Below are 139,080 nucleotides of genomic sequence, written 5' to 3' on the forward strand. Positions count from 1 at the left end.
CCGCCCTGATGGAGCCGCGGCTCCCAATCGGAGCTCAGCCCCTGGCAGTATCCGTCTAAGAGAAGGGGGGAAGGGGAAGGGAGGCCGGACGGGCGTGGGGCGCGGGTTAGGGTGCAGCATGTCCTGGGGCTAGCGGAGTAGGGAAAGCGGACCTGCTCCGGAGGGGACGCTGGGGGAGCCGAGGAGGGCAGACGGTGTGAACCTGGCCCCGCGTCACCCTTCTTTGGCTGCGTTTGCAGAAAAAAAAAAAAAAAAAAATAGAGACCCTTGACCAGTTCCTGCATATGGTGGCGGGTTTGGAGATGAAGGGTCCTCTCCGAGAGCCCTGTGCCCTGACCCTAGCCCGGAGGAACGGGCAATATGAGTAAGTAACCTCCTGACTCCCAAGGAGGAGAGAGCCTTCTTCTGTAAACCTCCTTGAGCCCAAAACCGCAGGGAGCCACTCTCCTTGGGCAACAGGTTCACAGCTAGGTGTGCAGAGTGAGATCTGCCTGAGCTGGGGCCTCCCACCCCCAACTTCTAAGCTACTAGGTAACTCTGGCTCCGTGGCTCAGTGGATGGACTCAATGGACAGAGAAGGAGGAAGCCTGGGTTCTTAGTTCCTTCACCCTGTAACTGACATGTGTTGTGTAACCAAGTTAATCAGGCTTTCTAAGTCTTGGTTTCCTCTTGAGTTGAGTAAAGCCATAAACTATCTTACGGCTTTTGGAGATAAAACTGAGGGACCACACAGGCATAAGTGGCTTACAAGTAAAAGTGCAATGGAAATGCTATGTCGCCAATGTTACAGACTTGTCTAATTTCCCATTTGACTGGCTCTTCCAGTCCCCAGATCCTCTTTTTCCCATTTGTTTGAAGGCATATGCATTAATTCACTAATGGGTTGGCGCAGGGCAGTCACTGTCGCACTGGACTGGACTGTTGGAAAGCAAAGCTAATGAAATGTGTAGAAACAAAATGGCATTTTGACATTTTATCAGTGCATGTCACCTCCAACTCTTCCTTGGATGATGGCAGCTCAGTAAATACTGATGGAGCAGAAGATTATTTTGATAAGCTATCGCCACAGCTGCTAGCCTTGCCCCCTTGCGGCTAATGCTTCTTCTTAAAAGTTTCCACGGTGGTCATTTCATGTCACAGTGCCCTATCGCTGTATATATACAAGGTACTTCCCTTGGTTCACTGGTTTCTGGGAATAGATTTCCCCCAGTTTAACAGTTATTGATCACTTAAATTGTACCATCTCTTAACATTGGATTCTGCGTGAAAAACGGTTTGTCTCAGGTTCTACTTTTAAATCCTCTGCCTCAAACTGTCTAATTCACAAGGAAGAAAAGTCCCACTAAATGTAGCTGAAGCTATGGGTGCTATTATAACTGATTGTCCATTAGGTCCGTGAAGTGGCTCTTTCCTAGATCCTGCTTGGTCAGTCATGTTGATGTAAGAAATGCATGTTGTTTCCCGTAGACTATAAAATCCAGGAAGACTAGTTTAATAAGAGTATATTCAATAGAATAGTGAATTGAAAAGCACAATTCCATGTGGGAAAGGTGGAAATGGTGTGTAACGTGCACAAACCAGTAGATTCTGTGTATCTTGGTTTCCTCTTCTGGAAAAACCCAAAGTTTTAAGAATTGAATGGGATAGCTATACTGTTGAAATAACCACAACACAGGAATTTGTCCCCCGGTTTAGTGGGTTTACAACTTTGCTAAGAGAGCCAGCAGCTGGTCTTGGGAAAAGTAACTTGCTCTGTGTAAGCTCTTGTACTAGAACTTTTAAACTTGGCAAGGGGAGGGCTCTTGCCTACTTCCCGACAGAGAAATTAAATCCCTGTGTTTTGAGTCCATATAACTAATGAGGGTATGGCAACAACTAACTGGATGGCTTGATGACTGTTCCAAGCACTTATCGTGCCCTTTTACAGGTACAGACATTGAAGTTAAGTCACTTATTCAGAGTTACAAAGCTGCATAGCTGAGATCCAAACCCATGCAGCATAGTTAAGAATGCCACAGATACAATTTCTACTTTGGTTTTTGAGACATTATTTCTCTGTATAGCCATAGTGGCCCTGGAACTGACATTGGAACCCTGCTGGCCTCAAACTCAGAGATCTGACTGCCCCTGCCTCCAGAGCACTGGGATTAAAGGAGTATACTACTATGCTCAGAAGAGAACTTTCTTTTGAACATTCCCTGGAGACACATATATAATACCACTTATAAGCCTCAAAGGGTTTTTTCCCTCTTAATGTCATCTCTGACCCAGGTCTCCAGAACTTTTTACATTGGGCCTTTTTGTCTTAGAACTTGAAGCCTATCACCACGTTTAGCTCTGTGGTTCTGAAGATTCTGAGCTTTTGCTGGAGAGACCAAAATGAAAAAGAGGATTGGGGGGGTTGGAGGGTGGGAGGAAGGGGTTGTTTTTGGAAACAATCAAATGTTTCAAAGTACTTATTTATTTCTCCAAGGAGTTCCATTTCAAAATTCACCTCTGTTTATAGTGTAATTAAAGTTGTTCACTTATTCAGCCAGTAATCACTGAGTATCTCTTAAACTGGACACAAAACTGAAGAGGATTTTTTTTTCCTCACAGAGCTCCAATATAATAAATATGACTGCTGTTTAAGTGTTCTATTGGAGGGCCAGGCTAAGGGGATACGACTACTGGTTCTTCTAGGGAATATTTGGAGAAGGCTTCACAGAGGAGGTGGTATTTAAACTGAGTCTTGGGAAGAAAAGATATATACTTGATAAAATAAAATAAAAAAACCAAAAGAAAACAAAAACACTCCCCTGAAGTGTGCTTGATGTGGAGGAGCCAGTTAATGTTTAGAATGGCTGTTTACCAATTAGGATATACCTTGATTCTGTCCCACTAGGAAGTGAAAAATTAAGCACAACATGGTCGTGTACATCTGTAACCCATGCAATTTGGAGTCTGGGCAAGAAGATCATGTGTTTGAGATCAGCCTGAGCTATATAGTGAGTTATAGGCCAGCCTGAGCTACAATACTGAAAACGTGTCTCAAACATTAATGCTTAAGGAGTGAGGAGAAGTGAATTTTGGAGTCTTGCATTTCATATTTGGGAGCCAAATTCATTCGTATTTGCATAAAAGTAGCTGCCTAAAGTGAGAAACCAGAGAACATGCACAAAGGATGTCAAGGCAATCTATTCAGGAATTTTGCTATCTCTTCAGCTGCTAGTGTTTGTTCTTTTGGCTGGCCCAGGAATGACTCTTCTTACTCCTTTAGTAACTGACATGCATGTATGAAAGTGGCAGCACCCTTCTCTGGTCAGAGACATGAAACTGAACATGAGAAGCTAATAAATGAGTTGTCTGACTCATTGACTTAATGCAGACGAGTCTCTGAGATACACTAGGCTCTACACTAAGCACTAGCAATACTATGACAGAAAGATAGCCATAGTCCCTCCCATCAACAAGTTCACTTAAGCTGTAGGTTCTTCAGTCTGGTGTTCATACAGTGAAGGTATGTAACTTGCAGCGCATGTTCTTAAGACTGTGTTTAGGGCATAGATTATTATACATCCTCTATGCATGTAAGGCAGTTTGGATGTTCAGGTATTGATCACCTTGTAGCCCTTGAGCAACATCTTGCAATCATGATGCTCAGATCGGGTGGACTTGATACAGCAAGTTTAATAAAGACAGATTATATTTGTGTAGCAAGACAGCAAGCAGTGTTTTGTTGCTGAAGATTAGGCATTTTCAGTAGCTATTTGTTGATACATTCTTCTGTGTTCTAGGTTAATAATCCAGTTGCATGGGAAGGAACAGCATGTTCAAGATATCATTCCTATAAATAGCCACTTCAGATGTGTTCAAGGTACTTGTTTTAATGACTTAGCTAGTTTTATAAGGCTTCTTCTTGGCCATTAATGCAGTGTATAATGTCATACATATTCAATTTTGTCACTGCATGTAAAGTGAAATATATTACTCTTCACAGAAAAGTTAACACTTCTAACCTGCCATTGAAAAGTGTTGTGTTTAAAAGTGCTGAAGAATTATATTTTAAAATACATATGTATATATCACCTGTTTCCCTGAGTAGAGCTGGAGATACGTGTAAGTAATCTTTTATGCTGATTGACATATATGTGGATTTAAAGTACTATCTTGGGCTTAATCAACATTGTGTCTGTTATAAAGGATTCACACACATTCTTTGTTTCCAAAGTACTGGGTTTTAAGACACCTTGGCAACATGAAGTATCAGACTGTAATGGCTCATAGTCACCTGTGTTGGTTCTTACGCCTTGACATTTGTGAATCATAGCTCTGGGAAAGAAACAGTTGGCTTTCTGTCCTTGCATTTGAGGACCGAATATAGAAAAAAATCTTGTTCCATTTGCTACACCGAAATTCCAACACTGGGAGAGCTATGTGGGACCTCACTTTGTCCTAGAAAGGAAGCTGATTACTAGAGAACAAATGTGTCATGGCTCCCGAAGGTCCAGTGCTTCTAGCAGCCAGTGGAGAGTATTGAGAACTTAAGGCCCAACTTGCACAACTTACTTTGAACTTTATTTTTTCCACAACAGTAACATGCGTGCTGTAAAGGGGTTGGAAAGAGCAGCAGTGCACAAAGAAAACAAGTCACCTACATTCTCATGCTTAAGAGGCACCCAGCATCTTTTCTCCTCTGTGCACATAATACATTGTTTAAGCAGGACTCGTCCTATATAACATTTCTCTCTCACCCACTTGCTACTGTGTTGAGTGTTTTCTGTGCTGCCAGTGGCTATACGCTGTTCCATTTTATGAATGGCTCATAATCTAATTATTCCCTCTGGTTGACATTTGGATTACTGTTCACTGGTATAAATAGTAATGGGATGAACATCTCTGTACATAAATCTTCCCACATATCTGTTATTTGCTCAGGATTTAGCCCTTGTGAGTGAATAGAGTCAGTGTGTCCGAGTTTTAAGACAACGTGCTGAAAAGAAAACACAGTATGTATTAAGAACTAAAATTTCTGAGCTGGGCATGGTGGCTCACACCTGTTATCCCAGAAAGAAGCTGAAACGGGAGGATTGCAGAGTCCAGGCCAAGTGTGAGTTCTAGGCTAGATTTAATTGTGTAATGAGACCCTGCCTCCAACAACAACAACAAAAAGCAGAAGAAATGAGAGGAGAAGAAAGGGGGATGGAAGAGGAGAAACAGGAGGGGCACATTGAAATACCTATGAGGAATAGTGTCTACATGGGGTCAAAAAGCCAGTCGGCTATTGAGTCTCCCTGTGTGGGAGAGAGATGCTAACCAAGTCACTGGTGCCATGGTAGGTTACTGCACTCACCTACCTTGCAAGTGGCAGCCTTACACAAAAGAGCCAAAGGCTTTGGTGTTCTAGCATGTATTTCCCCTTTCCTACTATTTCTGGGGTCTCACTTCTATTGTTTTTAAGAAGAAGAAGAAGATGGCTGCTTGCTAGACTGCAGTGGAAAACATGTATGTCACCGTTTCCCCCCATGACAAATTGAAATGTTATGCCCTTGAGTTTTCACTTCCTTTCCATTTCCTGACTTGCATATCTATTTGGAAAACTAATCACTCAGAGTTTTGTGGAACTAAAGGGTATTACAGAACAGTGGTGAATATAGTCTGTGTGTTCATAGCCTACTTACTTCACCCTGCAGTGGAGAGCAGTGAGACTGTTCTGCTAGTACACAACATAGTGCCTTACTCTTGCTTATTTTGCACCTAATAGAACCTGCAGTAGAATCTTGTGGTGAGGGAGCAAGACAAGTGTGGGACTCGCCATTTGATCAACAGAGATCCTGGTTGATTCCAACTCAGAATCAAGGGTCAGCCATGAGGCTGTGCTCAAATCTGGAGAAGTCAGAGAGGAAAGGATAAGTTGAGTTCAGATACTCAGGGCAAAAAAAAGGAAGTCCAGGAAGACAAATGTGGAAAAAGAAAAGAAAGAACTCTAAACTTGCAAACTGCTTTGTGCTGTCTTCTTCTTTTTTCTATTGATTCACAGTATTTTTACTTATTAAGAAATACAGTATAAAAAAAAGTACAGTGTACCAATTTGAAACATGTAATGATCCAGTTGAGATAATAACATTTCTTTGTATTGGGAACTGTCAGACTCATCTAGTTCTTTTAAAATCTGTAAATGTGTAATATACCTTAGTTATTCTGCTACGCTGGAAAACACTAAAACATAGTCCTCCTAGCTAACTGTACTTAACTGTCCATTCCTTGCCCCGCTCCCTTTACCTACTATTTTCTACTAGTCTCTGGTACATATTTCTACTCTACATTTCTCTGAGATAATTTTTTTTTCAGCTTCCACATGTTAAGTAAGGATGTGCAATATATGTCCTTCCATGACTGATTTATTTCACTTAGCATAATGCCCTTCAGTTCCATGCATATGGCCAGCAGGACAGAATTTCATTCTTCTTGTCCTTAAATAGTACTCCACTGTGTACTCTATACTATATCGCCTTTATTCATCTATCTGACATCACTTCTCATGAATAGTGCTCCAATTAAGATGGCATCACAAGTGGCCCGACCTTTCTGCTGGATATGATACCTTTTAGACCCACTGAAGCCTACGAGCAAAGATCGTTAAGTACTCTCCAACTCTTAGGGCAAACGTGCAGATACTGAGATCATTGACAAGCTTTCAGAGACTATATCTGAGTTGAGAGAGAATTCAGTGAGAATAAGTCTACTCGGAGGCTTTCAGTCCCTCCCCTGGCTTTCTCTAAGGTCTAAAGGACACAGAGAGCTAAGCTTTCCTTCACTTGCATGAACACGTTGTTATGTTCCCTACTATTAAGTCACCATCTCTTGCTTTTCTTTGAGGAGCTCCAGTTGGGTCCTTGATCAGTTCCTTTCTCTTCCTGTTTTTTTTTTTTTTTTTTTTTTTTTTAAAGTTGAGTTGCACACACTCTTTATAACCTGGGGCTATTAAAATCCTTTTTAAAGAAAATGTGCCAAACAAAAACAATCAAAGGATTCTTTAACGTGTTCTGAGACTCAGGGGGGAACTGAGTAATGCTGTTATGTAGTTATGAAATACTGCTTTGGTGGTAATGACTGGTTTTCTCCTCTGTGATTCTGTTGTGCTTTTCCTCCTTTCAGAAGCAGAAGAAACTCTTTTGATTGATATTGCTTCAAACAGTGAGTATCTTTCAGAATGGAGTTGGTTTTCATTCTACAAATATTGACTTTAATACTTTACATTTAAGAAATTTTCGGGGGTGCATCTTGTATTTTGCCACCTCATCCCAAATCTCCATTTTCTTAAGGCAGCCCTAAAAATTATCCTCATCTCTCAAAACCATTCCAGCTGAGCCTAAGAAAACACTGGCTGTTTCTAAGAATCTCTGCAAACCTGAACTGTGATAAGCTTTGCCGCTGCTGCAGAGCTGTAAGCTACTTGAAGCTGCAAACATTGTCTATACCAATCGTTTTGTTGCTGTGGAACTGATTAATTAATAGGAAGAGCTAGGAAAATGCTTGAAGTGCTTGAGGTTTATGGGTCATTTTTTCTTTATTTATTAGTTTGTGCATATATGCAGACAAGCATGTACATTTATGCATGTGTGTTCATGCATATGTGTGTACATGTACATGTGTATACTATAATAGGTAGTATCTTTAGGTGTAGTGCACCTTTGGTTTTGAGACAGGGATTCACCAGCTTGAAGCTCATCAATTAGGCTATGCTGGCTGGCCAGGAAACACCAGGAATCTATCTGCCTTTTTCTGTTTCCTCAGCTCAGATTATAAGTATGCGTCATTTCCAGCTTTTTTACATAGGTTCTGAAGATCAGAGTCAGGACCTCCTGTTTAATGCCAAGCACTTTACTGACTAAGCTATCTACCCAGCCATATTAGTTTTCTTTTTAATTTGAATACATAATGTATATGAATATATATTTAAAATAAATACATGATTGCATTCTTTTCCTCCTTCCCTATCCTGCCACCTCAGTCCCGCTAAAGGTCTCTCCTTCCCAGCTTCCTCCATGGCCCCACTCTCAAATTGTTATATATTTGTGTACATGAATGTATGCATAAATATATAAATACAGCCTACTGAGTGCTTCATTTTGTGTGTATATGGTTCCAGAGCTGACCACTTTCTATTGGATAATGTAGTAGAGGGTCATCTCCCCACAGAGGCAGATTCTCCCTCTCTCAGTCCTCACTCCTTGCCTGTTGTTGTTGTTGTTACAAAGTAATAGGTTCCATCATGGTCTTTTCAGACATCCTTTTGTTGTTGATTGTTGTTCCACACTGGCCGCCGACCTCCTTCCTTCTGACCCCCTTCTTCTCACTGCTCTGCCTTCTGCCTGCATGTCCCACAATTCTTTTACCCTGTTTTCCCTCTGCCCTGCTTTTCCTTAAGCTATCTTTTCTTCTCTCGTGCTATCTTTTCCAGTCTCGTGACCTGTACCCCTGCACCCACATGCACCCTTATACACATTAAAATGGAGGCTCTACGTAGGAGAAGAAAACATGTAGCATTTACCTTTCTGAGTCTGAGATACTTTGCTTAACAGTGTCCTTGTAATTTCCAGTTACACCCATTTTCTTGCAAATGTCACGATTCTGTTTATCATTGTGGCTGAGTAAATGTTATCTTTTGACTATTATATTCTAGAGTCTACTCCCACCTTGTTTTTATGTTTTTGTGTGAATTCACAATGTTTTCATCTATTCCTTAAATTATTTTGAAAGGCACGGAGTCCATTAAATGGCATGTTCTTTTTTTCTTTTCTTTTCTGAAATAATCCATGCCCTACTTAAGCCCTGTTCCCTCAAGGCCTCCATTCATCAGAGGGAACATGCTCTTCTTTTTGCTGCTTCTGTCCTGTCTTTTTTTTTTTTATCAGTTTAATGCAAATCACTGACTTTCTGTGCAAGATGTTCTTTGTTTATCATCTAATTGTACTGTGCTCTGGAGAGGAGAAAATGGGCACTTGATTGCTACTGTGGCTACTGTGTGGTTGCTATGGAAAGTGTATCTGACCATACAAATCTAAGTCAAATGGTTTACCTTATCTCTTGCTTGAGGCCTTGAATAAGCAGAACTTGCCATTAAGCTTGGGGCTACAGGTTGCACATAATTTTGTTTGGAGAAGGTCTCTGCCCCTGGCACTATTAATGTGTACTAAATGGTTTTCTAGTTTGGGTTTATTATTCCTTTCTTTAATCATAGAATATGAAACTCTTAATAGCTGCTCCTAAACTGTTATGTAAACCTAGCTGCTAACTTCTGTTACAGATATCCAAGAGAGAAAATAACTTAGAACCTGTGTTGTTTTGTACTTAGACAAAAAAAAAAAAGACAAAAACAGCAGCAGGCTGGAGATATGGTCCAGTTGATAGAGTATTTGCATGTAAAAAGCCCTGGTTCCATCCCTAGCACTCCATAAACTGGGTATGGTATCACACATCTGTAACCTCAGTGCAGTGCAAGCAGGATGATCAGGAGTCAGGTCTATCCTTCAGTTATATAGTGAGTTCCAAGCTAGCCTGTGCTACATGAAACACTCCCTGTCTCCAAAACATGTTTTTGTTTTCAGGAACACAGGGTCAGGGAGAAATCTCCATGAATAAAAGTACTTGTTGCACAAGAATGACAACAGTCTGCATTCAACTCCTAAAAAACAATACCCTTTATTAATGTGCAAGACTGATTTTAATATAAATATGTATTGTCTAGATACTACGGTTGAAAGTACTTTTCTAGTTGTAAAATTAATGCATCTTAATTATGTATAATTGTGACAATCAAAAAGTTTTGAAGTATTCAATTAAAATTATTATGTAGAATGGGAGAGATGGCTCAGCAATTAAGAGCAAGTATTGCACTTGCAGAGGACCCAAGTTCAGTTCCCAGCATCCACTTTAGGTGGTGCACAACTCCAGCTCCAGGGGAATAGACCACCCCCTTGTGGACTCTGCAGACACCTGCACTCTTGTGCACGCACCTTCATGCACACATGTACACAAGCACACACAATCAAAGTCTTTGAAATTTAGCATATAATCATGAGGTTATAGTGTAGCTAACATTTATATGTATTTCCTATTGCTTTAGTTTCTATTCCATATAACTGGAATCCTTCTACATACTTTATGGGAGGCTTGTAAGGCTGAGAATTGAACCCAGAGGCCTAGTGCCTGGCAAACATATGCTCTACATCTGAGCTACATCCCTACAACTTTATTTATAGTTTTTATCATGGATTTTTACTTAGCACTTTACCATGACATTTCCCCTATGTAATTTAAAATCATTTTAAACATAATTGTGTTGTTCTTGTTGTTTGAGACAGGGTTCTATCTATCATAGGATAGCCTCAAACTCTCTATGTAGCCAAAGATGACATGGAACTCCTGATCCTCTCTATACCGCCCCAGTGCTGGGATTCATGTTTTGTTCCACCATGCCTGGTTGTTTAAACATTATTTTTTATAACCAATATTTCACCATAGCTATTTTGTTATAGTGTTATTAAGCTAGTTTTTTTTTTTATAAAATTAAGTCATCTTGAGGGAACATAAAATAACTCTTTATCTGGGTCCTATTTTATAGTTCTCAGTAAAACTTTGTAGTTTCTTTTTTTTAAGTTTTTTTTTTAAGTTTTAAAAAATCAAATTTTTAGGTTGAGAATTTCATGGTGGATTTGATTTGCTGATAGATTGATTACTACTGTCATATAGAACAATTAATAAGTCTTGGATATTTTATCCAGTTACTTCACTTAATTTATTTTTAATATTTTTTTGCTTTTTTTCCACTTTGGCAGATTGATAGCCTTAATTATATTTAAATAACTATTTTGCCTTATTTCTCATAGCTACAGCCATTGGTTTTGTTTCATGTCTCACTGTACCAATGAGAATTTGAGGACCAATGTTAAATGATGGTGTTAACCCTTATGTGGCTCTGGGTTACAGTGAGGATGCTTCAACTGGAATTTCCCAGTTAAACACATTTTTCCCTGATGATTTGCTGGTTCTTAAAAAAATAATAATAAATTGTATTTAAACCAGACATGGCATGTGCCAGTAGTAGTCTGAATATCTGGCAGACTTAAGCAAAATGACTGTGAATTCAAGGCCAGGGCTATATAGCAAGTTCAAGACCAGCCTGAGCCACATAGCAAGACTGTGTCACACAGAAAAAGAACAAAACCAACAACACAAACTAAGATTTTGCTGTTCCTTAAAATTGTACATATGTACAAAGTTTATTAAGTTTTCTCCCTGTTTTTCGTGGAGATGAATTTATTTTCCCTTTTTCTTTCCTTTATCTCTTTATGACCTTTAGATGAACTCTATTATGCTAATTTTTAAATAGTACCCTACCTACTTTATTCATTATTCCACAAATATTTATAGAGTGCCTTCTATTTGTCAGACCTGGTGGTAAATTCTACAGAATCATCAGAGCACAGCAGAGATAAGAGTCCTGCTTCCACTTCCCTTTTCCTTCTGTGCTTTTTGTTGCTAGAGCCACAGATATGCCTATAATTCATAAATGTATTCCAGAAATACCTGAATATATTTTGGGTACTATGCACTGTGCTAAGCTCTAAAAACACAAGAGAAAGCAATATACTCTTGGTGGCTCATCTATTTTAATGGACAAAAGTAAATTGAACAGGATTAGATGCTTACATGAATGTGGATTTAATAAATACTAACAAGAAAAAGTGCAAAGAGTTTACAAGAGGGGTCAGTAAATGAGGCAGTGTACTCAGGCAAGGCATTTACAAAGAGGAGACATTTATATTGGGAACAGAGGGCCTAAGAGACAGCAACAACTGAAGTAAAAAAGAATATTCTAGATAAAGGGGATTGTGAGACTCCAAACTTAGAAGTACCCTGACAATTTCTTGTAAATTAAAGGCAAGGGTGCCTGGAATAGGGCTTGAGCACCAAGACAAGAGAGGCTATGAAATCTTGTAAGTCACAGTGTTGAATGTGCAGTTTTAGACTTTAAAATGAGAAGTCAAGGATTTTTACGCTGATATAGCATCATTTGCCTGGAAGCAGAAGGTCCACTTATGAGGCTGCTTTGGTTGTATATGCTAGAGAGTATGGTTGTGATAGAAATGGAGAAAAGTGAGCAGATTTGATAAATGAACTTGGAGGTAGGATCAAGAAGAACCAGCTTGGGTGGGAGGGGTGGGAGGAAGAGACATGTCAAGGATGAGTACAAGGTTTCCAATGTGAACTTAGATGATGATGCCTATTTGCATAAACATCTTGAAGATGGAATAAATTTTTCTTTGAAGGGACCATCAAGAATTCATTTTAAAAAAGATATTTTATTATTTGTGAATACATTTTTTATCATTTTACTTACTCCTGAGCATGGAGTCATCCACTACAGAGTAGTTGACCTATCAGGAGCGACACCCTTAGGGAAAACTGATACTCCTTCCCCTTAAAGCCACCAGCTGTCCATAGCAACTCAGTTAGGAGTAGGGGCTCATGAAGCCCTTTCCACTTGATGCTAGAATGTTGACTGGCTGATTCCTGTGCACATAGCCACAGTGGCCATGAGCTCCATTGCATTGTAGTCCTGTCATGTCAAGAAGACAGTTTTGTTTCGGTCCTCCTAAGCCTCTGGCTCTTGTTTTTCCACCCCTTCTTTTAGAAGGCTCCTGAGTGTTGACAAAGGGGTGTGATATAGATGTCCCATTTGTGGCCAGTCATGCCACTGACACTTTCTCTTTACATTTTGACCTGTTGTGAGTTCCTTTCTTACCCACCATTCACCTCACAGACTTTTTAGATAAGTCCGAGAGCTTTGAGGGTAGTTTGCTACCGTGTTCATTTAGCAGAGTAGTAGTAGGCTTATTCCTGGGCTTCTGAGTACCCCAACCATGGATTTGTGGTTTGATTTGCAGTGCCAGTGAATGCAGTTTTGGCCATGTTTGAGATTTCTTTGAGACATTTCTTGTGTGGATGACAAATTGGCAGCCAGATAGATGCCACTTGGGTGCTAAGCCTAACAAGCATGTGAATGATATCCAAACCATGAGAGATGATGTGATTGTGTTGAGAGCTCCACTGTTTCACACAGTGCTGTCTAATGTATATACTTGCTTACATGAATTAGAAGTAAAACTCACAATTCAGTGGCTCCATTTCAAGAGCTCACTAGTCAGATGCATCAATACTGGACAGCCCACGTATAGAGCATGCTCATCATCACAGTGCTATATGGAATGAGAAAATAATTTTGGATAAGTCAAAGATTTCTAGGGAGGGTGGTTTTTGGTTTTTTTTTTTTTTTAAGTTACATATAGGAGGAGCCACTTCAAAAGGTAGGAAAAACTAGCCAGGCATGGTAGCATACTGCCAAGGACCAGCCTCAGCTTTGAGAGGGGTTCTGAGGAAAGGATGTTTGGGAGGTGCTGAAGAAACGACTCGAAGTCAGTTGTGGGTACAAGATGACAACAGTGTAAATAACAGAATGTCCAATGTCTGGGATCCACTCACCATCTTCTGAGATCCTCCAAAGTGCTTGGGTCACTTCTCCAGCTCTGCCCTCTGTAGCACACACAGCTTAAGCTAAGGCACACTCCACTCCACCCCGCCAATGTTCTTAGTAGTCATCCCAGGTACTGGCAGCTCCAAAATTCTACAGTCTTCTGCTGCATCTGGGCTGTACTTCACCAATAGCCTCTCCTAGGCTCTCTTCATGGTGCCAAGCCTCAGATTTTGTACATGACTCTGAGTCCTGCGCCTTCAACTGCCACTGAGGCTGCACCTTCACCAATAGCATTTCCTGGCTTCTCACAGTGTCAAGCCTCAGCTGCTTTCCATGTCCCCTTCATGCCTTCAAAACCAGTTCCTCGGTAACTCTTACCAAGTTCAGCTGCCAGCACAAGGTATAACCTTGGCTGCCTCTGGAACACAGCTTCTGTACGTTGACTCTGAGGAAACACTGCCCAAGAGATTTCCCCTCAATAATGCTTGTCTTATCACTGCTAAATTCTCAGCTTCTGCTTACCAGCACTGACTATCCCAGCAAAGCAAAGGTTTCATTTTTGTAGTTTCGGTTATCTTTCTAATAATAGCTGACTCTTCAGCCTCAGCTAATCAGAACTACAGAAATGTAATTCAAAGTAACAAATGACGTTCTAAGTTTCCCTGTGAAACTTCATAAGCCAAGCCTCCATCTTCTGCACTGCTCCCTTATCTTCCAGGCTCCCACAGAACAGCCCACTGTGCTCTCAACTCAATGGTTTTCCTAGCTCAAACTTCCAAAGTCCTTTCAAAATCCACCCCAAACATGGTCAGCTTTGTCACAGCAATACCCTATACACTGATGCCAACTTGTCTTAGTTAGGGTTACTGTTGCCACAATGAAACACCATAACCAAAAAAAAAAAAAAAACCCAACTTGAAGAAGAAAGGGTTTATTTGGCTTAAACTTCCACATCGCAGTCCATCACTGAATGGAGTCAGGACAGGAACTTCAACAGAGCAGGAGGCTGGAAGCAGGAGCTGATACAGCGGCCATGGCTGCTTACTGGCTCATTCCCCATGGCTTGCTCCATCTGGTTATAGAATCCAGGACCACCAGCCCAAGTGGCACCACCCACAGTGGGCTGGGTCCTCCCACATCAATCATTAGTTAAGAAAATGCTCTACAGGTTTGCCTGCAGCCCGATCTTTGGGAGGCGTTTTCTCAGTTGAGGTTTCCTCTTCTCAGATGCCTATAGTTTATGTCAAGTTGACATCTCGTACCATAAAACCAGCACAATATGTCTGTGTACTTGTGTGCTTATTTCCTCTGTTTTCTCTGGTGGAAGTACAGAGAAGGCAATTAGTTGGACTATTGTGGGTTGGAATTTAGCCAAATAGGTGCTGTGGGAGCCCAGAGGTAAGGCAATTGTGGAGTCTTGCAACAGACAGTGATGATGACGTCTGTTTGAGAAAAGGGGAAGTGAAAGCAAGAAGGATTCCAGGGATAGCAAATGAAGGGCTTAGTGGGACCAAGGATCCTCGAGGTCAAAACAATTACAGAAAAGATAAGGAGCGTGTATACTGGGAGGACTAATAGTCACAGAGAGATGTTTGATTTATGTTGCATGTTAGGGGATGGTGCTTCTGTAATGGAAAATCTAGGCTATTCTTGAGGGAGGCACTGCGGGGAGAGAGGCAATGGAGGTTGAGGTGGAATGGGAAGGCCACTGGGTGAAGAAGGTGAAGGTGGTAACTGGATTTTCTGTGCCAATTTTTGAGCAAGACTGAATAATGGTAGGTGTTTGAGTGGAAATAAAGTCTTATGCAACAGGCATTGGATTCTGAATTCTGAGGTTTGTAGAGAGTGGTGGTTTCGTAGAGGGAAGAAGAGAAGGTGGCATCGCCCAGTGAATGAGCCTCAGGAGAAAGCAGTTTCCCGACAGAGATGGAGAGGGAGTCTATAGGAGGTATTGAACTTCGTCAGATTTAAGCCAAGCATGATAGTGCTTGTCTATAGTCTCAGATACATGAGAAACTGACACGGGGGATCACTTGAGACCAGGAATTAAAATCCAGTCTGTGGAAGAAGTAACTTGCTTGGAAACTAGTCAGTTCTAAGTTGCATTCGCCTCTGATTTATAATGTAGTTGTATGTTGGAATCCCTAACAAGTATTTTTTCTTAAAATTACCAGTGGGGTCAGGTGTAGTGGCAGGTGCCTATAATTCCAGCACCTAGGAGCCTGAAGCAGGATCAATGTTTTGAAATGAGCCTGGGCTACATAGTGAGACATTTCTGGGCATCCTCCTCCAGATAGTCTGTTTTAATATTCCTGAGGTGGGGCATACATATAAGTATGCCCTAAAAAGAACCTCTGGGGCTGGAGAGATGACTCAGTTGGTAAGCTGCTTTTGTGTTCAAGCATGAGGACAAGTTTGATCCTCAGAACCCATGTTTGAAAGAAAACCGGAAAAGAGAGAGAGAGAGAGAGAGAGAGAGAGAGAGAGAGAGAGAGAGAGAGAGAGAAGCAAGCAGATGGATAATCCCTCACTGTGGAGGCAGAGGCAGGTAGAGAGATCCCTGGGGCTCACTGGTCAGCTACCCTATACTACCCTATAAGTCCCAGGTCAATGAAAGACCCTGTGCCTTAAAAACCCACAATGGATGGATCCTGAGGCCTAACAACAGAGACTGACCTCTGTCCTTCACCTGCGTGTGCACACAAATAAAGAAACCTCTAGTAATGTAATGAAGCCATGGTTAAGAACTACCAAGGGGTACAAAGAATGTCAGGTGACATGAAAGATGTAGGAACGCTTGCTGCCCATAGAGGACTGAGAGTTGGGGCAGGGTGAAAGAAAGGGGAAGAGAAGACTGGGTCATGGAATAATTTGTTGTATTTTTGAGCAATATGTTAAGAGAGCATCCAATGAAAATTTGCAAGCAATTCCTGGAATCTTCTGGCCATTAAATTGATATATTTTATATTTACTAAAGTGTATCTTTCAAGGATTGTAGAAAAGAGAGAAAATGCCCTTGTACTAAATTGTATCTGATGAAGATGGCTTTGTCTTATGTATTTTGAGTCTAACTGACTAGAGAAAGGGAGGAGTCAGATCCTGAAGCTTTCCCAAGTATCTTCAATGCTGCTCCTAACTGACACTTGTCTCCCTGCCTTCATTCTTGTCTGTACAGAGGATCCCCTAGTAAGTATCTTACCTCTGGTCCTTTTGGTTGGCTTTCATTTTTCTCCATTTTCATCCTTTTTTAATTATTATTTTGACCAGGAATCTTCTTTTTTAAAAAAACACTGTGTTCTATAAAGGTGGAAACAAGAGATTAAAAAAAGAAGAAAAACATAACCAGATTTGAGAACTAGATTATCAACATAAACTAGGATTTTTAATTCTATTTTCCCCTTTCTTTATTATTTATAAGTGCAAAAAATTCCTGTTCCATGGCCATTTATTAAATGCCTTCTAGCTCTGAAGTCAGCCATCACTGTCACCAAGCAAGTGACTACCAAGACTTTCTCCATCCTAATATAAAATGTCTTGAATCATACCTGGAAAGCTCTCAGACAGCTCAGTCTCAGACAGCTCTGAAGCCATTGGTTACTCTAGATTGTAGAGAATACTGGGTAACCTTCTTTCTGAATTGACTCTTCTTAAACCAACCAACTCTGGAATAGATTTGCAGGATTATTCAAGATACCGGTGGCATTTTTCACTTGTGTTAATGAGGTATAGGTATGTCTTCTCAGAAAGCATCAAGCCAATCCCACTTTAAGTTAACTTGTAAATTTAATGTGCTCTGAAGCTGACCATGTTACTTCCTATATTACCTTCATGCCTTAGAATATTATGCAATCTGAACTTAAATGGTAGGAATTTCCAGTATGGGGATAGAAAGAGGGCGATTTGTGAATTTGTCTTTTGCTAGAGCTTAGAAATCCCTACACTGGTATCCGAAAGGTCGGGACATAGGAAGCTATGATTTAGTGTGCCTATTGCTAGTCTGCTCATTGACACAGTTCATCAGCACTGTGAGTCCTCTTCCTGTAGGATTTCTTCTCTGCCTCATCCCCTCCACCACTACAATACCAGAGCCCTTGTTCTTCGCCATGTGCTCTTTATTAAGGGTCTGGATTATTTGTAATCTGGACCTCCTTCTGACCAGTTTGCAAATATTATCCCAATAAGGTATTGATAAAGCATTGTATGCCATAGCTAGGGATCTGTGGATTTCATTCTTTTTAAAGGTGGCTGCAAAATTCGGGTACAGGGAGACTGGACCAGAGAGCGCCACTTTGAAATTTCCGATGAAGAACGCTGTTTGAAGTTCCTCTCAGAGGTCCTTGCAGCTCAGGAAGGTAACTCAACAATTTCCTTTCCACAATTTCAATGGGAGTAAAATGCTGACATGCTGATTCAGAGGCAGGTAGCTATTAGCGAAGCCCCCCACCCCACCTCATCCCCACCCTTCCCCTTGCACTCTGATAGCTCTTTTTTTCCACTTCAGGAATGAACCCAGGGATAGATTAAGGAGCAAGTCTACCCAGCTTTAAAAAGAAAAAGTCAATAGCATGGCATGCAGTTTACTGCAGCCTGCAGTCCCCCTCCTTCTGCCCAGAATGACTCAGAGCTGTCGGTATTTTTCAGAATTCTGCTGACTGTGCATTCAAGGACTGGATAAATGAATAGCTTTGGGTTGTAGTTTAGTGATAGTCTTCCCAGTTTCTGACCTAAATCTTGCCTTTCCAGCTCAGTCACAGCTTCTTGTTCCAGAACAAAAAGACTCATCTAGCTGGTACCAGAAATTAGACACTAAGGATAAACCTGCTTATTCAGGTATTGGAAAGACTCTTTCATCTCTGGTTGCTATGATCTTTTTCGAGCCAGTAGGTAATATTAGTTTAGATGAATTGGTTGTGTGGAGTAACCATTGAATCCATGGCCACCATTGAATCCAAAGCTTCACTCCTTATTCAATCTGTGGTATGGTAGCTTTTTCTGAGCCAACTTGGAAAAAAAAAGTTTAAGTACAGACTTCACAGCCAGACAACCTAGGTGTGAGTGCCAAGTCTGAAACTTACTATTATGTCATCTTGTTTGAGTGACTCAGCTCTGAGCTTCTGTTTCCTTCTCTACAATGTAGAAAAAATGTTAATGGTACCTACCTTATGAAGTTATTGAAATGTAAGGAAGACAAATGATATATAATCCCTTCTATAAATGTTGGCATGTATTATTCAGGTTCCAGATTGGTATAACTTTCTGTCATTAGAGTTTAATGTATCAGTGCTTCTGGGATGAATGTCTTACCCTAATATAAATGATCACTACACCCGTGGTACCTTGATCCAGTCATAAGCAAATAAAAGCTTTGCCTATCTGGCTATATTGGAGGGTCTCTTTATCTTCACTTTGTCTTTGTATCTTGTGTCCTTCAGGGCTACTTGGATTTGAGGATAATTTTTCATCTATGAATTTAGATAAAAAAATGAATACACAAAATCCCCCCACAGGGATTCATCGGGACCCACCCCCTCCGCCTTCTTCATCAAATAGAATGTAAGTCCTCTGGTACAACACACTTCCCCCCCTCTAAGAGGCTTACGGTTTAGCCAGTTTTTCTTTTGACTCCATGGTTTATTTTCTAGGCTTCCACGTGAAAAGGAAGCTTCAAACAAAGAACAGCCCAAAGTGACCAATACCATGCGGAAGCTATTTGTACCAAACACCCAATCTGGACAGCGAGAGGGTCTCATCAAACATATCCTCACAAAGCGAGAGAAAGAATATGTCAACATCCAGTCTTTCAGGTTTGTCTGTTTTCTATTCACTGAGTCTAAACATTTAAGCACAACAATCTTGATTTGTAAAAATATTAGCTGCATTAAGAATGAAAGCAGAGTATAAGAGAATGGTTATCTGACTCGGGCTCCTGTCTCTGCTTGCTTAAAAACATATATATCTAAAATCACGTATAAGCTATAGCTTCCTTTTAGTTTCCTAACTGCTAATGATACCATGTCTACTAATATTTCTATCCATGCTTAGAGGATTAAATCAAACTCACATATAATAGAAAATTGGCCTGTAATACCTTCAATAAATATGTGTCTCATCTGGCCAGCTGAGCCTTTGTCCACAATTACTACCATATTTACTGCTTTGATAAATTCACCCAATCCTCTGGACAATTGGTCCTGAATTCTTTCCTATTAGTTTTCATTTCAGCTTTGCTCATTAATATCCCCTTTTCTGGACCCTGATATATATGGCAGAAAGGAGAGATGATGAGGTGTGGCATGTATCCCCAGTGTGTTATTCATGAGCAGAATATCCCATCTAATCTAAGACTCCGGTCCCATATGGTATCCTACCATGCATCATTTCCTCGAATTCAAACACATGTACACTTCCTCATATTCTACATGCTGCTCAGTGTGTCATGCCTTCTGCTTTCTTGCTTCATATATTATCTGTCTTATCAGTATTTCCCACAGTTGCCCTCATGATCAATGAGAAGTGAGGGGTTTTTGTCTATTTAGCTATAGCTCCTTATGGACGAGTTGTCCATATTAGACTCTGTCTAGCACCAAGATACCTCCTCCCCATCCCAACCTAAAGCTCTCCCTTAATGAGTTTGGATGGAGTATAATTGAAAGGAAATTTGGCACAAACAGTTGTGTTTGTTTAAAATATAGACCTAGTTCCTTTGGTTGGTTCGTTAATGTAAAATGGAGAGAAAATAAACCCATGTCTTTATATTATACATGCAAGAGTTCTGTTTCTTTGTTAATCATTTTATTCATTTACATTTCAAATGATATCCCCCTTCCCCATTACCCCTACTCTCACCCTCTTCCTCCCCCTCACACCCCCTTTGCCTCTATGAAGGTTCTCTTCCACCCACTCACCCACTCACCGACTCCCACCTCATTCCTCTAGCATCCCCCTACTCTGGGGCATCAAGCCTGCCTCCCTTCCCTTTTATATCAGATAAGGTCATCCTCTGCTATATATGTATCTGGAGTCCTGGCTCCCAAGAGTTCTTAGGTATCTGGCAAAACACTTTGAAGAGTTATGTTAATCAAAATACCCATTCATAGAAGTGATAAAAGCAGCACTGTGTTTGTTTATACTTGATCCTTATTTTTAAATTAATTTTTTGCTGTAATGTTATCAGATTTTTTGTTGGAACTTGGAATGTGAATGGCCAGTCTCCAGACAGCAGCTTAGAACCGTGGCTGAACTGTGATCCAAATCCTCCTGATATTTACTGCATCGGGTAAGGAGCACTTCTGCACCTTCCTTTTCCTATATGTGGTGTTCGTGTAACATGACTTTGGCTTCCCTCTGTGTGTATGTGTTTGTGTGTGTGAACATGTTGGTGTGTGCACGTGAACCCCAGAGGTTATCAGGTGTCTTAGTCAATCATTCTCCATCTTATTTCCTTTCCATTTTAAACATTTTGCTTCCACATATAATGCATTTTAGTTGTTTGCACCCCTATTACCTTCTTCCCCAAAACTCCCCTCCTACACTCCTGTCTTTTTCATGTATATGACCCACTGAGTTTAACTGGAGTTTCTTGAGTGAGTATGGGTGAGATGTTAGTTACTAGAGCAACTCATCAGTGGCTTTCCCACCAAAGAAAGTGGCACCCCTTCCACCAGCAACTATTAACTGCCCATTGTCCCTTGAGGAGGGGTAGAGCCTCATGGGCTCCTCCCTATCCATGATGAAATGGTGATGGGCCCAATCTGTGCATGTCTGATGCAGACAATCACAGCTGTACTGAGTTCAGGGGAACAATGGCGATGTCATTCATAAGATGTCTTTTTGCTGTACATGTCCCCATCTTCTGCCTCTTATATTCTTTCCATACCCTTTTCAGGTGTTCCCTGAGCTTTGGAATGTGTGATGTGAATGTCCCATAGTGGCAGAACACTCTGCCATCATTAATCTCAGCACTTTGGCGAGTTATGAGTTCCTACCTTAGCTGCCAGCCACTTCTATGATCAAAGCCTTATCTACCTTATTTTTTATTTGGCTGGGGTCTCTCACTGAACCAGGAGTTTGCCTAGAGCTAGATCCTCCCATCACTTCTTCCCCCATGCTGGCATTACAGACACATACCTGCACAGACAGCTTGTTAACATGGATGCTGAGGTTTGAACTCAGGTCCTCACACTTGTCCAGCAAGCACTTTACTGACTGGGACATTTCCCCAGCCTTGATCTGCATATCTGTCCTAAAACTTGTTTGGTAAAAACTTGCTGTGCACTACATGTGAGGGTTAATTTGAGGGTCAAAAGAAAACATGAATGAAACCCACAATAGGGAATCTCTCGCTCATCATAGAAACAGATGAGATCAATTCTTGAAGTGAATATTCAAAGGTTGTAAGAGACAAGTTTCACTACTATCCCTATGAGAGTTTTGTTATTGTTCAGGTTTTGTATAACCTATGAATGTACTGGTGGGAATTCTTAGGAAAAACTACATATCTTTTATAACATTTATCTCTTACCGTTTTTTTTTCTCCTTTACTCTAATGTCTCAGCAAATGGGAAAGGATGTAGCCAAAGAAAAGTGTGGCTATGTACATAGCATCTATTTCTTCCCTCAGATTCCAAGAGCTGGACTTGAGCACAGAAGCCTTTTTCTACTTCGAGTCTGTAAAAGAGCAAGAGTGGTCCATGGCTGTGGAAAGGGGGCTTCCTTCGAAGGCCAAGTATAAAAAAGTAAGCTGTGCTGGATTCTCATTTTCAGTAGAGAATTAAGTACGACTCACTGGGAGGTATTCCGTTAACTAAACCTCTTCCAAAAGTTTTAAATAATTGACTTCTTTCCCGTATGAAATACTGCGCTATACAAGACTAATCTGCTGTAGTTACTTCTGGGAAAAAATTCATAAGCTTTCTGATGATACATTTTCATCATTTAGATGGTTTTTAGAAGAAAATCAATATATTGTTTTGCAGTAATAATCCAAATAATTACATATAAGCTAACTTATCTGTTTGTATAATAAAAATATAAGATTGTCATCCAACACGGCCAGAATGAAATGCCTACACTTAAAGCAGTATGAAGTATATGAGGTGTAGAGAGTATGATTAGATTCAGAACAAGAATAGCACCATTGTGGGATTTAAGCACATTCTGAACTTGTTTGTAGGTTAAGAATAAAATTGACTTTAGCAAGGTGGTCCAATTTGTTGGTCTTTAGAAGAACCTGCTAGGGGCATTTAGCTACTAGGAGAGTTATTTTCCTCTTAAGACTACCATCCCAAGCCCAAACAAAGTAATCTATGGTTTTGAACAGATTATGAAGGTAGTGTAAGTCTTGAAGATGTTACAGCTCTCTAGCTCAACTTTTAAAAATAATCAAAATTCAAAGGGTCACTCTTTAGGGGGGAAGAGGAACAAGCTGGGATAATGGCTTATACTTTACTATATGAACTTTTAATATACTCTCAATGGGCTCCAAAGTGATTTAGAAATCTAAGACTGGGGATATGGCTCAGTGGTACATAGCTGCATAACATGCTCAAGGTTCTCTATTTGATCCTCAGCACTGATAAATAGAAGCAGAGAGAGAGAGAGAGAGAGACAGAGACAGAGAGAGAGACAGAGAGAGAGACAGAGAGAGAGACAGAGAGAGACAGAGACACAGAGACATACACATAGAGAGACAGACACAGAAAGACAAATAGACACACACACATACACAGACAGACAGACAGACAGACAGACAGACAGACAGAGAAATTGAGAGTTATACACTGTCCCTCAAGGCTTTTAACTCTTATTAATCAAAGCCAGACTAGAGTTTCCAGTTTATGGGGTCTGATTAGAAATTAGAGGATGCATATCTAGATTTGGACATTAATAATCACCTTGTTGGTCATCCTTAGAAGTTAGCTATGTAGCAGAGACTGATGCTTATTTTAGCTGTTGGTAACTTTCTGGAATTCATAGGTTCAACTGGTCCGCCTTGTGGGGATGATGCTTCTTGTATTTGCCAGAAAAGATCAGTGTCAATACATCCGAGATATTGCTACAGAAACAGTTGGAACTGGAATCATGGGGAAAATGGTGAGTTCTTTTGGCAATTAATTTGATTATCGTTTATATCTATGCAAAATTCAATTGATCCTTGTGTTAACTAACTTTATACTTACTTTGAACAGGGAAACAAAGGTGGAGTAGCTATGAGGTTTGTATTCCACAACACCACTTTCTGCATTGTCAATTCCCACCTGGCTGCCCATGTGGAAGAGTTTGAACGAAGGAATCAGGATTATAAAGACATCTGTGCAAGAATGAGTTTTTCGGTCCCCAATCAGACTGTCCCACAAGTGAACATCATGAAACATGAGTAAGCGACTACCTCTCTGTGACCTTTGGATAAGGATATAACAGTGATTAAATAGGGTAAAAAGCTATAGAGCTCTGAAGAGCCATTTGGGGATGTGGGTCAATAAGAAGAGAATGTTATTTAGAAATAACAGACTCATTGAGGCAGAGAAATTTGGCATTAGGAGGAGAAAGGTTTATATTAGTGTAGCTTCTAAAATACTACTGAAGGAATCTGCAAATTAGAGTCATTTTTAATTCAAATAAAAATATTCACTGTAAGTATAGTAACAAAAGATAAAATGAAGATGCATGATTTAAAAATCCTTTACTTATCTTCCATTCTCTCTAGCCAGTCCCTCTCTCCAAAGGAGACTGTCTTTGGGTGTCATTGGGTGTAGACCTTTCTAGAGCTGTGCTGTCTCTGATAGCCAGCATCTGGCTGTTGGGTATTTGAAAGTCATTAGTCAAACTGAGAGATCTGTAAGCAACAGCTATATTGGATTTTAAAGGTTGCATGGGGGAAATATGGGCTATCTTAATTTGCAAAATTTTAATCATAGATTAATGATTTGGACATAGTGGGCTAAATAAAAGCTATTTTTACTTTTATATTTTAAGTGCATCTGCTAGAAAAATTAAAAGGATATGGAGACATATATTACTTCACTGAATAGTCTCTTCTAGACTTTTCTCCATACATATACAGACACACATACTTGTATGAGAACATATTGCCCTATTTATCTCTTCTACATTATTCTTTTTTAGTGGTTGTGGTGATTAAAAAGAGAGGCGGCAAGAATGGATCTGTAAAAATGAAAGTTGAGAAGGACAGAAGTAGAGGGCCATTGAAGAATGGGGTGGGTGGGGATAGAAAATCAGTTGTAAAGAAGTAAATATTGGTCTTTGAAGTTCTGAGAGGATGATATGGAAGATATAGTGTGAGGTGATAATTGTAGGAAATCAAAAGGTACTTTAGGAATATTAGAAGCAGTGACTATAGCAGAATTAAGAATGGGTACAATAGTGGTATTTGAGTATGTCCGTACTGTCACAAAGACTGGAATCATATAGAATTCTGTTTCATGGGGAGAAAGTCAAGGTCTTGAAATTTATGACCACGAAGACCCCAGCAATTCATAAATATATTTCCCAAGAATCCAAAACTTTCCCGTTGCCTTTGAGAACTTGCAGTGACTCGGAAGGGACCCATTTTGATGTGGTCATGTCAGTGTCTTCTCAGCATATCTCAAGTACTGGTGCTGGGACTGAGCATTTAGGTACCAGGTTGGCTACAGTAGAGATCTAAGATTTAATTTTCCTAGTGGGCTCGGTCAGTCATTCCCACCATGCAAACCCTAACAGAGAGGCTACAAAACCTCAGGGCTCTGGGAAGCAAAGCGCATTAAGATTCTCTTCGCTTAGAGATCTGGCAGGCAGCCAGACAAAATTTTGAAACTAATCCAGCAAATAAACTTCATGCTTCTCAGTCCATTAACTCCTTGGCTTCCAAATCCCATATGTACACTCCATTCCCCTGTTTTCATTTGGTTTTCTGTGGTGGTGCCTATTTTCCCAGGTATTTTATAATCTCTTGTCTTTCTTAGGTATTGGCAGTACTTGCCCCTAAAGAATTAATTACAGCTTTAAGCCCCTTGTCAGTGATAAATAGATTCTTAAAAGTAATCTACTCATTTTCTTCTCTCAGTTCCCCCCTCTGATTGACTTTAATCTTAATTACTGCTAGTCTAATCTAGTTCTAGTCTGTATTAATCTATTTCTTGGTCCTCAGTGTTGTCATTTGGTTGGGAGACTTGAACTACAGACTTTGCAAGCCTGATGCCAATGAGGTGAAAAGTCTTATTAATAAAAATGAGCTTCAGAAGCTGTTGAAATTTGACCAGGTAAGTGACATTTCAGTGGCAGAGATTGCTAGTATTATGAAATAGACACATGGTGGACATGGTGTATACGAGAAAGAGATGGAAGTTCATATTATCTTGCAAGATATTGTGACTAGGGATATAGAGATTTGGAGCACCTTGATTAGGTGCTAAGATTTGATGGAGATAATGTTAGAGAGTTGTACCCATGGGCTGGAGAATGGTGAGGTTCACTGGAGAGTACTTCCTAGAGGAAACCGGCCTTCTGCTGTGTTGATGTAGTTTAGAAAACAGAATGGAAAAAAATTGTTCTATGATTGCTTGGCAGGCTCAGCAACAGCTTGGAGGTAAAAGAGGGAAGGAGGTCCTGTGAACAAGACTGGAAAACTGAGAAAAGAAGGTTGTTTAGAATGAATGACACAAGCTATAATTTAATAGGAACTGACTGATAAGTTGGTGTTAACTGGAATTCAGCTGTTGGTGTTAAAACCAGTGTAAAGTGCTGAGAAGGTGGCTCCTTGGATATAGTCTTTGCTACACATGCATCAGGACTTGAGTTAGGATCCTCGGCACCCATGTAAAAACCAGGCTCAGTAGCATGTCTGTAGCCTGAGCTCTGGGGCATGAAGACAGGTGTTTCTCAAAGGCTTACTGGTCAACCACCCTAGTCCAGTGAGCTCCTTGTTCAATGAGAGGGCCTGTCTCAAAATATAAGGTAGAGACATGACTGAAGAAAATATCCTGCTATCATCCTCTGATGTCTGCACATTCCCACATAGACACCCACCCACATATAAACAAAGAACAACAACAACAAAACCCCTTGTGGGAAAACAATTGATTATGTAATGCCCAGACAAAGCCACATAGCCAAGGAACCAGTATTTATGTATATAAATCACTATGTTGATGTATAAAACTGGTAAATGAGTTCAATTTTTATTTTCATACATTTACCTTTTCTTTTTTGAGCTAGACTATCACTATAAAGCCTATCCTAGATTAAAGCTAGCTGTATAGTGTAGGGCTGGCCTTGAATTTATGGGCCTCCTTTTATTGCTTCCTAAATGCTGGCATTGCAAGTAGGTGCCAACACACCTTGATCATAAAAATAATTTGTTCTGGAATATAGGTACTGGCCAATAAAAATGAATGTTCCTTCATGTCCAATCATATTTGGTTAATACATATTATTTGCATACAGTCATTGTATTTGTTGTGATATTCAACAAATTATTTAGTTATATTCAGAATACAATAATCAAATCCAGCTTCTTGGAGCTGGGGAATGTTGCTCAGTGGTGGAACACTTGCATAACTCATGTAATGCTGTGGGGAGATCTACAGTGCCATAGAAGTGCTTGTTTCTATACAACCTCCCCTCACATTCTGCTTTCTGATGATCACTGTTCTACATTCAGGTTGACTTCTTTGGGTTTTCACACTTGATAGCTAAAATGTAACATTTGTCTTTCTGTGTCTGGTTTATGGCATTTAACATTAATTTTGTCTAGCCCATCCATTTTGTGGCAAATGACAGTATTTCATTCATTATGATTGAATAATATATGTGTGTGTGTCACATTTTCTTTAGTCACTATTAGCAGACACTTTTCCTGGTTCCTTATATTTGGCTATTATGAATAGTGCCACAGTAAACAAGTGTGTGTGTGTGTGTGTGTGTGTGTGTGTGTGTGTGTGTGTGTAATCTTCGGTATGCTGATTGCATCTCCTTTTATTATGGACCCAGAATGTTGTTGTACTAGAATGAAAGTAAATGCTTCTTAATGAGGAAAGACAATGTTTTGGCTTGATTTAAATGTCTTTAAATCCACATGAGGGATTTTTTTGACCTTTAGTGACAGTAAAAATTTAGGAGTTTTGCAGTACAGTAGGGTTTTTTTTAAGATTTGTTTACTTTATGTATGAGTATACCATTGCTCTCTTCAGACACATCAGAAGAGGGCATCAGATCCCATTACAGATGGTTGTGAGCCACCATGTGGTTGCTGGGAATTGAACTCAGAACCTCTGGAAGAGCAGTCAGTGCTCTTAACCACTGAGCCATCTCTCCAGCCCAATACAGTAGTTTTTATAGTGAGCCTTTCTTAGCTATCCACCTTTACCCTGAAGTTGAATGGCTAATTTGTTTGCATTTCTTCCTTCTTCTTGCATACAGAAAGGATACAGTTGGGATAAATTCTGAATCTCATATAACATTGGTAAAATATCTGAGTGGGGATAACTTTTACAAACATTGGGCTGTAGGGGTGGAGAAATGATACTTTTCCTGAGAGCATGAGGACCTGAATTTGGATCCTAGCATCCACATTAAAAAAAAAGAAAAAAAAAAAAAAAAAAAACAAGCATGGCCATGTGCACTCATAACCCCAGCATTAACAGGGAAAGGTGGAGACAGGAGGATCACTGTGTGTGTGAGAGAGAGTATGGGTCTGTATACATGAGTGCAGTACGCATGGAGGCCAGAAGACAGCTGTGGCTCCATCAGAGCTCATTACAGGTAGTTGTGAGCCATCCAACAAATCCAGGTCCTCTGAAGGAGCAGTATGCTCTCTTAACCACTGAGCCATCTCTAGAGCCCCAACTCACACATTATGAAAAAAATCATTGGGCTGGAGAAATGGCTCAGTGGTTAAGAGCACTGGCTGCTCTTTCAGAGGTCCTGAGTTCAATTCCCAGCAATCACATGGTGACTCACAACCATCTGTAATGAGATCTGATGCTCTCTTCTGGTATATCTGAAGACAGCTACAGTGTGCTCATATATATAAAATAAATAACTCTTAAAAAAAGAAAGAAAGAAATCATTTATTATTTGCTGAAATTGCTTTCAAAATTATCCTTTCATGGTTTGTGTGCCTTTCGTTGTAATTATAATTATGCTAGATAATTCCTGCCCTATATAATGTGGGATTATTCTGAATTCTTGTTTCCACAATGTTATCCTGGCCACAACTGGGAATAAATGTCAATATGCTAATAAGTGTTGTTAGAAGGTGAGTTCAGATGCTATGACAATGTTGACATTGAATTCAAAAGATAAGAAATCTTATCTGTGTGTTTTTCCACGGTTGAAAAGGCTGTGGAACTGAATACCTAGAACAGAAACAGTAGCCAGTCAAGCTATCACTTATGTTGCTATGCTGTTGCTATGCTTATGTGGTATTTCTTTCTGTCTGTAGTTAAACATTCAGCGCACACAGAAGAAAGCTTTTGCAGATTTCAATGAAGGGGAAATCAAGTTTGTTCCCACTTACAAGTATGATTCTAAAACTGACAGATGGGATTCCAGGTAAAGTGATGAGAATGTTCTCACAGAAAGGTTAAAGTTTGATCTTATTTCTGTGTCCTTCCATGTCCCTTCTGATAGGCTAGGAACTGTGTTTATATCACTCCATATGCAGAGAGGGAAATCAGATGGCCCAGTATTATTACAGAAGAGTATTTCAAATTGAGTTTATATTGGGAAACTATTAACAGGGCTGGTGACATTTTATGAGCTGCCTCCAGCACCCTGGTTCTGTCACCTCTACAGACCAGCTTGGGTTTTTGCCTTCCTACTCTTACCCTTCCTTCTTAGCTGATGCTCTTAGCCCCTTCCCCCACACGCCTTCCCTGCTACTTAACTTTGGATACCAGAAGGTGAGCATGGAGAGTCATAAGCAGTTCTTCTTGCACAGTTACACTAGGTCATGAGAACACACCAGAATTCATTGGAAAAGGCCTGGAGGGATTACTCAGGAGCTAGAATATTGGGTGCTCTTGCAGAGGGCCCACATTCAATAATGCCAGATCCAGGGGATCTGACACCCTCTCCTGGCCTTTAACAGCACCTGCTTATATGTACACATAAATAAAAACTTTTTTTAAAAAAAAAAAAAGTCGTCAGCTGACATTCAACCTAAAGCCAGGTTCAGAACTAAATGTTTTAGTTAGAATAGATGACAGAGGAGCTGGTTAGTCAACAAAAGGATGGACTGGGTATTAGGACTATCCTGTACCTCACTGGTACAAATTGGCATAATTATGCTCTAATTGTATTTTGAGAGAAAAGTTTCATTTTAACAGGAAGGGTGATGTGTAGGAGGAGCTAAGGTAGGAGGAGTACTGAGAGGAAGAAAAGGAGTAAGAAGAGGAGAAGAAGAAGGAGAGGAGAAGCTAGGTGATGAAAGAGAGAAAGGGGGGAGACAGGGAGGCAGATATTCATGTATCTCCACCAGTCAAAGATAGTTGATATATATAGGTTGGTCAGTGGGTTACACCTCTGATTGAACAATACTAAACTTATAAAGCCTATGGTTAACATTTTTAAAAAATGTATAAATGCAAAAAGGAAAAGGGGGCATGGGATAGGGGTTTCCTAAGGGGGGTAATGGGGAAAGGGGATGGCATCTGAAGTGTAAATAAAATATCTAATAAAAATATTTTAAAAAATGATCTTTAAAAATAATCCATTGGTGACCTCTTAGAAATCTTAATGTCTGGACTTACACATGATGTTGTTGGGGGGGAAAGTGAGAACTACTCCTTGGAGTCCCTTTGATTGTTCTCATTTCCCCCAGAAAAGTAGTGAGTGACCCTGTCAGTAAATCCTTACCTGCCTGTCCACCGCATATGTTTCTTTCTTTTTCCTAGTTTCCTAGGTGGTTCAGGAGCTTGAGAGACAAAAGAATCAATCTATGGGCATACTCAGCTGCTGCAGACGCTGAGATCATTAGATGGGGTAGGGGTGAGGGTTAGGGGAATTGGTAGCAGGGGATGGGGGATTGTCCCATGTACCCAGGGAGCCAGTCCACAATTGAAAAGGAACACCGAGGGACCTTGTTTTCTTTGCTTGGTTTTTGCCACTTAAGGTCAAACTCCAGAGATCCTTATAAAGAATAGTTGAGTCACCTGCTTGATCAAGTGTACAAGGCATTCCTCATTTTACTGAATGATGAATAAGTTTTCTTTGCTCTCAGTATTCTGTGGACCATTCTATGCTCAGGCTTGCATGTGTGCATGTTAGTTCATCTCTATCAAAGAAGCTAGATGTGTCCATGAAAGTCCAGGTTTAGAAGAGAAAGCTCTATTCTTTTCCAGTGAGTAAACCCAATCTAGGAACAGGGGATTGCAGTTTTCTACTCAATTTGTTGTCTATTATGAAGTACCATTGCAGTCAGGTGGAGCAAAGGAAGAGGATATATTCAGAATGGAACCCTGACCTTATAAAGCTATTTTAGGAATGTGTTATTCCACCTTCCCCTATGGTGACATTGTTTAAGATGCAGACATAAATGTAGGGAAACCATCTATTCAGTCTTAGATACGAGGCACATACTTTTTGTACTGGACAGTAGTGCTAGTTCAGTGGCTGGCAAGCAGACGCAGGCCATTCATTATCAGTGCTTGCAATATAGGAAAGAAAATGATAGGAGTCCTCTGGGAAGAAGTGTGTGGTTCACTGGGAGCACATAAAAAGAGGCTTAATGTGATTCTAAACCAATGTGTGCTATTCCTCTTGTGTGATGTGTTGTTTGTGATTCATTCCTTTATTTACAGTGGGAAATGCCGAGTTCCAGCCTGGTGTGACCGAATTCTTTGGAGAGGAATAAATGTTAATCAGCTTCATTACCGGAGTCACATGGAACTCAAAACTAGTGACCACAAACCTGTTAGCGCCCTATTCCATATTGGGGTAAACAGTTGATTGTTCATTCATTTGCTTACATGTTAAGTAGCTATTTCCAGATTACTGTATAGATATAGAGTGAATTCAGAATCCAGCATGTCATAAATGATCTCTAAACAAATCATCACTGTGGTTAGCACTCCCTCACCTCTCTCAAATACTACCCTTAGATCTATCTCTTCATAGTCCACTCTTTTTACTGATACATAGGTATTTTATGCTGTATAGGCACAGACTGATCAGAATAGGACCAGATCTACTTGTTTATTTAAGAGATATAGTTCTATCTGCTACAGCGATATCTTCCTCTCAGACAGCATAGGTTTGGTGTTGCTTTGAACTTGGTTGCATCTTGAGCTGAATTTATAGCCAGCTAATGTTTTTCCTCCATTATAAATGCATTTTTCTCATTTTTAGCTGTCTTATGAGTGTGCAAATTATAAGCTTGCTGACTTATACTTTATTTCTTACGGATTTTTCCACACATGTGATCTTGTAACTATCAGGATATAACTAGCATGGTTCTTACTAGGGTGACTTGATAGTCTACTACCTGGGTTTGCATTCCAGGTCAACCGCTTTGTAATTGTGGGACTACAGACAATTTATTTAACATCCTCATGTATCAGGAGGAGTCCTCTACAAAGTATGCTGATAATGAGACCAACTTGTAAGGATTCATGCATGCAAAGGGCAAAATAGGACAGATTTTTTTTATTACAGTTTCAAGGACTACTGACATATGTATCACCCACATATCTTATGGTAACCCTTGTCCTGAGTCCTCCTTTTTTAAACAATTTGTTTTTATTTTATATACACTGGTGTTTTGCCTACATGTATGTCTGTGTGAGGGTGTTGGATCCCCTGGAATTGGAGTCACAGACAGCTAGGAGCTGCCATGTGGGTGCTAGGAATTGAAACCAGATCTTCTGAAAGAGCAACCAGTGCTCCTAACTACTGAGCCATCCCTCCAGCACACAGCATGCACATGCACAAACACATACACACATACACACATACACACATACACACATACACAGAGAGAGACACACCCTCCACAGTCCTCTTTTTAAAGGACTTTAGGGCATTTTCTTAGGAAAAATAGTTTGTGGTATTAGAATATATTAAAAAAATTTTCAAAACAAGCAATAACATTTTTTGTCTACTTTTGGATTACAGTTATTGGGGGGTTTTGTTCATTATATGTTTATTGAAGGGTACTTGCTGTGGGATATATGAAGGTCAGATGACAACTTGGCAAGAATTGGTTAACATCCCCTACTCTCTGCAGTTGTTTTTAATGTGATACTAGGAATCAAACACAGGGCTCTGTGCCTTCTAAACACTGAGTTCTACTCACCCCTACCCACTTCCCACCCCACTTTGAAGTCTTAACATAAGAATGACACTAGCCCTGTGTTTAATCCTACATACTAATCGCACATTCTAGCTGTGTGCTAAAAGTGGTGCTGGTCTCTTTGTGCAGGTCGGTTACTTCCCACAACAGTGCTCACTTAAACACTTGCCATTCCACAGAGGAGCAGATAAAAAACACAAAACCCCAAGGACTTTAAAAATCACTTCCTTGAGAGTTCAACTAGGAAGAGAGCAGAGATTCAAATCTTTAGTGTGTTTAACTCCTGTATTTGTGTTCTTTCCACTACCGAGCAGTGGCTTCATAGTTCTAATATCCTGATGAAACATGCTTTCAGAACCCATATTTAACCCATTCAAGTCCAGTTTATACTTCTAGGATGTCCCCTTTTCCTCACGTGAATCCCCTAATCCATTTAAGGAAGGTATCTCTTCCCAAACACTGACCTGCTTGGATTTTTTTTGTTGTTGTTGTGTTTCCTTGTAATATTTTTCATATTACACCTCAATATTTTAAATTTTTTAAATATTCTTTATATTTTTGTGTATCTTTAATCAAATTCTATATTTCTTCTTTTAAATGATACAGCAATTTAAAAAACGTTCTTTGTAGGGCTGTCAAGATGCTACCCATCTTTAATCCCAGCACTTGGGAGGCAAAGGAAGGCAGATCTCTATGAGTTTGAGGCCAGCCTAGTCTACAGAACAAGTTCCAGGATCAGCCAAGGTTCCTCAAAAAGGAAAAGAGAGAGAGAGGGAGAAAGGGAGAGAGGGAGAGAGGGAGAGAGGGAGAGAGGGAGGGAGGGAGGGAGAGAGAGAGAGAGAGAGAGAGAGAGAGAGAGAGAGAGAGAGAGAGAAAGAGAGAGAGAGAGAGACCTGGAGAGAAATAAACAAACAACTTTCAGGAAGAACAGGTTACAGAGTTCTGTCAGAGTGTGAAGTTCATCCTAAGCTAACACTTCCATTCTGTAGGACTAAAGTGATCAACCTTCAGTTCTCTACGTTATGGCTCAGATATATTTAAAAAATGCAAACAACTCCCTAGACTGTTTGGCTCAGCTGTTTTCCACATCCACTTCAGACCCATTGCTGTATACACAAATCTCTTTTTAACATGGCTTTTTGTGACATTTTAGGCTTTGAGTAAAAAGAAAACTGATGTCTCAAATATAACAGTGATATACATTACTTGTACTAAATTGTAACATTACTTTGTATGAGGTTTTAATATTTTTTTTAAAAAAATACAGCTACATCAGGACATTGAAAGTCCTGTGTCACCTGAAAACTTTCTTAACCCATTCGTTAGTCTAAATGACTTGTCTGTTGTCATGGTTTTATTCAGGACATTTTGTGGTGGCCTTTTTCTAAAGTGGTCGCTAGTTGCACTTACTAACACCATACAGTCCCTTTTCTGTAATCTGAGCAATTATCTGATTCCTGCAAATGTCCATGGCAACTAATGGATTTAAGTGCTTTAATTATATTTTTCTAGTTTTGCTATTTTATGCCTGTTAAAAAAAATAGCGATGGATGTATTTTAGCTCTGTCATTTTACACACTGCAAGAAATCATTTACTGCAATTATCCCATTTTCTCCACAGTCAGATAATTAAGAATGGAACAAAGAAAAATCCTCACCAAATATGTACTATTAATCAAGCTTCTTACAGACTGGACTTTTCCAGAAATCTAGCCAATTAACCTTACCTTTCCCCTAAAGTGTATTTTTTACAATGCTTATCATCTAAATAGAGCCTGTTAATTTAGTGTTTTTTAGTGACTTAAAATTTGTTAGAGACAGCTAGGTGGCAGTGGTCCATGCCTTTAATCCCCCCACTCAGGAGCTTTGAGTGAAAGTTATAGTTATTGGTAAAGGAAACTATTAAAGTTTTTTAGAGCAATAAGCATACTATAGTTTATTTTAAAGTTGTTCCCATAATGCCCAGTTTTAGATTCTTAGATAATCTCTGATAGAGATGAGCTACGAGCATATGAAGCTGAAAATGGTGTCTTCATCCCCTTTAGGTGAAGGTTGTGGATGAGCGGAGGTATCGGAAGGTCTTTGAAGATATCGTACGCATTATGGACAGAATGGAAAATGACTTCCTTCCTTCATTAGACCTTAGCAGGAGAGAGGTAAGCAAAAGTTCACAGCTTCCTGTCTCCTGTTCGTTGTAGTCAACACTAAGGAAACCGTGTTACTTAAAAGGGCATCAAGGTTAAAATCATCGTCACCAGTGTCAGACTGTCTGTGTCCTACTGTCACTTGCAGTGTGGTAGATGCAGGAGCACATGAAGTGCCGTACCCTCTTAGAGATTCAGCTCCTCTTCCTGGATCACATGAGTTAAATAATACATGATAAGCTCTTACAATAGCACCTAGCAGCTTGGAGGCCTTCAGATTAGTTACTCTAGTTTGGTGCTCAGTTCATGTGTCTGGGGAAACAGCTCAGTCACAGAATGAGCATCCTGGACGATGATCACCGTCCTCTCCATATCCCTGGAACAATCAGAGTAGCCTTGAACAGGGTCAAGAGTTGCCTAAAGCCTTCTCTGGTGGTGTGAGCTAAATTAATGTATGAGAGTCAATGCTAGGAAGTTGTCTCAGTCTGTGAATACATGTGGTAATTATATATCTGATTAATAATTACCTTATTCTTGATTCATATTGTCTACAAATAATCCAACTTACTTCCCCTACTATGAATGCATGGTTGTGTCTGTCTGTTTGTTATTCCCCAGTTTATGTTTGAGAATGTGAAGTTTCGGCAGCTGCAAAAGGAGAAGTTCCAGATCAGCAACAATGGACAGGTTCCCTGCCATTTTTCTTTCATCCCTAAGCTTAATGACACCCAATACTGCAAGCCATGGCTTCGAGCTGAACCTTTTGAGGGCTACTTGGAGCCAAGTGAGTTTCCCCTCTACCACTGTCTGCTTGTCACAATACCAACTCCTTAAGCCTCCCACAACCCTGGCTTAACTTCTTGTTCTCTAATCACTTGTCTCTCACCTGCACTGTCCTTATATTGGTGATACCTCTTTTGTGTATCCCATCTCTTCCCTGTTGTTGCCTGGTGGTTCTGGTTTTTGGAGAAGAGTTGCTTTCCCACAGGAAAGATCTGTGCTACAATGCGCTGTCTCTTTCATTTCAGATGAGACAATAGACATTTCCCTTGATGTATATGTCAGCAAAGACTCTGTAACCATCCTGAACTCCGGTGAAGATAAAATTGAAGATATTCTTGTCCTCCATTTGGATCGAGGAAAAGATTACTTCTTGACCATCAGTGGGAATTATCTTCCAAGTTGCTTTGGAACCTCATTGGAGGCTTTGTGCCGAATGAAAAGACCAATCCGAGAAGTTCCTGTCACCAAACTCATAGACTTGGTGAGATGCATCTTTGGACAGCACCCTTCTTTACACTTAATTTGCATGTTTTGTCCCTATTATTTCTGTGCCTTCTCTCTTCTTCTGGGGTCATGGGGACTGACAAATAATACAAAAGAATGTCACTTTATCTTAGCACTACTTTGATTAAATTAAGCCTAGGAGGGAAAAGGAGAGACTACTGTCTAGTTAAGTCGTGTTGGGACTATACTAGATAATATATTGTACTTCCAAAATGAGCTTAAAGGCCCCCTCTCAAAGCTACGCTCCTCATACTCATCACACTTTCGCATAAATTGGCGTGTATGCTAGGTGTGGTAAGTGCAGCATGCGCTACTCTCCTCATTGTGCTTACAAGAAAACTGAGGCCCAGAGGGATTCACCTGCCCATAGTCAGATAAGTTAGTGACAGATCTACCACCCAGATTTTCTGACTTTTACTCCAGTATTCCTTTCTACACTGTATCAAATCCAACTTGGCTGCTAATGACAGCAAAGGCTGTTATGGCTGCTTACAGAACTTACATCATAGTCCCTAGGGGTGCTTACTACAAGTAGAGGTTCCCACCCAAATTCACCACTGGTAAAAGAATCTTAAGATATGGAGCCTATGAATCGGCATTTTTTTTTTTTTTTTTTTTTTTTTTTTTTGCCTTTTGTAGCCCAGGCTGGATTTGAATTTCCTCTTCAACTGAGAATGAATTTAAACTTCTGATCTTCCTGCCTCCACCTCCCCAGTATGGGATCACAGGTATACTCCACTATATCTGCTTTATGCAGTGCTGGGGACCACATCTAGGGCTACTTGCATGAGAGGCAGACCCTCTGCCAACTGAGGTATACACTCAGTCTATAGATGAGTATAACAATACTGAAGCTTCTTAGTGTGTGACTCAAGAAAGAAAGAAAAAGAATTATATCCACCCCCTTCCTCAAGCCAAGTTATTATATAATGTCTCTATTCTTATGTGGGAAAAGCATATTATTTTCAATTTTAAAAAAAGATTTCATAGCGGGTCATCCTATTAAAATTTTTTCTGCTAAATTAAACTATTGTTAGATTTGTGTACAGATTGGCACTTAGCTTTTTTTTTCTCCAGATATAATGAAGGGAAGAGCCAAGTGTTACCATTTGTATATAAAAATCACATTGGTGCTCAGGCCTGGGAACAGCCAGTGATTGTATGGTCCATCAGGAAGGGTTAGAGCAGCAATAGCCTGCTGGCTTGTCTGAATGCAATCTGTGTCGTTGCCATGGAATCCTTGCACCTGTGACTCAGAGAGCAAATTCCAGCGCTGGAATGTCATTTGTTTCCATAGAGCTCTCATGATGGAAGGTTTTACCTGTGTTTGAAAGGAAACCCTTTTCTAAAGAAATTCATATCCTGTCAATCTGCTATTTTTCAAAATTGTTTTTCTTCTACCACCATTTTTATTGAAAAAAATTATACACTAGAGTCTGATCACGCTTACCATCCCCCAGCTCCTCCTGGATCCTTTCCGCCCTACCCAGTCACCTAACTGCACACCCTTTCTTTCGCTTTGTCTTTAAAAAGCAAACAAGTAGACAAAAACAAACTAGAATTTTTAAAGAAAAAAAACAAGAAACATACACAAACAAAAACCATAAAAACACAAGATGAGAAATTAGAATATACAGGTAAAAGACTGGTGGAACAAAAAATAATGCTCAAAGCAGTATGAGACAAAAGGCTTACTTTTATCAAAATCACTAGCAGCATTATAGTACCCTGGCCATAATTTTTCCATGTTCTGGGAATGACTTGAAGGCTCAACCAGCTTTAAAAGTTCTTACTATATATAAAATATATTACAGGCAATTCAACCACATTTCTCCATAAATAGAAAGTATATAAAATTATTAGAGGAATTGTGGCTCTGTATAGGGCCATCTTCCCTCTTCTAGGACATAATTGACTCAGGGTTAAGGAACTAGAACCTTGGTCATCTGTAATTAAAGAATAGCTTTTTATGAAATTATGCATTCATGATCATTTGCTCTTTTTGAAAGTTTTTTGTAGGCCTTAGGGTTCTCATTCTTTCCATGGCTTATTGCATTTCAGTGTTATTAAGTTACTGTATCTCATCAATGAGGCAGTTATCCATATTGTTGTGAGTCAGTAAACAGGGATCTAAAATAATCACGTTCCTTTTCTGAACATCTTTCCTCTTATTTCAAATCCAAAATACTTCTTTAGGTCTTATGGTTTTTCCAGGACTTAATAGAATATTTCAGATCCCATGAGAAAGTGCCACTAATACTGATACATGTCCTCTCTTGTATGCTATAAATTCATGGTAGTGCCAGAAATGAGTTCAGTGCATGTGCTCTGTCTCCATGTACTGTTTCAGAACAATTCGTATGTTCCACTTACTTCCTACCAAATTCAAAATGAGATCATTGGCATGAATCTTTTTGTTCTTCCAACCATTTTCAGTAAGAGAGATTCTACACCTCCTAGGATAATTGGAATTAGATTAAGAGGGAACAGATGAGAATTATTTGCTGTTGTAACTATTTTATTCTTTTTCAGAACAAAGAAAGGTCTATTTGTCTGATTAACTCACATGTTAACTACCAAATAATCATCAATATTTATTACATACTGGATATAAAGTAGTGTGGAAATGATGTAAGTTTCTGCAGTTTAGTGGCCATGAAAGTAGTATACTTCTGTGCACAGTCTAGCTAAATTCAAAATCATGGTTAATAGAAAGTTTCATTCAACATAATTTGAACATTAATGATCTTTGCTGGCTAATGTTCACTATATTTGGTTAAGTCAATATTTTGGGAAATGATTTAAACTGAATGTTGTGGAGATTGTAATTTGTATTCACAACAGTTGCCTTTCCAGCAGTTTACTCAAGCCTTTGTGTGTTATAAAAGCTTATTGGTTCACCAGGCAATCTCTGTAAAATCAATCTCAGAATCTGCCTATTTTTATCTTAATGGATATTTGATTCTTGTAACATTACCATGATCTAGAAATAAGTTTAGTACATCTGAATAAAGTAGATTATAAAAGTAATTTGGGTTGATCAGAGACATGTTTCTAGTCAAGTCAGTACACTTAATAAACAAATATGTATTTAGGTATTGGATGAGTAGGGTCTTCCAGAAGTAAGGGGCACCTTGAATAAAGGATGCAAAGCAATAGAAAACTTAGCCATGAGTAGGAAATTACAAGATTTCTCTTGAAGAGAAGGTCAAATTATGATACATGAAGCTGGTTCTGTAGGATAGAAACAGGTCTGGAAATCAAGAAATGCATGCTTGAGCCAGAGATTATCTAGAACCTTCAGGAGACTTCGACGACTAATACAAAGTTGTAAATTGACCATATTAGAAGGACCCTTCTGATGCTGCATATAGAATGAGCTAATAGAAAAGAGACCAGGCTTGAAGTGCCAGGACTCGGGATTTTGGTTGCAAGTACAAACATGAAAAAGAAGAAAGCTGGGTCGAGAACATGCCGATGAGGAGAGGGATATAAAGTCTGAGATAAGAACTTGGTGATTCATCTGATACCAGTGATCACGTCTCTCTGTTTTCTTTCTCTTGCTGATCTAATCACTCTTTTCTTGTGCTCTTACATATATGATTTGTTTCTTCTCTCTATTGCATATGAACTATTTCTTCTGAGAGCTTTGATTTCCACTTAGTTATTCTTAACTTTGAGCCTTCTGGTTGGGCCTGATGGCACACAGTTTTTATCCAGTTACTTGGAAGATGAAAGACAGGAGGATCACAAGATCAAGGCTAGCTAGGGAAATTGGACAAGCTTTGTCTACTATAAAAAGTTAAAAGTGGACAGAGGAGCTGGACATGCAGCTCAGTAGTAGAGCACATATCCCAGGCCCTGGGTTTAATCCTCACGACTATCAACTGAATCTTCTACTTACAAAGGACTCTTATATTGTTTTACCTACATTCACTGCTGGAAGCATTCTTCTTAGAGGAAATATTGGGTTGAGGAATGATCTGCTTTATGCTTATCATGTGTCACTCCAGGGAAGAGTGGAGGGTTTAGTATAGGTTAACTGGCTTTGCCAGTTCTAAAATTCACTCTAGCATTGGATTAAGTGTAAGTTACATTTGTTTTCTTTTTGCCTACATCCAGAGAAGTAAGCTCACTGTACTTTTTTTGTCCTTTTTACACTTTTAAATGTGTGTGGTGTACATGTATATTTGTGTGTGCATGCATATGAATGCATGCATGTGAAGCCCTATTCCTGATGTTGAGAATCATTTTCCATTTGTCTCCCACCTTATGCATTGAGGTAATTTGTCAGATAAACCCAGATCTCAGGGATATGGCTAGTATTCCTACCCAGCTTACTCTGAGGGTCACTTATCTCTCCAAGGCTAGAATTCCAGGCGGGCCACCACATCCACTCAGCATTTTCTTGGGTTCTGGGGATCCAGACTCCATCACGCTTGTGTGGCAAGTGAATGAACCACTGAACCATCATCGCGGCCACCAAAGAAATAAACTCTGCATGTCCATTTGCTGCCTTTCCGCTAGCATTTTAGCAGTCCTTTGGATTCCTCTTAGAGAGTTTCCTCTTTTTTTTCCATTTCTCAGTTTTGTGGTATTGGGGTGGGGGTGGAAGCCAGCACCTCATTCATGCCAGACATTCTACTAAAAGACACTGTCTGTCCACTAAGTTAAAATATATATGATGTGTTGGTCAAGCCAACTCTTGGGAGTTGCTTTTCTACTTCCACCTTATAAGATCTAGGGATTGAACTGGGTCTGCATATGTACACCTCCATCATGTGAGCCATCTCCCAGGCCCCATAGTACTACATAAATTGATCCTTTGACTGATTTAGCTTGTGCATGCACACCCAGGCTCACATATAGAAGTCGGAGGACAATTCTGTGGGGTTGATTCTTTTACTCCACTATGTGAGTTCCAGAGTTGTCAAGCTTAGAGGCAAAAAGCTTAGCCATGGGCTGCCCTGTTCGTTTTAAGGTGTTTCTTTTCTCCTGCTTAACCTATGTTGATATCCATTTCATGTTTCACTTTGTTTCTACACTTCATTTTCTCCCGTTTAGTTCTGCCAGATTAAACATTCTGCAATACTGCTCGGGCAGGGGTGATTTTTGTCCTTGCTCCCCAATGCTTGGTGCAGACAATGCAGACGTATTAAGTTGTCACTCAGTGTCACATTTTGTTTCTCACTGTTCTCTCAGCATTCTCTAGTTCATTATGCTTCCCACAAACAAGGTGAGTAAATGCTTCTTAGTCTCCTTGTCATTTAACATTACTGTGCATTTGTTTCTTTCTGCCTCTCCCACTTTTTCTTAGAGCATGGATCTTGCTATATTGTCCAGACTGGCCCTGAACTCAGCATTCATGGGAACTTCCTGAGTAATTCCCTAACAGGCCTATAACACTGTACCTGGCTTACTTCCACTATACTGTCCCCCAAATCCTGTAGATTAAGAGCTTACACGTGGCTCAGTAGTAGACCATGTACCCAGCATGCATATAGCTCTGGGTCCTAATGCCAGCTTTTAAAAAAAATCCTGTGTGTGTGTTTTTTTTAAGGACTCATAGCCAAGTATTGGGAACTTTTACATAGGAATTATATAAGGATATCAGGTTGTAAATTCTAAGACTAAGGAGGACTCAGACTCAATTAGAAACCAGGGTTAGAGACCAACCACAGCTTTCTCCTTTATTTGTCCTTAACTGTCACTGCTCTATTCAGAAAGTGGTTCGCATAGTCCTTTGTACCAGCAGATGCTCTCCACTCAAAGGAAACTTCTTTCAGGGCCTAGATTGCTAGATTGACATGATAGCACACAAACTCCCTGCTTTTTTTTTTTTTTTTTTTTTTTTTTTTTGCTTGTTATATCATGGGCATGTACTCATTAGAGGACAAAAGTAAAATCTCTCAGATTTATTAACAAGTATTTCTAAATTTAATAAAAAGTTATATATAGTACAGACTTTCGTTAACTTGTTAGGTTGTTGGCACTCAGAACTAACTTCACGTTTAGAAGTGCCATAAGGATAGAACGATGCATACCTAGGACTCTCACATCTTTATTTCCCATGGTATTTAAATGTAGGTAATCTCAGAAAATCAGATTTCATTCATGATGTATCTAACAATACTAAAACACCTAATTGCCATAAGTAAGAACAGCTTGGGAAAATAGGTTCAGAATCTTCACTTGAAATGTCAGAGAATACATATTCACTCCCACTCCAGGCATCCTTACATCTCTGACACAGAGACTTGGATTTCTCCTTAGACTTACCAGACCTGAGATGTGATTTCTACTTGATTTCTCAGTGGTCTGTAATGGGATCAGGAAGAACCCAGTTGAGAGTCTCTGTGGCAGAGACTCCTCCTGACTTTAGATTGCTTCACTATCGCTACAAGGAAAATATTTTACCTGCTTCAGAGATGAAGACATTGGGACAGTACAAAATTGGGTAAATTGCCTGGGCTCTCTACCAAGTCAGTAAGAGACAGAAGGAAGACTTGTACCCAGGCCTGTCTATCATCAATAACTATACTCTTTGCCTAAACCACACTGCCTTGTGAATAACATGTCTCACTCTCCTTAGCTGATGATAGAAGTACTCTCACAGATTTCCCCTGCCTCTCTATCTAGGAAGCACTTATGTCATCTTCTCTGAATTGTCTAAAAGAGTGATAATAATGAATGGGATTAGTCAGACCTGGGTTCTAATCCTGGTTCTGTCACTTATTACCTATGCATGACCTTGGGCAAATAATTTAATCTCTCAAAGCCTCAGTTTCTTCATCTGTAAAATGGAAATAATGTTTCACATTGATGTGCAGATAAAGTGGCATTGTATATACACCCTTTGCACAGTTACATGGTAGAGACTCCTCTGGTGGTGGTAATCATGGCTGCTCTCTCTCTCTCTCTCTCTCTCTCTCTCTCTCTCTCTCTCTCTCTCTCTCATTGGGTTGTAATAAGTGCAGAAATAATAAGGACAATGAATGCACTATTGTCTCTGCTTCTCCTTTGTCTTTTATATCCACTAGGAAAATAGAGGAACTGATCCACAAAGCTCTGAGATAAAGTCCACTTACATTTCAGTCGGTCTTCAAATCTGGGGCTTTTGAGGAGGTGGGTGGGTACAGGGTAAGAGAAGAAGCTGGAGGAGGCTCTTGGAGACTCAAGAGGCTAGCTGGGATGAGAATGGCAAGAAGAAAGAGTATATGGAAGTAAAAGTAGAAATAGACAAGAAGTATTTGTTCCCCAATTCTGAATATCCACTCTCAGACCCGCAACCAAGTTCTTCCATGGAAGTAACCTTAGGATGAGGCAAGAACTATGGATGACAGTAGAAGAACAGGGAGATGCAACACCAGGCTTGGCTGGGGCCTCAGGCAGCTTCCAGAGGGCACTGCCTATCATCTAGGTCTGGAGAAGGGTATTTCATTAGTGATAATCTCAGGGAACTGTTATATACACTAGGTGTGACAAAGAACTTTGCATGTGGGGAATGGGTTTCATTTTCAGTGTTCATCGTTTGAAGGACTCAGAGCTGTTAAAAGTCTATGTGTCTGCAATGCTAGCAAGACCTAATACTGAGCTGTTTCTAATACTGTGAATTAACTCTAATCATTGTCTATCTGCCAATGACTTTTTTCCTGCTCTGCTCTCAGGAAGAAGACAGCTTCCTAGAAAAGGTAATTCAATCCATTGGTGGTAATGAAGGTTTCCTTGTGCTTGATTAACACTTAACTGTGGTCCCTGGAAAGTGTCCCTAAGCATTCTCATATCAGAGGCCTCTGACTCGGTGAGAATTTCCTAATAACCACTGATGTCCTGCAAGGTGTCTTGAAGTATGCTCAAAGTATAGGAACAATGTTGACACATCTGACAAGTTGTTGATATTCTGTATGTAAAAGAAATAAAGCTCAAGGGTACATTTTCTTTTTCTTTTTACAACAGGGTCTCATGTATTATAGGCTAGCCTAAAATTCACTAGGTAGTAAAAAGTGACATCAGTTTTTTTCATCCTCCTGTCTCCATCTCCTCAGTGCTGAGATTACAGCGCCCCTGGTTTTATTCAGTCCTGGGAATCAAACTTGAGCCTTGTGATGGATGATAGATAAGCATTCTAACAACTGAGCTACTAATATGTGTGCATGCACATGTACATGCATGTGCACACTAAAGAATGTTGCAAGAGATGAAACAGGGCCTTACTACACATGCTAGACAAATACTACCATTGAGCTATCATCATCATGCATTTTTTAATTTGCAGACAAGTGCTGTACCAGGAAACTACATCTCCTGCCCACATTTGTCTTGATAGATCTTATCTGAAAACTCATGAGTTGGACAGTACTATTTAGCTGCTTCTACTTCCAGTGATAGTAAAACCAAAAACAAAATGTTGTTCCTGTTGCATTAAGAGTGATTTGGAAGCTGGGGAGATGGCCCAGGCAATAAAGTACTTACCATGTAACCACGAGGGCCTAAGTTCAGATTTCCAACAGTAATGTAAACAAAAAAATCTAGATGCAATAGCACATACCTGTAATCCCAGCACTGGGGAACGGGCCCCTAGAGCTCCCTAGCCATCCAATCTAACAGAATCAGTTACCTCCATGTTTAATGAGAGAGCCTGTCTCAAAAAAAAATGAGATGGAGACAGATGGAGGGAGACACCTGGTATCAACCCCTGGCCTGCATGCACACACATATACATACATACACATGGACCACACACACAACAAAGAAGTGATTTGGGAATCCTTGATAATAGCAGTTAATTACCCAGAGAATGCCCAGATATAGTCAAGAAGGAGATCAAAGAGTAGAATTGTGGAGTTAAGTAAAATCGTAAATCATCTAATCTAGCTGTCTGTTTTCGACAGTGAAAGATATTTTCTAAGTTCTAACAGACAAAGCTCAAAGCCCAGCAAGGTAGAAAATGCTATAAAAGGTCCCAGTGCTCCTGAGCACCAGAATGTAAGAAGTGGGTACTGTTTGCTGACTGTCCCGTGGCATGGCCCTTCTGTAGTACCTCATGACCTTATTCATCCTCAACTGGAGAGGCCAGGCTCCCTCCAGGGCTGCCAAATGCAGAAGCAGGAGTTGGACAGATGTTCCACAGCACTTTCATCATGTTTGTGGGACCTCTCCATTGGGTGGGATTGGATGCACTTTGAAAGTGAAGCTGCTTTAGCCATTAGCATTAAGATTACAAAGTGAAGGCTTATAAGGCAAAGAGTGTGTCCTGTTGAAAGAAGGCAGAGGGTCTTGGTTCCCCTTTGAACATTAGGAGTTCACAATAATGTCCAGAACATTGTTTTGTAAATATTCTTTCCCCGTTTTCTTATTGTATCTCTACACTTCAGAGCCACAAGCGTGACATTTCCGATTATCACACATGAATTTGGAGGTAGATAATAGATGCTGTATATAACCTACTGACATTTTATTAACCTTTTAAACCACTAAGGCTTAAGACATCTTTGCTTCTTGGCTCTTTTCTGTTAGGGCAGTCCATGTTCTGTATATTCAGCTAACAGTGCCTTGTGTTGTCTCAATGCCTCAGTACAGGTAAAACCTTCAGTTGGATGTCAGGGTTTTTGAAAGTATATGAGTCAATGATGAATAATTTATATATGGTAAGTTTGGAGGCATCTGCTAAAGAATCTGTACATGTGTTCTGTTTGGTCCAGCAAGTTAGTAGGATGCATTATGAAGTGTTTGGGCTCAGATATCAGGTGGATGCCTGCAGGTAATACATACAGCCAGAATGAAACCAGTGAGTGAGGCACCAATAGGAGTTACAGCAACTATATAAGAATACGAATATCAAGACATAGCATCTCAGGGAAAGAAAGCAAACAAATGTGAAAATAGATATACAGAGAGATTTAAATGGCAATCAATGATCACTACCCCCTTCTCTTTATTCCCTGAGAAGGGTGCAGCAGCTTAGAAAGTTCAGCAGTGCTTATTAAAGAATACCATGTTAGGAAGATACTGGGGTGTCACTGGAGTATATGTGGTCTCTCCAAGCATAGTGATACAGGCTTTTATTTCCTTTCCCTTAAAACTACATGACTGGAGGTTATAGATAGAACAATGCCAGGCAAGAATTTCTGAAAGTTAACAATATATAATGTATAACTTAGAGGTGGCAAAAAGAAGAGGATGCTAAAAACTGAACATGGCTTTCTCCACTGGGGTTCTTCTGCATGCTGCCTTCATATGCCCTTTAGCCTATTTTAGATACATTATTTTCATATTCCTTACATTTGAAACTATAAACCTAAGATAAATTAACATATTTCTTTTGGAGTATTGGGAGATAATTGAGTTTATTATACACTTTGAATTTAGTTATTTGTCTGGTGTATGTCACTTTGAGATTTTTACCTTCTATTCTTTCAGAAGACTCTAACAATAGAAAGGTACTTAAGACAAATAATAGCCCCTAAAAGTCTCTGCTGAGCTATTAATGTAAACAATAACTTCTGAAAGCAAACCCTTGAATTTTCATGGTATTCTAGCTCGTTGGTTGCTATATTCCATGTTATTACTTTTAGATCGTGGGGCTTATGATTAGAAACTTGAATCAAGTCTAAAGTATCAATGTATGTGCATCTAATGTGCAGAGTTATCTTTAATTCCTGAGAGCCAAAGCAATTCAGTTAAAGAAGCAATGAGAACTCCCAGTAGTACTTGTGATAAGTTCTGAATGAAAAGTTAGTGTAGAATAAACAGAAACCTAAGTGGAAATACAGTCCCTCAGGGTACTATATTAACAATTGTGATTTCATGGTCCAACTACTGGTCATACATAGACTGTACTATGACTGTATTATAGTCCCACTTCAGAATATGGAATGCAGCCACAGAATGCACACCAGAAGCACAGGTGAGATGCTTACTAATTGAATAAAGCATTTTGGGAATAAGATTGTTTTAACTACTGCAATCATTACTGAGTGCCTTCTAAACATGCATGTCTCTTGTGAGGAAAAAAAAGGCAAAAGCTTAAGAGACAAAGATCACATTGTATCCACTTGAGAAGATTTTGAAGGAGATTTAATGCTTTACTCTGAGGCTCCTTTGATTCTAATCCCTTTCCATCTGTTAGGAGAAATCCGTTCTGCAGATGGTCCCCTTGGATGAAGGTGCCAGTGAGCGACCCCTTCAAGTCCCCAAAGAGATCTGGCTTCTAGTAGATCACTTGTTCAAATATGCATGTCAACAGGTAAGTGAGAGAAAACCTTCCCTGCAACTGTGCCATGTGTATGAATCATATAGGGGATTAGGCTTCACTTCAGCAGAGTGCATTTAGCTGTGCCAAGCAGCCTCCATGTGGCTACACCGTCAGACCGCTAACGCATACAAGCTAAGCTAACTCAGAGCACTGTGAGTCTGAGGGCAGAGACAAGACCAGAACTGAGAATGCCTATGGCTTCTTTATACACTTGGTCCTGGGCGACTGAGTACTCTGGTCTAATGCCTATTTTGGCTGCCCTGTAGCCAATTGCTACAAATTGAAACAAACTTCAAGCCCATTTCTTTAACAGAACACTGAGTTTTCTTTTAAATCATGTACTAAAACCCTAGCTACTCCCAACTCATTCCCTAAAAAAAAAAAAAAAAAAAAAAAAAAAAAAAAACCTTTCTTTGACCAAGTTGAAGGGTAATATTGTCAGATCTACTAAGAGCAGTATAACTCAGAAACCAAGTTGTATCATGAATGTGCCGTTCACACCTCTCCCTTCATCCAATTCTGCCCGCATTTGTCAATGGCTGTACTTGTACAGGGTACACTCTGTTTTCTAGAGGCTCAGTAGTGCACTACCGGGCTTCCCTGATCTGCCCATCTAGTCCCTTGCCTTATCACATAGAGACTGAAATGTCATTTTCTGACAGGTCCTTTTCTTTCTTGAAATAACCTTTCACATGGATTATAGAAACGCTGAAGGAAAACAATACTACATACATACTTCCTTCCCTAACTGTCAATACACACACCACCCTTCACTTTTTGTCCTGTTGCTCTCCCCGTTTCTGGGCGAGCTCAGAACTGGAGGGGCTGGCTATCTTGCCTTGTTGCCTTCATTCGTACTTCTTTGGTAGGAGGACTTATTCCAAACGCCTGGAATGCAGGAGGAGTTACAGCAGATCATTGATTGTCTGGATACCAGCATTCCTGAGACGATCCGTATCCTTTCTGCCGAGAGCTTGAAGATATGGACAGATACTTGGACAAAGTCTTCTCCCACCTGTATTTGATGCTTGTGTTTCTACCCTGATGTTTGCCATTGCCTTATTTTAAGATAGTCAGTGACTATCCATTTGTTTTCTCAAGACCTTTCAGGGAATTTTAGTCTCCCTTTGTGTCAAAACTCAGACTAAGAAGAATCCAGGGGAGGCTAACAACAACTTCTAATGAGCACGGGACATAGGAGACCTAGCACCAATACTATTCTTCAGCCAGTTGGTCGTCCCTGAGAACCTTGACAGCTGTGTGCTTTCAGTAGGGCAGGAAGAAGAATGAGAGGAAAAACTGGCAACTAGTATAACCCATCCAATGGACCCTGTCATGGTGCAGACTATGTATGCTCTCCAAGTCTCTAGTTATAGTGAAACCTCCCAAGGGACTAGCAAGTTCTGTACCAACTTGGTTGCAGAGCACCTGGACCATTATCAAAACACAGTCAGGAGCAGTATGTGTTAAAAGAGAAGAGAAAAGCCATCCCTATAGAGGCTTGAGGAAGGGCGCCAGTCAGGTCTCTGTGTGGCTTCTTTCTGGGTTCCTCTTCCTTTAACTCAAGGTAATTCAGCCGGTAGTAACCACTCTGTAGCTGAAGCACTGCTCATTTTCCTGGAAGCCCTGCCAGAGCCAGTCATCTGTTATGAGCTGTATCAGCGATGTCTTGACTCTGCTCATGATCCTCGGATCTGCAAACAGGTGAGTTTGGGTGCTTTGAAGATATGCTCAGGGCAGGTTCTCCCGTAGAGAAATGGTCAGTTTTACAAAGCTGTCTAATAGAATGGGCCTAGGTCGGTTATTCGTGATAGGACAGCATAGTTAAAAGTTAAGATCCTTAAGGGAGCCAGTGAGAGGGCTCAGTGAGTTAAGGTACTTGCCACCAGCCTGTTGACCTAAGGTTGATCCCAGGAACACAAGTGATGGAAGAAAAACAGTCAACTCCCACTAGTTCTTCTCTGATCTCCACATGTGCCCCGCCCCCACACACACACTAAATAAGTAAAGTTGAATTTACATAGTATTATTTTGTATTATATTTGAATTCCAGGTGGCCTATTTCTGTTAACAGAAAACATAGTGAGGTGAATACCTCTCACCCTGGGGTGAGATTGCAAAGCAAATTGTAAGTGAAGTTCCAGTTGTCATTACATGAAAGAGATGACACTTGGAAGCAGCTACCACCTCCTCCTTCTTTCCTTCTTGATGTGTTTTTGATCTTGCAAAGATTTTGGTCCACAGTGGCTGAGACTCGCTCTGAATCACATTAGTGAGTGTTGGTAGGAGGTATCCATCATTGCCAAGTGGCATTATAGAGAAAAACAAGTTGGCTGATGCCTTTGCTGTTGGAGGAAAAGGAAACAGAACAGATGAACACTTGCCTTCTGGTGAGGCACCGTGTGAATGTGACCCTGTGCTGACTGAATGGCCTGGTCATTGAATAGAGAGAAAGCAAACCATGCTTACTCCAGTCATAATTTGGCAGGTAAAGTAATGCTCATGAGCATATGGGTATACATGAGGAGAGTGACAGACAAATGGGACCTGTAACAGTTGGATCACAAATTGTTCTTATGGCAGCTATAGATTCTCATTCCCTAAGAGGCGTTTACCTTACTACACACTCCTCTCTAAACAACAGGTAATTTCCCAGCTTCCAAGGTGCCATAGAAATGTTTTCCGATACTTGATGGCATTCCTTCGTGAACTCTTAAAATTCTCTGATTACAACAATGTCAGCACCAACATGATCGGTAAGGGTACTTCATAAGAAAGTCTGTGTGGAATGCTTGTTGAAAAGAATGTGTATACATCGTGCATAATGTATACCATGTTTGATGTTCAGGAGCATGGCAGTCCCTCCCCTCCTGCTATTCTTGTTCCCTGCTTGGGTTTTGCTCCTTGAGGTTTTGCTTAGGTCATGTCTGACAATGGGCTTCCCCTTTTCTTTCTCCTACCCTCTAGCTACCCTGTTCACTAGCCTTCTCCTAAGGCCTCCACCAAACCTCATGGCAAGACAGACTCCAAGTGACCGCCAGCGTGCCATCCAGTTCCTTCTGGTCTTCCTGCTTGGGAACGAGGAAGACTAAGTCTTTTCCTACCTGAGATTTTAGAGGAGGAAGATCTTGGGCTCCGAGTATTTCAGAATGATTTGAAAGGTCATGACACAAGAAGGTTCTATTGTAGGATCTTACGTTCTGTTAATAGTACAAAGGGAGGCTTTTCCTAATCCTTCCTCACCATATCCTACACAGCAAAATCCTTTTAGACATATATTGCCAAGCCAAAGTTACCATATTTTGGTGTTTTTGTTTACTCTTTGTAAAGCAAAGAGGTCTGTATTTACACACCTTTACCTAGGGGTATGTTTTCTGCCCTGCTTCCCAGTCCTCATGATTATCTTTAATACCCTAGGCCTGGATTGAGAGGTGTTCCCGTTCTAAGCCTACAAGCACTACTTGCTATAGCTCAGACTTGTCTGCAGTCCTTTGTATGATGCACTTTGGACCCACCCTCTCCTCATGTCACTACTTTGCACACTTCCTCCATCCTATCACTTTGAAGGAAGCCTGGATGAGGCTAGTGACTCCATGGGTGTCCTGAACAGTGAAGTTCAGTCTACATGTGATTGTTACATGCATTTGTGCATTTCTACTACAATGATGTCTATGTGTCACTGTAATATTGGCCTTCTTGTGGAGCCACACTTGGTGGAACCATATTTCCTTGTCTCAGATCATGTTTAGTTACATAATTTTATGGACTATAGAGATGGCATCCCACTGATGTGAGAAACATCACAAGAGTGAGGAAAGCACTGTGATTATGTCAGAGTGAAAATGTCCCTGCTTCCCACTCCCTGTTCCCTGCTAATATCCACACTTGAGGAGCAATCCTGCATGCCAGGGTGCCCATCTCCCCCACTAGAAACCCACTTCCAGAATAATGTTTGCGTCACACTCAGAAGAGGCCTCTGCGTACCTAAAGTGAGGCCCCGTGGAGCTTTCCTCACCCTCCAACCCGAGTATTGAGGGTAACCCTCGGAACCCATTCTCCTATCTTCTGAAGTATCAGGGGAAGACATTGGCCTCTCTCAACAGGGCTGACTCTGGGCTCCACATCTGCCTCCTTCAAGCAAAGACTTAAAAGACTGCCTTGGCTCCTAGACACTATATCAAGTGCTGTGTAAGAGAGACTGGTCCGTGGGACCAGCCACACACATTACCTCTTCCACTTGAAATGACTCTAAGGTTTTCATTTTATTCAAGCTTTGTGGGACAAACTTTTTAAAAATTAACCTATTGACTGACAAACCAGTTGCCAGCTTCTGGCTGCAAAACTGCCTGGTGAAATTGACTTGCTTGGTTTCATTCATCAAACCAACCCAAGTCGTCTCATTCTTACCTATTAACATTTGGTGTAAGGAGCTTGTATAGTCTTGTATATGTGTACAATCTTGGCTACTGATTCCACTAGTAGCATCTTGTACCATCCAAGGAGAGAGACAGGGAAACATCCACCATCAAATGGTTTTCCAGCTCCCTCATCTTTTCAAAAATTGAGTTCTTGGGAGAACAAAAGGTATGTATCCTACAATAGACTGGTTAAGCCTTTAAATAATTGGGAATTGGGAAATCGGAATCAAAGTATTGGTGCCAGCTCAGTGATTGGGTCAACAGTTGGTTAATGGAAGAGTGAGAGCAGAAGAATTTTGTCATATCTCTTAGGCCAGAAAGTAATCACTGAGGAAGAAGACGGGAGCTGGAGCAAGGTGGTCCACAGGGAAATGCCTCTCCTGTGCCCATTTTATAATACCTTGCCAACCTTGGGTCTTTGGCTAAATAAGAGTATGGTTAGTGGGGGCTCTGTGGAGCATGCATGGGGTGCCCTTCCTCCATCAGGCCAAAGCACCAAGTTGCTTCACTGCCTGAGCCTTTTGTCCAGCTTGGCCTGGGATGTATATAGGGTTGAGGGTTTTAGACAATCTCCAGGTAGGGGATACAAAACAGATCAGATGGAAGAAACCTGCTTTCCTATCCTTCCTATCCTGTACCTCAACCTCTTAATTCCTAATTCCTCCAAGGTACTATTTCATAGTTGCTCTGAATTAAGGATTTCAGATCCAACTGGTAGGGAAAGACTCTGCACCTAGCGTCTTTGGGAAGAAATGATTCTAATCTATTGGGTGATACTGCATTAGTTTCCCTTTCTGATTCTTAATCTATAGTTCTTTGTTATATTTCACAAAAAAAGTCTCAGTCACTACGCAAAGCTGCTAGTGGGATTCTGTATTTTGTGTCATCTTTTTTATTATAATTTATTGCAATTTTATGAATAAATATATGTTGTGTGAAAACTCATTGTGCTCTGACTGAGAAAGAACTGAAGAGGGGAGATTTCATGCCACTCGGTCTCACCACTTTTTTGCAGTCCCCATCCAACGGTATTTGTACCTGTTACTCCAGAGCCTACACAGAAATACCATTTAAAATCGTCGTGCTGGGCCTATAACTCCATTCTAGAGTGCTTACTTAACATGCACAAAGCCTTGGATTTGATCCTCAGCACCAGGAAAAAGAGTGTTTTCCTAGGTTGATGAGATAATTCCATGAGTAAAGGTACTTGCCATCAATGCTGATGGCCTGAGTTCCATTCCCAGAAGCCACATGATAGAAAGAGGGAACTGACTCCAGAAAGTTATCCTCTAACCTCTACACATGTGTTGTGACATGGCCACATAAAATTGGGACTGGAGAGATGGCTCAGCAGTTAGGAGCACTTACTGACTAGTTTTAGTTCTCAGCACCCACATCTGGCAGGTCACAACTGATGTAACTCTATCTCCAGGGGATCCAAGGGCCTCTGCAAGCACCCGACACATACGGTGCTTGTATAAGAAGCCATGTATCTTACCAGACTAATAAAGAAGTCGTGTACATTCAGGGCCAGCAAAAATCATTTTGACCCTAAGGGTTCAGACAACAGTGAGTTCATCAAAAGAAAGTCTTCCTTTTTGGGTGGTGGATAGTGGGATCTCACTACATTGCTGAGGCTGGTCTTGAACTTCTAGACTCAATCAATAATCCTGGCCCAGCCTCCTTTGTAGCTGGGGCTGTAGTCTTGCCCAGTTAGAATTTGATTCTTAATCCTATAAATGCTACAACAAGGTCATTTCCATGACCCTGCCAACCCCAGAAGCATGACAAGTCCTACCACACACATTTCAGAGGAGCCCAGTTGTCCCTGCTGTTAGCCTAGGTGGATTAGATCTGACTCCCAAAAGTGCATTTTTTCCACATAATCCATTTTAGAACTTTTGAGAACCAGTTTATTACTTGGGGCGATAAGGAAATTCATAGGGAAGACTGTGGTGTGAGCTCTCTGGCACTTGGAGAGGATGCTCCACAATTGAACAGGGCACCACTCTTGGCTGGCCCATCAACAGCATGAATTTGTGGATTCTGACTTCATTACCCTTGAGACTTAAGAAGCTTCGCTGGAGATTTCTTCTTAACCAGGCCTTCTTCCAGTCCCCTCCCACTGTGAGCCTGCCAGATGTATGTGCTGACTCAGTGTTGTTGGGAATGTTTTTTTTTTTCTCTAGCTCCACCCAAAGGCTTGGCAGAAGGTATTTCCTTTCAAAAGTGATGTTCCCTTCTATGAATGGAGACTAACGCCCAGCAGGTTCTGTGTAGCAGTGGTGTAGCATAGCAGGCACCGTAGCAGTCCTTGCCTGGAGTTAGAAACTGCATCTGTACCTGCCCCCCATGCTCTTGTGTTATAGAGACCCCACTAGAGCCTTTTTGATGCAAGGCAAGTTGAACAGGCTCTGTGTGGTTTAATAATCCATAGCCACATAGTGTAACTGTAAAACCACAGAATGTTAAGGAAAGAGCCTTAGTAAATGATCTAATCCATTGTCTTTGTTCAAATAGGGAGTTCAGAGAGGACAATGATTGACCCGTCCTGTAGTTTGGTGGAAAGAAAAGGTTTAAACTTTATAATCTAACATGGGTCAATGAACACCCTACAGAACCTTAACCTATACTTGCCAGGTGCAGCATGGCCTTGGTGGGGACAGATTGATGTGATTCCTGCCCCTGGGGACAGGAACAGGAGGCTTGGGCCTCCAAGAGTATCGTTGGCTGTCCTAGGCATAAGGCTTTTTTTGTATAATAATGTACATATTTTATATTTCTCCTTTAAGGAATATCCTCCATATTAATGTTAATGATAATGAGATAGAATGAGTCCAGGAAGTGAAGGTGTGACTAATGTCTTGGCAAAATGGTAAATGCTGGGACCTTCAGGACAACCCTTTTCAGGCTGTAGAAAAGAACTCTAAAAACCTGAGTTTCAAATATATATAGTTTCTCAACTACACACAAAAGAAAGGATTCAATGTGAATTAAATGAGAGAACTCATAAATCTAAAGGAACAGAGGCAGCTGCATTAATGAGCCAGCTTGTCAGAAAGATACAAAGGCTGACAGATTCCTGAGTTCAAGGTCAGCCTGGGACTCTAGGCCCGGGTGTGGTAGAAGCAGTAATTTCAGGACAGGGTCCCACCCAGCTAACTTATCCTCTGTGCTTAACAGAGGCAGGCAGATCTCTGAACTCTTTGCAATGTTAAAAGAAAAGGTGTGTTTGCTGTCTCCTAAGAATCAAGGGGCTGGGGTCGCAGGATGCTGATCCATAAGACAATCAAGAGAAAACCTGGAGTAAAGGACTGGACCAATACGTAAAATAAAAGCCTGGACTTATGATATGAAGAGATGAGCCATCCAGAGAATTTTTTATACTAACAAGAGAGAACTGCTTGGAGAACTAGAGACAGAGAGAAAAAGGGAGAACGCAGATCAGAGAGAGAGAAAGCAGATCAGAGAGAGAGAAAGCAGATCAGAGAGAAAGCAGGCTGGAAAGCTATGCTGTCTCCAGCAGAATATAGGCGGCCAGCTTGGACCCACAATTTGACTTTGAGTAATTTGTTTTCACCACTCCCAGACACCCCTTCTCTCAGAACTCTTCTCCAAGCTGAGGCTTGTCCTTGGCATATACTCACCAGTTAACATTTAACCAGAATTGCCTTACCTTGGATCTGCTATTCAATCCAGTTCCTGCCACTTCTTTATTGTCAGTGACTTTAGACTAGTCAGCCTATAGTTTTCTTGCCTGTAAAATGAAATGGGTGTAATATTGACTTTATGTGGTGTAATTACATGAGTCTCATCACTTGCTCGTTAAAAACACTAAAACCTTACCTGGTATGTTTAGAACAATATCCCAACTTTCTCATAGCCTGTGAGGTATGAAATTGTAAAATGAAAGAAACCTTAAGCTGCCACAATAGTACATGGCATGTAGAAGCTGCTATGTAGTTTTCCCACTGCCAGCTGTAACTGTACCTAAGGCTTCAGAGTTCTTATTGCTAATAACCTTGTCCGATAGGCAAGAAGCAGCTGGTACTCAACCTGCTCTGCTCTTCTTTATCATCTGACTAAGACACGCCACCATACCAGCACCTATGCCTCTGTATTTCAGACCTTATCTGGAACTCATTTTCAAATTATTATTATTATTATCATCATCATTTTATTAGTACTATTAGTATGTGCATGAGTGTGTATGTGCATGTGGTATGTGTGTGTGTGTGTGTGTGTGTGTGTGTGTGTAGGTCAGGGAAGAAGTTGTAGAAGTCAGTTCTCTCCTCACACTGGGTTCAGGGATTGAAATCAGGTTGTCAGGCTTGCATGATAAGTTCTTGTCATTCACTGGCCCATCCAGGTGACTCCCCACCCCCACCCCCGCCGAAGTCTTTTTAAAAATGGGATTGGGATATAACTTAAAGCCAAGTATGGTGATATGCATCTATAAAGCAAGTGTTTGCTTAGAAGGCTAGCCTGGGTTATATACTGAGTTCAAGGTTAGACTTAGCTAAAAAACAATGCCCTGTCTTGTTTGTTTTCTCATTTGCGTGTTTATGTAGTGTGTGTGTGTGTGTTTGTGTGCGTGTATGTGTGTGTGTTTGTGTGTGCGTGTATGTGTGTGTGTTTGTGTGCGTGTATGTGTACGTGTGTGTGTGTGTACATGTGTGTATGTGTGTGTGTTTGTGTGCGTGTATGTGTACGTGTGTGTATGTGTGTGTGTGTTTGTGTGCGTGTATGTGTACGTGTGTGTGTGTGTGTGTGTGTGTGTGTGTGTGTGTGTGTGTGTGTAGCAAGTATGTGCAGGTGCCCACAGGAGCAGAAGGTACATTGGATCCCCTAGAGCTCCAGTTACCGGTAGTCATGAGTTACTTGATGTAGATCCTGAGAACAGAATTCAGATTCTCCTCAAGCAAACTTTGCTTTTTAATTTGTGAGCCATCTCTCTTTAGCCATACCCGATCAAATTAGAAGAAGAATGGATAACAAGTACACTCATCTGGCTGCCCTCCAACCTTGGGAGCCACTCTGGCTACTCTGCCCATTCCTCCATGCTAGTCTCTTAATGGTTTTAGGAAGCTTTGCCTTATCCTGTGGGCCTGGCTTCTAGCCCTCCCTGCCTTATAAGAAAATGCCTCACTTTGGCCTTGGCTACTTGGGCCACCTCTAACTCTTCACCTGCAGTGCTACTTTCTCTCCTCTGTCCTGAGGAAGCTATTCCTACCCTTCTAGCTCCCATAGGAAAGAAAAGGAGCTTGTTTGCTTCTGGATTGTGGTTTGAAGCCATGATTCTGGACTATTCAATTCCTCATCTGCAGTGTAAGTGAATGGTTCTCGACCCTGACCTTCATCACAATGATCTACAGCTGTAGTTCTCAAACTGTGGTCCCCAAGGACAGCAGCAGCAACATCTGGAAGCTTCTTTAATGACTGCAACATGTACAAATTACCAGTATCAAGGCCCCACTTAAGATCCTTAAATGGGAGTTCCCTGTCAGGATTTGGGCATAAAAATATCTTTATAATTTCCTAGGACATCGGTTCTCAAACTGCACAGAATTACCTGAGGGGTAAGAACTACCATTAAGACTAGAACTCACCTCCTGGGTTTCAGAGTAGGTCTAGGGGTGGGTATATTATTCCATGTTCTGTTGCTATAACAGAATAGTTGAGGACTTGATAATTTAGATGAGATCAGTAATGTTCAGGGAGGTATGGTCAGAGACAAGAGTAGGTAATTTAGGAGGCATAGATATTTATTCTGATTGGCAACTGTGGATGTTGAAGCACCGAGGAGCATGGTACTGGCATCTGCTTGGCTTCTGGTGTGGGCCTTCTGGTTCTTCACCTCCTAGCAGGAAGTAGAAGGGCAGGGCAGGAGGAGACATTTATAAGTGAGAAATGGGGATTGAACTCACTATAGGTAACTCCTTCCCACAAGAAAAGCATTAATCTCGATTAATGAGGGCTCTGTTCTTATGGCCCTAACCCCTCCCATTAGATCCCACCATCTGACACTGCTATGACTGGACAGGTGCTGCTCCGTTTTTATTTCACATGCAACAAGATGCTACGGGTGTTTCTTGTCAGAAGAGTGACATGGTCACTTCTCTCTCTCTCTCTCTCTCTCTCTCTCTCTCTGTGTGTGTGTGTGTGTGTGTGTGTGTGTGTGTGTGTGTGTACACATGCATGTGTGTATGCTCCTTTCTTTCACAAGAACAATAATAGTATTGTTATAATGTATTTTTCATCACTTCTAGTTTAGCACTGACAGTGCTCATAAATTACTGCTTTCTCCCCATTTCCACAGTCAAAGAAACCAAGGCTCAGAGAGACTGTGTAACTTATTATTCTGCTAATACTGAGTAGAATATGACTCCAGAGTCCAAATTGAGCTGTTAGAAGCAATTGTTATCTCCCCCACTTTAATGCAAGTGAAGGTAGGTATGTGTGCTTCCCTTCTGTAATAAAATACCTGAAAATAATTAACTTGAAGGAGAAAGGGCTTATTTAGCTCTTGATCTGGGAGGGTTCTTCCATAATCAAGAGGCCACATTTCTTCTGCCTTCTAGCAGGGGTGCCAGATGGCAACCGTGGGAAGTTCATGTTGGAACAAAGTCCCTAAACCAGGAAGAAAGAGGGGCTAGGGGTCCCACAAATCCCTTGAAGTTCATGCTCCTCACTGACCTAAGGGTCTCCCCAGTAGGCTTTACCTCCTAGAAGTTCCAATACACTCTGTTGTGTTACTTTTCCTGGGAATTTTGTTTAACCCCAAGACAGACAGGACACCAATAGACCAAAGAGCCAGTTCTGTCCAAGTCTAGCTTAGTGGACGAGTGAGTTTATTCCAGTTACTTAGAGGAGCGTGGGTGACTCACAGGCAGCTGCATCACCAGAAAGCCCCACCCTAGCATGAGTGGTGACTCAGAAAAGCTGCCTCTCTGGAGTCTCCTACCCCAGGCAACCTTCTACCTCCTATATACGCTCCACCACTTCCCTAAACCATGTGCAGCTGGGACAAGATGACACGTGACTAGGAAGGGCTAAGAGGAAGTGAGTGGCTGGAGTCACAGAGGAAGGTCTGATTACCCATACACAGACACACACACACACACACACACACACACACACACAATTCTTATGCAGAAATGATAGCAGACAATCGAATGTCAGTCTACTGGAAGTAATCACAGCTGCTCTGACCCCAAGATGGCAATGGCCATGCTGTGCCTTGAGGACAGTTTTACGACATCTTCCTTGTATCACCACCCTGAGGACCCAAGCTTTTCACACATGGATCTTTTGAAAACATTCAACATCCACATCCTAGTGGAGAAGCCCCATTTTAATCCCTTTCAGCTTCATCCCCAGCACATAGCATCAGCTTAATATCCAGCTGATAGCTGATATTCAACTTAGCTTACACTTTAACCAGCTCCTCCTGTTACCTTGCTCTCTCAAAAAACCCAGACCTAGGCCTTTGCCTACTTCACAACCCTGGGCCCCACTTGCAATCATGTAGTAACTTGAATTCAGCAAGTACTTACCAAGCACTCACTCACTACAGGCCATTGTGGAAGATTCTGGAGGAAAGTGAAATGGATATGGTTGGAGATAAGACAAATATGTGGACTCCTGTTTTAAAAAAAAAATGGAAAAGATAAGATACATGGGGGGAAGGCAGGGGACAAGGATGCAGAAGAAGTGCGGTGGGAGAGGATGAATGAGAGAAGGGAAAGAAAGGGGAGTGAGATATGGAAGGAAGGAAGAAAGGAGAAATGAGGAAAAGGAAGAGTGGACTTAAGAATGAAGAGACATCCAAAGAAATGGAGCCCAGAAGAGGGAGTCAGGTCACCTGCAACTGAAGTTACAGACAGTTGTGACCCACCGTGTGGGTGCTAGGCATCAAACTGGGTCCTCTAGAAAAGCAGGGTGTTCTTAACAACGGAGCCATCTCTCCAGCCCCGAATTTGTTTTTTAATATTTTTGTTTCGCTCACCCATTCATTCAATCGATCAATCATTCACTTGCATGTAAATTTGTGTGAGAAACATATACATAGTATTCACATTCATGCGCGCATACCATGCCACAAATGTGAACTTCAAAGGACAGTTTGTAGGATTTAGCTCTCTCCTTCCAACTCAGGTTGTTAGGCTTGGTAGGAAGCACTGTTGCTTGCAAAGTCATCTTACTGACCCTTGAATTTCCTTGACTTCAGATAATTCTCCAGAGTCCTAAAAAATTAAAAGTGGAATATTTTCGAAGAATTGTGTCATGGGAAAAGTGGTACTATGTTACATCAAATACAAAAAGCAGGCTATGTATAATTATATCAGTGTTCCCAATTTTTTCCAGCTATTGGACTGGATTTATTTAAATATAACTTATATGTTTCAAATTCAAGAATAATATGTACACACATGCAGCAAATGAAGCAACAGAATGAAGAAAGCCTACAGAATGATGGGAAAATCTTTGCCACATATTCCTCTGACAAAGAAAGTAATACCTTCTAGAATATCTAAAGTACTCAAAAATTAAGCATCAAAAGAAGACATATTGAGCCAGATGTGATGGCGCATGCCTTTAATCCCAGCATTTGGGAGGCAGAGGCAGGCGGATTCCTGTGAGTTCGAGGCCAGCCTGGTCTACAGAGCACGTTCCAGGACAGCCAGGGCTATGTAGAGAGAGACTTTGTCTCAAAAAAAAAAAAAATAAAAGAAAATTGTGAAACAATAAGTAAAATGTTTTTTTAAAGAACAAATAATCTAATCTAAAAATTGTGCAAGTTAATCCACAGACAATTCTCAAAGGAAGCACAAATGGTCAATAAGTGTGTGAAAATGTTGAGTGAGTGTCTTAGCCATCGGTGAGAGTAACACTAAGGAAACTTTCTCACTCTCTGTAGTTTTTTCTCACCTTTCCTTAATAAATCTACATTTGCTACACTAATGAAACAAACAAACAAACAAATAGAAAACTACTTCGAGATTCCATCTAACCCAATCCAAGTAGCTTTTATGAAGAAAACAAATGCTGCCGCATATTCAGAAAAAGAGGAATCCTCATGCCATGTGGGTGAGAATTCAAACTGGTACAGTGACTATAGATATCAATTGGAGTGTCCTCAAAAAGCTGAGAAGACCCTGAGCACATAGGCTGTACTGACAGATTCTACATCACCATACCTCAGGGCTACTTGAACAACCATATTTACTGCTACACTATTCACAATAGCTCGTAAATGGAACCAACCTAGATGACCATCAATGGATGGATGGATGGATAAAGAAAATGAGATGTGTATGCCCAATGAGTGGGTTTTCTTTTCAGCCATAAAGAAAACAGAAACCATAGTATTTATAGGCAGATCAGATAGAACTGGAGATTGTCATGTTACACAAAATAAGCCAGTGTCACAAAGAAAAGTGTCACCTGCTTTATTCTACATGGAAACAGTGCCCTAAACTGTTGACAATAGCTCTTTTGGATCATAACATGGTAGTCCGTGATGACTTCAGAATGTGCACGGAGGGAACTTTAGAAGCCATTAAATGCATGAAAGATTTGTCCTGATGCTGTACATTGCCTTCATATGGAAAGCAGAATTTTGCTTAAAATTACAGAAGCATCCATAGTGACTTTGGGAATGTTGCTGGAAATTACGGTAAAGTGCATGCTCTTTGATTCTAACCTCCATGATTTTAGTGACCTTGGATATTTCGCTGTTTTGCTGGATGTTTTACAATGAGCGAATACTGCTTTTTATACTCAGAAAAAGATTAAGGAAAACATTATTTCATGAAAGAAAGAAATGTCTCTGTGTTGAAGTAAATGAACACAGTTTCTCCCTCAAGAATAGGGGTGACTGGAGGCATCCTTGCCAACGCCATGCCCTCACCCTCATAGTGAAGGGTTTTGACAAAGATCACTGAGGTTTCATCTTATCTGTACGCCCTAGGAATAGCTCTATGATGTATAAATCTCCAAGATAAATGCCCACAACACATGCACACGCACACACACACACACAACTCTAGCTTTGCAGAACAAGGAGCATGTGCAGATTGCAGTTATGGCCAGTAGATGGCAGCAGAGGATGACTCTTCTCTCTGATTAAAAGCATTTAAAAACGAGTTATTTTTCTTGTTTTGGCATCATTTTTTTTCTATTGTGGCTCAAAAAGCCAACAACGACCAAAAAAAAAAAAAAAAAGCCTTAAAAAAGACTAAATTGAAACTGTGTAAAGACAGTGGATATTTCAACCCTGTATTTCATAGAACACCATGCCAAATCAAATAATATTTTTCTTTCTCAGTTATTTTGAAAGCACCAACCACAGTTGGGAAGTAATCTTGCTGTCCAAAACTAATGACTTATGTCTTCTGTGGAGAGGAGAATGGAAGTGACCGGACCGGAGGGGTCTGGGGAGAGATGTATGAGAATTGGGAAGAAACCAAATGACCAGGTAGCTGGAGAAGGCGTCCAAGGAATGAGAGTGAAGATAGACGAGGTGGTTGTGAGTTGCACTAGAGCCCTCCAAATACATATGTTCAAGTCTTCATCCCCAGCACCCACGAATGTGACCTAATTAGGAAAACACTTTTCCTAGCTTTCCTCCAATGGCTTGGTTGCAGGCTCCTTTTGCTTCTTGGCCCCTCCACTAACTGGTAGCATGTACTGGGATTTGGTCACATCTCTTCTCATGCTACATTTCTCCATTAACCTAGCTCTTTTCTTTGCCTGCAGTTCCCGCCTGTGCTAACAAGTCCCGAACACTTCTAGCTGAAGCAGCATCCATCCCTACCACCTTCCACTTCAGACCCATTTTACAGTGTGTCATCACCTACTTGGTTGGTGTTCTGAAGTCTGCTACAGAGGATGGCCTTGTTGGGCATTAGTGGGAGGAGAGGCCCTTGGTCCTGTGAAGGCTCGATGCCCCAGTGTAGGGGAATGCCAGGGTGAGGAGGCTGGATTGGGTGGGAGAGTGGGGGAACACCCTCATAGAAGCAGGGGGAGCGGGATGGAATAGAGGTTTTCTGAAGGGAAGCTGGGAAAGGGGATAACATTTGAAATGTAAATAAATAAAATAACCAATAAAAAATTAAAGTCTGCTACATTTTAAAAAATGGAATGATCCCAGGGTCTAGAGTCCCCTAAGTATTCCTGATGCAAAGTACTGTTCCAGAATGTGCTCTCTCTCTCTCTCTCTCTCTCTCTCTCTCTCTCTCTCTCTCTCTCTCTCTTTCCCTGTCTTTCTCTCTCCATCTCTTCTTCCCTCCATCCCTCTCTGTCTCTGTCTCCCTCTGTAGTGTGTGTGTGTGTGTGTGTGTGTGTGTGTGTGTGTGTGTGTGTGTGTGTGTTTCAAGATAGGGTTTCTCTGTGTAGCCCTGGCTGTCCTGGAATTCAGTCTATAGACAAGGCTGGTCTTGAACTCAGAGATCCACCTGCCTCTGCCCTCATTAGTACTGGGATTCAAGGCATGTGCCACCACCACCTGGCACACACTGCTCTCTTTAAATATAGGAATTATGCTCACTCCGGGGAGATGCTCATGCCACGAAACATAACTTAGAACTGACCCTGCTCGAGGGATGGCAGAGCACACATCTCAAGTTGACTCCCTGAACACAGTTGCTTGGCCCTAGCATGGGTGTTCAGAATACTTCCCACCAGTATTTTCTCTCTCTCTCTGTGAAAGCATAAATTGGGTTGAGTTAACATTAAGTGAATACTTATATGTCACTACAGACTAGAGAGCTCCACCCAGATGCCCCACATTTGTCTTGGACTGAACCCATCATTTAAAAAATCCAAACTTTTCCTGAGTTTTCTGTGTTCTCAATGAATGCCAATGCAGTCCTACCAACAGAAATAGTCGGTTGGAGGTGGTGAGGGTGGATGGGAGTGAACACACCTCTGTGTAATGGCCATAGATGAGATTTATACTAAATTCAAGGACACCCTAGGAAACCCAGAATGCCAAAATAACCTGTTTTGAGAGAGTAGACACAGGGCATACTTACTGAAGTACCTTATCCAGAAGCCCTGCCCACCTGCCTAGCCACAAGGACCCTTGGTGATAATGTTTAGTATTATACTATACAATATGACTAATGTATAATTTGCCTCTGAACAAATCCTGTAGGATTCTGTTCTAGAGGCTCTCAGGGGTTGGCAAACCATGGGCCAAATCCAACATACCATCTAATTTTGTAAGCAAACTTTGATTGGAGCACAGCAATGCTATTTTTTCCCATGTTATCTATAACTGTGTTTTACTACAATAAGAGAATTGCATAGTTGCCACAGAGACTCGCAAACAAAACATTTACTACCTGGTCCTTTATAGAAACGTTGTAATCTAGACTGTTGTGCTCTGAGTCCTACCAAGTGGTGGCTGGGTCCCTTAGCACAAGTTTTGGTAGCAAGTCTATGCCATCCAACATTTAACTCAAAAGAATTCATACGTAAATGCTCAGAAGACCAACAAAAATCGGTAACAAATGTGGTTCCGGGCAGCCATTCTGCACCTCATCACTCACAGCCAGAGTGAGCATGGAGTGATTGTGAACTGGTGCACCTGCCGTTCCCACACTCCTCCTCAGTCCCTGTGCACCTCTCATTGTACTAAACTGGTTCTCTTGTCTGCACTCAATCAACAGTGCTGGGACAACTGGATAGCCATCTGGAAGAATCCAGAGTTGGATCCATCCCATACACTGAGAACAAGATAAATTCCCACCACTGCAGACTGAAGAGTTTCCTCTGCCTGAGGAGGTCCCTGGATGGATGATCAGTTTAGAGACACAGAAGATAAGCAAATGCCTTGTGGGAACTGGGGGGGTTAGGGTTTGATGGAGATAGTATACAGCAAGCACACCACTTGTCTGGAACGAAGATGAGCCAAACAGTGTGTATATACAACGTGTACATTTTAGAGCTGGCCAGGAAGTAGGGCTAAAGTTGATGGTCTCAGAGGGAGCAGAGCAGGCCAGAGGCTCATACAAGAAGTGAATCTTACTGACACAGAAAGAGCACAGGCTCCTTAGCCAGGGGGTTGGAACATCGGTCATTAGTTCCTAGAATATAGCTAGGGTGTTGCATAACTCGGGTCATGACTATGGTGCCGCCCATCTCTGATTCACCAAGCCCCCAGAGGCTCACATTCTGGAAAACTTGCAGGCCATGGAGCTGCTCCAGGAACTGAGGTAATCCCAGAAAAGATGAAGTGATCCCTGCTTCATTTTTCAAGTAGACAACTAGAGACCCTGAGGACAAAGGAGAGCGATGGGAACGTGAGAGCAAAGCCAGCAAGATGATCCTTGTAGAGACTCAAATCTTACAATCTGAAAAGTATTAAAAGTAATTTTAAAGACTACCTTATGCGTTTTGGACTTTCTTTAGTTTGTCAAGACACTTGGTGAGTTGGTATTACTCACAGCTTAAAGTTATACATAATGAACTTTGTGTTTAATCTGTATCTTGGCTCAGGAAAATAGGGAGACCAACCCAAATCTGAACCATGATTGAAAGCGGAGGGGCATGCTGTTCCTCTCAGTTGGGTGACACCTGAAACAGGGGGAGGGTCAGAGGAGAGACAGGGGCACAGTGATTATCTCAGCCTCTGCTTCAAAGCCTGGGTGCCCCCTGAAGTCTGAGAGCAAAGGAAGATGCTGAATTTCCTGAGTTGGGCTCCTTTTGAAGTCTTTCAGGATGTAGTCATCCTGACAGGAATGAAGATGCTCTAAAGTGAGGCTTTGGCTTTAAGTCAGTTGAAACAACGCACCCCTAAAACTCTTTTCCATGGGTAATACATGCTGGTAAAAGGAAAGGCAGAGGCCATGGTACCAACCAAATCTACCTAACAGTACCCAGAAGATGAACATGGGGATGCAGAGCCAATGGGCCTTTTTGTCCCTTTTAATGTGACGGCATTGAATACATATGTAAAACCCTTTTCTCCTGCAAATTTTCACTGTTTCTTATTTGTTTAGTTGGCCTATTGAAGACAAATTGCTGAACTTGATTTGTTGGGGCCCAAGTTCTAGTTTTAACAACTCTGGTACTGAGAACAGTCAAGAGTACCAGGCCACAAAATCCCCTGATGCCTGATTTTCTCTCACTTCCCATTCGTTGAGTCTCAGAATTGCTTCTTGCTACATGATCCCAGTCTCCTCTGTGGAGGAGATATAGGGTTCTTTTTGCCTTCTTGTGACTCCAGAAGGGAGAGTGGTATATTGGAGAACTGGGCAGTCATCTATTGTGGTGGCCAGCCTAGATACCTGGCCCAGCTGCATGCCCATCCTGAGGAACTGCATTGTGAGATTCCCTTCTCATACCTGTGTCACTTCTCTGGGTGGAAGTGTTCACAAGTAGCTTTGTAAGGTGAGACAGTGATTTTGAAGTGTCTGGGCCATTTAGCCTGGAGCCTCTTCCCAAGTCTTGACAAGCATGACAAGCATGGAGAGCTGAGGGCATGGCTGATTCAATGGATGTTAACTTAGGCTCATGACCAGCGGACTGCCAAGCAAATGTGTGACCCCTAATCTTAAGGGCAAGAAGTACCAACAGCATTCTTTTGGGGTTTTTTTGGGGGGGGTTGTTTGTTTGCTTTGTTTTTGCGAGACAGGGTTTCTCTGTGTAGCCCTGGCTGTCCTGGAACTCACTCTGTAGACCAGGCTGGCCTTGAACTCAGAAATCCGCCTGTCTCTGCCTCCCAAGTGCTGGGATTAAAGGCGTGCACCACCACCGCCCGGATTCAACAACATTCTTGATGTATGGCCAACTTGATGTATGTAGGGTCTCTGCTTCCCAATGTAAAGCTTTTCCACTGGTCTAGAAACCAGTCCCAAGTCACTTTGGCCTGCATTGTCCCATGATCACTCGAGCAGTCTGGTCTAGACACCTCCTCCTTGCGTTGCAAAGACTAGGGCAGAAAGGCAAGACAGATAACCTGAGCCAAGCAAGAGATGAGGACCGAGATGTAAAAATGAAGCAGGAGGCAGAGCTGGACTAGAAATGCCAGAGCTCTGGCGATGACTGTCCTCTTGGCTTCCGTAGTTCTTTGACATGCTTTTAAAGGACACTTGACCTCAGAGAGTGTGTCAAGGTAAATTGAAGGTATGGCTGAATGACAAAACTGGACACTGTCATGTTTGACACCTCCTTCTCTTTCATAATCCCACATCCTTGTCATCCCAAGTTCTTTCCCACTTCTATCCAACTCTCTCTCTGTCGTAGCCCCAAGCCACTAACCATCATCTCTCTGTGGTGATTCTAAGACAGGGATGGCAGACAGAGTATAAGCTACCAGCTGAATTTGAATCTCAGGTACATAGACTCAGTTCCAGCCTATCTTGTAGTACATTTGGGTCACACTTACACTTAAACAAAGCGTCCTCTCTGTGAAATTCAACTGTAACTGGACCATCTGTGTTTCATTTTGTTTGTTTCTCTTTTTTCCCTTTTGTTTTGTTTCTAAACCTAGCAACCAGACCAAGAGCTTCACAGCTCAGCATCCCTGACAAAGCAGCCAATAGGAACTTACAGACATTCAGATAATGGCTATTGTCACTCACTACTCAACACCATGAAATCCCTGCTCATCCAGGGATCAAGTCCAAGCTTTTCACGTGACACACAAGACCTATCTCTGCCGGAATGTCTCCCGGCTCTCATCTTCATCTCCTTCTGTTACCCCAAATCCACATTATGCCCCCAACATACCAAATGCCCTATACTCCTCTAAATGTGCTTCTTTGCTTTTACATACTCCAGCTCTGTCCAGATACCTGGAGAACTCGAACTCATCCATCCAGCAACCACCACCAGTGGCAACAAAAGACATATAGACCAAAGGATTAGAATAGAGGACTGACCCCAGAACTAAACCGAAGCACTTATAGCTACCAGATCTTTGACAAGGGTGTCAAAACCATACACCAGAAAAAAGTCAACTTCTTCAACAAATGGTCCCGGGGAAACTAGGTATGCACATGTAGAAGAATAAAACCAGATTCCTATCTTTCACTCTAATACAAACAAAAGTTCAAAGTGGATAAAAAGCCTAGCATAAGACCTGAAGCTTTGAAACTGCTGTAAGAAGGCATAGGTGAAACACTTCAAGACACAGACATGGGCACTGACTTTCGTTAAGGGGTACTGGCAGTATAGGACTCAATACTGAGAACTGACAAACTGGGTTGTATGAAATTAGGAAACAAACATGAGTCTGAAAGACACCCTCCAGGATGGGAGAAAGTCTTTGCCAAGTATGCATTAGACAGGGGATGGATATCTAGAATGTATGAAGAAATGCACAAAATAAACACCAACCCCCTCAAAATCACCCCAATTAATACATGTGCCAATGAACTAGATAGCCAATTCTCACAACAAGAGATACAAATGACCAATAAATATTTTTTACAAGTATCCATTATTCTTGACCATCAGGGAAATGCAAATTAAAATTGGTCTGAGATTCCTTCTCAACCCACTTAGTGCTGGAGCTGGCAACGTGACTCAGTGATGAGAACACTTGCTGTTCTTGCAGAAAACTGGGTACCAATATGGCAGTTCACAACCACCTATAACCCCAGTTTCAAGGGATCCAACACCTTCCTCTAGACTCCACGGGTACTAGGAATGCACTTGGTACGCATACATATAGGCAGGTAAATATCCCTACATACAAAATGAAAACAAAGGGTTTTTTTTTTTTTTAATGCTAGCAAGGATATGGGGAGAGAATGCTTATACATTGTGTGGGGTGTGAACTGGTGTAAGTATGAAGGTTCAATGCACTGAAAATAAGACAACAAAATGATCCAGCCCGCTCCTGAGTATATGCCCAAAGGACGATCAGTGAGCATCCTTTAGATACCTGCACAGCCATGTTTATTACTGTGTCATTCACAATAGCCAGAAGATGGAACCAGTCTAAATTCTCTTCAACATGTAAATAGGAAAAAATAGTACAATAGACATAAGAGAAGTTTATTCAGATGTGAAGAGGCTTGAAATCATGACATGAGAGAATGGAGAGGACCCAGAGAATATCACATTGAGTGAAATGAGCCAGACTCAGAAAGACAAACCCTTTCTGTTTTCTCTCATATGTGGAGTGTAGATGTAAATGCCCCATGTGTGTGAGGAGCAGCGTAGGAGATTGTGAGAGAAGACAAGATATTAACAGAGGGAGAGAGGTAGAAAGAGTAATGAAGTGTAGGTGACCCCCAAACTACCCGGGGGAAGAGGAGGGCAGGTGGAAAGGAGATGAGTATTTGGGAAAGGGATATATATATATATATTCCATAATGAAATCCATCAATTAGTATGATAGGTATAAACTTAATTTTAAAACTATTTATCTTGAGGGAATAACAGGCAAAAATAGTGTAATCTTTAAAATAAAGCTTAAAAGGCATTCTTTTTTCTTCTCCGTGTCTCAAGCCTTCCTGAAGTCAAGCACAACTTAACCAAGCATTAAATGGCCCTTTACATTTCTTTTCTTTCTTTTTTAAAAAAGATCTATGTATTTTATGTATGTGACCACACTGCAGCTGTCTTCAGACACACCAGAAGAAGGCATCAGATCCCATTACAGATAGTTGTGAGCCACCATGTGGTTGCTGGGAATTGAACTCAGGACCTCTGGAAGAGCAGACAGTGCTCTTAACCGCTGAGCCATCTCTCCAGCCCAACATTTATTTTCCTATTAAAGCAACCTATGTGGGTCAGCGAGATGGATCAGCATAGAAATGCACGTGTAACTAACTACACACACGCACACGCGCGCACACACACACACAAATAAATACAAATGAAAATATCTTTTTAAAACCTATTTCTCTTACAGAAGAGTAGCCTCCTTAAAGGAAATATCTAAGTCTTCTTCCTCTTTGTTGTCACGGTGCACACAGCACAGCCGTTGGCCAGTGTGGAGCAACCAATAAAAGTGTGAGGTGTGAATGAACCAAGAGGTGTGAATGAATGAACTATTGATTCTAAAGCCAAAGCCGCCATAGGCAAGTAGACGTGAGTGCAGTAACAGTAGTGAACACCAGAGGACAGTATAAGCTTAGTTTTGTCTGGTGGGCGGGGCTGGAGGGGAAATGGAGCCGAAACCTGACTTGGCTCTCGGCGTCAGTTTCAAAGAGAAGATTTTCTGCTGTTTTGTTTTGCTTTGTTTTTAAATCATGGAAACAGGAAACAGGAAGGAACCTTAAGAAAGCAGTCGATTCAATCGCCTCTGTTCACACAGTTGAGAGAAATCTCCCTATTTCTAATTTAACTCCTTGTTTCCAGGAAATGCAATGCATCCATCCTCTGACTTGTGAGAAATAAATCACAGGTTAGGAGATTTTTTTTTTTTCAAAGAACCAGTGAGTGGTAGCAGTAGGTCTGGCGTCCAGAGTTCTGCAGGCAGGACCCCACATCCTTCTCACTGCTGCCCTAAGAGGGGGATGCTGTCCCTAAGTTGCAGATGGAGGAAAGGCACCAAGGTGCTGTGGTAGAATGGGGCTTGGACCCAGGTCTCCAGATCTCCTTTTTCATGCCCTGTCCTTCCTCACACTCAGAAAACCGCCCGACATTGGGATGCAGACTGGAGGCTTCTCTTCCCAGGTGCCTTTGCAAGAGTCACCTGTCTGTTGTAAGACTACTGCGGATCCCTACATTCTCGGCACCAAATCTCAGAAGGTTCTCATACTGGGAATCCCGGTGGAGCCTCTGAGTTCTGGCAAGTGAGGCCCTGGGATGGGAAAGTAAGGTTGGGGGGTGGGGGGGAGGCTCCTGCTCACTCAAAAGTGCAACCTGAGAAGGCGCAGGGCAAAGCTCTGAGTGTGCACCTCAGAGCACTCAGTGCCCAGAAGCCTCACTTATAGGCCTGACCCTGGGAAGAACATTGAAACCCGTACTCTAGCTTTTTTTCCCCAGTGCTAGGCCAGCCTGGCTTTGAATCAACCTTGAGGAGGCCGAGGCCAATGGAGATCCTAAGAAGAAGGTAAGATGGATCCAGGGTAATCAGAACACACACATATGCACTCGCGCATGCGCGTGCACACAGACAGACAGACAAACAGACACACACACACACACACACACACACACACACACACACACCACGTTTATCTCTACTCTACATTTTGATCCTCCCTTCCAGAGGATTCCCCAAAGATCTTTGTTCCTAGGGCCTGTCTAGGAACAAAGATGTTCCTAGATGTTGTGGAGGGAACAACTCAGATATGCTATCTTCTGAGGTGGTTCCTCGATGGCAGGGAAACAATATGCTGGCCATGGGCCCCGCTGCTACAGTTCTCAGTGCCCAGCCCTCTCCAGTTTCCCCTCACCTTGCCCTCATATATGGACTGAGACCAGAGCTACAAACCTGCAACCCAAGCAGATGTCCAGCCAGCCATGACTTTTTGATCTGCCATCCTTCCCTCTTCAAAGCTCAAGCCCCGCCCTTCTGGGTGGAATTCTCTTGGCATCCCTTCATCCTTCTGAGGGCCCGAGTTGGGGGAAGAATACACAAAGCTAGGCCAGAGTCTCCCGATTTTATGATGTCCCCAACTTTCCACTTGTATCAAGGGGAGGGGATGATGAAAGCGGCCCAAGAGGCTCTTAATGAGCTCCTAGGGAAAACCTTAGCTGCCCTGTTGTGCAAAGTTCCTCAGCACATGGAAGATCAGATTAGACAGAGTACGAGCAAAACTGAGCCAACACCATGTACTAATGGGACATAATAACGTTAGTAGACATCAGTTATAACTTGTGTTAGTAAGTGTTCAGTTTTGCTCCTACTCTGTCTAATCTGAACGGTTTCTTTGTGGCAGGGATTGGGCTTGAGTTTAGGCTTGAACGGAGAAAAGATTTTGGAAAGCATCTTCTGATGGAAGACGATTCTTATAGTCTTCACAAAAATAAAATTGAACGAGATCCCCGTTTTATTTTTCTTGTTTTGTTTTGGTATTTGTTTTACTGTTGGAGGTTCGAACCTAGGGCCTTCTAGCATGCTAGCAGCCACGGGCTCTCCCACTGAACTGCACACCCAGTGCCTGGTTTAGTTCTTGTTTCTGTTTCCAGAGATGCTTTTAGGGCCCATGCCTCCTCTTAACTATTCCTCCAGTCCTCACTCCCCCAGCCTCTCACCTTGCTGCCCACCCATTCCAAACTTGATTCCATCCCCTATGCTGGACCTTGTTCCGCCTAAGCTAAGTTTTACAAGTTTGGTCTTCAGGCCCAGCTAGGACCCCTGGTTCTTGAGCCTTTTCCCACACAAGTCATGGTTTCTGGGTTTGCTGCTTTGTTAACTTTTCCCTATTCAAGTCATGCCTTCTGGGTATACAGTCTGGTGCCAGGCTGATCTCTGCCTTGGCAACAATCCTTAACCTTTTCCCAAGACCCCCATTTTAAATGCCCCTTTCCCATGAATGCTCTAAAAAGATAGTCATGTAGGTGACATGGCCCAAGAGATCACAGCAAGGACAGAGATTTCGTAGGGAAACCCAAGGAGCAGCTTAGGGCTTCTACTCTTGATAGTTATTCAGACTTCCTCATGGGGCAGCAGAGACCTAACTGTGGGCCAAGCTGTGCAGTCCTCAGCTTCCTGCTTTGTAACCAGGGCAGCTCCGAAGCCCTGGACCTGTCCTTTCAGCCCCCTCCTGAAAAAAAAAATTAGCCCTGAAGAATGGGCTTTTGGGGTCCCAGAAGATGAAGGCAGGGGGCCTGCTAAGGATGTGGTATGCATCTGAATGGGGCTTTTCTGGAAACAATGCCCTACCTCCCACCACGTCCACCAGCTCCAGCTCTGCCCTTGTTTTCATATTTGAAATGTTGATGAATTCTTTGAGATGTTTAAACAGTCACTGTTTGCTACATCCAGGGAACCAAGAAGCAAAGTTTACACATCTTAATTCCCAGGACTTGTGATTCCCCCACACCTCTCCCCTTCCCTCAGCTCAGGCATAGGGAGAATTGAGGGTACCACTTAACCTACTTCTGTTCTTCTTTGGATAGAAGTGATGTGGTATGTTTTTTTTTTTCTCTGCCATCTGCATACAGTAGGTCAAGCTGCAATAACAGACACCCTGAATTCAAGCTGTACCAAAAGGGCTTCTTTCTTCCTCACAAGGTCTAGCCAAGGTTGAACAACAGCTAGGGAAGCTATCTGAAACCGGTGGCCTCCAAGAACTCCAAACCACAGCCAAAGAGACCTAAGGAAGCAGAGAGTCCTAGCTCAGGCTGCCATAACAAACAGCCAAAAACTGCGGCTTAACCACTTAACCATGTGCCATCTATTCCTTGGTTCTGAAGCCTGGGAAGTCAGTCCACCATCAATGCACTGGAAGGTTTTATGTCTAAGCAAGGCCAGCTTCCAGTCATGTAAATGGTGTCTTTTCGTTGCATCCTCACCAGAGAAAAAGAAAGATGCCCTCTGATAATGGTACTGCATCAGGACCTCAGCTTTCTGGGCTCATTTACCTTTACTCTTTTGCTCCAGATCCAGACAGTCTAAAAAAACCTCCTTTGGGGGGGTATAATCCAGCCCACAACAGCACAGTACCTCTTGATGATGATGATAATGATGATGATGACGATGATGACGATGATGCCCAGTTGTTAGTGTACAGGTAATTCCAGTGGCCTGCTCTCAGGGACTGAGCACTTGCTTATGTTACCTTCTGCCACCATCACCTGTCACCCAACGCCAGTGCAGTGAATAAAGAGACCTGAGTGCCACCCACCTCTCTCTGTTTCTGGTTCTCTCTCTCTCTCTCTCTCTCTCTCTCTCTCTCTCTGTGTGTGTGTGTGTGTGTGTGTGTCCCTCCCTCTCCCTCTCTCTCTCCCCTCTCTCTGCCCTCCTTTTCTCTGCCCTCATGGCTCTGGCCCTTCTGTCCACCTATCTACATGGCTCTCTCTCTGCCTCTATCCCTTCCCTAGGCCCTACTCCTCTCTCCTCCTCCAATAAATGCCCCTTACACCAGATCTGTTGCATGGCATAATTTCTCAGGGGCTTGGCTCGGGCCAGCAAAGGTATGCCCTCACCACATTATATTTCATAACACCAGGAATATCCCACAGTAGTTCCATGAATTCTTTCTCAGACAGAGCTCACATGTTGCAGAAACTTAACTGCAAGGGATGCTGGGATATATAGGGTAACAAAAGAATATTTGTTGCATATAATCTTTACTGTATATGGTACTCTTAGGTCTGAACCTTGTAGAGAGTTTTTGAAGGTCAAAGGACAATTCTAAAATGTCAGGTAGGAAATGCACCAGAAGGGGGGGGGGAGGGAGAGAGAATTATCTGCCAAGTAATTTCAAAGAGTAAATAAACTGTGTGATAACATAATTGTCTATATTCCTTGAAATTCCAGCACTTGGGAGGGTGAGTCAAAATGATTGTAAATTCAAAGCCACCCTGAACTACATAGCAAGACTGTCTTCAAAAATAAAATTTAAAAAGCCAGGATGTCCAACGTGGCTTGGAATTATTCACTTCTGCATATCCACTGTAGTCATATAAGACACTGATGCCAAGAAGGGCTCCTAGGGAACCTGCCTAGCATGTAAGCTGCCCAGCTGCCCAGCTGCCCAGTATGGTTTCGGACATACTGGAAAGTTTGCTCTTTTCAGAACAGTAGCTTGGCTTTCTTAGGTGTCTGTTGACAGGCAGCATAGCAAGCTCACTGTCATAAAACCTAGCATCAGCCACACATGCAAGTACATACCTGTAATCCCACCACTCAGGAGGTGGGGACAAGAGGATCAGGAGCTCAAATTCATCTTCAGCTACATATCAATCAAGTTCAAGGCTGGCTTGGTCAACCAGAGATTGGAACTTTAGGGGAAAAAAAAGAATAAGCAAACAGAACTGGAAGCTCAGTTATTGTGTGAATGAGTGCAAAGTCTAAACTGACAAAAATCTAAGATGGAGACTCTGCTGCTCCGAGCTGTCTAAAACCCAGACAGGAAAACGGATGACAGGGGCCATATCTTTCTCCTGACAGGATATGGAATGTGGATGATTGTGCAATGTGTCATGACAAGTTGCTATAGGGAATGACCTCAGTACTATGAGGCCACCCTTGTGCTCAGGGCCCATGTACTTCCTACCTTCTGTGGCTTCTTAAGCCTTGAGGGATCAGTTCATACCTGCTGCTCCCAGCTGATGGCCCTTCAGCCACCCAGGAGCAATGGCCTCTGTTCCACTCCAGGAAAGCCCCAAGCCCTTTGATGCCTCTGGGCTTTTGCACTTGCTGTTTCCTGTGACTGGAAAGCTCTTCCCCCGGGTCTTTGTAGGCTGGATCATTTTCATCTTTCAGGTCTCCTCATAGTAAGAGGAGTGAGCTCTCAGGTCCACTCATACTGCAATAACATCACAGTCTCCTCCCTCAGCTTACATATTTTGTGCTAGCCATATGGGATTATATGTCTCTCGAGAGACACTTATGATCTACAAATAACAACATAAACAGTAACGTTTATATGTCTATCATATACTATGCATTGTTCCAGATACCTTCCTTCTATAAACTCATCTTAGTCTCAGAAGGCTACTTTTCACATATGAGACTACTGAAGCTCAGAGAGGTCAAAGAACTTGCCCGAGGTCACACAGCTGGCTAGCGCGAAATGAGCTATTTTTAGTCACTAACCTGGGGAATTCCCCTGTTTCTGTTGTGGTTATTGTTGAGCCAGGTTGCTTAGGAAGTGCTACATCAACTCCTCCTGCAGTTTAGATCCTGTCTGCTGACAGTTGTGGTAAACAAACAATGGCCCTGATGCTGCAGGGTTTTTGCATCCGTTTCATACCTGATGAAAACGTTTGAACCCCAGCCACTCTCTAAGCACATAGATCTCAGCAGGGAAGTCATGTACACAAGACTTTGTCTCTGCTTGAAGTTAGGATCTCACACTGATCAGCTTAGTGGACTCTATAGAGGCTGCCCCTACACTCCACGCCTCCCCATGAAGAATAGCTAAAGAGTGTTGTAGTGTGAACAGTGTCCTGCACAGCGCACAAACAGCTGAAACCATGACCTCACCCATGCATCAACTCCTTCCTGAGCGCCAGCTGAGGGCCAGGTACAGTTCTTGGTCCTGAGATTCTAGCTGTGAATGCAACAGCCTAGAGTCCTAAGCTCCTGTGGTGCGCATGTGCATGGTTCAGTAGAGAGGGGCAGAAGACGAAGAAAATGAACATGCAGAAATGTCTCTTGGTGACAAACATCACTGGAGCAAAATAAAACACAGAAGGAGACTTGGAATGGGGGTGGTTTTAAATATGGTGGTCAGGGGAGGTGTTACCAAGAAAGTGACTTCCAGAACAAAGATGAGAAGGGGCAGGGCTGCCACCAGGAGCCAGGCTCCATACTTTTGTATACACAAGGCCTTCTACAGTGGCCTGGTATGGCCTAGGTAGATCTTTTACCTTTGTGGAATTTTGGGTGGGTCTTGGCATAAGAAGCTGTGCCCAAAGGCAATCCCCCTACCCACCCACCCCCCCCCAACTTTAGAAGTTGCCATGCTGAAGGACCCCATTCCCTACATATGGAAGGGACAGGCAGAGACATGCAAAGACAAACACCTTGCTATCTGCCTGCCTTCTCCGTTTACTAGTCTGTATCTTAGGTGTGAAAACAGCCCTGGCACAGGTGTCCCCCCATCAGCCCTGAACTGCAGTCACTTCTTCATTGAGAGCTGCAGCATTTAAAGGGGTATCTCCAAAGCTCGGTGTATTGTGTGCACATGTGTAAGGGGGTATACATCTCAGGCTCTTCTATTTCAAAGCCTTTTAATGTCTTGCTTTCAGGACAGTGCTCATGAAGTCGCTGTCAGGGAATCAAGCTCTCTTCACTAGTCAGCATGATACCTTGATTCTGCACCTGAGACTAGCATCAGCTAAACCTGAACTAGAACATCAACCTAACCGTGCACTTGGCGCCTGACCTTTTATGTAAGTCCATTTTGCCCTCTGAACAGTATTTGCTCTTATTTAATTTATTTATTTATTTATGTACTTATTTCTTTTTGTTTGTTTGTTTTTCTTTTTTCTTTTTAATTTATTTTTTATTGGCTATTTTGTTTACATTTCAGATGCCATCCCCTTTCCCCATTTCCCCTCCCTAGAAAACCCCTATCCCATGCCCCCTTCTCCTTTTTGCTTTTCTACAATTTTTTAAAAAATGATAATCAAAGGCTTTATAAGTTTGGTAATGCTCAATCAGAAGTGTATTTACTTATTTCTAAATGGAATGTCTCATGTAGTCCAGGGTGGCCTTGAACTCACAGTATAGTAGGATGGCCTTAAACTCCAGGTCTTCTTATCTTCTGAGTGCTGGGGTTACAGGCATATACTACCACGTGCTGTTAATAAAGGGATAGATATCAAACCCAGGGCTTTGCGGATGCTAAGAAAGTACTATGCCAACTGAGCTATAGCCCCAGCCCTCTTTCTATGATCTCTTTTATTCAGTTCTATTTGCTACCAGTCCATTCACTGTCCCTGTCCTCATCACTACTAGCCAGAGTGCTCAGTTGATTCCCATGTTGATGAGGAACCGGCTGGATTACATTACAGGGTGTCGCTTACTGAATGGAAGGAAAATTGGGAGAGGAAAAAAGAGGGAAGCCTGTGTTCGCTCACATAAGAAACCTATGAGCTATTTGGGGATATTTGGAAAACCACTGCAGCCCATGGGAAGGGGGCACACAATAAGAGCCGCAGTAGATGAAGAGGCTTATATTGAACTGTAAAGGAGATGGATTTGGCTGTATTCGATGGTAGCAGGAACCTGTTGTTGATGAAGATTAAAAGAGAGGTTCGTTTGGCCTGGGCCAGAGGTCAAGCCCCCAAGACAGAGGCCTGAAGAGACAAAGAAAAGGCACCATTATTTCATCTGCAAAATGATGATGTTCCTACCGGAGGCAGGTGGTGTTACCTTTCCGGTCTTGCAGTCCAGTTCTGAGATCTAATTTAATACCGTTCCAGGCTACCTTCCAAGGCCTGGCCCTGTCCTTCTGCAGATGGATGCATCCTAGGAGAGGCCTGAGGGGGAAAACCTGGCATTCTGTGTTGCTGCTCACTGTGTGTTCTGGGCAAGACTATTCTGTTTCGCATTCAGGATGGAGTCAGGCAGGGGCATCAAGCCTAATGTTACCTTGCTTCAAGAATCAAATGGCTTCCTCTCAGCACTGCAGTCCCTTGAAGATGAGAGCAAGGCTAGAAGAGAAGATCTTTGATGTTGTTCAATTGAGAAGTTCATCAGGAGGGAGCAAGCCCGGAAATGCCACAGTGAAGGGCTCCACAGTGGGCTGCAGTGGCCCAACCCTGGCCTGGACTTTGTTTTCTGATGGTAAACACTCCCTGACATAAACACAGGCAAAGCAGGGAATAACAACATCCAGTCCTCAAGCAAACAAAACAGGAACGGACCTGTCTTGCATGGGGGATGGCTCCTGCTGCAGGCATGACGCTCAAGGGCCTTCACTGTGGAATTTCCTGCCTGGAGCATGATGGATTTTCCATTCTTGTCCTCAAATGAACATTGGCCTTAGAGCTTAGTGGATAGTCGGTGGGGCTTAGGGAGACCCTTCGGGAAATAAGTGCATCTGGGTAACGTGTGTGTTGGGGGGGCGGGTGTTTCTCCTTGTTCAAATCAAGCCAAGATGAATGAATGTTGCTGCTCCAAAAGCACTATGACGCTCTTTGCCCTTGAGTACCTGAAGATGTAGCTTGAAAGTATTTTCTTTCTACCTACTCTTAGATGACTTCCCCTTCAGGTACCACCCAGTACCTAAAGCCACCCAGATAAGTTCTGCCAAGTGCTCTTGGATCCCTCCCTGACTCTGCTTATTCAAGTCATAGCTTGCACCTCCCATCTTCGTCCTATTTCTGCCCATCCCAGAGGTAGTCTGAGTAGTTGCTATGGCATGAGATCTGCTAAGTTTGCTTCTGGGCTCCATCCCTAACCAGCTGCGCAGCCTTGAGTAACTCTGGAGCCTCTATAAGCTTCTATTTCTATACCCGTCCAATGGGGACCAAAGGGGCACTTACTTCATAGGATTGCGGTAAGCCTTGATTACTCATTATTCACAGTGCACATAGAAAACAACAGCATGGGGCTGGAGAGATGGCTCAGTGATTAAGAGCACTTGTGGCTTTTGCAGAGGTCCTGCGTTTAGTTTCCAGTGCCAATTCAGTGGCTTACCACCATCTGTAACTTCAGTTCTAGTTAATCCAATACTTTCTTCTAACATCCATGGGTATCAGACACAGACATGGTACATCTACATCCATATAGGCAAGCAAAACACCCATATGTATACAATAAAATAATCTAGGTTTTTTTTAAAAAGACAATCTGATATACAGTCAGCACCTTCATAAAATATTAAGAACATGTCATTTCTGTCTTCATTTGAGGCTCAAATCAAATGCTAGGTCTTTTATGCGGTCCTTCCTGACCCACTCCAGGGGAAATGTCCTCCCACAATTTTTTAACTGGATCTTTCCTGAGAAGCTAATGGCATGGTGTCATAACAATGTGTATTAATGGATCAGCGACCTGAGGACTAAAGAACATCCACTTTCCTCCCTTTCCCAGGGCCTGCATCTAATAAATGTTCAATGGGTCTTTGGTGAAGAATCTAATGGGAATGAAAGGGGAGATAACAGGACAAGACCTACGAGAACATGCCACAGCTACATGGATTTGGGGTTCTTCTGACTATGAGGGAATGAAGAAAGGACAGACACATGCACAGGGAAGCTAGGATCAGGTGGAACATGCACTCTGATGGAGAAATATCAGAAGAAGCAGTCCTGAAATGTAGGAGGAGCTAAGGTGGGAGGAGTAAGGAGAGGAAGAGGAAAAGGAAGAGGAGGAGCTAGGGAGAGCAGAGATGTAGGAGGATGGAGAGCCATGCAGGCATGGAGAACAGTCCTGGGTAACAACTTTTATTTCTAGGTTAGTTAATTGGGAAACACCTCTAATTGTATGGGCATATTGTTGTTGAGCATTACCAAACATATAAAGCCTTTGGTTAATATTTAAGCATTAGAGTCTCATTTCCTACTGGGCCCGGGTGGATGTGGGGATGCTCTAGGCTCAGTCCAACCTTGCAGAGACATCGTGGAGGATTGGCAGAGCCATCTCCCATGCTGGTGTCTCATGAGTGGCAGGGCCAGTGTCTCTGGTTGCCTGAGTGGACAGCCTGAACTGAGCAGTGGTGGTAAGCTGCATCTGCTTGTGGCCACAGGCCCAGGCTAGTCGAGGAACATGGTGGCTGATTAAGAAAAGCCAGATTGAATGCCAATGATTTAAATAATTACCGAAACACAGAAATTCAGCACATGTATTTTATACATCTGAATAGAGGGTGTGGTGGGTTTATAGCATTCAGCTGATCGAGGAGGAGGCAGGTTAGCTGATGTTAATAGGAGGTCTTTGTATGGGAACAGTTTCAGGTTGCAGTCATCCTAGATAAGGAAGCTGTAGCCAAGAGTTTCTGCATGCACTGATTTTAGCTAAAGGTCAGTTGTTCCTAACATTGGTATTTGGACCAGAGGAAGGATTTGCCATTTCCCTGAGCCTGACCCAGGGAAGGTTTTACTATTCCAATGGGTCTGAGGCACTGGGGGGTGGGGGTGGGGGAGTCCTTGACATGACTTGTGAAGGTCAACAACAAACACACAGTCACTCAGAACTTATCTAAGTTCAGGAGGACACCACAAGCTAGATTTGACTCATTGGTATCAAGTTGTGGAGATCTACATGTCAGTGGCCTCCATCACACTGTGTCCTGAGATACCCTGAGCCAGTCTAGACAGCTTTATGCCTACTCTCAGCTCAGGATTTTCAGTACACATCTTCCCAGAAAATGTAAGCATCATCATTCTCAAACTTACTCAGTCCCTGGTGTACTTGTACCTCCAGATGCTATCTGCTTGCCTTCCTTCTTTTCTTTCTCCCTGAGGAATCTAGACATACCCACAAGTCCCTTGAATCAGGCCCGTTATCCAGTGAAGTTGGTCTTGGGCTCTACCACTCTGCTGAGCTATTTTCTCAGTGCTCCCCAGAGTCCTTGTGTCCTCCAAGTACCCTACTATCTGATTTCTATCTTTTGTGCTATCTCTTGTTGAAATGACTTCTCTATAGGCTTCAAGTGATTGTGCTTGGTTTGTTTTTTGTTTGTTTGCAACACCTAGCGTGGTGAGTGGGGATAAAGATTGGCTTTGCATGCCATAGATGCTTCCTTAATCCCTTTTTATTATTATTCAATTGTCAAATCAAGGGGTGGGAGTGATAATCAAATCTACAGTCTCTTTGTTCTTTGCCTTTGGCTTTCTAATCACCCAAATGGATTACTGAGTTTTCCCCAGACCCCCATTCTCCTTGAGACCTAAATGACCTTACCTCTAGCCTTCTTCACCTCTGTGTCAGGTCAGTGTCAAGACAGCGGTACCCATGATGTTTGTTCATTTCATGGAGTGGGGAAATAATAGGGAAAAATATACCTTGTAGTCCTCTTTGCCCCACCCCTACCCCAGTTTCTGTGGTTTGAGACCATGGTCTCTGTTCCTCCCATATTGATGAAGGCTTGAAACCTTGGCCTTTCCTCAGTTCTTCACAAGAACACAATGAGAAAGCAAGACCTTCCTGAAAATCTTACTTAGGGGTAACCTAGACGTCTTCCATCTGTCTGGGTCTTCTGACTGCTTCTCTTCACTGCTCCTTGCTATTTTCTTTCAAGATATCTAAAGTTGTTCCAAAGTCTCCCCTTGCCTCCCGAGGCCTTGGTATGTATTACAGGTGTGAAAACCAGGACAGGCATCCCTTTTCTACCCTTAAAAGAAAACTTCAAGGTCTTGGCAGCATATTTATGCTTCTGTGGCTGCTGGTTCTAGCTGTTAGGGAAAAACATTTTCTTCATCTCGCTTCATAAACAGGCTCCTCCTTTCTGTACCTTCGTTTTATAATCTGTAAAATGAATCAGAACCTCTAGGTTGGCCCTGCTTAATAGAAATGAAATGTGAGTCATGTGTGTAACTCAAAATGTCCTAGTAGCCTCACTGGGAAAAAAAAAAGAGGTAAAATTAGTCCTTTCATCCTCTAGTGCAGTAATAGCAAAGGTACTGAGGATTTTTTTTTTAATGGTGTTATTGCTGTACAGTTGGCATATAATGAAGTGCACATATTTAAAACGTTCAGTTTTATATATATATGTTAGCATCTGTGAAACCATCATCACAATCAGAGAGTGGGTGTGTTGCTCCACTTCAAAGGGCTCCTTCTTTTAAAAAAAAAAAATTTAAAATAAAAAAATTTTTAAAAATTTAAAAACTAAAAAAAAAACAAAGAAAAAACAAACCAAAAAAAAAAAAACAGACAAAAAAAAAAAAACAAAACAAAAACAAAGGGCTCCTCCTGTCCCCTTGTGAATGTCTTAAATATTATTTTATTTTCGTTAGTGTGTGTGTGTGTGTGTGTGTGTATGTGTGTGTGTGGAACAGGGAGTTGAATCCTCTGGAACTGGAGTTATGGACAGTCATGAGCTACCAGATATGGATGCTGGAAACTGAATTCAGGTCCTCTGGAAGAGCAAGTATCCTTAACCCCTAAGCCATCTCTCCAACCCCTTCCCCTTGTAATTTTATATATCTGGCAGTCTATTTTATGTAATTGATTATTTACAAAATATTAAGATGCCATAACTTTAACATATAATCAATACAAAGAGTATTAATGTGACATTTTCTGTTATTTTCCTCAGGCAAATGCTTCTACTTCTGGTATTTACTTTTAGAGAACATCTTTTGCAATAGCCCCATTGTAAATGCTCTGTAGCCAGACGTGGCTGATAGTACTTGTTCTACACAAGTTTAATTGATTTCTAAGCACCTTTTCCTCAGCTATGGTTTGAAATTCCATGTGTTGGAACATTAATTCCCGGTGCAGCAGTGTCGAGAAGAGAGGCTTACTGGCAGGTACAACATGCATGAACGGATTAAAGGAGTGCATTTGTTCTGACAGGAGTATGTTCATTCTTATTAGAATGTTGTAGGTTTTTTTTTTAAACAGTGTGGTTATTTTGCACATTGTCAGTTACCCTCATATGAAGTCATCCACACAGCACTGAAGCCAGATGCTGTCAACATGCCTTGGAACTTCCCAGCTTCCAGAACAATAAGGAAAAAAAAAGTTTTCTCTCCTTTTTAAATTACCACGTCTGTGGTATTCTGTTACAGTAATAAAATAGACTGTGGTACCAGATCTCGTGCTGAAGGTCTCCAAGGTGTCTGTTTTTTCAGAAGTGTGTCCTTAATCTCTGTCCTCCAGTGTTGTACCTACTCTACAGCTGACCCTGAGTTAACACCAGCTGTTTGACAGGGTGGTGATCGGCCTCTCCCTAATGCTCTATGGAGGTCCAGTCAAGCATAACGGTTGTTGCACCAATTGCCTGGCACACCTGTGGTCATTACTATGCCAACTGGGCTCAAGCATCTGTGGGAGGACCTTCTGCTCTACGGTCATTCTTATATGTTCATTAAAGGTCCATGTCTTAAAGACTTGGTACCCAATATGGCGTTGTTGTGAAGCAGTGAAATCTTTAAAAGGTAGAGCCTAGCAGAAGGAAGTTGGGTTACTGGGAGCTATAGTAAGCAGATTTCATGTCACTATGACAAAATGCCTGACCAGATAACTTACAGGAAAAAAGATTTGGGGAGCCTTATGGTTTCTCGGCCCTGTCCACTCAGGCAGAACACCATGGCGAGAGGAGCATGTGGCAGAGGAATTTCTTCACTTCATGGCAGCCAAGAAGCAGAGAGAACACAACTGTTCTGCTGGCTCTCTTCTTTTTCCCCTTCTCTCCCATCCTGGCTCCAGCCTATGGTGATGCCAACAGTCAGAATAAGACTTCTTCCTGTGTTAGGTAGCTTTCATTGTCACCTTGACACAACTTAGAGTCGTCCAAGAAGAAGGATCCTTAATTGACAGATTGCACAGTTTAGATTAGCATGTAATTATGTCTGTGGGAGACATTGTTTTGACTGCTAATTGACAAAGGAAGGACCAGACTACTATGGTAGCACCATCCACAGGCAACTGGTCCCAGGCTGTATAAGAATGCTAGCTGTGCAAGCCAGGGATCAAGCCCATAGGCAGAATTACTCATGATATCTGTTTTAGTTCCTACTTGAGTTCCCAGACTTCCTTCAATAATGAACTGTGACCTGGAAATGTAAGTCAAATAAATCCTTTCCTCCCTTAAGTTGATTTTGGCCAGACTGCTTTATCACGACAACAGAATGAAACAAGAACATCCCCTTAGTTAATCCTCTCTGGAAAGAACCTAATAAACACACCCAAAAGTGTGTTTTGTTAATGATTACTTAGGTGTTTCCCAATTCAATCAAGGTCACAGTTGCTACTGTGCCAACCAGCACAGGAATGTAACTCTTGAAGGAGCTTCTGGGGCTCCAGTGTCATCTTCTAGCTTTCTCTCACTTTCGAGAGATGAGGTGAACAATTTTCTCTGCCGTCTGCTCCCTCTGTGATGTGTTACCTTGCCACAGGCTGAAAATAATAGGGCCAATTGGTCATAGACTGAAAGCACTAAAACGGAACAGACCTCTTCTCTTTACAAGTTGATTATCTCAGGCACTTGTTCTAATAATGAAAAGTCGATGACAAGTAGGAACCCCTTTCAGATAGCACAGTCAAGAAAGACAGTGGTAAAGGATGCCATAATAAAGTATTGAAATTTGCAAAGAAATGATTTGGCATTGCATGTCATGTTGCATCATGATGATCTTCATTGCAAGGGTGCAGTTGGAATTATTCCAAGAATGAAGTTATTCTCCCTCCAACCATTTTCTTCAGTAGGACAAAAAAAAAAAAAAAAAAAAAAAAAAAAAAAAAAAAAAAAAGGAATTGCTTGGAATTGCTTTGACTCTAGCTTATCCTATCCAAGCTGAAACCTCGAATACCCATTAAAAGAGGCTGAGAGATGTACCCCAGTGACTGCAAACTGATGGAGGTGAATTATCATGACCCGAAGTCTGCCAAAGGAACATGCTTAGTATATGTTAGAATGTAAAAAAGATTGTGGAGTACTGAAACCGGGTACCAAGGTGAGACTGAGACAAAAAAAAAAAAAAAAAAAAAAAAAAAAAAAGCGGGCCTTTGATCTGCTTGTGACTAAACATTGTTCATCAAAGCTCCTGTAGAAATGATGGAGGCTGAACAACGAATAGCATCACTTGGAGGGATAGGTACACATCAGTGAGAGAGCAAGAAGGCAAGCATGTCTTCCAAACCCAAATGCCCTCCTATCCACTTTTGGCAAAGGTGGAGAAGGGCTACATAAACGATTTTCTTTAGGCCAAGAAGGCACTCTGCTGTGGGGTGAGCAATTTGTCTCCTTTCCTCTGGGATTGGGTGGGGTAGCAAGAGTGGAGGTGGCTCACGGGGGCCCCACAACTCACGAACTTTAGAATGGACTTTGGGGGCCGGATGGAAGTTGCAGCTTTTGCTTTTGCAGCTGCAGTGGAAGTGAAGAAAGCGGGAGGGCATCCTGAGGCGGGAAATGCCTATCGGTGTCATCCCAGCTGCTTCCGCCTTCGTCCTTCAAGGATTCCTCAGCCTCTCTGTATCCCTGCCAACCCCTCTCCCCTCCCCTGAGTTCTGGCCAGCAGCTGTGCATTCCCCCTTTAGGGCCCACGTCACAGATCCTCTGAGAGGCTGTCAGCTCCCCATTGTTCTTGGGGCTTCTCCGGCATTCCTTTGGCTCATGAGGGGAAATGCCAGAGGCTTGGCCCCCACCTCCTCAGAGATGCTTAGCCTACTAGTCACCAGTACTCCTGGCTCCTCCAGGGACACTGAGAGGATATCAGTAGATCCTATTGTCAGCCATACTAAGGACACCTGCTGGATGCAAAGATGGAATCTATAGCGCTAACTAGGCCTCTGTGCCTTGGGCTTACCCTTCCCAGCCAAGCATATCTTAACCTTTCCCTCCAGAGCGTGAGCTCACAGTTAGCCCCACAGTCACACCCTGCCTTCCATTCCCAATCCTCCTCACACCCACACAGGTTTTCACACACTCTTATGTAGACACTCTTGTCTGGCCTACTGTTCAGAAAAGCCTTCAGGAATGGCACAGTCAGATGGTTCCTTTGCGGTAGATATGGAACTAAGCCATATCCAGGAAAAGTTCCATGACCAAAAAAGCAGTATGTCCTGGGTAGAGGCTATCCATACCCCTACCTGCTGCATAGGCCCTTCAGGAAACATAACAGACAAAAATCAAATCATCTTAAAGCATTGATTTTTCAACCTGTGGGTCATGATCCTTTTTCATAAGGGTCACATATTAGATATCCTGCATGTCAGGTATTTATATTCCAATTTATAAGGGTAGCAAAATTACAGTTATGAAGTAGCAACAAAATAATTTTATGGTTGGAGGTCACTGCAACATAAGGAACAAGGAACTGTATTGGACGGTTGCAGCATTAGGAAGGTTGAGAACCAGTGTCTTAGGGTTTACAGTCTAAACAGTGTGATGAAGAAGGCACTCAACAAAGAATTAAAACATGTATGATGTGATAGTGATATAGATGAAAAATAGAGGAAGAAAGAGGACTGGTTTGAGGAACATTTGTAATTTTAAAAACCAGGGTGCTTTATGGAGATATTATTTAAAGTAAATACTGAAGGATATAAAGAAAGGAGAGACAAGCCATTATCTGAGAGAAGAAGATTCTATACCAAGGGAGTAGCAAGTACAAATGCTGTGAGGTGGGACTGTGCTGAGTGGATAGGGACTAACCAGAAAGCTGATGTGTTTGGAGTGGAGGGCCTAGGGAACGGCAGCAAGAGATCCAGAAGGGTCATTTGTCATCACACTGAGGAAGATGGAAGGTAACAAGGGATTCTAGGTAGAGGCCTGACCATGAATGGTCAATGATCATTTCAGGGAATAAACAGAAGGGCTGGAGACAGGGAGACTGATCTCAAGCCTTTTATAACACTCTGGGTAAAAGTTGGTCTTGTCTTAGTCCACAGCAGGGATGTGTCTAGCTACTTTTCTACTACTGTGATAAAACACCATGGCTAAGATAACATATAGGAAAAAAAATGTTTATTTGGACTTACGATTTCAGAGCGTTGGAGTCCATGATTGTATTGCAAATGCCTGGCATCAGGAACAACTAAAAGCTCACATCTTGAAAGAGGGAAATACTGGGAATCGTGAGAGTCCTTTGAAACCTTAAAACCCAACCCCAGTGGCACACGCCCTCCAAGTAGGCCACACCTCCTAATCCTTCCCAAATAGTCCCACCAATTGGAGATCACCTATTCAAACATATTAGCCTATGGGAGCCATTCTCATTCAAATCACCAGATTCTACTCCCTGGCTCCTTATAGGCTTGTAGCCATATCATAATGCAGACATGCTTTCAGTTGAACTTCAAAAGTCCCCATAGTCTATCACAATCTCAGCACTATTTAAAAGTCCAAACTCCAAGTTCTTGTCATTGTAACCCCCTTTAAAATCAAAAAAGCAAATTATATACTTTCAACATGCAATGGCATAGAATATACATTACCATACCAAAAGGAAGGGATCAGGACATACTAAGGAAATACTGAAGAAAAGCTAGACCAAAACGCAGCAGGAAAGACTCTAAATATTGTCATTCCATGTCTGATGTTAGAGAGCTTCAGTGGCTTCACCCTTCTGACTTTGTAGCCTGCAGCACACTTCTCTCTCTCTCTCGGGCTGGTTCCACTCTCTGTGTGCAGCTCTTCTTGGGATATTCCATAGCTTTGGCAATTCTATCATCTTGAGATTTCCAATGCATTCCAGGCTTCACCTTTACAATTTGATGGAATGGCCTCTCAGGGTTTCTATGCAGAGACACCTCTGGCACAGGCCTGGCCTCAGTGGCTCTCCTTAATCATGAAGGAAGCTTTCACAGCCATTTTGCTCATGTATCCTTCTTGACTCTAAAGCTAGCTCCACATGAATAACACTGTCAAGTTTGGCTGCTGACTTGGCCACCTTGACTCACATTTGCAGCAGCTTTGACTTGTTTTTCCTTTCTAGGAGGAAAAAATTCCTTGGGCCTTTTCCTTTCACAAGTTGGATGCATACCTGAATGAGCTCCTACCCCAAGGTCACCCCTCCCTTTACTCCAGTGAAGGTCTTACCTCTCTTTAGTCTCATCTCTCTCAGGACAAGTCTTGGTGCCAGCATTACATCTTCTGGTGCTTTTCCTCCTCAAACTGTACATTTTGAATTTATTTTTTGCCCCACTTGCTCTTTTTCCATTGTAGATTTCATGTAATAACAACAGTGTCTTGAAATCTCCTTTGCCAAAGCACTCAGTCCATTACCTCTTAATTTAGCTCCAGGCAGATTCTTAGGACAAAGGCAGAAAACAGCCACAATCTTTACCAAAATACTACAAGAATGGTCTCTTTCCCAGTTGCTAAGAATGTTTACCTCTGAAACCTCTTGAGTGAGACCTCCACATTACAGATAGTTCCCAGAACTACTGTCTTCCAAGCTCCTACTAAGATGGCCCATCAAACTCTGCTTACAACATTCAACCATGTTTCTAGCCCAAAGTCCTCCATACTCCTCAAATAAAACAACAACAAAAAAAAACATGCTCAGGTTCTTCATAGCAATAGGGCCACTCTCTGGAACTTTCTTTCACTTTAATTACTTTTCTTTTGTTCTTATAAAACACATTGCCAAGACAACTTATAAAAGAATTCGTTTAACTCAACACATGACTTCAGAGAGTTAGAGTCCAGTATGGTGGAGCAAATGCATGGCAGCAGGAACAATAGTACAATTGTGATCCACAAGCAAGAGGCAGAGAGGACACTGGGAATGACACAAGTCTTTTGAAACATCAAAACCTACTCCCAGAGACATATCCCTCCCAACAAAGCCATATCACCTAGTCAGTCCCAAACAGTTCCACCAACAGAGACCAAGCATTTAAACATATGAGCCAATGGGAGCCATTCTCATTCAAAACACCACAGATAATATGGTGAGACATGAGCAAGATTCTCCATATAAAATCATATATATGTGAAGAGAGCTGTGCATGGTGGTACATGCCTTTAATTCCAGCATTGTGGAGAAAGAAGCAGGTAGATCTCTGTGAGTTCAAAGCCAGCTTGGTCTACATAGGGAGTTCCAGGCCAGCCAGGGTTACACAGCAAAACTGTCTCCAAAAAGGAGAATGTGGATGCAGTTCAGTGGTAGAGTGCTTGCCTAGTATACACAAGGCTCTGGGTTCAATTCCTACTACTTCAAGAACAAAACAAGGTTTATTTCATAATCGCTGAGTCAAAAATCTGGGTGTGGTCTGACTGGATCCTCTGTCTTAAGTTATCTTTCAAGGTGGGGTCAAATTGTCAACCAAGCTGAAGTCACTATAAGGCTCAACTGAGAGACTTCACTTCCAAGCTCTGTCACGTGCCTGCTGGCAGGTGTGTCCTGGTGCCTGCTGGTTATTGGACTGACGGTCTCAGTGTCCTACTGGATTTTGGCAGCCCTCGGTGCCTTGCCATGTGGAACTCTCCAGAAGGTAGCTCACAACACAGCAACAGGCTTCCTCTGAGCAAGCAAGAGAGAGAATATGAGAAAGACGAGTATCACTGTCTTACAGTGTAATCTTAGAAATGTCTGCCTATCCACTAGTTAACCTTTCTAGGTTCAGCCCACAGTCAAGGGGAGTTAGACTGGACAAGGACAGGAATATTAGGAGACAGTGCTCTCTGAGACCACTAGAACCAAAAGGATGACACACTTGCTGAGACCATAAAGGAAGATGACAGGTGAAGAGTAGCACCAAGAGCCAACAGATAAGAATGTAGGAATAAAGAAAAAGAAATCATATGGCTGAACACTATTTGTATGAGGAGGTTAGTTGTGGAAGAATGTTGGAGATGGACAGGAAGGCTCTGAGCACATCTGAGGACCAGGGAAGAAAGGTAAGGAAAAAGCCAGACACCTAGGAGAGGTAGAAAGGTATCTTGTCATCAGATAAGTATTTATATAACACAGTGAAGCCTGAAAGTGTTATCACAGATCCATCCTTATGTGAGCCTCATAGTTCCCCAGTGAGGTTGATAGACTATCACCTCCTATTTCCCCAGGTGAGGAAGCAGATGCTGAGAAGAGAAATGATCTTCCCTAAGTCATAGACACAACACAGAGATGAACCAGAATAGAGAATTCGGGTATTCTGCCTCCAGGTGATTTAAGTCTAGTGCTGGTTCCGCCTCAGCTCAAAACCAACCTTGGGTTCCTTGTTTCTAGGAGACTGACAAACTATCATAGCAGCACAAGGAACTGAATGAAGAACCACAGTCTAGGTCCAAGCAGGGAAATGAGTAAGAATTTCTTCACTATTAAGAGATTGTAACTCAGACTGTAAGACTTTGGGGTATGAAGGTGGTGTGTTGAGAAAATCCTTACAGACTGGCTTATTGAGCCACAGGAGTTAGTTGGGCTTGGGTAAGACCTAATGAGATAGTGTGTGGGTGATCAATGGCAGCCTACAATGCCCTGCAGGGAGAGCAGGCAGACAGATAGCCCTGCTTGAGAGACACCTATAAGGTCCCTGTCTCCAAACTGCTCAGCCCCTCTTGCTCTTCAGGAAGCTGACAAGAACCAGTGCAAGAGTTTTGGTTAGACCTAGTAGTTGCTATCCAAGCAAGAAAGGTTGTTTTCATCCAGCTTTGGACTGAGCTGGAGCAGAAGCTTACTGGTAAGATTGAGCTCTCCTGTCAGAACATCTATTTTAGGCCCCATACCTGCCCCAACCCTTCCCCAGGAGACAGAGAACTAGAGCCATTTCAGAAGCCAGGGAACCTTAGGACAAGCCAGTAAAAATACTCTCACTGTAAGCATCTGTGCTATCAGGGGGCCCAAAGAACACCCAGGTTCTGATGTTTTAGAAAAGAAAATAGGGGTACAAAGCAATGAGGACTATGGTTCAGTATCACAGAGCCACTGGGGTAGGGCAGAAGGGGAGGGCTGCAGTTTGAAAGGAGGACCGACCATTGGATGGCTAAAGTAGGAATTCTGAGCAGAGTTACAGAGTTGCTTCAAACAACACTGAGGGCAGCATGGGCATCATGTATAGTATGTGTGCTCAACAAATGCATCATAAATAAATATAAAACTTTGCTCTGCTCTGAGTCCCTAACAGTGAGACTAGAATAACCATCTGGGCTTTCTTCCCGTGGACAAAATAGGTCAACTTTAACCAGAAACTGTGGCGGTGGCAATGGGTGGGACATTAATGGGAGTGAAGAATTTCTCACCCTTGATGGGGATAAAGAGCTTCTTGACTCCCCTCTCTATTTTTGTGGTGCCGAGATGTGGACCCAGAGCATCATATACACTGCACAAATGCTTGGCTACAGAGCAACAGCTACACGCCTTCTAGCTCTGCCTTTTTTGTTGAGTTCTTACTTGGTACCCAGCATCACCTCACACACAGCGAATTAGCATGTGAGAGCTTCATGAGAAGGAACTGCCCAGCTCCACACCTTAGCCCAGATGCTAAGTAGCAAAGCTGGGGCTGGAATCCAGGCCATCTGGCTTTACTGTTCCCACCCCAGAGAAAGAACGCTTGTAGTAGGGCTGCTGCCTCTGCTGGTCAAGGGGCCACTCCCATTCCCAGCCACTCTACTTGGAAGTGTCACAATGGAGGTCCACACTTCCCTACCCGACCTGTACATTACATGGTGCTTTAAGTGCCTTCTCCCTGGCCTCCTGTCAAAGGGAGAAAGACCTACTCAATCTTGAGCCCTAAGTGAAAGCTTTTCATGAGGCTCTCTGGCCTTTATAGAAATAGCAGACCTTTAAAGACCAGGGCAGAAATAGAAAGAGAGGAGGAGTCTTTATAGCAATCTGTCCTCATCTCTGTTCATTTGACACTTATTAAGCACTTACTACTATGCATCTATAAGAGGCAGTTAGGGAGAGGCAGAAAAGTGACCCTATAGCAGACAGAATTCAAAGGAGGGCTGTGGACTGTGACCTAAATAAGTCCTCTAAGTCCAATGTGATGGTATTAAGAGGTGGCATTTCAGGCTGGAGAAGTGGCTCAGCAGTTGAGAGCACTCACTACTCTTCAATAGGACCCAAATCTCATTCCTAGTATCCATGCTGAGTGGTTTGCAACTGTCTACAACACCAAGTCCAGGGCATATGGTGCCTGTGGCCGCTACAAGCACCTGCATTCACATTCACTACTCATATGCAGGCATACTTAAATGTAAATAAAAATGAAGGAAATTTATTTTGAAAAGAGTTAAAGTCTTTATGAGGTAAGTCACAAGGGTAGAACCTTCAAGAAGAAATTAGAAGTATAAGATGGCTTGAGAAAGGGGTTGGGCATCCAATTCTACTCTTCTGCCATCTGAGAACACAATGCTCCTCTGCTCTGGAAGACCTGGCAACAAGGTGCAATCCTAAAGCAGACAGCAGGCCTCACCAGATACCTAACCCACCGGCACCTTCTCCTTGGATTCCTAGCTTCCAGAATAATGAGAAATGAATTTCTGTGGTTGATAAATTATCCAATGTTCAATATCTTGCCAGAACAACCTAAAGGGTTCAAGGCTGGACTAATGTTCAGAAAGGGGCCGGAGAGATGGCTCAGCGATCAAGAGCACTGGCTGCTCTTCCAGAGGACAGGGTTCAGTTCTCAGCATCCACACAGTGGCTCACAGCTGTCTGTAACTCCAGTTCCAGGGATCCAATGCCCTCTTCTGGCTTGTTTGGACATCAGGCACGCATGTGATACACAGACATACCTGCAGACAAAACACTCATCCACATAAAAATAAATACATGAAAATAAATTTTAATGGAAAAAAAGAGAAAGACTGCTGAACAGGTGGAGGGAGTGTGCATCCTGAGAAAGCTCGGTGCTGATGGAGTCCAGGTAAAGTCCTGGGAAAAGCCACCGGCAAGCAGCCTACACACTTTGCCATTGCCGAGGGTCAAAGAAGGAGGTACATCCACCAGACTCCTGAGTCAGACATGGAACCCCATAAGTCCATACATTTCAAGATGTGTGAAAGGGATTGTGCTGCTACCCGAGTTTGAAAGAATAATTACAGACCTTTTGCAGCAATATTCGCTGTTATTATTGTGGCTGCAATGCGCATGCAAGTACACAATTGTCACAGCACATGTGGGAGTCAGAGGACAACTTTGCAGAATTCTCTCTCTCCTTCCACTTTTACTCGGTTTCAGATATCAAACGCAGGTCATGAGATCTGCACCACAGATGATTTGCTTGCTGAGCCAATCCTCCTAGCCCTACAAAACATTTTTTTTTTCCGTCATTGCTATTTTAGTTGAGTTCGATTTAAGACAAGGTCTTGCTCTATAGACCCCCTGCCTCAGCTTTCCAAGTCCTCGGATTTTAGGTGTGTACCTAATAAGTACAGACCTTTGATGCAACTGATGGGCATACACCTTCCTGGGTTTCCATGGTAACTGGGAATCACCATAGCTATCTGCGTCCTAACAAGATCATATGCCTTTTATGGCCTGCAGCTGCGCAACATTGTGGAAAGATAATGCTTCCCCCTGACAAGACAATGTGTTGTATGTGGATAATGAAGAGGGCCCCAGGGAGGGGGTTGTGGTGATGGTGGTGGTGGTAAAGTGTCTCTTAATGACTTGCATGATTCCACCTGCTTCGGCTTATTGTCACCAAAGAGAGGTCAGCACTGCTCACAGAATTCTCTGCTGGAGCACCCCTTGGGAAGAGATGTTCTCCCAGGTTTGTGCACCAAGGTTTACTTTTTCCTGCCTTGAGCTTCCTTTGTCCTTCATTAAATGGAGTCAGTCATGCCTGCCTTGATGGCTTGTTCTAAAGAAGACATGGTGGCTAGCACAGAAAGCATGTCCTAAACTACTAGCTAGCATGTAACAAGTGTGAAAGTCAATTCTGGAAAGTCTGTCCTAAATGCTTTTGCCTGGCCCCACCATGGAACCTTCTCTCCCTTCACCACCCCCTCCCCCACACACACACACCTCACACTTCTTTTTTTAAATCAACTCCACAAACAGGTAGAAAACCTAGAAGCCCAAGTGGTCCCTGGGAAATCAAAGACTCCAAATTAGAAATGATCCAAAGTTGAGACTTTTCAAATTGTGTTCCACAAAACTGTGGGTGCCTCGCAGGGTTGTTGCGGGGGGGGGGGGGGGGGGGAGAGTGAGACTCAGTGGTTGATGCTGAGGGCTTTGATGTTGCTTTGATAGACTTTATCTGGGCTATGGCTTTGCAAAGAGTTTGAAAAGTCTGGCCCAGCATTCCTGGCTTTGCTCCTGGACTACATGAACTCAAGTAGCCTGGAAACAACAGCAGAGAGAGGCACTGGGCCCGGAAGGTAACCAAAGCTCCCACGACTCTCAGGCTGAGCCCTGTTCCTGTCCCAGACCTTCTTCCAGACCCAGGCTGTTTCAACCCGGCACTCAAGAGAATTAGTATGGTAAGCAGAGTAAGGCTGAGGAAGGAAACAAATCTTCCCCCCCCCCACTCTGGAAAGGAAGAACAGGGGCAAAATCCAAAGCACACTGGGCTGGGGGGCCCACCTTCCAGGGCATTCTTTGCTGAGGGTGAAGGGTAGGAGTCTAATCTACATTCAGGACAAAGCCAACAGGGTGTTTGAGTGTTGTTGTCATAGAGACTCAGAAAGGTGTTATTAGCATCTTTTCAACTCGGTGGCCCTGTGTGGTCCAGTCCCGTGCAATCTTAGCAGTAGCGCGCTGTCACCCTGGCAACCCATTAGCCTAGTGTTGTTACCATGGAAACTCCAGCGAGGTTGATGGGCCCAAGAACTTCCCTGAGGAGATATGCTCTGGGGGATCTGCCCTTGGCAGTGCCTATTCCTCAGGTCTCCCAACTGACAGTTGCCTGCTACTCAGACACTGGAGGCATTTAGGGTATTTTTTTTTTTTTCTGGAGTGAGCTCAGATTCTGTGTGACAGAAAAGAATTTGGCCCTACAGAGTGGCAAGTCTATGCTTTGTTACCATGGAAATGCTGCTTTTAAGGCTCTCAATGCAGGATGCAAAACTAACTCTTCCAGGAAATTGAGGCCAGCCAGAAACGAGGCTGTGGGCTTGCACTTCACACTCTTAGAGCTCATTCATTCATTTGGCATTAGTGAGCACCTATTAATACACTGGGTGCTGTGGCTGCTCTGGGTTATAACTAGAGACAAGGCTTGACTACCCACTGTCCTCAACTGAAAAGAAGGTTGAGGTGGATAGAACCTTTTTACATTCTGCTTCAACTCTGTCTAGTTCTCAGCCACTGCATCAGGACCAAGGGGTAACAAAGGAGCCTAGGTCCCTTGGGAGATGTGATAAGAGGAGAGGTATGACTGAATGCCAGCCCCTCCCCCCAGAAAAGTGACATTAAGATTTCTTTGAGTTCCAAGGAATAATCCTCAGTTTTGCTGTGTGCGGATGAACAAGAGGAATACTTTCAATAAGCAATTCCCTACTTGTATCTTCAGGAAATTTAACTCATTGTGCCATCTGAGTCACTAAAACTTGGGTAGACTTACCAGAAGAGTCCACCAGCTATGGCTGTGTGAAACCAAAGCAGACTACCTGGCGAGGTAATGAACTCCTCATTACTGGAGGTAAGCAAGCAGAGACAAAACAACTGCGGAGCAAGGATTGTATAGACGGTTCCGTCATAGTCCTGGAGGTAGACTGCAAGCTTTAAATCTTGGCACAGCTTGCTAACTGTGTGACTTTAGGCAATTTGCTTAAGCACATTGAGCTTTGTTTTTCCCGTCCACAAAAATGGGGATGAGTGTTTCTGCCTGGTAGAGTTGTCTTGAGGATTCAATGAGTGTAGCAGATGTAAAGCATACAGAATAGTACCTAGCACATCAGTGCTCAATAAATATTGGCTTGCCTTGTGACATGACAGTTCAGCTGAAGTTCCCACCAAATGTGGGATGCTTTGTGACTGTTAGCTATGCATCCTCCTGCACCATCTGGAGAGAGAGAGAAAGCATCCTGCCAAGGGCAGGGTTCTGTACTGATCCAGGAGCTTTGAACTCTCCACTAGCGTGCTTTCTAGTAGTGGTTTTCTTTTCAGGTTGCTTTTAGTTTCAGTCTCTTCACTGGGCCTAAAGACCCAAACAAGGGGTACAAGGATCATCACCACAGTATAGTAAGGGAAGTGAAGGTAGGAGGATGAGCAGGGGACCCAGTAATCCAGTGGCAGAGCTGGCATGGCAGCTTCCTTTCTGTTACACTTCTCAGAAGTTAGGACCACCCTGTCGAGAGGATGGCAGATGGCAAGAGCAAGGTGTGGGGTCCCCGGAAGAAGAGCCATGCCTGGCAATGGCTGGCAATGGCAACCAGAGGGAAGTGGCTCCTCCCTTCTTGTGCATGAAAGAGTCACAGCCATAGTTAAGGGAGCCAACGAGGGTACATCTTAGAAATGCTGAGGGTGTGACTAGTGTGTTCTACCTATGGAAAAAGGACAAAGTGATGCCTGCGCGTGAGCACTTACTTGAAGCTGATTTCTAGAAGCTGGATGGGCTTTTCTGGAGCTCCCATCATTCTGATCATACCCAGAAGCTTTCCCTTTGAGTCAAGTTCAGGGATTCATTAGTCTCTGATCTGTCGGGTTTTTTTTTCCCCCCCAATGTAGTGGCTCAAATACTGAGCTAATGACCTCACCAGGGGATTTTGCTTGATGAGATTGGGCGAGGTCGGCTAGTATTTTTATGTAGGATATGTGGGACCTTGTTACCAGACAAGCATAAGAACAGTAAAGTTAAAGGGGCACAAACCCCGGAAATCTCAGAATTGAGAACAGCAGGAGTGGAGACATTCCCCACCTGCCTCTACCTGCTCTAGAACACCCCACAACACCCCACTGAGGACCACAGACACTGTGTCAAGTAGCATAAAACACCAGGACTTCTCTATGTTATTGGGGTATCTAGATAGCCCCCAGCGTTCAGCCAATGAGTCCTTCCTGGGCATTCCTTCCTGCAAAAGGTATTTAATCCCCGGTTCACCCCGAATAAAGTGTATGCATTCACATCCACCATCAAATAAACCAGTATGAACAAGCAAGGGTCAGCTTTTCATTAAGGATCACAGCCTTCATTTTAGACAGCCAAGTGCCTAAACTCTTGAGGAAGGCCTCTCCTCCAGCCCCTCGGGACCCTGGGGACCCTCGGCACCCACTTCGAACCAAACCAGGTTCCCCTAACCCAGACTCTGCCTTCCCCTTCCTGCCCTGTGCCTGAATGCCCTGAGGGGAAGTGTGAACTCGGAACACCTCCCACCCCCCTAATCCCCTCACCCCACTCCACCCACGTTCCTGACTCCCAGCGGTAGGCCAGCTGCGCCCAGGTACACAGGAGACCAGGAACCATAGCATTTGTCCGGATTCCACTGTTTCCCCTTCCCGTTATGGACTTTGCCCTGACTTCTCTAGGTGGTGCTGCGAACACCCCAGGGGAGAAGCGGGGATTGGGACATTTCTGGTCACTTAGAAGAGGCTTGGGAACAGGAGTGATGAACTTGTGGCCTCCTAAATCTCTGGGTTAAGATGAACATCTGTATCTGGGAGTGTGGGAAGTATCTGGGGTGACATCTTGAAAATCTTGGATAACCATCACAGCACAGAAATGTTCCTTCATCAGAGTGTTCTCTTGGCAGAAACACCATTGGAGACGGGAGGGGGGTAGAGGGGGCAAAGCGGAGCCCAGGTTATGGGGTCTTAGCAGAGACTAGACACACTCTGAGAGATCTCCCAGGAACACATACAATACCAACTGCTGTTGCCTGTAGAAGTGATGGAACTTCCCTCTGGCACTTCGGGGTTACCGGACCACTGATAGGGAAGAAACCAGTGGGAACACGGAGTTCACTGAAAAACGCATTCCATCAGAAGCAAGCAGCAGGTGCGGAGCTCCGGGAAGGGGAAAAATATCTCTGCAGTTCCAACACTTCGCCAGCAGGGGGAAGCCTCTCATGCTACATTTCTCCCCCAAAGGAGAGAGCATAGCTGAACCGCTGGTTAGGATTGCAGAATTTAGAAGTTTCAGAGTATCCTGCCAGCGTGAAAAAAGTTGGCCCAGGTGCACTCAACCACCCACTTCTGTAAGGGGAGGGGCACTGCCTTTCCCAATCAACTGGTAAAATTGATAAGAGCATTTGAGCAAATTGCCAGGAGACAATGTCTTAGCTATCATCAAGTACCCTAGGGCAGGAGTCTCGGTAGTTCAATGGAATCTCACATTGGGCAAGTCACAAGCCTCTCACAACTTCTCCTCTTTGTCTGTAAAATGACTTTAAGAAGTCATGTCTTCCACTTCCTGCCTCAGTGTCTCAACAGGAGCCCCGGGCTTCTTCTACAAAGGCCTCCCTTCTTGTTCCAGACTCATTCCTGAGGTCCCATCTCCCAAGCCTCCTATAGGAACCCTCATCCAACATCCCCACGGTCCCCAGAGAAACTGCCTAGAAGCCTCGACTTTTCTTCCAGGGCCCCATAGTTAAACATCTATTGTGGTTTTGAATAATCTCTCTCTTTGTCTGTCTCTCTCTCTCTCTCTCTCTCTCTCTCTCTCTCTCTCTCTCTCTCATAAGGAATGTAGGCACTCAATAAACATTTGGCAAATGTTAAGAAGATTCCTTTTAAGGGGGATGGACTCCTGGACCTAATGCATGCTAAGCACATACTAAGGTTTATTCCCAGCCTGCAAAGGACTGTGATTTTCATTTCAGAAAATATAAAATTGAGCCCCAGAAATATACCAATAGCACCTTGGTTCTCTGAGTTCTCTTGCAATACCATGCAAGACCCTTAAACTAGTGGGCGATTTAGCTTTTCAGTGCTTCGGTTGTCTCTGCTACAGAATAGAACTGTGATGGAGACTAAGTCATAGCAGGTGAAGCTCTGTGCATAGCAAATGAAAAGCACTCTAGTATTACCTAGTCACGCCCCTTTCCTAGACGTGTCACTTTCCTGGCCTGAGTCTCAACTTTGTCATTTGTACAACTGAAGGGGTGTGACTCACAGAATGAGTTCCCAGGCTCATTAGCTCTGTCTTAGTTAGGGTTTTGCTTCTGTGAGCAGACACCATGACCAAAGCAACTCTTATAAGGACAACTTTAATTGGGGCTGGCTTACAGGTTCAGAGGTTCAGTCCATTATCATCATGACAGAAACATGGCAGCATCTAGCCAGGCATAGTGCAGGAGGAGCTGAGAGTTCTACATCTTCGTCTGAAGGCTGCTAGCAGAATACTGGCTTCCAGACAGCTAGGACTAGGGTATTAAAGCCCACATCCACATGACACACCTACTCCAACAAGGCCACACCTCTTAATAGTGTCACTCCCTGGGCCAAGCATATACAAACCATCACAAGCTCTGATCTTGGGATTCTCTATGGCTGAGAAAGGGAGACCACTGGTAGATTATCCTATGAGAACAGATGGGGGCAAAGTGGAACCCTAAAAGATGACCTGGCTGGAATCACCCAGTCAGCTACTGGCCAAGCTGGGGTAGGATCTAGAGCTCTGAGCTTGGGAGCTTCATACTACTGGGCTCCCTTGATTATACCCTATCAATTCTTCACTGCCAACAGAAGAAAGGAAAGCAATTTGCACAATGGGAGAAAGGTGACAAAGAGGTAGCAGCCTCTCTGGAGTAAAGGGAAGGAGTGTAGACTCACATAATCCAGCAGTGGCCTTTCTTTCTGGCTGAGGTTAATGCCACACCCTATGTGTATTTCTTCTCCCAGACCTGAGTCGCCTCCACAGGACAACCCAAAGTACGTGAAGCGCTTTCACCGTTTGCTGGAATCCCAGCTACAAGTGATGTTCCTGAAGGTGCTTCAAAGCCATCTACCCATTCAAGCTGGCCTAGCAGGGAGGTAGGTTGAGGCCTATAGCAGCCAAAGAAAGGCATGGTCAAGCTGCCTGGGAAACCAAAGCAGAAGCAGATTCAGGACTGGAACCTAGATTTACAGGCCCTTGTTCCTTAGAGAAAAGATCTCTAAATACTAAGTCTCCTGGAACAGGTGTCCAGCTCCATAACTGCAACTCAGGGTCCCCAGATGAGGTGCTGATATCGAGAACTTGGTATCTTTGGAGAGGCTTTCCAGGCTGTAGCCCAATTGAAAGCTGGCACACCAGAGAATGCTGTGGGCCAACTATGTCCCTGGGGAAGGCCTTATCTAGGAGAGCTGAAGGTTCCAGTGACCGAGGCACAGTCGGCATGGCATACAGACCTTTTAAGAGCAGGACAGTGAACCCATGCTGAGGCTAGACCTAGGTTTGAACCATGGCTTGCCAAGTAGAGCTACTTCGTGCACTTGAACAAGTGATTTCAGATCCTCAAGCATTTTTTTCCCTCTCTGTATGAAGCAGAGATAATGGCTCCTCTATCGACATCTCAAGACTCATGCCAGGCTGAGTAGTGATAATAACCGAATCTATTCAGTGAGCCAATCCTGAGCACTGAGGTCTGTATTGAGCACCTGTGTGACACTACACAGTCTTGATCACGGCACTGAGAAGCAAGCAGCAGCATCCAAGGAGGAAAAGCAGGCTCACTGTGGCCATGACCATTTACTCGATAGCATGCGTATGAGTAAATGCACCAGGATTTAACCCATGATCTTAAAGTCAGACTTCCCCTTCCACTGAAAGCTCATTGTGAGATTATTATCACATCCTGGTGCAGGGGTCATATCACAGGCAGTTAGTTGATGACATTCCCTCAACTGTAAACCTGGGTACAAAAAGTCAGTCCCCTGCCCCCCATATCCCCAGGCTGGGTCTGAATGGTAAATTGAAGAATTGGCCGATGCTTCATTAGAATGGGGTTGGCCAAACTATAGCCTGCTACCTATGTTTTTAAAAGTAAAGCTTAGTTGGAACACAGTCCCTCCCGTTGATTTATGTGCTGTCTATGGCTGCTTCTGTAGGACAAGGCAGATATAATTCATAGGTGGGACAGACTTGAAAAAGACTACAGAAAAACATTCTCTGGTCCCTGATGTGAACTGTCTTCCATGAACCTTTGACCTTTCAGCCATATTCCAAAGCACCAGCAGGGGAGTTCCTTACTAGGCTACCTCTCCAAGCACCAGCCACAAGGAAGGGGAGAGTAGGTTTTCAAAGGAGGCCTCCAGAGGCCTTCCTTTTGGGTGCTCCAGAGAAATGCTGGCAGGGTGAACAGCCTTTGCCAGCCAGGACAGGAAGGTATTGACTAAGTCTTCTCTACCATTTTCTTTGGCAGTTAGCTGGCATTGGTTCAATCTGGGCAGAGAGAAGCCTTGATTGAGACATTTAGCTGAATAGCCTTAAGATCCAAGAAACAGGATTATATAAGCAGCCTGGAATGGCCACTTACCCCAGGCCCCATGAGCTCTTTGGTTGTAGAAGAGCCCAGCCCCAATTAGGGGTCTCAAGTCAATCACAGAGGCTGAAGAGAAAGGACTTCATAGCAAGTAGCCATGGCTCATTTGACAGCAACATCTGGGACCTGAAAAGCCATGCATGTCCCAAACCTGTTTTCCCAATCTCTGTCATATCAAAGGCTACCCAGTTTCTAAATGGATTTGGAAGCAGTGTTATTTTTCAGGTTCTTTGCCTACCTCCCTCAACTCCTCAGGCTGGGGCCTCTTGTTCAGAAACAATCAAGTTGTGATTTGTCTAGCAGGGGCATCTAACCTCAACTCTCAGGTTATGAGAGTGTGCATGCATTTATTTTGCATGACACTGATAGCTACAACTGTCACACTCAAGGACTGTATAAACTAGTCAGTAAGATGGCTCAGTTGTTAAGAGAACTTTCAGCCAAATCTGATAACCTGAGTCCCATCTCTGCAACCTGCACTGTGGAAGGAGACCTTCACGTGTGTACTATGGTAAGCAAGCCCACACACATGTGCCCACACACACACAGATAACTAAATGGGAAAAAAAAAAAGAAAAAGCCACATAGTGAAGTTACAAAGAAAGCTCATAATGTTTGAAGTATACATATGCTTTTATGTTGGGCCGTATTCATAGCGATCCCGGGCCATGTGTGGTCTCAAAGCTATGGACTGGATATCCCAGAAGAGCTCAGCATTTTGACAACCAACACTGCTCTGATTCTATTGTATTTGTTTGGTCAAGATAAGGTATCTCCAAAGGATGTAACCTATATGATCCTACTCTAGTTAGGTCTGAAGTCTAGTTATCTTAGCGGAGGGACACTAGTCTTCCCCTTGTCCTGTGTGCCAAGGGTGTCAAGCTCACACCTTCTCTCTGATATGCAGTTCACTACACTTTTTCTCTGCACCTTGGGAGCTGCTGTTCTTTTCTTATTTCCAGCCTTCCCTGCCCACCATCCTCTTCCCAGACTCTGTTGGGTCTTGATGGGCCAGTTTTAATCACTCAGCCTCTTTTCACTCTCCCCAATCCCACCAGACCATTATGTCTTCTATTCTAAAATTATGTTTCACTGACAAAAAAAAAAAAAAAAAAAAAAAAAAAAAAAAAAAAAAAAACAACAACAAATAAACACGTTTTATACTGCATTTTTCTCATGATTAGGAGACCTTCTGTTCTACTCTATAGAGTTTGCAATCTGCAATTCATGATGTAAATTCTATAGCCACTTACAAGCTATGACTTTGGGCCAAGACCATCCTCTCTCCTAGCCATCTTTTCTCATCTGTAAGACGTGAATGGCAGTCTTTTTGTCCAAGATGTCCCAATGCTAACATAAGCTAGTCATTTTAAAAGACCTCTGCTAAATTGCTAAAAGCCTGGATGCTTATGGGTCAGAGTTCAGTTGTAGCCCAGCATCGTTCCTGTGCCCTTGACTTCCTGTGAAAGCAGAGCTCAGGGAGTGATTAGGAATACAACCAACCAAATCAGCCAGCGTAAAGCCAGCCCATCCACAATCCAAGCTCAGTCTACATGTGCTAAGTTTCTCCCATAAGAAGTTCACCTAAAAAGCAAACTAGCAATTTCAAAACTACATGTTTTCCTAATAGGCACTTCCAACAAAATGCCATACTTTTAAAATTGCTATAGCACAATGTGCAACATTCCATTAATGATGAGCTACTTAAGCATGTTCGTGGGTGACTTTTTTTCTGTGTTGTCGCCTATTGAGCAGTTTTATGACTGACTGTTTAGTAAGTTTGTCTGAAGGCATTTTCTTTAAAATTAAATCTTCTCAGCACTAAATACTTGTCAAATCTACAGAATTTCTCATAAGATTTATCCAACTCATCAATTCTGATGATTCTGTCTCCTCACTGGGTTTTGTTCTGCATTGTGTATTCTTGTGCGTACCTAATGGGTTTATTAGCCAAATTAGCATGTACCCAATGTTCTTGTCTGTTCTGCAAGATATTGACATTTTGACAACAAGCATGAAAAAATAAGACAGATGGGGCAGGATCGTATTGAACTCCTCGGGTTTTATTTTCAAGGCTATCTCATTCATCAAGCGACTCCACTTTGTGAAACATAAAATGATACATACAAAGTCATTACCAAATGTATTTATGGCTGAAGACAACATTTGTCAAGAAAGGCAAACTGGCTAAAAGTCCCGAAAGGATTCAAAAGCAGATAAAAACAGAAGGCACCCACCAGGGCTACAAAACAGCATTTAATACAAATCCCACCTTTGATCAGCGTGTCCTTAAATGAATTGCTTCTGAAAAAAAAAAAATCCTTTAAGTGACACTGCCAGAAAAATGAGGACATTCGAACAGATGCCAAAGGACTTAAAAGGGACTCAAATTTATGTGAACTGGCCCTTAGGCATAGAGTCTTTTTGTGAGCTTGTGGCAAATCAGTTTGAGGCCAGTTGACCTAGAACCAGTTTGGGATACAAACACTCACCTCCCTACACGTGCAATCTATGAGCACAGGGACAAGCTTGGCCCTAGGGAGAAAAGAATGCCCCTCCTGAATATGACCTCAAAGAGTAAGGGCAAATTGTCAGCTTTTAACTCTTTATTATAAAGACATATTTACATGGAACAATTTTTACAAACATTTGCGAACACACTTATGGGAAGGGGACAGTTTCTTTAACTAAAAGGGCCTTAATATCTCTATATAAATTATTATAAGAATCATACACAACCACTTTAAATAAGACAGCCCACTGGGCCCGTTCATTCCCCGTCTTCTGCTTCTATCTCTCCTCTTTCTCAGCCAACATCCCCCTTCCCTCCCCTTCCCTGTGGGGCTGGCCACAGCAGGCTGATAAGGCAGGAGGTGCAGAAACAAAGACGGAGAAGGCCCGGTCCCTGGTAGGGGTACCACCAGTAGAAGAGGCACCAGCCAGCCCCCACTTCTAGCCCAAGGGGTGAGGATGCTATGCCTGGCCCAGCTCCCCAGGGTGGGCCTTGAAGCGGTAGCAGAGGCAACAGCAGCAGCAGCAGATGGGAAGTCTTTGGGGAGGGATGAATAGGAAATTGGGTTATTATGGGGCTTGGGGGTCCTGACTCCCCCTACCCTACACATATATAAGTGAATATCAAGCTTCTCTCTTCTCTTTTCTCTCTCCTGAGAGGCCTCTGAGAACATCTGCTCAGGCAGAGAAGATGAGAGTCTCCCTTCAGGGAAGGGCTACAAAAGGCTCCTGGTGAGAGATGAGACCCCTTGGTAGAGTGATAGACCCCCCACCTACACATCCTCCCATCTCTCCTTCCTTCTTTCATCTCTCCTTCCTTTCTTCCCCTTTCTCCATCCCCCAAAGCCACAAGATCAAAGGCCTAGTCAACATAGGGGTTCATGACAACCAGTGTCAGGGGCTAAATGGTAGTTTCAGTGCCTGAGAACCCCAATTAAAATGATATGAGCCTGGGAATAGGTCTGTGTGGGGTACATCTCACCAGTTATGGACTCTTCCAGGCCACATTGGGAGGGAGAAGATCCATTCCCACACAAGGCAGTTCACAGATGGCTTTCCTCTCCCGTCTCTTCCTTTCTAGCCACCCGCTTCACTAAACCTAGCAAAAGGCACTTCATTTACTTTGAAAGGACATCATCAAGAGAAAAAAGACATCATAAAGTGGGAGTTGGGGGCCCCAGTGCCCTGTGAGGCTCTGCAGTGGCTCTGAGCAGGTCATTTCCCTCTCCAGGGCCTATTTGTGCAAGCTTTTGCATAAGGAAGCAAGGGTCCTGTGGGTTGGTTGTTTGGTTGGTTGGTTGGGTTTTGATTTTTTGGCACAATTACTCCCAGAAGAGTATACAAGCATGTCAGAATCAGCACTCTCCCCTTCTGACCTGGGGACTGAACTAGCTGCAGTAGAGCAGAGAGAGTGAAGATGTTAGGAGACACAGTGATAGCACTTCATGGGCTCCTCTCATTTGTGTCTTCCTTTAACAGGGCCAGAGAGAACTAAGGAAGAGGCCATAACAGCTATTTCTCTTTACCCCTTCCTCATGCCCACGGTTCAGTTTCCCCAGTGCACCTTCTCTGGACCCCAACACCCAATCCCTCTCAACCAAAGTCTCATTGCTCATCTCTGTGTCCCCTTCCAGGCAAGAGGTCCAATTGATAAGAAAGTATGGATGTGCAAAAATCCACTGAAGAAGGGAGTGTTCCTGTCCAGTGCCCAAGGCAGATAGATGAAAAGAGGGAAGGGCCAAGAGAAGGCTAAGGCTGAAAGATAGGGACTAGAGCATCGAGCAGGCCGAGGAGAAGCTGGGTCTCCAAGGGCAGTCCAAGGAGAGGCCAGGAAGATGGGCCAAAGAGATCCTTGTCAGAGAAATGGAATCATCCAAATGACCACGCCATTAGAGGAAACTTGGTGGGCGAAAAGAGCCGGGACCATCAGCAGCTATAACAGGTGCAAGATGAGAGCCAAACAGATGTGAGGGTTCCAGAGAAGAGAACTCATCTGTGGAGTAGAGAGACCGGCACCGGGAGGACACTTGGAGAGCTCTGGAATCCTAAAGAGACAAAACAACCAGAGAGAAATCAAAGACACATCCTAGGTCAAAGGAATCCCTTAGAAAAAAGAGAAAACAGAAGTCATTCCCTCTCCACCCAGAGTCTAAAAGCACCAAATTGATTCCCTTTGTTCTAGCTGTAGTGAGAAGAGAAGCAGGCCAGGCCTCAGGGGCAGGCATAGGCCCTGCTCTCTGCCGCAACCTTTCCTTCTTCTCTGCTTCTTACAGTGCTGGACAGCTAACCATTCAAGCTCCTCTGTTCCCTACCCCACTGTCCCAAGGTTCTCTGCTGCCTTTCCATTTACTTGTGGACCTGGTAAGAGTGCACACTAGATATCTGGAGCCATACCCTTGGCACACCTCTCCAGCCACAGCCTGCTAGGACTTCTAGAACTCTCCAATGACAACAGCCTGTCCAATAAATCCCACTTAGCTCTTGGGAGGGAGTCAGGAGATGGGTCCCAAGTGCTAAGCCTTTCTCCAGGTTACAGTCACCTCTTCTATAATGAGATGAGTATTTTTTTTACTTGCTCTCAAGAAGCTTTAAGACCCTGGTATGTCTAGCTGTTGATAGTAGGCTGCCCATCCTCTTTAGAGCTACCAGCTGGCAAGGGGCTCTAATACCTGCTTTAGAAAGGCATAGGGCCTTTATGGGAGAGACGGGGGCGCTGTCTGCGAAATTTCCTCCTGCCTCCCTGCCAGGCCCCTGGTCCAGTCCTTGAAGCTCTGGGCTTCACCAGGTAGCGCATGTTGCTTTCTTCTAGCCCTTTCCCATCTGGAGGCAGCATCAGTGGCCCTGCAGAGACGAGAAAAGTCTGTTAGCCAGGAAAATGGATTGAGACGGTAGGGGAGGCCACAGTCCAAGGGGCCCCTCATAATCTTCTTTCTACCCTGATGAAGAGATGTCCCATTCAAACATTGTTCTGGGGCAAGGGGAACCACTCCTTTTACCATTGAGGATTTTACACTCTTCAGACAGTTTTATCATGTATCTACAAAAACAAAGGAGCTCTTTGGAAAATGTCATGAGTGGGCGCACACTCTGTGACATCAAGCCTATATGTGATTGGGGTACAGGGACAATTCCCTGTGGCATATCTACAGCTGGTGTACTTGAACCATTTTAGATGTACAACGTCACACTAATAATGCTCCTTCATGGACCCACACCCAGACAACACAGTTATTGAATGGAATGCTCTATGCTTCACTTGTTCTATCTTTTCTTTCTTTTCTTGGCTGCAATATTTAAAACAAATATCAAATGCGTGTCACTCTGCCGTGCTTACGTCCTTTAATAGGTGACCCACTTCTGTGTGCTAGAGATCCCATCTGCCCCACTTTGAGGACAGAGGTGGGTTGTTGGGGTTACCATTTCTAGATCACACTTCCTATCCAAAATTTGATATAAACTCTGTCCATTCTAAAGCCACCCGGCTTCTGTTATGTTCTCCCAGGCTCCATCTGCCTACATCTGGCTTAGCGCAGAAGTCATCTGATGCCACTGAACACTTAACAATGGAATCCAAGTTGTGCAGGATGTTCTTGGGAAAGATGAGGGAGAAGAAGGTACATTTGCCAGCTCTCACGGAGCTAGCGGTGCAGCCAGGAAAGCTGAGCTAGTACCCAGAGAAACTCTTGGACAAAGAAGCAGAGAGTGTGCAGAGACAAAACAGTCCTGAGGGAGAGGCAGATGAGTAGGGTGCTTATGCAATGCCCCGTATGGGAGTGGCCTTCAGAAACACAGAAGTGCCTGAGGCCAGTGATAATGAATACCAGTGTCTGCTCCCTATACACCCTCAGATTTGCCATCAGCTGGATCCCCGCTTCTTGAATTGCATTGCTGTCCATCAAGGAATTCCCACCACTGGTTCACAGTGCCCACATAGCAACCAGTGATTACACACCTTCCCCAATCCTCCCTGTTCCCAACCCCCCCCTCCACACTCTGGCTCCTTCCTTGACCCCTTGGTCCTTGACCTTCTACAGCTTGCACACAATTTCCAGGCATTTAGCATCCTCTTGGGTGAAAAGCGGGCACGGTCTGTCCTTGCAGCCCCCTTTGCACAGACTTTAGGGCTGCTGTTCTTCCTCCCCACTCAGAGCCAAACAAGCACATAACACATACTGCCCTCCCCCCCCCCGTACCCCTCCACACACATATGCTCTATTCATACACCACCCTTCCATTCTTGTCCAAGAAAAAAAAACACTAGGCCTATTAAGACCCAGGGGTATACAAGGGTTGACTTGCCACACTTCTGTGCTCATCATTAAAGTCCGTTAGTGTGTCAACTGAACTTCTAAACTTATAATTCCTTAAGAATTAAGATTTTAAAATTAATAACAATAGTGCTGTGGAAGCAGAGGAATGATGATGGGGGAGGGTTACGAAACCACTTTTGTCTGACTGACCTAGAGCTGCTACCATCTGTGAAGGGACTGAGGAGCACCAATGTTCCGTCCCTACCAGTTGATCTAGCTGATGTCCTGAGCTGTAGGATCCCATCAACGCTTACCCTGAGCCTTGAGCATTGCTCTGAGTAATGCTGATGAGAAGTCAGAAGCAGAGACACATTTCAGGTATGGCGTGGTAAGCACTGTACCTAGGATGTGGCCATGCATAAGGGAAGGACCCTACGAACCTTTTAAAAAAAAAAAAAGTGAGACTTCGGTTCTCATGTCCCTATCTTCAATTACTGGATCTGGAACAATGGTCCAGTCCATTGTCTCCTAGAGGTACAACAAGCATGAATGGATGGTGCCGGTGCCGGAACGGATTAAGTATCTGCACCACTACTACTCCCCTCCGCCCCCCGCCCAGCCATGTTTTCATGGTCGGAGACTGTCAGTGTCTACGGGGGTCAGGGAGGACTTGGGGGAAGGGCACTATAGGAAGTGGGGGTCAACAGCCAGGATGAGCAGCATGCTACCAGTGGCTCAGACTCGGGCCAGGAAAATGTCTAGACTCTAGACCTGCAGAGAAGATCTACCCTGAGCTCTCTGAGGCTCAGCCAGGCCTGGGAAAGCAGCCACCCCAGAAGCTGTTTGGCCTCTTCCATCCTATTGGGCTGGAGCTCATTGGCCTCTTCATCACAGGAAGTCTGTGCGCTCCTCCTGCACTCTGATCCCATCACCCCCTTGTTTCCTACTTTTACTGCTGAGTCTAGTTAGATAAGCTGATACCTGAAACCCTGGCTTTGTCCAGTCTGAAAGAACAAATTAGAGGCCGCTGATTCTCATCACTGTTGAGGTCCTAGCTGTACAAAAGGCATTCCCCTTTAGAAACGGGAATACCCCCAGTACACTTCAATACATCGGTCCAGCTCATTTTCTGCTTAAAAGGAAGCAGGAGCTATTTCCCAGAGACTCTCAGGCCAAGAGGATTGGAGGAGCCCTTGTCCATGAGAGTAAGACAGCAGCATTTTCAAGCTGAGAACTGCAGCCAGGGGAAGAAGGGATTTGATTTTCATGCAACCTGAACTCCAACCCTGAACATGCCAACCTTAGCAGGAATAGTGCACTTGTCTTCTTGTTCAGGGTCTGGCCTGTATAGTGATTGCTTTAAAAGTCCACCCACGGCTCAGATGGAGATCCCACTGGCGATGATGCCACTACATCTACTACTCTGTAGCAATGCTTGTGTCTCTGGAATATGAGCCACTCTTCTGTGCCTCCACATTCACCTTCTCCAAGACACTGTGCTGTCTTCTACTGCCAGCTTTGCTTCTCTGGATCCCGCTCTGGAAAGCCTGGCCTCCACTTCTCTGACCTCAGTACTTTACAGTCGACGGCCTGGCCTGGCTCAGGTTCCAAGGGTACCTAGAGCTTAGAACTGGGGATGGAGTGATGTCGTCCACAGTGGGAGGGGTACAGTAAGCTGTCCTTGCACTGCATAGTGGAGCAGAAGCTGGCAAGAGGGAGTAGAAGGAGAGAAAGTGGTGCTCAGAGACCAAGGGACACTTGGCGAGGACCCAGAAGCTCTCAGTCTCAGAAGAACAAAGTATCTCCCAGGTCAGGAGGCAGTGAGGACTCTTCGTGGTTGGAAGAGGGGCAAAGAAGGAGGATGACCCTTTCAAGTCAGAACAGAAAGTGGGAAGAGAAGAGAAAGCATGATTTTTGAGCCTGAAACTTTGAGGACTCCGGCTGTGGAGAGAGAGTTCATGCAAGTCTGGGCTAAGGACAAGGCAATTCTAGGGCTCCTCTTTCTAAACCAGGAAACAGTAGAGTGTGCATCTCTGAACCTCTGGCTGGAGGCCACCTCCACAGAAGTGCGGTTCTTGGTTCCAGGAGTAGTGAGGAGGTGGAAAATACATTGTTAAGAGTGTGCAAAATATTTAATGTAAAAGGAGGAGATGCAGCAAGAAGTTTCAGGGTCTAGACCAGAAACCCAACGTATTCTGGCAGCCTGTTTAACTTCCTTGAAATCAGCTCGTGACTTTACCCCTACAGCTGCACCCCAAAGGGTTCACAGAGTATCTGCTAGCCAAAGTCTCCCTATTATACCCTCTGGGGAAATATGCAACTTTAGGTGGTCCAGCCTCCTCTGGGGCACCCTTTCTGTACCCCACCATGTTCTTCTTTAAAGGATTATTTGCCTGAAGCTGAACGATGAGGATGTCTTGTCTTGCCAACCATATTGGCCGTGTAAGTTCCAGGGTGGAGGGGGCAGGATGCTGTGGTATCTTTATTCATAGATTTTTGCTCCCTTCCTGCCACTGCCTGGCCGGCAGGAATTTCTGAGGAGAAAGTCCTTACCCCTCTTCCTAAGGAGGAGGCTGCCTCAGTGCTCGGGTCTTGCCGAGATCACTGGACTACCTGGAGGCAGGAGGCATTAACGGGCCAATGTACTTACCTTCCTGAGAAGCCTGACAATATACTGAGTTCAGGGCAATGCCAATGAACAAAAGTGCAGAAAGGAGGTGGCTACACAGAGAGGCAGGCAGAAGTTGGCCAGAACCCCAGAGGCTCCCGGGCAGTACGCCATCCTCCGTTCTTGGGGGGGGGGGATTTCAAACTAAGAAAGTTCCTGGGCCCTTCCTCTAGGAAACTCGCTGTCCTGTTCACCCCCCCCCCCCAACTCTCACCTCCCTGTGACTCCAGCCCTGGCACTGGCAACTGTCCACCTGGTCTTGGCCTTCCGTTTCTGCTGTGCCAGGCAGGCTGCTGTGACAGCCAGATCACAGGACTGGGGCAGCTGAAGGTGGGAGCTGGCAGTCCCAGGAAGCTCTGACCCACAGAGGACAGGCAGACCAGGCAGGGGCTGTTGGGACACTGAGGACCCGGGGATTGAAGTAGACAAGGAATTATCTGTGCGGAGAATTTCCAGGTAGGGGATAATACAGGTAGAGGTGAAGGGATTCCCCTTCCCTGCTGCATAGAGGTTATCAGATCAAATGCCTGTTTCCTGTTTTTTTTTTTTTTTTTTTTTTTTGTACCTGGAGACAGGGAACCAAAATGGCTTAGAACCAAGTCTCCGGAGAGATGGAGGCTGTGGGGCCAGGTGTCCCACAATGGAGCAGGGAACAAAATCATCCAGGACCTTGGAGTACAGAAGACCAGCCTGTCCCTGTCCAGTCCAGATCTGCCTAAGGACGCTGCCTCTGCTTACACACAGGCTGCAGGAGCAACAGCTGGGATCCACTAGCCACTGCGGTCGCCCCCGCCCCCCGCAGCGTGCTCCTGACTATGCAACAAGTGTCACGTCTACACATTGGCACATCATCCCCAGTAGCTTGAGCCCCTGGACTGGCCAGCGGCCCCTAAACTTCAAGACCCAGAGACCTTCAACATGGAGCCCTGACCCACTCAGCCCAGGTCAGCCACTTCCACTGATTCACAAGGTGAGCTGGACATGCCCCCATCCTCTTCTCCCACCACCACGTGGGGTGCAGGGTGCAGGACATAAGGTGTAAGTCTGACTCCGAGCACTTTAAACTAAGAGGGGCACGGGAGTGGCGGCTAAAATGGTGATATACAAGATAATCACGAACCCCCCCCCCCGACCCCCGACGCTGTCCGAGGAACCAAAGCCTACATGGCATGCCGCCCCGTGGCCCCAGATGCCCTGTCAATAGGCCTCCCGGTGTGGCTGGCGCGTGGCTGCTCCTGCAAGGCTCGCGCTGGGTTTCCCTGGAGGCGGGAAGAGCGCGCGTGGGGCGAAAAGAGAGGACCGCGCAGGCTGCACCTCCAGAGAGCCCCCCCCCCGCCAGGAAGCCCAGGGGAGCAGGAGGGCACGCACTCACCTCCACATACTGCAGTCAAGGAGAGCCAGAGCAGCAGCAGCGCCTGCACGCAGAGCCTCAGATTCATGTTGCAACTCTGTCCGCAGCAGCCCTGAAGAGCCGGCGAGTGGGCGGAGAGGCCGGACACCCGGACGCAAAGAAAGGCGCGAGCCGGGGCTGGCGCGTGCGGGCACGGAGCTCGCGTGGCTCCCGGACCGCGGGAGGGTGAGCGCCCCAGCCGCACCGTTGGCTGCCGGCCCCAAGCCTGCTCGCTGCCTCTGCTCTGCTGCCGCGAAGCTGGCCTTGGTGGCTCCGGGTCGGCGGCAAAAGCTCTCCAAGTGGCTGACTCTGCTCTGCCCGCTACTCCCAACTACCCGTTGGTCCAGGCTGCTAAGAGAGAATGCTTCCCTGCTCACTTCGGGGTCTGCATTTTGTAGCTTGTGGTTTGGCCGCGAGCCCACTTGGTCATGTGGTCATTAGGCGGGGGATGGGGGGCGGGGGAGGCAGGAAGAGGGAGAGGGAGTGAGCCTCCCGCACCGCCCCCCTCCCGGGAAGCACGCTGTAGCCCTATCCAGGGCGCGAGAGAGAACCCCGAGGTGGCCCCACAACAAAGGCTGAGCGGCTGCTCGGACAACCCACAACTGCTCCCCGGACAATGCTTGCCTGGCCGGGGTCCAGAGGGTTCGGAGAGACCTGAAGGATTTCAAACACAAAAATCATTTGGAGCAGTGAAGGGCACTCTTAACCCTTTCTCACCTGGGTTTCCTTAACAGTGGTCGTGATACCTGGGCATTTGGAGAAGGACCCTATTTGGACTCCCCACAACACCCTCCCTCCGTTTCCGAATCTAACCAGATTCTTTCTTTCCTTGACACTGCATTCCCAAGTATGGATTTGCTCAAGACCTCCCCTACTCCGCCTCCTTCCTCTGCATCTTCAACTGAGTTAGAATCAGGGGTGATCGCCTAAGTTGTCCATAAAACTTAGGTGACTGCCTACTACCATTTATTTCTCCAGCTGTCCCGCAGCGAGTACCCTTTACCTACACTGGCTGGCTCCGTGACGAAGCTCTTTATGCATGCAGCAAAACTTCAATATCTCACCCAACCTAAAAGCCACCATCCTGCCCCCCTGGTTTCTCTTCACTGTTGGGAGACATTCTGCAGGTTCTACCGTGTTCCCCTTCTTGTTGCTAGGGGCTGATCCCAACTTAGTTTTGTCTTATTGTAGGGAGGAGCCTCCCAACTCCTTCTGGATTTCTTTTATCCTCAACTGGGATTCCCTGTTATAAGAGGGCCCTGGGGACATTTGCCTTGCTACTCTAGATGTTTAGCTCCTTTTACAGCCTGGGGGCTCCCAAAGAAATGTAGCAGACTCAGAACCCCTTAAGACAGGACCCTAATGGTCGCAATCTTCCAGATCTCTCCAAAGTCCCCAATATCATTCTCTGCACATAGGTGGCACTCAACACATATTAAAAGACTAAATCAAAAGGTGTTCCCACCTTGCAGCAAGCCAGGCAGTTCGCTCCATGTGTGCATCCAAATGTACACAAAAGGTACATTGGGCAGTGTTTCTATGTACCACAGAAGGTGTGAAAAGGTATGATATGAAGATATGAAATATCTTCGAAACGTTACAACATTCCAATACATACACGTTGTCAGTCTCTCTGCCAAAACTGTCCACAAGAAAGTGACCTTTTTTTTTTCTGTATAAATGCAGCTCCAGGCCCAGAACAGGGGCCTCAGAGCTAATGGGTGTCAGAATACGTGGTGATTCTGAATATATGAGTAACTATTCAAATAAGTCACGGGAGTCGGATGGGAATAAGATGGGGTTCTTGATGGTGGTCTGCGGTCCAACTGGCCATGTTGAAAGGAAGAGGGACCAGGAAGAATCTCTCTTCACCTGAGGGACCCTGGTTATGAACAGCCAGCATGGGTAGCATGCCACTCTTTCCCCCCCCCCTCCTACTGGAAAGAATAGTTCGGTGAGAATGAGAAACATTGTCCTCTAGATGTATCTGCTGTAGGCCATTGCTGCCCTTACCCATACTTCCTGGATCTTATGGGAAGGATAACCTCTGCTCTTCCCACTCCAGGGTACTATAGGGACAAATGAGATCACGTGCCTGGAAGCACTGTAAAAAATGAGAAGCCTTTACAGAGTCATTATTAGGAAACTTACTAGGAAATGGTTCTCCACTGAGCAAGCCTGTGCATATGCAAATAAATGCCCCTCAAAGCCCAATAGAAAGTTTCATATTTCACTGCATGTTTACTGGGATGTGCATGACTATTGCTGAGTGGTTAGAATACTGCTTTCCAATGTGATAGATACTAACCACATTCTAAACAAAGTTAAACTTTCAGTTCCTTGGTCATATTGGCCATACTTCAGTTGCTCGAGCCATATATGCATGGCTGGCGGCTACTGTACTAAGCAGCGTAGAACATGGCCCATTGACGAGACTTAGCATTCATGTGAGGCAGGGGACACAACCTGGTGTATGTATTGTTGGGAACAGAGATGAGATGGCTGACCTCTGTGAGAGCAGCGTGTCACTAGCCCCCACATCAACACTATGTTATACAGCTCCATGGTGTCTTAGATCATTACCGCCAGCTCTTTAGCTGCTCAGTTGACTTACTTACCTCTGTATACTGTGGGTTTGTGTGAGCAGTGTGTCTTTTTTTTTTAAACCTGAGATTTTAGTTAACGATTTCAAATTCTGCTCCTCAATTCCTTACATACACTGTGTGGCTTCAGATGCCTAACCTATCCCCTTTGAGGCTTCAGAGCTTCTTCTGCACAGTACAGGTATATATTCCTCTAAACTCTTGTTGGAACTAAACCCCCAGGTGACAGTATTCAGAGGAGCTTTTTGGAAGGTGATTAATTCAAGAAGACTCCATCCTCATGGCTGGATTAACGCTCTTATAAAAGAAGATGAAGGAAACAATCCAATGTTCTTTTCTTTTCTTTCCGGAAAAAGGTTTTTCTGTGTAGCCCTGGCTGTCCTGGAACTCATTCTATAAATTAGGCTGGCCTCAAACTCAGAGATATGCCTGCCTCTGCCTCCCAAGTGCTGGGATTAAAGGAGTGTGCCACCACTGCCTGGCTCCCATGTTCTTTTCCTACCCTTCTGTCTTGTGATAAGGTTGTCAACTTGATGGAATATAGAATCACCTAAGAGACAAACCTATAGGTGTGTCTATAAGGCATATCTAGAGATTTATATGACATTGGAAGACCCACCATGAATGTGGGTGGCACAATTTTCTGAGTAGGAAGTGTCTTAGACTGAATAAAAAGGAGAAAATTAGGCTGGGACTTCTCTCACATACGGGAGATTCAACACTCAGTATTTGCAGGGGGTGGGGAGAAGGAGATGAGTGGACAAAAGTGGAACACATCCATTTCCATCTCTCTGCTTCCTGACTATGGGTTTATCACAACCAGCCACCTCCCACCCCATGAATTCTCTAGCATTATGGAATATATCTGCTTAAACCATGCATCACAAATAAATCTTTTCTCCCCAAAGTTAGCTTTTTGTAAGGTATTTGGTTACAACAACCCCCAAAGTAACTAATACACATCTCTTCTGCCATATGAGAACACAGCATTGAACAGATTCCCTCCCCTCCCCAACTCCTCACCCCCCACCTCATAGGAAGCAACACTCGGGGTGCCATATTGGAAGTGAAGAGAGTTTGGAAACCAGACATGAAAACCTGTTGGTGCTTTGATCTTAGACTGCCCAGCCTATACAACTGTGAGAAATATATTTCTACTGCACATGAACTACCCTGTCTCTGACATTTTGTTACAGCAGAAGGAACAGAGAGTTATAGGTGAGCAGTTCAGTGAGATAATGCAAAGTACTTAGCAAGTCTCCCTCCAGAGTAGGTGCACGTTTAATGTAAGTTTTCTCCGTTGCCTAACCTCCCCCTCCCCCTACCTGGCAGTCTGCCCTCTGGCCTCCAGGAACTGATCAGGTGGGAAGGCCTTTGCCTTTGCCCTGCTTCCTCAGCATCTGTCTTCTTAATAGTCAGCAAAACTGATCATTATCTTATTGTCCCCAAAGGGTCAATACTTTTGGAGGCTAATCTCATGAACCCAGGATCTAGGGACTTGGAGTGTGATAGTGACTTAAGGTTAACTTCCAGGTATGAAGTTCATTCTAACAGAGTGGTAAACTCTTCCCTGTCAAGCAAGGAGACTTTTTGGTGACTTTAATTTTGCACTTTTCTAAATAGAACTAGCTTGCTTTCAAAAACCAACTTCCAATTCAAAGATCCATCCACTGAGTCCTCAGAGTGCAATCCTGCTGTAGTCCTCTCTACCTGTCCCCATAGATGAGAATAGTAGTAATGATGATAGCTAAAAATTTATTATACAAGTACTATGTGTTAAGCAGCATCCTGAGTGTTTCAATTGTATTAACTTCTTTAATCCTCACATCAGTGAGGCAGGGCTGATTCTTCATCACCTCCACTTCATAAACGAGTCAATGGAGGAAACAGAGGTCATCTCCTCAGGTCTGTCTAACTTCAAAGCTCATACTCTCTGTTACTGGGCATCACCAACCAAAGAACATACCCAGGCCTCCCTGCACATATGTAGCAGATGTGCAGCTTGGTCTTCATGTGGGTCCTAAACAACTAGAGTGGAGAGAGGGGGCTGTCCCAAAAGCTGTTGCCTGTCAGGGATATGTTCTTCTAGCTGGGCTTCCTTGCCTGGCCTCAGTGGGAGAGGAAGCAACTAGCCTCCCAGAGACTTGAAGTGCCAGGGTGGGGAAATACCCAGGAGGGCCCCCACCCACTCAGAAGAGAAAGGGAGTGGGGAGGGGAGAAGATTGTGGGAGGGGATTACTGGGAGGGGGTCAGTTACCCAGATGTAAAGTGAATAAGTAAAAAAATAAATACAATTTAAATTAAAAATTAAGGCAAAGAAGAAGGAGGAGAAGGAAGAGAAGGAGGAGGAGGAGGAGAAGGAGGAAGAGGAGGAAGAGGATGAGGAGGAAGATGAAGAGGAGGAGGAAGAGGAAGAGGAGGAGGAGAAGAAGAAGAAGTAGAACTACTTTCTACTTCTCAGATCTATAACATACATTGCTTTATTTGAACCTCTAACATCTAAATCATACTCTTTTAAATTAGGAAATAATGAAGCATAGTGGGAAGAGACATGGGGCTACTATAGCAGTGCCATCACTTACTAAATAAGTAACTTTAGATAAAGCATTAACCTTTCCTGGGCCTTTGCTGCCTTATGTGAAAATCAGGCTATCCTAGCACTGACTCCCTGGAATTGGGGAAGATTTAAATGAATCAGAATCTATACAGTACGTGGAACAGGGCTTGGTGGTTTTCATGGTGAGGTGAGCATTGTATAACTATTATGTACTTTCATAGATATCTGTGTGTATGTCTTACCAATATAAGATAGTAAGCCTGCATCTTATTTTTGTCTTCTGTCCGGTATAGTACTGTTGCCCAAAGCCAATTCTTGGAGACTGTTCACTGACTGAAAGAAAGAATTGTACTAATCATCATTCTTAGGTTTGAGACATACCAAGAATACTTATTTTGGGAAAAATCATCACAACTTGCCCACAGGATTTTCGATGAGTCAACACCAACAGTTAGCAGAAATATTCAAAGACGTGACTACCCTCAACCCCAATTGGACAGTGATTACTTTTTACTGGAGCAGTACAAATAATGGAATGAGTAAGGAGAAAGCTCATCAGGGTAATGATGGGCCTGCCCAGCAACCAGAGAAATTTCATATTAACTAGAGTTCTGACTCCTCTCATTGTGTAGATAGAGAAACTGGAGCCAAGGAAGGAAACGTGGTTTGCCCAAAGCTGGTAGCAAACTCAGGACTGAGGTACATAAGTCCCATATCTTGCTTTTTCCTCTCTACCTTTCCAGCATCAATCTAAAGGGTCACTAGAAGAACCCAAGCTGGCTTGGCAGAGCTGGTACTCAGTGGCTGCGGTTAGACACAGGACTCAGTTCATAGTCCAGTCCTTCTAGAGTCTGTGTTCCTCATCCCTTGTTCCCTAATACATAGTAAAATTTGCAAGCATAGGTCAGCAGCAATGGCACTGCTTTTGTTTTATCTAATTGTTTTTGTTTTGTTTTGAAGTCATTTAAGAAGAAATCTTACCCTGCCTGCCTGTAGAACTGCTTCACAGAAACCTGGTGGAGGTCAGATGTCAGTTGATGCCTTGCTAATTGGATCTGTGACAAACGAACAAATTAAGCACAAATTAAAACATATGATTTTTTTCGTTGTCTCCTGTCCAAATACCTGGGTGGCTTTCGTTTTTGTTTTGCTTTGTTTGGATTCTACTGATGACAGCGGTGCTCTTTTCCAGCCGAACGACAACCACAATGCTTTCCATGCCCTGACGCACGATTAAGACTTACCTATCCCATGTAAGGTGTAAGACCACAGAATGAAGAAGTGAATGTTAAGAACCTGTCTTGAAATGTTGTGAATCAGAAAACCCTAATTCCCATTCAGACAAACTAACCATATTGTCGACGTTTGGTAGAGTTTTCCAGTGTTTCTTTTTCAACTAGCTATATGAGTCTCCCTCTAGTCTTGTGTCCAATACCTTCTTATCCTTGTCATCTAACCCTGGCCACACAATGAGAACCTATCTTTTACACAAACCCTCTTCCTAAGCATACAGAGCCAGATACTAACCTTTTGTTGTGGTTAAGCTTGATTGGCAACTGGATGTGAATTACAATTACCATGGAAACGAACTTCTGAATATTGACTAAAAAAAAAAAAATTGCTAGTAAATGAGAAGACCTACCCCTAAATTCGGATGGCTGGGATTCTAGGTTAAACATCAAGGTGAAAGGAAGCTGAGCTGGAGAGATGGCTCAACAGTTAAGAGTGCTTGCTGCATAGTCTTTAGGACTGGAGTTCAGATCTAAGAAACCCATGAAAGAAGCCAGGCATCCTGAATACTCCTGTTTCCTCAGCTATAAAGGAGGCAGAGACTGGAGGATCACTGAAGCATGCTGGCTTCTGGCATGGCAGAGAAAACACAAGTCCCAGGTTCAGGGAGAAACCCTGCCTCAACTAACTAGGCAGAATGGTAGAGGAGGACACTCGATGCTCTCTTCTGGCCTCTAAGCATACACATTGGCATGTGCACAATACTACACACACACACACACACACACAAATATTTAGATGTGTGTATACATGGGCATGCATGCACACCTGTGCACACACACAAATACATAAATCTTTTGTTAATAAAAATCACTTCTCTACCCTGCTGAGCTAACCCTCCAAACCTGAGCACTAATAACCCTTTCTCTTAATGTTTCTTTTGTCAGATATTTTGTCATAGCAACAAGACAAATAACCAATACAACATCCGTACAGCATCCCACTTTCCAGAACAATGTCATGGCTTTTAGTCACATCCTTAGCATTTACTAGTGTTGTTCTGTGCCAATTCCTTCTACAGGTGCCTTTTTGGCCACTTTCAAATTAGCTCCACGTGCCCTGGAAATATTTGATCCACTTCTACTACATGTTTCTTCCAAATTCCTCACAAACTATATTTCTCTGGTTTTTTTTTTTTTCAATATATTTAGGAGGCACTGTAGGTTCTCACAGATAAATCTCACTTGACTAACAGCCATGTTTTTGAAAAATCTTGTGTTTGTGGGATTCAAATAGCCTGCCATATCTCAATTGTCTCTGAAAGATTCATTCTTCACAATTCAGTAGGCGCTAAGAAGGATCCAAGAAGAGCCACGCCTCTGCCCCCAACCCCATGACCTCAGCCTAAGCCACACCAAGGTGTGCTTTTTCCCCTTTGCATCCTGTCTGATTCCTTCTGATCCTGCCTCTCTCAGAGCCACATAGATCCCTGCTCCTCTTGTTTGTCTTTCAGAACAGTTTCATTTCCTCTGAACATCCTCTATGACGTCTCCCAGGACCTCCATCCTTCCTCTCCCCTAGGGTCTATAAATACTTTGGTACCCAGGATTAGGCATGGGAATTCTTCCCTCACCAAGCAAGGCCCACTGAGCTAGGAGAGCTACACCCAGAACAGCAGGTTTATCTCTAAGGTTCCATGTGTCAGCAAACCTTTCTTCCTCTTGCATTACTGGCTGACACTATCAAGACTTGCATTAGTCAGGGTATTATACGATCTTAAATCTGGAAACATGCTATGCTGAGCCAGGGCAATGACTGTTGAGGACTGGTCTTTGTTATGGATTTTATAATAACATCAAAGGCAGAGAGATGATGAGGTCATCTTTGAGCTCCACAGGGGCACAATCTAGGACTGTCCTGTTTTATGATTGTCCTCAGCATCTAGTCAGCATTTGACACATACTAAGTATTCAGTTGCTTTCTAAATAAATACATAATGAACAATGAATAAGTGAATCAGAGCACCTGTGTTTTGGTACCTCAAATGCTTCAAAAAAGTGAAAAAACAATGCCTCTCTTACTAGACTCGGTAAAAAGTCAAATGAAAAATGTGAGATAGACTGGAGATACAGGTCAGTGGGATGATTGCATCTCCCTAGAAATGGAGAGGAAGGAAATTTATAAACTGTGAGTTACTTTTCCAATTCAAAGAGTCATGACACCAGCTAATGTAACCAACCAGCCATTCCCATAAGGGAGATATGCACTGCTCAGGTCTTAGAGCCTGCAGAAGAAACAGACATGGAACTGGGAAAGGACACTTGACATCTACAACTCTGCTACTGAAGAAGACAAATGACAAGAACATTCCCTGTGCTTTCAGGCTTAATGCTCATAACTTATCATCCTCTAAATCAAGAAGGAAAGGGCATTCTCAGATGTAAATATTCCCTGGAGCCATCTCAGGTATTTAGGGTTCTCAATGTCTTCTTTTAAACCATCTGATCGGGTCAGGTTAAGGATAGGGTGACAGCTTTCTGGGTTAAGCCTATCTTTGTGGTGCATCCCATTAAGTGATCCATCAGCCATGGCACTGGCTTAAGGCATTGCCCAGTTGACAAATGACTGTGAAGTGTGCCTCTTGGTTTTACATTCTTCTACCTCCATGCCTTCTTGGCTTTCACTGTGAACAAGCAAAGAGGGTATCCCTCCTTCCCCTTCTTCCTGCGGCACATCCATCTACAAAGCATCCCTGGAGGCTCAACATTCCAGGTCTTTGGTTTCTTATGTTTGATTTCCCCAGATCCTATCAAGTCATAATCTCCTTTCCTGCAGGGAACGGACACTTCCACCTCTTCCACCATATCCTCTTAGCTGCTTGCATTTGGGTCCAGAGACCTTAAAGGGCCATTTCTCATTTCCATCTTGTCGTCCATTGTTTTCTCCCCTGGGATATCTATATATTCACAGTTCTGAGATGCCTCACTGGTCTGGAATGTCCACAGCAAGCTGATCCTCTGAATCATATACTTAAAGAAATTGGAAAGAACAGCACTCATTAGGCTGTCATTTCCCCAGCTTCCTCCTTCAACCTGGATGTCTTCCCACATGCCTGATGGTGCGCTTTCCTGTTCTGTCCCCTGCTCTTTGAAGCTGTCTGTGCAACCCCAGGGAGGTGGGCAGAGGCATGTCTGCATAATCCAAGCCAAATTCCTAGCTTTGTCTCACTGACTTAAATATCCCAGGAAAAACATCATTTCAGTAAAACAGTTCAGGGTAGTTCCCTCCAATAGATACAGAATCAGAGCTTGAAAGGACCTGCCAGTTCATCTGACCAAAGACTTCCTCCTTTTTATATATAGTATTATAGAGATTTTACTGACATAATAATTTATACAATTTACAGTGTACAAAGTGAACATGCCTGCATACATGTGTACACGTATCTGCATGTATATATGTGTGTGCATATGTACACATGTGTGTGCATGTGAGTGTGTGTGTGTGTGTGTGTGTGTGTGTTGGTTTTTGCCAAATTGACACAAGCTAAAGGTATCTAGGAAGAGGGAGCTTCAGTTGAGGAATTGCCTCTATCAGACTGGACTATGAGCAAGCCTTTGGGGGACATTTTCTTGACTGATAATCAAGAAACTGATATGGGAGGGCCCAGAGTAGGTGGGTAGGTAGTCTGGGGTCATTTAAGGAAGCAAACTCAACAAGACATTAGAGAGCAAACCAGTAAGCAGAATTCTTACATAGTGTCTGCTTCAGTTCCTGTATGAGGTTTCTACTTTGGGTTCTTTGGATGCTCTGACATCCCTCAGTGATAAACTGTGACTGGTTAGTTGTAAGATCAAATACCCCTTCTCCTCTCCAAGTTACTTTTGGTCATGATGTTTTTTATCACAGCAATAGAAGACAAAATAGAACACAATATAAAACCATCACCATCATCAGATTTCCATCCTTCCCTAAAATTTCCTTCTGTCTCGTTAAATTTCTCCTTTAAGCTTCTCTTTTCTCTTTTCTTTTGTTTGTTTTGTTTTGTTTTCTTCTGTTACTACAAAGTCTACAGTTTCTGGAATTTTAAAAATGAAACAAAACAATATTATTTTCTCTTTTGTTGATTTCTTTCATACAATGAAATTGTTTTAAAATTCATTCATGCTGCTGTATATATTAATGACAGAGTAATTTCTTTTAATTTCTGGGCAGTCTTCCACCATATTTTATTCATCCGTATGCCTGTTGGTGGACATTTATTGTTTTTCACTATTTACAAATAAAACTTCTATGGGTATTCATGTATTAGTCTCTGGGTGAACAGATTTTTCAAGTGAATTTATACTTACATCCTGGAACCTGCCAGGACCATGATCTTTCATAGCATTTCAGTGAAAAATGTGAGGTCTGTCCTCAACTGCATGAACCTCTTCAATAATTGCAGAAGCTTTGTCTGAACCTGCCTTGTATTTGCAACTTTACCTGTGGTTAGGCACCTTTCCTCACCAACTGGCATACTTCAGGTATTTTTCTGTTTTGCTTTCTGCTCCCTTTCATCACAAGCCTAACTAAGAGCAGAGAACCATTTCTATGGTATAGTGTTAATGCATGCTGTCTTAAAATTTATTCTACCAAGGAAATCAGTCCATTACTTGTAAGTTAGGCCTTATTTAAGTCTTTAGGCCATGTGGAGAACACAGCTGGATTCTTCGCCAGAATATAGTATGAATCCCGTAACCCCTTTTCCAATAAACTCCTTGACACCTTCTAAGACCTCGTGAACAGTCTTCACTGTTCACATTTTTATTGACATTCTGTCTTCTGCACTCCCATCAGAATGACCCATTAAGTTCTGCTTATAACATTTTAAGGCTTCCTCTACCCTGCAATCATAAATTCTACCACATTTCTCCCACAAACCAATTCCCAAGGTCTATGACTCACCCAGGTTATTCACAGCAACTACCCTACTTCTGAGGTCCAATTTTATGTTAGTTACTTTTCTTCTTAGGACCAAATACCTGAGGACGGCAACTTGAGGGAAGAAGGTTTCATGTTGGTCCCTGGTTCTAAGGGATATAGCCTAACACGATGGGGAAGGAAGGCATCAAAGCAGGTGACTGCATAGCAGTGGGAGTTCAGAGCTCTGAACTCCTCACATTTGAGACAGGATACAGAGATTAAACAGGAAGTGAGACAGGCTATATTATGCCTCAAGGTCTGACCCCCACCATGACTCACTTCTTCAGAAACCTCACCTCCTAAAAGACCCACAAACTCCCAAAGCAGTACCACTAACTGGAGATCAAGTGTTCATATGAGTCTATAGAATAAATTGCACATTTACATCATAATATTTGTTCAACCGTTATGTTCAGATATTTAGCACCTTTTATTGGTTAGTTTTCTTATAACTAGGTTATGTTAATTATATTGAGATATAATATATATGCATAGAACTTACTAATTGAAAGTATAAAAATTAGTGGTTTTTAATGTACTTACAAAGTTGTGGAACCATCGTCATAATCTAATATTACAATATTTTCATTATCCTTAAAGGAATCTTCATACCCATTACCAGTCATTCTTTATTTGCTCTCCCTTCAGCCTCTGGAAGCCACCAATCTACTGTCTCTGTAGGTTTACCACTTCTGAACATCTCATATGAATAAAGTCATACACTAAAAATGTAATATTTTCTGCAGCCTCCCTCACTAATCCATTGTTTTCAACTGTCGTTTACCTTATAGCATATATCTGTATTTCATTCCTTGTTATTGCCAGATGATATTGCACTGTTTGTATATATCACATTTTATTTACTCATTCACCATCATTCGTGTCTCAACCGTGAGGAATCCTGAGCTCATATCCCCCAGCCTTGAAGCCACCTGCTGTGATCCCTTCTCTGTCATGACGGGCTATATCTCCTTGAACCTAAAGCCAAACTAAAACCTTCTTTCCCCAGGGTTACTGGTGTCAGGATAACTCAATTATAATTGATAGATGATTGACTTATTTTCACATGAGCTATTATGAATAATGCTTTTAGAAGACCTTATATACATGCTTACATAGATACATGTTCAGCTCTATCACTGCTACATGCAAGTATTTACCTGTCTCGTATGGATGATTCTGATTAATCATTTCAACAGCCATTAAAACTGTTTTTAACTTCAGGCGTTGTTCTTCGGGAGCAACCCTCCTTATTTATTCGATTGTTTGTCGAGACAAGGTCTTTCACTAGCCTGGAGCTCACCAAGTACAGTTGGCTAACTGGTGCTGAGTCACAGGAACCCACTTTTCTCTGCTTCCTGGGTACAAGGATTACAAACATGCCACCCTATGCCTAGACATTTTTAAAACATGGGTTCCAGGAATCAAACTTAAGTTTAAATGAATTGCAAGCACTTTACCAACCCAGTGATAGGTTCTTTCCACATAGTTGGAAGAAAGGATACTAGACCTTTATCAGATATTTAATCTCCAAATGATTTCCTTCTATTGGTAAGTTGTTTCCTCACCTTTTCATGCCCAAAACATTTTAATTTTGCTAAAGTTTAATTTGTCTCCATTTTCCTTGGCGACATGTGCTTTTGTTATCATATCTAAGAGATACCTAATATAAAGACAGATTTATAATTATAGTTCCTTCTGAAAGTTCTATAGCTTTTTCTATCTTCTTTATTTAGATCTATGATCTATTTTGAGATGATTTTTATGTATAAAGTAGGAAATTAATCACCTTTATTCTTTTGCATTTGGATATCCACATTTTCTAGCATGATCTATTGAAAAGCCTAATCTTCCCTCCATTAGATTGTTAAGTAGTATTATTTTCAATGTCCCGTTTCGTTGTTTGATACTTGTATATAGAAATGAAATTGATCTGTGTATATTGTATCCAGAAGCCTTGCTAAAACAGTCTAATAGTTCAGTAGATTTCTAACAGCTATTATTAGGGTTGACAGACATAAAGACAACTATGTCTTCATTTCCTTATGAATGTTTTTCATTTTACTTTTCTTGCATTATTGCACTACCAAGAATTTACAGTAAAATCCTGAATAAGGGCAGACAGTGTTTCCCACCTCACATTAGGATAAAAGAATCTAGCAGCTGATCATTAACTGTTAAGTACAGTTTGTCCACAATAGCATTCAAATTGAGAATGTTTCCTTCCATTTCTACCTTGCTAGGAGTTGTTTGTAGATACAGACAGTAGTTGGATTGTGTTAAATGTTTTCCTGTGTCTGCTAAGATAATCATTTGGCTTTTCATGTATTTTTTATTAATATGGTCAATTATATTGCTTGACTCCCAAGAGTTAAAACTTGCCTTGATGAAATAAATTTCAATTAATTATGAATATATTCTCCTTTTAATATATTATTAGATTTGACTTATAAAAAGTTGTGCATGTTTGTAAAGGGTGCTGATCTATGCTTTTAAAATATTTTTCTGCTTGTATTATCAGAGTCATAAAAATGCAATAGGCCTTTCTTTTCATCTTTATAGAAAAGTTGTAAGAGCTGATCTTATTTCTTTAAATGTTTTGTAGAGTCTACCAATAAAATCACCTGGCTCTGAAACTGTCTTTGTGGGCTGATATTTAAACTGCAAATTTGGGTGTCTGTAATAAAGGGCTCTTCATAGTATCTATTTATTTCTGAATGAAGTATTTTTTTCTTTGGTTTGGTTTTTGGTTTTGCCTTTGTTTTTGTTTTTGGTTTTTTTTTTTTTTTTTTTTTTTTTTTTTGCCTCTGAAGAAATATATTTGCTTCATTTACGTGGTCCAACTTGCAGGTCAAAGTTGTTTGGAACATTCCCCTAGTACCACTTTAACATCTACAGAATCTGTACTTACTTACCCTGTCATTCTTCAAACCGTTTATCTGTGTCTCCTTCCTTCTTGTCCTGGTCAGCCTGCCTAAAGATTTATAAGCTTTATTGATCTTCTCTAAGAACCAGCTTTTGGGTTCATTTATTTTTGTGCTGTTTGTTTGTTTTCTGTCTCCTTGATTTCTGCTCTGATCTTTATTTCCTTCTGCTTGGGGTTTAATTTGCTCATCTTCTGCTTGTAGCTCACAGTAGAAACTGAGGCCATTGATTTAAGACCTGCATGATTAATTTTATGTGTCAGCTTGCCTGGGCTACAGAATATTTCTAGATAGTTTGTGACAATTTTTTTTCAGAAGGCATAAGGATTTGAAAAAAGGATCAGCCTCATGAACATGAGGAGAAACCTTCTAGCCTGTTGAGAGCCTGAATGTAACAAAAAGCTGCAAGTGTCCGCTCTCTACTTGAACTACCCCTCCTAAGCTTGAGTAGTATTGTAATATAATTTATGTTTACACACATATTATAAGTCATACTCCATCGTTATCACTTTTCCTTAAGCACTTTGACTTTTAGAGCCATTTAGGCACTGTTTTGGCTTCCTCCATCCTTCCTGGGTCCACATCTGTTATTTTCTTTTCTGCTAGTGAGTCTGCTAGTGATTAGTTCTTCAAGCTTTTGTATTCCTAAATGTCTTTATTTGGCCTCCAGTTTTGAAAGATGATTGTTTTTATCGGCTTTGGGATACCTTACCAGAATACCAAAGACTGGGTAATTTATAGTAAACAGAAATATATTGGCATATGATTTTTTCTGAAAGCTATAAAGACTGTGATTATGGTACCAGGAAAGGCTCTTTCATTTCTCTTTGTATCAATCCATGACAGATGAGCGAAGGAAGGGTGAGAGAAAGCAAGAAGTTAAACTTGAATTGAAATAAGCTCAAATAAGCCTCAAACTTGTTTATAACTGACATTAATCCATTCATCAAACTGTCTTTTTTTTCCACTAGTGGGAACGTAGCCTAGTATATTACTAGGCAAGTCTACAGCTGAGCTTTATCTCCAACATCAAAGCACCTGTTGGGCCTGGAGAGATGTCTCAGCTGTTAAGAGTACTTGCTGACCTTACAGGGCACCCAGGTTCAGTTCCCAGTGCCCACCCAGTGGCTCGCAATTGTCTATAACTCTAGTTTCAGGGAGATCTGGTGCTGTCTTCTACCTTCCATGTGCACCAGACACACACAATGCACTTACATGCATGCAGGCAAAACACTCAATCATGTAAACTATTAATAAACAATCTCTTTAAAAGCACCTCTTAATACTTCTACCATAGCAATTAAATATCAATCCATAGCAATATATTTGCCTGTAATAAAAATCTATGATATTTTTCTTAATCTTGGTATTTTAAAGATTTTACTCGGGCCAGGCATAGTGGCACAGGCCTTTAATCCCAACACTCAGGAAGCAGAGGCAGGCAAATCTCTGAGTTTGAGGCCAGCCTGATCTACAAAGCTAGTTCTAGGACAACCAAGGCTGTTACACAGAGAGACTCTGTCTAGAAAAAAAATATTTTTCTCAATTTTTTCTATACATAAATGTGCCCCACCCCTCTCTCTGGCAGTGTATACTAGGTTCTGTTTTGAGCAATTTGGTTGTTGTCTTAGTTGAGTTTCTATTACAATGGAACACCATGACCAAAAACTAAGTTGGGAAGAAAAGGGTATATTTAGCTTACACTTCTGCATTGCTGTTCATCACCAAAGAAAGTCAGGACAGGAACTCAAACAGGGCTGCAACCTGGAGGCAGGAGCTAATGTAGAGGCCATGAAGGGATACTGCTTACTGGCTTGCTCTCCCAGGCTTGTTCAGCATGGTTTCTTATAGAACCCAGAACCCCCACTCCAGGTATGGCACCACCCACAATGTGCTTGACCCTCTCTCACTGATCACTAATTGAGAAAATGGCTTACCGCTGGATCTCATGGAGGCGTTTTGTCAACTGAAACTCCTTTCTCTCTACTCAAGTTGACACACAAAAGCAGTGCCTCCTCAGCACTCATTCCCTTCATGTGCTCTTGGATCTATATAGCTCATTCCACTCCCACTTCATCCCCAGCCCCACCTCATCTGTAGAGTCTAGAGATGCTTCAGACTTCTGCTCTCGCCCCAACCCTTCTCTTCTTGTGTTTTAATGAATGGGGACAATCTCCTAAATTCATCATCTAGTCTGCCTTCCTGGTCATGTCACCGTTCAATCAGCCAGCAAACGCTGTTTAATTTAGTCTTACCTATGTCTCCCCAATACTATCTTATTTTTCATTTCCACTGCCATTATCCTAGGTTAGATTTTTCATAAAATGACAACTTCCATCATCAACACTCCCTGCCTTGTGCTTTATAGGACCCTTACCTGTAGACCTTTCCCTATAGACCCTCACCTATAGACCCTTACCTCCAGCACCACAAAATCCATCACCGCTAATCAAGTGAAAAGATACAACTCTATCCCTTTGTACATGTTAAATTTGCTTTGCCTAAAATTTCGTTCTTGTAGCTGTCAAATTATTTCTCTTGCCTAAAGGGCCAGGTCAAATAGCACCTCTTGTAGCAAGTCCATCTTGACATCTTTACACATCTCTTCACCCCTGACCCTCTATATTCCTACTGTGTTCTGCTCACAGTTTGTTACCAACACTGGCTACATCTCTTTATACCATTGTCTTGCCTCTATTTTAGCCTTTAATGATCCAATGGGCCCTATAAGAGTTTGTGATGGACTCAATTGTACCCTGCTAGTATGCTGAAGTTCTAATTTCTCAAATAAGTTTTTGTCTGGAGGTGGACCTTCAGGAAGCAATTAAGGTTAAAGAGATCATAACAATGGGACCCCAATCAGACAGAAGTGTGGTCTTGTAGAAACAGGAAGCTAATCCCTCACACATACTCCATTTCTTTCCTCGACTCTCACCTGACCATGCTGGCATCTTGGCTTGAACTCCCTGGCCTCCAGAATCACAAGAATAGTGATTTATGATGTTTTAAGTCACCCAGTCTACAATATTGTGTTATGCAGCCAAGCTAACACTTAACATAAGATCAGTGCATTTTTGAAGGAATAAGAAAAGAGGAACAAGAACAGAACAAGTAGAACAAACAGGAAGGGGGAAACAAAAGATCTGATGGCAAGACAAGAAAAGCAGAGACATGAGACAAGGGGATGGAAGTGAGGGAAGTGAGAGCCTGAAGGAGCCAACGTCGATGGAGAAGATGCCTGCGCTACTGCCGAGGAGGAAGCAGGCACATACTGGTGCATGTGTGTTCTCCATCCTTTGAGAGATTGGCTTTTGCTCTCCGCAGAGTCTATGTGCCCTTCAGCAAAAAGACCAAAGCCTTGGAAGGAGGAAGATTGGCTCAATAGCCAGGCAACAGCTGGGTGCTCTTGCCTCCCAGCCAAAGGCAACTGCCACCATTCGAAACCAGCTGCCTGAGAGACGAGGAAAGTGTTTACCCAATGGCCTGAGTGTCCTTAGAGGACTCTGGCTCTCAGTTACACAGCAAACAGCTGGCTCTAAAGAAGCTAGGTTCTGGGCACTGCCACCAAATGGCCCCAGTAGTGTTTAAATGTTTCCTCTACTTTCATACCCCCAGGGGGTTGTTCGGCTGACAGGTGACTTTGTTTAAAAAACAAACAAGAACAACAAAATCCAGAATTGTCATTCTGAGGCCACATTCTCTAAAAGTAACGCAAGGCTTTCTGTCGCCCAAGGCTTGTGCAAATTGGTTTCACCCGTTTGCCACACTCTGGAGCAGACAGCAGGGTCTTTCCAGTCCAAAGACGTTTCCTGGCGCGGTACTTAGACAGACCGGCGGTGGCGCAGGGTTGTGCCAGACAAGCCCAGGAAGAGGATTAGTTTGGTCTGCATAGATGCTTGTCGCCCGCCCTGACCAGGGCAGTGAACTGCCTGCACGCACGCATGCCTTTGCAAGTCAATGGCCACTCCTGTCCAGGCTTCAGGAACCGTGCCCAGGCACTGCTGCTCTAGCTGAAGACTGGAGGAGGCGTAGGCACTGTGGTAGTGACAGCATGGAGAACCCTGCCAGGTCGTGCGTTCCCATGCTTGCTGCCTGAAAGCCCTGGAACTAAACGGCTCTAGGAATCAACAAAATTGTAAAAGAGCAGAGAAACGGGATGGCGTTTAGAAACCAATCCAGACACAGAACTGGAACATTCTGATCGCTTTTACTTTTCTTTTGGGAAGAGAGATAAGCCTCGGGATGGAGCTGATAGAGAAAATCACAGAGATCGGTGGCTTTGTGAGCTGGTCCCAGGCGCGAGCATTGCTTGCAGTGGCTTGGCAATTATGACCAAGCCAGGCCTGTGGTTAGTTGGGTACAGGGACGTGACAGGACCGTGAGTGCAGTCTTTATTCTATTGTTTCCACTCATTAGAGAGGACTCTCAGCTAGCACAGTCTGCCAGTCCCAGTTTTCTTCGTTTCAGAACAGGGTGCCTGCTTTGCTCTTGCTACTCAGAATGGGGGCCTGTTTCTTCACACTGGGATGCAAATCCAGCAGCCTGCCAAAAGCCTCAGCAAGCAAGCCATGAGCTTCGGACCTGAGAAGGAGTGGAGATTTGTTCCCATTCCAAGCAGCTATACCCCTCCCTGGAAGCTAGGAAGAGCACCACTAAGTCGGTACCCTCTTGCTTGGCTCCCTGACAGCATTTCCAAACACTAACTATTTCCTTGTTAAAATACAGATTCTGACTTAAAAGTGCTGAGGCCGCGGACTGCATCTCTAATAACTTCTCAGTGGTTAAGAGCACACACTGTTCTTGCAGGGAACCCGAGTTCCATTCACAGTACCCACCACCTTACCTGCCACCCATCATGTACAAAAGTGTCCCTCTCCCACATACGCACAATTAAAAGCAGTAAAAACTCTTCAATAACCTAGTAATGTGACTGCCTGCACACTTTAAAGAGCAAGAAATAACACTGGTCTAGACTGAAGTTGCACATTAAAATCACCCAATTCTTCAAAACCTAATTAAATCGGCCCCCACCCCAAATACTATACTGACTTAACTCTGCCGGGATGGAACGTGGGCTTTTTGTGTGTGAGACAGATCTTGCTCCATACCCTGGACGCAGCCTCTGAAGTAGTGCTAGGATTATAGGCATGTGTCACCACACCAGGCAGGGAGTATTGTGTAAATCAATTATTGTAATAAGCAGCCAGGATTGAGAGTTCCTTGTTGCGCGCGCCTCTCGTGTCCCCTTCGCCCTCGAAAGAGAGACACGTGAGGCAGTATTCGGGTATTACCACAGACGAGGCTTTACTTGTAACAGCAGAAGTGGAAAGACCCAAAGCCCGGGAAAGGCACTGCTATATATACCCTAGAGTGGCGTGTTCACTTCTGATTGGCTGTTCACTCATCACCCCATATTACGCCCCGGGATGGGCAGTGACTTTTGCCTTTTGCACCTGCGCAGTTAGTTGTTTACTTGTGGGAGGACAGGATGCCCTCGCCATCTTGGAATGGTGAATGTTGACATGCTCACTGTGGCTCCCAACAGTTCCTGATATAAATGAGCAGCTATGAGAAAGCCCTTACCCCTAGGCTGTAGCCTGGCGTTCTTATTTCACGATGTGCCTAACTGAAGGATTCAGTTTATGACCAAGATTAAGAATTCAGTTTGCGATCAAGGAACATATTTAACCCACCTGGTTTCAAACACTCTGTCTCACACCCACTCATTCAATTACCAAATCTTTATTGAGCTATTCGATTGCACTAGGCACAATGCTAGTTGTGGGGTAAATGAGACAGATGTGGGATGGCTATCACTCACTCAAGCAGACAGGTGATGGAAAGATGGCTTAGCAGGGGCCAAACCTTGCCACACAAGCTCCCTAAAACCCAGGGTAGCAGGACAAAGCTGGCTCCTGAACATTATCCTCTAGCTTCCATATGTGTACAGTGGTATACACACTTAAATTGTTGTTGTTGTTGAAATAAATGAAAAGATCACTTTGGCTGGTTGAACAGATTATACATGGGCCAAGTAGATGGGCGAGGGTAGTGCATTAGACTAGATGAGAGGTGATGGCAGTGCCAGCCAGGATGCTAAACAGAAGTGGGTAAATTCAAGAGCTACTTAGAAAGGGAAATCAACAAGACTTGATAACAAATTGGACATGAAAAAAATACAAGGACTCTGTCTAAGATAGCTTATGTAATTGAATAGTTGGCAGTACCGTGGAGATTTAAAAGACAGAGGAAAGTATTTAAAGCCAAACAGTGTGAAGATTACCTAGGTAAAGACCGTAGAGTGTCAAGGGGAAACTAACATAGGTCTTGAAGAACACTAATATTGAATGGCTCTTCCAACACTCAGACTATTGCCCCTGCCTCCGTTGCTTTCCTTTTTTATTTCGTCCATAAAGACTTTTGATAAAATACCTCATGGTGGGGCTGGAGAGATGGCTCTGCGGTTCGGAGCACTGATTACTCTTCCAGAGGTCCTGGGTTCAATTCCCAGCACCCACATGGCAGCTTACAACTGTCTGTCACTCCAGTTCCAGAGGATCTGATACCCTCACACAGACATACATGCAGACAGCACACCAATGCAATAACAACAACAACAATAATAATAACAACCTCATGGTTTCTTCCTCTCCCAGGAGGCTCCCCCACCCTCATTATCACAGATGACATTAGGCTATGTCTTCTGTAATGGCTAACTAGATTTAGAATCACCATAGAAACATACCTCTAGGTTTGAATGACAGAGAAGACCCACCTTGAATGTGGGTGACAACACTCCTTGGGTACAGGACTGAATCTAAAGGAGAAAGGTACCTGAACACCAGCATGCATCTTTCTCTGCTTCCTGACTGCAGACACAATGTGACCAGGTGTCTCAAACTCCTACACCATGCATGCCATCCCTGCCAGTATGAAAAACCCATCCTTGCTCAAACTGCTTTCGTCATGGATTTTGTCACAGAAACAAGAAAGGTAACCAATCTACTTTCTAACACCTTGATGTCTCTGTTCTTTGACTTCCTCCTCTCACTCCTCCCTCAGCACCATTCTGGCAGTTATATCTTGGGCCTTGACATGGCTTTGAACTGTATCACTTTAAAACCTTTATGAAGAATCAGGGGAGAGGTTCAATTAACAAAGTGCCTGCCATTCGAGGATGAGTCTGGACCCCTAGTACTCATGTAAAAGCCAGGCATTGCTGAACACATCTGTGTTAATGAGGGTTTTTATTGCTGTGAAGAGACACCATGACCATGGCAATTCTTATGAAGGTAAACATTTTATTGAGGCTGGCTTATAGTTTCAGAGGTTCAATCCAATATCATCAAGGCAGGAAGCATGGTGGCACACAGGCAGACGTGGTATTGGAGAGGTAGCTGAGAGTTCTACATCTGGATCCACAGTTGGCCTGGCTTGAGCATTTGAAACCCCAAAGCCCACCACCCCCAATGACACACTTCCTTCAACAAGGTCACCCCTACGTCAAAAAGGACACACCTCCTAACAGTGGCTATGGGACAATGGGGACCACGTTCATTCAAACTATCACATCTATAACCTCAGCACTGAACACAGAGACAAGGAGATCTCTGGAGCTTGCTGACCAACTAGTCCGGCCAATAGACCTTGTCTCAAAAAAAAAATAAGGTGGACAGAGGCAAGAAGACATTCAATATCAATGACCAACCTGTACATATTTACACAAACACATGAATATACCGCACTCGGAACACTACTTCAAGCATCTCCCTGTTATATCTTTATCTTCAACTTGGCCAACTTATTTTGTTTATTGCCATGAGAACTGTACTTCAACCTCATTGGTATGCCGGTCCTACAGAACTTTCTCATTCATCTACTTTATCATCCCTCTATTTTCTTCACTTCTTCATTCACCAGTTTAAAATCTGACCTGTCACCTCAATACCAAAGACTGGCAATGTCTCTTTTACCAGTCCCTGAACAAGAAGGGCCAAGGCTGGGCTCCAGAAGTAATTGAACAAAGGATAGGTTTCTAGGATACAAATGAGGACTCAAAGGTCAGTTTTCTGGGTAACAGGAATGGAAGCCTAGGTAGAAGAGTTACTATTTGTTTTAGTAATAAACATTCAATTATTTTTCAAGAATTTAGATTATTTGATTTTATGTGTTGGAGTATTTTGCCTGCGATGCATGTAGATATCTTATACCTGGTGCCCACTAGAATCAAGGAGCGCATCGGGTCTCCTGAAACTGTAGTTACAGTAAGTTGTGAAAGACCATGCTGGTGCTGGAAACCAAACAGCAAGAGCAACAAGTGCTTTTAACAGCTGAGCCATCTCTTCAGCCCCTCAACATACTGATCTTACCTAGAAAAGTCACTACCCACCGCAATATACAAGAATCCTTGGGTGTGGGGCAACATGTCCCTTAAAGTAGTCACAGATTAGCTCAACTATGTGGACAAGTGTGAAGATGGAGCTCCGGAAGACTGAGCCACGTGGCATGAGAACATTTTCCCCCTGGGCTGCTGGAAAGTGATGTATCATTGCTTATCCTTCGTTAATTGGTCTGATGCTGGGTAGCCTGGACTTGGAATTTCGGCTAGGTTTACTTCCTAGTCAGAGGGAAAGGCAAAGGTAAAGAGATGGGATGTGTGCTGGAGTCAGGCTGATAATGGGGGTGTCAGGGAAAGGAAATGAAGAAACCACTTCCAATTGACAAACTAATGCATAGGCATTCCTAGTGGTATAAGCGAAGACTGTTAGGGAGATATTCTGCACACAGAACTGACTGCAAAGAATCTGTGCTAGTTGGTTTAGGTCCCACTGGGAAGAACTTACCTGCCTAGGAAAGCTGGAACAAATTGTAATCGTTTATAATCTAATCCAGGAGATGGTCTTGGCCTTTTCTTTTTATTATGAACTCTGAAGAATTAGTTAACAACTGTGGTTTTCTTCACTGAATGCTTTTAGTTGAATTAAATAAAATACAAAGAATTATAACAGAAGCCAATCATGCTGAATGCACCTGTCAACATATTTTTTAAATGAATGCTATCTGTGTCTCATTGTTAGCACATTAAGTAATAAGATCAATCAGCAAATTCTTACAACTAATATAATTTCAAAGCAATGATGAACATATTGTTACTATAAGAAATCTGCTTTACCCTAAAGTGATATGAAATATGTATCATTTCAGTTGAAGCCAAGCAACATAACCTCTAATATTATATTGCTTTGTTGTTTATAGTCATGGTTGAAAAGAATGGAGGAAATATAGTTAGAAGATGATAGCAGAAATACGGGCTGGAGAAATGGCATAGAGAACCCAGTTCTTAGCATCCACATCGGGTGGTTCACAACCTTCTGAAACTCCAATTCTGGGGAATCTGATGCTCCCTGTCCTCCACTGGCACCAGCATGCATGTGGTCCACATAACCTCACACAGGTGCATGCACACACACATTGCCCTGTGTATTAGGCTACTTGGGCTGCTAAAGTAAGATGCCATAATGAGATGGTCTTTGTTTATGGCCAAAATTTAGTTCTCCCATTTTTGGAGTCTAGAAACACAAAGCCACGCTCTGTCTAGCACAACTTGATCCCTTAAATATGGCACCCTCGAGCTATGTTATCACATGGTATTGGGGTGAAGGATTTCTGTTGAATCTCTTTCATCTGGGTATTAAAATTAGGGGCTCTATCCTTGTAATCTAATTACCTCCAAACTCCCTACCTCTGATATCATTCTCTTAAGCATTCGGGTTTCAGAATGTGAATTTTTTGTGGTGCTACAGTCTGAATGTTAAATGTGCCCCAAAGGTCCATGAGTAGCAGAGTAATGCTATTTAGGAAGTGGTGCCTTGTGGCAAGAACTCTGGATCATTGGAACACATCCCTGAAGCAGAGTGTGGGGTCTAGGGCTTTTCCTTTCTATTTGTTCTCTGGCTTTTGATGGGAGAGCCCTTGCTGTGCTACAAAATTGTACCATGATGTGCCTTGTCCCACATCCAAAAGCAAAATGGGAAGTTGATCAGTGGCTGAAACCTCCAAAATTGTGAGCTGAAATAAAACTTTGTTTTTCTTTGTAACTTAACTACCACAAGCATTCCATCATAGTGACTGAAAACTATTTATTGGGGATATAGACATGGAGACCATAGCATTCTTGTTTCAAGTCTCTTCTATAGAACTTTTCTCCAGAACAATGGTGGGATTGGAGATTCAATATATGGCAGTGGACTGAAGGCATTCTCAGGACTCCTATAGTTCCCATAGCTCCTGTGGAAAGTGTTCTCTTCACCTCATGTAAGGCTCTTCTTCCGGCTCATGTCAACTGATCATTTGCTGTATCCACTGCTCTTTGTGAACCCTGGCCACGGGAAGAAGGGACCATAATAAGATTGTTAGCCATAATTATAACTCCTGTTGACATGAATACTTCCTACATGCTGACACTTCATTCATTGTCTCATTCAATCAACGATGATCTACTGAATACCTGCTAATACCAGATGCTGCATCATGGAACAGTCAGCCACAGCACAAATAAGGTCTGTAGGATAATAACAGATGAACCTCCTCTCTCTCTCTCTTTCTCTCTCTCTCTCTCTCTCTCTCTCTCTCTCTCTCTCTCTCTCTCTCATGACAAGGTTCCTTTGTGTATACTCCTGGCTGTCCTGGAACTCACTGTGTAGACCATGCTGGCCTCAAACTCACAGAGATCTGCCTGCCTCTGCCTCCCAAGGGCTAGGATTTAAAGGTGCATGGAGGCATTTCCTCAATTGAGGTTCCCTCCTCTCAGAGGACTTTAAATCGTGTCAAGTTGCCGATAAAACTAGTCAGCACAAGGCCCTACATCCCAGTGATATATATATACAGGGATATAGCCCTCAAGACTGAGTCACCAATAATTCACTTTCTTCAATCAAGTCTGTCTTAGTTAGGGTTACTATTGCTGTGATGAAGCACCATGACCAAAAGCAACTTGAGGAGGAAAGGGTTTGTTTCATTCACAGTTCCATGTAACAGTTCATCATCAAAAGCCCTGAGGGTAGGAGAGACTCTCAGATGACTTTAGTTTGTGTCAAGTTAACATAAAACTAGCCAGCACAAGGCCCTACATCCCAAAATTTCTAGAACCTCCTCCAAAGAGCACCATTTAACTAGAGAATAAACTTTCAACAAGATACATGAACCTTCTTAGGAGAGGGTGCAATTCATGACTGAACCGTAACCTCTAGTGGTCAGGATTGTCCCACTGAGCCAAATTCTCTGCATATGTAATCCTGGCTCAGCCTCTTTCTAGCTTACGTAAACCTCTATGTGCTTTGGGAAGAGTTTAAATTATTATTATTATTATTATTATTATTATTATTATTATTATTATTAAAATCTCTAGAACAGAGATAATAATGGTCTCATACCATAGTGCTGCTGTAAAGGATTAAATTAGAAAATCCATTTTCAAATGACAGAGTGGTGTCAGGTTCATCTTAATGGCTCAATACATTTTAGGAGCTGTTATCAAAGGGATGTCTGAGGGAGAAGACTGAAAAGGACTTCAGCTGTGGCCTTGACCTCCCTCCAGAGAACACCCAGTCTCAGAGTCTTCCACAGCAGCAGAGCCTTTCAAACAACTCTTCTCTCCCAACACTCTCCCTCCTACTCCTCCCTGCCTGTGGCCTCCCGGTTTTTACAACTCTCTGAAAAGTCTGTGAGCCGTTGCCAGGGCTGGTGGGGAAAAGGCCAACACACCCAGCCTAAGGCTGCAGAAACTCAGCCTCCTCTCCACAGTGGGGGAAGTGTTAGCCACAGGCCTGGGGCAAGGGACTCCAGATCACCGAGCTCCCTGAGGCATTCTAGAAGCAGAAAGAAATGAGCGACTGAGAGTTTCAGGCAGCTCTTCCATTCAAATGCTCCCTTTGTTACTAAAACCTACTCTATTCCCACTGGCACAAGCCTACCCATTGTTTTCCTCAGAGACCATCTCAAGCCAACAGCTGGGGCTACCTCTCTCTTCCAGGAATGGCAGGCCTGTAGGTTCCACTGTAGTGATATTGTCACGTAATCAAAGTTTCCACTGTGAAAGGCCCTAGAACAGAGACTGGGGATGGGTGCTATAAGCAGGTCTGTAAAGGGATCAAAGGAGGACACAGAATGTGTTTGACCTGTGCTTCCCCATGGTGAGTAGTGATGACAGCACTGGGCTAAGCTATGGGCATAATAAGACTAAAGTCTAACTCCAGCCAAATCTGAGCAAATTGATAGGCCTGAGAATCATTCCAGAGGTGAGAAAGCCTAAAACAGATTTCACTGGAAAGAGAGGACAAAGGAGCTGCTTCAGTAGATGACCCTTCTGGTCCAGAGAAGTGGATGGGTCTGAGATTGGAAAGGGCTGGAGGAGTCTTCTCTTCCCGCAGGACAGGCCTTTCTGGTACCCTTGCTGTGCTGACTGAATCTGGCCTCTGACCTCCCCAACTTCCTATCCCTATCCCTCCTGTTATACATCACCTTGCACTCACTCACCTGAGAGAAGATTTCCTTACCCTATCTTCA

General features: G+C 43.0%; 2 protein-coding genes and 1 long non-coding RNA gene across 6 annotated transcripts; 1 reads left to right on the forward strand and 2 right to left on the reverse strand.

Moving 5' to 3' along the window:
* Positions 1-210: 210 nt before the first annotated feature.
* On the forward strand, positions 211-52,854 carry Ocrl (OCRL inositol polyphosphate-5-phosphatase). 2 transcript variants are annotated; one of them, XM_034485338.2, is made up of 23 exons: positions 211-364; positions 3,777-3,856; positions 7,138-7,176; positions 17,761-17,871; positions 18,263-18,349; positions 18,952-19,072; positions 19,162-19,323; positions 20,694-20,795; positions 22,140-22,254; positions 23,495-23,611; positions 23,707-23,894; positions 25,668-25,779; positions 28,962-29,071; positions 31,321-31,456; positions 34,856-34,966; positions 35,573-35,738; positions 35,983-36,218; positions 43,909-43,932; positions 47,370-47,486; positions 48,365-48,449; positions 49,072-49,199; positions 50,140-50,251; positions 50,463-52,854. In XM_034485338.2, the coding sequence occupies exons 1-23, from the start codon at positions 285-287 to the stop codon at positions 50,585-50,587; spliced, it is 2,664 nt and encodes an 887-aa protein (XP_034341229.2). In that variant the 5' UTR covers positions 211-284; the 3' UTR covers positions 50,588-52,854. The 2 variants fall into 2 exon arrangements, with proteins under 2 accessions (XP_034341229.2, XP_076774759.1); XM_076918644.1 differs by lacking the exon at positions 43,909-43,932.
* On the reverse strand, positions 46,156-75,385 carry LOC143435558 (uncharacterized). 3 transcript variants are annotated; one of them, XR_013105963.1, is made up of 8 exons: positions 75,091-75,385; positions 74,667-74,776; positions 73,497-73,627; positions 60,008-60,159; positions 59,470-59,557; positions 57,523-57,773; positions 55,590-55,670; positions 46,156-49,840 (listed from the first exon to the last, which is right to left on the reverse strand). It is a non-coding gene; the product is annotated as an uncharacterized LOC143435558 (long non-coding RNA). The 3 variants fall into 3 exon arrangements; XR_013105964.1 differs by lacking the exon at positions 73,497-73,627 and having other exon boundaries at positions 75,091-75,380; XR_013105965.1 differs by lacking the exons at positions 73,497-73,627; positions 74,667-74,776 and having other exon boundaries at positions 75,091-75,379.
* A 30,449-nt stretch (positions 75,386-105,834) lies between these two features.
* Positions 105,835-112,434, reverse strand: Apln (apelin). Its single transcript, XM_034484746.2, has 3 exons — positions 112,220-112,434; positions 106,599-106,770; positions 105,835-105,974 (listed from the first exon to the last, which is right to left on the reverse strand). Exons 1-2 carry the CDS (start codon positions 112,284-112,286, stop codon positions 106,604-106,606), a joined length of 234 nt encoding a protein of 77 aa, XP_034340637.1. The 5' UTR covers positions 112,287-112,434; the 3' UTR covers positions 105,835-105,974; positions 106,599-106,603.
* Between the last annotated feature and the right edge of the window lie 26,646 nt (positions 112,435-139,080).

Source organism: Arvicanthis niloticus, chromosome X (assembly GCF_011762505.2).
Source record: "Arvicanthis niloticus isolate mArvNil1 chromosome X, mArvNil1.pat.X, whole genome shotgun sequence".
In the NCBI taxonomy this organism is placed as follows: Eukaryota; Metazoa; Chordata; class Mammalia; order Rodentia; family Muridae; genus Arvicanthis; species Arvicanthis niloticus.

What these genes read in the sequence shown, in the direction of transcription:
- Ocrl (XM_034485338.2), top strand. Translation starts at nt 285, where the DNA reads ATGGTGGCGGGTTTGGAGATGAAGGGTCCTCTCCGAGAGCCCTGTGCC. An exon ending in CGGAGGAACGGGCAATATGA is followed by an intron (nt 365 to 3,776) that starts GTAAGTAACCTC and finishes TCTGTGTTCTAG; the next exon opens with GTTAATAATCCAGTTGCATG. An exon ending in CTGGAATCATGGGGAAAATG is followed by an intron (nt 23,612 to 23,706) that starts GTGAGTTCTTTT and finishes TACTTTGAACAG; the next exon opens with GGAAACAAAGGTGGAGTAGC.
- Apln (XM_034484746.2), bottom strand. Translation starts at nt 112,286, where the DNA reads ATGAATCTGAGGCTCTGCGTGCAGGCGCTGCTGCTGCTCTGGCTCTCC. An exon ending in CTTGACTGCAGTATGTGGAG is followed by an intron (nt 106,771 to 112,219) that starts GTGAGTGCGTGC and finishes TCGTCTCTGCAG; the next exon opens with GGCCACTGATGCTGCCTCCA.